Raw genomic sequence first — 144,179 nt, forward strand, 5'->3', positions numbered from 1 at the left:
GTGCTGGTCAAGAAATGTACAGTGGGTTTATCAGTTTTTTTCCCTGAAAACAGCTGCATGCTGCTGCTGGAAAGTGAGCTGATGAGAAACTGAGATGATGGGCTGTGAGAGTGAACCAAAACTGTAAAGTTGTGGACCGTAAAACCAAAACAATGAGAGAAAAGATGTTAAAAAGCTCCATAGAGATGCAGAGAACTGCAAAGTCAATTGATAATTCTCTGTGGGCTTGTTGCTATGAGCAACCCTTTTCACATTACACATATTTTTATCCATTGTTAATATAAATATGTTGATTATTGCAGCTTTAATATCCCCAGTGGCAATTATGATGTGAAATTGCCAACAATATAATATATTTATACTCTATAGATATTTAAATAGGGATCAAATATAGTTGGCTGAGATGGAAACAAACTGGGGAAGGACAGAAATTCTGCTGCTGGTAGATGAGGTATTTGTTTGCACCCGTGATAAATGTTTAAAAAATGGCCGTAACATGTGTGAAAAACAGCTTACAGGGACTAAAAGTGAAAGATTTTTACTTGTATCATACACTTACATCCAAAATGTAACTTTAAATAAAAGGTCTGGTCTGAATGTTTAATTGTGGACGGATTCGGGCATGTGTACGTGTCTTATCAGGCTAGCAGAACTTGAGAAGAGCTAATGATGATTTGCACACTCCTATCAGCCAATGAACTCTTGTTCACCCATTACATACACAACACTGTTGTAATGGTGAGGCACGTGGGCAGAAAAGAGAGCAGAAATCCAGCCATGTGCCTTTTTCTGATTCTTTCTCTCTCGATCCTATTCGCTCTACCCTTCTGTCTTACACTCTCTGACACCCACCACCCCCCCACAGAAAACATACTGGAGACATTTATGGCTCCACATCAGGCTGAAAAAGAAAATACAGGGTCATAAGATATATAAGGGAATGACGAGAGGTGAGAGGACAAGAGGGGCGAGAGGAGGGAGTGGTGCGAGTGCAGCAGAGACTGAAGGAGAAAGTGCTCTTCCAAATGGCAGAAAGAGATGAAAGTGAGTAAACATGCAATCATATGATCAAAAATCACTTCCATAAAGCAACCTGCCATGTTCCATTACTTGTTGTAGTAAAACATTTCATGAAGTAAAGCTTATTTGCTGCTCACAGCAATGAGTGAAAGTCATACTAGTAAATAGGGTCACATTCGGAGACACTAGCCTGCCACTGCATGTTTAATTATCTTCCACAGTGAAGGGAAACTCTTTCATGCTCAGGTTCAGGAGATAAACTCAATAGTTTCTGCGCTGTGTTTCACAGCCAGCTGGTGAGGGCCCAGGTTGCACTTCCTGCTCACTCCATCATTTATCTGCTCATAAATCAGCAGACTTTTATAAGACACTTAACAAGAGTCTGCATGGACACCAGGAAATGAGCTGCAGACTTATTGAGATATCAAATAACACCTCTGCAGGCTTATCAGGATAATTACCTGCTGTTGTTGAAGCAGAGGAAGGAGGACAGGAAAAGATCTGTTCACTAACAAAATGGTACTTATTATCTTCATGAAGGAGCGAGGATTAATTACAGTGTTGCTATGATCATGGGTAACATCCATCACAAGGCTTATTCATCACCAATCACTCTTGGAGCTCCTCCAAACTAGACTCATTTCTAGACTTGAGACTTAAATACTCACACACACACATTTGTCTTATGAAAACACAACAAAGTTAAAATGTCTCTAAAAGGTCTTTAGACTTTTTTTTTTTTTTAAAGTGCATTCAATGGCCTGCTGTGTAATATATATTTTACAGTCAATTTCAAATCAATACAAAAGCTGAATTTTATTGAGTTGAGATTAATGCAGCTTTCAGTTAAATGACAAACAGATACATGGCCCTCTTGTGGTTGCACAGGAAACAGGCACTTTGCTTCCTAAAAGAAACAAAAACATCTCTATGTTTCCTTTGCAAACATAAACCCCTTTATAATTTTGCACACTTGGAAGATCTGCAATTTCCCATCCAGTTAATTCCCACAAAATCCCATAAATGGAATATAAAACTGTCCTCAAGAATACTGATGTCCAGATGTATTCATTAAATTAATAATTCCTTAAGGGAAACTTTTGGTTCAGTTGAAAAAAAAAAATCAGAAACAGCTAAACACTAAGTTGTGACATCAAAGTTGGAAACATTACAAAACAGCATCAGTATTCATCATCGATATAAAAGAAAATGTGTTGTTATTGTAAATTAAAGATGCAAATGTATGAGAATAAAACACAAAGAGACTCTTTATACTGTTACTCTCTAATGGTCTTTTTGGGGTCCTGGAGACCCTGACTCTCTTTAACAGCTCAAAAAACATACTTAACATTGTTTTATCACCTTTTTACTTCATGATTTTTAGTTTTGAACCAATGACATGTCTCAGAAGTCCAAAAAACATTACTTCTGTTTACTTCACAGCAGAGAGACACCAGCAATGAAAAATGGTTTAATACAATGTATGTTTATACTGAATGTGTATACTGTTTATACTGATGTTTAAACTGCTCTATATCTTCATACACGATCTGCGCTGACAGTACGTTTTACGCACTACCTGTTCCTAATCCCAAATAAGTTTATTTGGATTTCTATTATTGACATTGTATACTGTTTGTTCATTAGAGCTCTAACAGAGAGTTAAAGCTGTCTGGGGTCTAACTGACATACAGCGTCTGTGTAGGATAACTGTACATTTCTTGGTCTGTGAATGACTTTTTGGCAAACAAAAGGAAATGAATGTACAGTGGGGTCCAAAACTCTGAGACCATTAGTCAAGACACTTCTATTTTGCATTTGTTTTGAATGTAATACTCATTTTTTCATCACAATTGATAATATCAGCTTAACAAAACAGCACTCACACCCTATTTCTCCATCATCATGGCCATTTTGATCTTATAATAATAAACTAAATGACACCATAACTGGCCACCAACACATATCTGACTTCACCAAACCACACCGAGTATAATCCAAACCTCTGGAACAATACTAAAAACAACAAAATATGGGCAGCTGGATCCAATTTTTTCAACACAGTCACACGTCAGTTTGGGCTTGTTCACAGTTGTATTGTTTCACCAGGCCGATGCTATGTTTACACAGTGTCTTTTACTGTTGCATAGGCATTCAATTACACAGCCAGTTCCAGGCGCATGTGTATATGTGTGTGACACAGGCCGATTACTGGTACACACTCTTAGAAACTGTCACGGCCACAGACGAGCCTAATCCATACCTGCTGTGCTGAGGATAATCTGCTTTTCGGATTAACTGGGAGCGGCTAAACACCTGGCCCAGCGAGCAGAGTGGAAGAAGCCAATATGTCAGTGACTCCAAGAGAGAAAGCAAATCTGACAGGAGTCTCTATTTTATAGAAAACATTTTATCTTTATTGTTTATTAGTAATTTAAACAGCTGCACGGTGTAGTAACACTGTTAAAATGATGAATGACACAGTCATCAGTAAAAAAAAAAAAAAAAGTATATGTCCATATATTGAAACATTTGAGACACATGATTTACATGCTACAATGCAACTGTTAATATCTTCAGTGTTATTTACAGGACAGAACACTGTATGGGATGATTGGCCGTTTGTCCAGGTGGCAGGTGGAGGACGTTGACAAAAACTGTATGCCGACACAAAATAAAAAGCATGCATGTAAAAAATAAAACTGAACATACTGATCGCAAAAGGCATGACACCGTCACAAGAGCCTGCTTCACCAGTGTTTATCGCTTGTGTAGACCTCGAAAAGAAAAGAAGCTAGGACATGATCTATTTATCTGATTCTGACCTCCTAAGAGAGCTGATCGGTCACACTGGCCGACAACAAACGGAAACCTACAGATTGTAATCAGCTGCAGATGTGAAGGTCCACTCAAGGGACAAGAGGGGTCAAGCACAACAAGTCCGTGGAGGAATGTCCGAGAATACCAAAGAAAACACTGGAATTAGTCAGTCAGAAAGTTTCAGGTGGAGGAGCAGGATCGTGGCCAAACAAGTAGTCGCAGGGCAGGACGGTTTTTTTGGGCGGGGGGTTGTTTTTTTACGAGTTGCTGGTAACCTTAAAGTTTCTCAACAGGAGACGCAGCTTGAGCTTGTCTTTCCAATGAGCACATGTTTTTATCAGCTTACTTTTTCCTGTTCTTTCAGTTGCATTACATATGACATCTGAAAGCAGACCATTTGATCAAATCCCTGGGCCGCCTGCCCCGGAGCATTTTTCCACTGAAACGTGTTTTCACTTATTTCTGGATCCCAGAGCTGGACCGGGTTTATGCTCTCTGCCTTTCTCCATCACCACTTTTTTCACTCTCTTGTGTCTGCCACGCCATACATTTACAAACAAACACCACAGTTTCTGATCGGTGGAGCCCTTAAAAAGGCAGAAAAATCCCCTGCCAGGAGAAAACTAGCTGGAATCACCTTCTACTCATAGTTCAGACAGTGAAAGGCTGCTTTTACAGAGTTGAACCGTACAAGACATACACTACAACTGTATTTGGCCACCTTAATGTATAGTAGTACTCTAATATACAGAGTAAATTGTAAAATGAGTCATCATAGACCGCTACTTTTCAAAAATATTTTAAATCAATATAGCACCATCGACTAAAGAAAAGCAGCTCTCTCAGTGTCTCCATCTTAAAGAAATGACTCACTTTGAGCTTTGGAGAGACAAAAAAAAGTAGAGACAGCTGTTAAAATAATATCTTAACTAGCAAACATGCTAATAAAAATATATAGCTATATACATATTTACAGTTTGATGCTCTTCCATTTAAGAATGGACAAGTAGGATATGATGAAACAAAAGTATTATGCACCACTAAGTAAAAGTACTACACAGGATTGTTATGTGTCCAATAACATTTCAAGTAACAGGATGTGGTCCAGTTTTCCCCCAAAGGGAGACGTCCAGTGAGTGAGCAGCAAACACGTCCCCTGATGTCACAGCCAGCTCACCCGATCAAGAGAAGGCACCGAGGAAGAAGGAAGAACAGTCGACACCACTGCCCCACACAGGCAGGGACGGACGCAGACGCAGGAAACTGTGTGGGTTGAGATTATAACAGTAGTGTGCTGAATGACAGTCCATCTTTAACAGTGCAGTCCACGCTTTTGTAATACAGAGGCATATTGCTGTGTAGCAGAAAAAGTGTGTCAGTATGCAAGTTTCAACTTTTGAAAAATATATATTACACATATATAATATCAAACTACACAGTCAGCTATTATACGTTTTTGATTTATTCAGGGGTTTTTTTTGCCAATTTAAGCTCTAATTTGAAAGTAGACATTAAATGTTATATAGGCATTAATTAAAAAAGGTAACAGACCCTTGTTAACACATTTTACTTAATTGATTCTATGTGTGAAGTAAAACCTTTCCAATTATGAATATCTGCCATGATTTTCTTTTTCAGAGGTCCATAGCTTGTGCTAACTTTGATAAATCTTTGGGTACATATTGTAGTGCTGGGTGTAAGTTACTCTTGTGTTATTTTGCAGTGCTTTTATTGAAGGAGGTGTCCACCATAGTGGCTAACTGGCTGAGAAGTAGTTCCGGGGGGGAAAAGGGGGTTCTGTTAAGTTAAGATGCAGCAAACGTTAATGGCTAGTTAGTTAATGAGAGAAGTTCAGAGCGTTAGCCACCCTGTTTCTTGTTTTACCAGGGACACCTCAACCTCGGGTTAGCTGTTGCTGCGGCAAGGAAATAAATCTGTTGAGCTAGCAAACGGCAACGTCACCTCCTCGTCGTTCTTCCTCCATCTGCCTAGCCACCCCACAATGCTGCGATATGTATCCCTTAGTGTTTTTAACAAAGATCTTGACGGGGATTGTAACTGAAATTCAGAACCAACTACTACAGTCTTCAAATGAAGAAGAAATACCTTGTTGTTCACAGGAGAGTTTCGTGTCTATGTCGACGAGCTCTCTCTGCGGGTATCCAGGACACTGCAGCGCACACACAAATATACAAACACATTAGATTTCATGCTTCTAGATGAATCAGTTACTGCATGTACAAACAAGTACCCACAACATTAAAGCACTAACACAGCTCTATCTGGCATGAAGGATCTTCATGGCACACAGAGCAGTGAGCTCCAGCCAGATACGACTTAAAAACAGTCACTGCCTTCACACACACACACACACACACACACACACACACACACATTTCTACTGCCAGACTGTTGGCAGACAAAGGAGCGTCTGTGTCTCGTAAAGGTTTCTGTCTCACTGTATCAGCTCCGTGCCTGGCTGGTGAAGATTTAGGAACGATCTGTTTCCACACTGGTTTGGCATGACTTTAACTCCTCGTCTCCTCAAGCTCTTAACTGACAAACATATCATTTTTTTAGCTCCAATCTTGCCAGTCTCGTGTATCTCAAACTCATTTCCCTTTTTCCTCGTATCTTGGTTTGTTTGGCACATGCCTGGGTGGTTATCTTGTCATAGTCTGAAAAGGGGGAAACAAGAGAGGCACTCACGCTTGATGATGCCGCACAAAATCTGCAAACTGCCGGTCCTTAGCGTAGAGCTCAATGATGCGTATCCTGTCTTGGATTTCCTGCAGAAACACATATCAGTCAAGGGGGAACATGACATTACATCACATGCAGATAAACAGTACAACGATCACACTGAGGCTCAATGAAAATGTGACATTTCACTCAAAAAACGACAATAACTTTTTGAGTAGAGGGTGCAAAAGCCAGTTGGTGAGACAAGTGTGCAGTTTCCGATTTGAATCCTTTTCAGGTAATATTTGGATGTGGGAACAGTAATGCAACTGTATGAATGTCTGTGTGTGAGACAACTGATGAAATGTCAAACAGGCACTTAGGTTTTACTGGAAAAAGAAGCTTATACAAGTTTTAAAAGACACAGAAGGTAAAGGGTTTCTTAATGAGGCTAAAAATCCTGAATTATACCAATGAATAGTGGCACACATACACACCTCCTTGGTCAGTTCACTGTTCTCATAAATGTGTCGTATCTCCTCGCTGCTAAAGTCAGTAGAGGCTTCAGCGCTGGCACTGCTATAGACAGGAGCCTCAGGATAACGGCGGTAGTAGTGGCTGTAGCCTGTGGTGGCCTCACTCTCATACATGGGGTTGTACTTGGTTGCCCTCTCTAGAGATGGGAGACTCTCTGCTCGCCTGCAGAAAGAAAAAGATCACAATGTAGATGCAGGATGATAAACAAGTTGTCTAGCGGGCCAAAAAAGACAATTGAGCTGCAGTGAGCAAGACTTCAGCATTGATTAACCTCTGTTAACCTTGGATAATTCCTTTCATTTATGCATGAGTTGGACTCCAGACTGTCAGAAAGCCTATTGTGTTAGGTGTTTAAGGCTTTTTGGAAACAGATCAGCAGCATATCTGATCAGTTAATTGGCTGAGGTTAACACAGTTTTTCTCCGCAGGCTGCTCTGGGAGTCATGCCAGACAAGCACAAACATACACCATGATGGATGGAGGACAGATACTTTGTGCGAAGGGGCAAAGGAGGACAGGAGGAATGAGACACCCAGGCAGAAGGAGAGGGGGTGGCCACACTTCAGAGAGTTAAGAGGAATAAAGGATGGTGCAGTGGATAATTTTTGGCTGACTAAAGAGGATACAGTCATGGGATGTCTCAACTCACTCAGTCCGCTTAAGAAAGTAACCAGACTCCTTTAATCCAAAGCCGATCACGTGGAGGAGAGAAAGTCTTCAAACTCACTAAATGTAAGCATCTCTGTTAACTATCAAACTGAAAAGTGCAGTTTGTTCATAAGCAGGAACAGAGTTAACAGCTTTTGCAGGCTGGTAGAAACCTTACAGGTTTATTCATCGTATACTGTTCATCTTACTTAGCAGCTTTATGTAGGTTATATGCATATATGATGTATTAACCCTATAAGTTGATTTTTTTCCCTTAAATGTTGTCAGTATCACATTCCTGTCAATGACAGGGTTACATATTCGTCACTTCATTGCAGCTGTATGCAAACCCAAAGGCCAAAGCCAAAACCAAGAGTTTTTAGGATGCAACTTGACATGTTTGACAATTTAATATGTATCCCACTTGAAATTCTGCCTGATGTATTTGGTGTCTATGAAAATATTTAGGATCTCCACTTGAATTTAAAATACGGAAGTTCTGTAACTTGGAAAAGTTGGTAAAGATCTCCAGATTATTAGAGGTCAAAGAAGGAAGTTTGTGTCAGCACAATTTCTTCGTTGAGAACATATTTGTTCTCCTTATTATTCACCACTGTGTCACTCACTGATAAACATATAAAACCTAAGTACTATGGAGAGACACAGCGATAATGAAGAATATAGTATATGGCATATAAACATGCCAAAAAACTCTTATGAGTATGGCAGACATGAAAAGTCGCAAATATGCCCTCCATCCCTCACATTATAATGTACTCATATGCTTCTCCAATCAGAATCCCTCACCGAATGGGGTCCTCTGACTCATCCTTGTCATACTGATCACGTAACGTCCGGGCGAGGAAGAAGATCACACCAGAAGCTACCAATAGGAATCCAGCCACAGAGGCAATCGCTATACCGACCACCAGCGGCTCGGACACGTACTCCTCACAGTGCTCTCCTCTGTACCACCAGTTCTCCCCAACACGACACCTGTGACGACAATGGAAATTTGTCATGAAATCATTCCCACTCAGGTGCAATGACAAAAAAGTGAACAACACTGACTGATGTATGTTCCCTGTTTTAAATTCATTAAGCATTCAGGGAACAGCAGGAGAACAAAATGTTTCGGAAAATATTATTCACTGTTCTGTTTGTTTGTTTTTTCTGAAATCATTTAAGAATGTAAAAAAAGCACGACTGCATCCGCAACTTTGTCTGTATTTTGACATAAATAATAACAGGTCTGCAATTATAAAGCTCTGTATGTGTCATTAAATCATTAATGCCTCATTTTGGAATTTAACTTTTGAAATGTTTGTATCCTGTCTCCATGGAGCACTGCAACACTTCTGGTTGGAAGACGTGAAGTAAACAACTATCCAAGAGCATCTGGAGCTGCCTGCATGTTTTATGATGTGGTAGTGGTGTAAAACAAAGGTCACACTGGCACACAATCTCCTATGTGTCTGTTCATAATCATTCTGGTTAAAGCACACCACATATAACATTCTCAGAAGAACCACCAGACATGTCCCTGATTTGGAGTATTGTCATCTTACTCGCATATATTCATGCTTAAGCACAAAACAACACAAGTGCAAATGTCTGTTAAGACATAGAAATATATGCACAGACACCAGGAACACCAATGCATGCATTAAAATTGTTTACAAGTAATCCTTAAACATTTTTTAGATAATTACCAGAAAGTGTGGAAAAAGAAAAGATCCAGAGCGTTCCAATAGCTGGTTTAAAAACAATATTTCACTGAACAAAAATGTGATAATATGCATCCTGGGGTTAGAAAATGGATCATAATACTAATCAAATCTTTGCAATTATGCCTCCCCAAATGGTACTCATTGTTTTGATGCATATACAGTAAATTAAATGCCAGAGGGGGCAATTAAATTAACATAGTAAACTGCCAAATGTTTGAGTGCAGACTCAAACTGTTAACATGCCAAATTTATTTAAAAAAAATCTTAATCTAAGCCAAAAAATAAATGTTTGAAGATGGTTAATTAGTGTTAGCAGCCAACTAATTAGTTTGTTTTTTTTAAAATTTTATTTAGTTTAGTTGGTTATGATTATATTTCATCAGGCCAGAGCACAACGGGAACGACTCTTACCTCCAAAGTAAGAGGTTGACATGTTTGGACTGCTTTGTGTCTTTTCTCTACATGATCAAAACGCAGCCAAACAGACCAAATTCAAAACTAGCAGGAAGGATTCTGCCTGCTGCATGAAGCGGATTTGGAAAAGCAGTTCTCAGTGCTCTGATACGCAGCATTAGCCTCACAAACCTGCAAACTCACTCTTGACCGCACAGGCAGATCATTTCCCCCTAATCCCCACCCACCTGCAGATGGCTCCCTGGCCTGGGATGATGTCACACTTGCCGTCATTGAGGCAAAAGTCAGTCTGCAGCTCACAGATACTCTGACAGGGCAAGCCGTCCACGCTGAAGTAGCCAGCGTTACAGACACACTCTGCCTCCCCCGACCACTTGTTCACTTTACACTCTGCGTACTCGTTGCACGCCTGGAACTTACAGGGGTCTGCCTGGTCTCCTGGAAATTAAAGAACCATAAGAGTGTTATTATGTGTATGTGTGTAGTGGTATTAGCAGAAAAAGTGGGTTGATTACAGGTTTTTAGATTAGTCAATTAATCGATTAGTCAATCGAGAGAAAATTAATTGGCGACTATTTTGATAATCGAACAATTTGTCATTTTTTTAGCAAATATGCTAAAAGTTTGTTGGTTTTAGCTTCTCAAATGTTAAAGTTTAATGCTTTTCTTTGTCATACATGATAGTAAACTGAATATTTTGGGGTTTTGGATTGTTGTTTGGACAAAATAAGTCATTTAAAAGACATAAACATTGACTCTTGTGAAATAATAATGGGCATTTTCACAAGTTTCTAATATTTTATAGACAAAACAATTAATCGAATAAGTGAGAAAATAATCAGTCAATTAATCAGTAATGAAAATAATTGTTAGTTGGAGCCCTACAGGATTTTATATGCTTGTGGTGATTAAGCATTTAAAAGTGATGAGTGAATTCCTTCACCTCTGTTTTATCAAAATGTCTAGAATTATCAATATGCATAAAAATGTTATTCCAAAATGATAAATATCATTTCAAAAAAACAGGAAATACAGACCTAAAGGAATAGTTTGACATCTTGGGAAACATGCTTATTCTCTTTTTTGCTAAAAGTTAGATAAGATGAATACCACTCTCGTCTTTGTAAGGAAACAGCCGGCAGCCAGTTAGCTTAGCTTAGCACAAAGACTAGAAACAGGTGGAAACAGCTAGCCTAGCTCTGTATAAAAGGTAACAATTTCACCTACTAGCACCTCTACAGCCCAGCGGATTAAACAAACAATATAATAGTTGATGTGTTGAGATACCATGTTAGTTGATGAGCTTTATTAGTGTTGGTAGGCAGATTTTGTTACCTACAGACAGTGACAGGCTAGCTGTTTCCCTCTGTTATAGTCTGTAATAGTTCAGATATTTAAAAAAACCCTACTAATTTTTTTTTGTTGAAACTGAAACACAGACACATATAAATACCATTCTTCCTCACTTTCTAACGGAGCATCTGCGTTTCTGCGTGCTGGGATCCAGCATTGAGCGCTGGCTGTGACTTAAACAGATTATGACTGTAAACACAAGCATAATTCACTGATATCATGACAGGCCCATTACGAGCTGACTGATGATCTCACACAGTAGCCCTGACCACATGAGGAAATTAATAAATGTGGTTAGGAAATGTCATGCTGGGTCCATAATTGAGCCATATATAAAAAAATGAAAGCAATATAATACATACACTGTGTAACACCAGAGCAGCACACTGTAATCACTCCATCAGTGTGGTTAATGATTTGTCAACATGGCTGCATCGCATCTTCAGACCAAGACATGTCACAACAGGGATTCAATACTTGCTTTGCCAGATCCTTTCAAAGTCAAACCCATTTTTCCAGAGTGATTTACTGCAGTTATTTTACCAATGTTCTGATATTACACCCATTAAGAAACATCTGGTATAAGTCATGATTACACTACAGATGCAACACTTTACTTTAGTGAGCGTCTACCTGACTCAACATCCAGCGAGTACTTGTCGATGGCCAAGTTCATGGTCTGGTAGGCTGTGTTACAGAAGTCTTCCAGGATCAGATAGACAGTTGTAGTGACACCACGAGGCACAGGCTTGCCAAATTTCATCCGGCTGTTGACCACAATGCTCCCATTCCTGAAGTTCAGGATCTCCAGGTTCTGAAAGTTGCTCAGGTTGGACTGTAGGTAGGGCACAAGCTGGGAAAAGATTGATGAATGTACAATGTGATGTTAAAAACCAGAGGCGTTGACACAACAGCGGGAATAATGACAACCACAAGTAAAATATGAGATGCCTACCAGTTCTAGGAAGCGTTGCTCCAAAGCTTTGTACTCTGGGGAACTCTTGTTAAAGAGATCATCTGAGAACATCATGTTGGTCACCCTCAGGCTGAAGAACACCATCAGTGCTCGACCAGGATTTACAGGCATGGCAATACTGGCCTGGTCTGTGCCATGTGCCACACCAATCGGGAAACCGGTGCTGCCCTCCTCTGTGTGGTTGACCAAACCGAAACCATAATTCACCACTTCAAAGCCCTGGTCTTCAAGGGAGGCATCATCCAAACCTTCATTAGGGGTCTGTATCTGTAGGATAAAAATAGTGGATGAGTTTTGAAATTAGACTTTTTTACCTCAGAGTGAGCTACAACAATGTTTAGTTTGACTTATAGATCTGTTTTAAATTACTATAAAGTTACAGTTGAACTCAAATTAAAAGAAGTTGGTATGTACAAGTAACAACAGCTATAGATGTATGACATGCTCCGGTACATAGAGAAGGTTGACAGCGCATTTCCTAGCAACGCCAGCCCTTAAATGTCAGTTTTATCCTCTTTTGAAAAGTGAAACATCATACACAATAGCAGTGTCAATTTAGTTCATATTTCATTACACAAAAGTGAGGACAAGTCAAATTTCAGTTAGACTTTAAACATTAAAAAGGAAAAGCAACATGTGATTCTTCTACTTTAAAACCTAAAATTGTGTATTCAGTGATATTTTTTTATGACATAAACATTAAATCCTGTTTCATTCTTTTGCTTTACCTCCACCAGTGAAGGAATGATGATGTCAGGTTGCCCATCAGAGGCAGGGTAAACATCAGATATATAGGTGAAAGGTGACTCCATCCCTGGAGACAGGGCAGTTGGTTGGACAGGACTCAGAGAATCTGTAACTGATGGTTCAGGTTCATCCTTGCTGACCATTAAGATCTCATCCTCTGTAAGATCCTCAGTCGAGATCTCTGGAGCTTCCGGACCCTCTTCCACTACAGCTGGAGCTTCAGATGCAGTCTCCTCCTTCACCTCTTGTCCCTCACTCTCTGTCGGTGCCTTCATGCCACCCTCTTCAGACACAGGTTCCTCAGGATCGGACAAAACCACATTGATGGCTGCGTCTTCCTCAGGCTGTTCCGGGTTAACCTCCTCATCTGCAGGTAGAACATCTGTGAGGTTTGAGTCTTCTGCTGACTCCGCTGAGTCTTCGCTAACAGGAGGCAGAGCAGTTTCTGCTGCCTCTTGCTCTGATGCTTCACTTGCTACATCTACAGCATCAGGGGCTGGGAGTAGCACAGGCAGGTCTTCTTCTTCTGCAGTCTCAGTTGAAATTGTGGAGATCTCAAGTTCCTCTGGAATCTCTGCCTCACTAACAACAACCTCATCAGGGTGCTCCTCTTCCGGAGCTGCCACGTCTTCAGCAGCAGGCTCCTCTCCCACTGCTGCAACCTCGACGTCCGCTGTTTCCTCTTCTGACATGTCCCCTGCATCTATGATGACATCCTCTGTTATCAACACATCTTCTGAAGCAGTCTCCTCAAGAGCAGTTTCTTCCTCTGCTGCTGTGGATGCAGACGACGGAAGTATGTCATCCAGGTCACCTGTGCCTGAACCAGAGGCCTCTGGTTCCACCGGTGGTTCAGGCAGTGTGACGCCCTCTGGCAGCTCAGCTGGGGGGAGCTCAGCTGGGAGCTCCTCTGGTGGGGGGTCCTCTACAGCAGGAGTCTGCACAATGTCCTTCAGCAACAGACCCTCCTCCTCGATGCCTGAAAAAACAAAGACAAAGGAAAGTCAGTGTGCCAGCTGGTCCCCCTTCTTAGAAATTGGCTACCTCTTTCCAGTGCTATATCTATCTAACAAACCAGACAAACTCATTTTTGAAATTTGAGCTCAACAAACTGAGAACTGAGAGATACAGAAAATCACCCATTCCTTTCCTAAGAAGTAATTTAAGTGGCCACTTAAAGCAGTAGGAAGTTTTTATATAGTATGCTGTGTGTGTGTGCGTTCAGGATAAACACTCACTGCCAGCTTCAGGTGCATCAGTGGTCAAGACAGGAGCAGCAGGTATAACAGCACTCTCCTCCAGAACAATGATATCACTTTCTGTTGTCGTCTCTATGTTGCTTTCAGATAGCTCAGGCAGGAATTCATCTTTGTCCTCTGTGTCCTCCTCCAGGATCAAGACCTCTGGTGGCTCATCAGCAACATTCACCTGCATCACAAACAAGCTTCATTATCTAAAACTTTCGGCACAAGACCACTTTGGTACAACTTCTCCTTCAATATGGAGCCTAGAGTGTGCTTGTGTGTAATTTCCTTATAGTTCTTTATGTATACAGTATATCTTGTTCTTATAGGCAGACACATACGAAAACGGAATAACAAAAAGTATCAAAAAGCCTTTTGCAATTCCATTTCCATTCGGTTTTAAATTTCAATGATTAATTCATCATTAAAAGACTAACTTAATAACAGGCTAAAAAGCTGTTTCGATGACCACTTTGGTTGAAGGTTTCAAGCATCACTGCTGAATATGTTTTAAAGTGCGCTCTCTTACACCTGTAACCACACCCAGCAGTGATGTCACGGTGTACTGACACAACACAGAGTATATTTCTACATCACTGCAGCAAAATGAGAAGTTAAAAGAGGTCAGCAAAAACAAGATTTTCAGAGGGTGTTGCTCTTTAAAGACAGAATAAGGACATGGAATTATTTATTAGTATTTTTTAACTTAGAGTTCATTAATAAATCATTTAAATACAAAATTAATTCTTTCATTTATAATATATCTTTTTTTATATATAGCAATGTATTAATTTTATGTTTTACAATTGTCTCCGGGGCACACTTCTGGCCTTACACTTCTGATACCAACTCAAAAACCAGCAGCTGAATCTAAAATGTTCCAAATCCAAACCAGAGCAGTAAAGTGCTTCGGTGGCACAGTAGCTCTTTGCTCTCGCCTGTAAATCAATTCCTGATGAGGACTTTGCCAAACTCTCCCAATTCACATAATGAGTCAAATTAATCACTTAGGGTGCTGAGCTATAAAGTGAACGAGCAGACACATTTAGTGCAACCCAGACTCTGATTACCATCAAAGGGTGCACTCAACCACAAGACAGCACAAATAAAGACAGACTTTAGATGGTATTACTTGTCTGAATGAACTCATATGTGCCGTCTCTCCTTACAGTGCACCACACCACCTGCTGTGGCGTGGTGCACTGTAACCCTTGCCCCAGAATAGCAGTGGATTATTAGAGCAAGAGCCAAACTAATCTTCAAAGCTGCAGTTCATCCTTGCTGGTGAGCTCATCCCCTACCTGCACTGGTGTGGTCTGGATAACATCACAAGCCAGTTACAGGTTATCTCAACATCCGTAAAACTCCAAGCGTCAGCTTCCATAAACAATAGTGACATATCAACTTTGTGGGGCAGCTGGAAGCAGCTGAATAGCCTGGAGAGAGATAGTTGTGGAGGTAACTTGTTACTCACCATGGCTCCGTCTGCAGCATCAACAGACACGGGGATCTCAGACACTGTGGAACCAGTGGTAAAAACAAATATTAATACAAACTGACACACAAAAGGTAAATGTGCCAAATAGTTTAAATAATCCTGCCTGCCAGAGTCTACAGAATACTTTTACCTTCCCGGCACTGACAGCCTTCATTCTGACAGCACTACTTTTAGGGGTAAATAGCTACAAATCAGTGCTAAAATCTGGAGAGAACATCAGACGCCGTGGGCCAAGGCTATTACTGCATCACCCCCAAAGCTGAATAACAAAGCCAAGCTGCGCCTTTAAGTTCCCAGCCACACATGTCAGCCATATGAAAGTGTTTAACCATCATTTCACACGTCTCGGCCCATAACTGATGTGAGCATCAGGTGGCATCCATCTCAAGAGGAGCTTGCTAACACAGTAAACTAATGACACGCTTTCTATCAAAAACATGGTCAGGGAGAAATCTCATTGGAGGAGGAGATATAGGCACATCCTTCAATTTCTGGAGAAGGCTTCGGGCCAAACACAGGAAGCAGCTAACCTACTTACTGACAGGAGCAGTGGTTTAGATCTCCCTACAGTGTGTGTGTGCATCTGAGAGTGTGTGTGTGTGTGGCTGTGAATTAAGAGTTAACTGTAAGACCTGCTGGCTGAAAGCCAAAATAAAGGACTTAAGTAAGGCAAAAAAAACCTGGACTCTCTGGATTTCAAGTCTTTTTTGCTGAGGTCTATTTCGCAGACCATTTAATGACAAGGATTTAACCGCAGCACAGAGTAAACACACCGTTCCTATAACTGATGACTCTGTTATTTGTTCATTAAAAATGGCCCACTTTTGAGCTGAAATTTCTGCTAAATATGTCTCTGTCCTCTTTGACAGAAAGAGCCGACAAATAAGAAACAGATGAGACTATTAAAACCCTGGAATGTTTTCTCAAGTGGTGTAGCGTGTGTTAAGTGCTGGGTCTACAGTGTCTCTATTTGATATGACATTTGGAGGTTTGCCAATTAGATACATAGCAATAATGGTAGCATGTGTGTTCTGTTATAGTGCACAGGCCATCGTCATACCGCTCTCCTCCAGCTCGTCGTTATGCAGGGCTTCAGTGACAAAGTCTTTAAACTCGCTGAGTGTGTAGACCACTGTAGGTAGTTCCTTGACCTCACGGTACGAGTTCTCCACCCGGTTAGACTGCAAGGTCAAGTAGTCTAGTTGATCATTGCTCACCCCCGCACCATCCACCACCACTGTGACCGCATAGTCCACCACAACGCCATCCAGCCTGGAGATACACATATGTCATCCAGTCAACACACAGAATAGCCTCAGGACTGGGCAATAATTTTAATATGATCATGTATTGACTTTTGTTAGACTTGTATTGTGATAAAAAGTATATTGTGTTATTGTTCAGTTTATGATGCCAAGTGAATTGAAACTAAAAACAACAAATGTTTTTTAGGGGTTTTGTTTCACATATGTGAACAGTTTGAAAAAGAGAGACAGTTAAATGTGATAAACAATAAAAACAATGAATTGGTTATTTTTTATGTAATTTTGCATGTTTGCCCTATAGGGATACATATAGTTATCAGAAAATATTTGTATTTCCATAAGGCCATAATTGTGCAAACAGTTTAAGTACACCAAAGAATATATTTACATCTCCCCACATCTGGCCATAAACTAAGTGAGATTGTTTTGTCTACTGAAACTACAGTTTCCAAGGTCAAGAATGAACTTTTAATCTAAATTTTATTCATATACTGGTATTGATTCCAGATGGATCTTTTTCAATCCACGTCCTCTGCTTGAGCAGCAACACCAGAGCAACAAAATTACTGAAATGCCTTGCCAAAGGACACCATGATAGAAGTTGTTAAGCAACAAGAGATATTTCTTGTTATTTTTTCTAATGCAAACTTGCTGAGGCATTTTCCCAGTCTGTACCTGAGCACCATTTGACATTCAGTTTCTACACACATTTACAATTAGTAGAAATAAAAAGGTCTCCTGGATGAGAGAGCAGTTCTCTAAGAGGATGGAAATCGCTCAAGCATTAGCTTGATTTAATGTCAAACCTGTTAAAAGAGTTGTAGAGCGTTCACAGATGACTGATGACTCGAGTGATTTACACCAGCTTGGAATGCACAGCACCACTGTATAGGCCAAATGCGCCCGAGTCAGCAGAATGATCAATATCATCATAATAAACATGGAAACCTCACAAGACATTCCAGGTCATGGAAAAAAGCTATCTATCAGCCTTCATTTGACTACTGGGAGCCCCCCACTCTGACCTAGTTTGCTGAATTTCTGGCAGACAGCTGAGCACGTGCCGGTCCTCAGTTAGACCCATTTAAAAGAAGATCCAATTTTTCCCTCTTTAGTTTCACACTCCGGCAGATGAAATCTTCTCCTGATGTGCCCCGAAATCCCCAAAATCTGCACAACATCACTGTGGGAAGGTGCAAATATTTTTCTGTGTGCTTAATGTATATATGTTTGCAGAATTATGGCCATAAGATATACAAAGTAGAGTTAACGATTAAATTTAAGAAAATCTGGACGTCTAAAATCTCTTTACTTTTAGTTTGCAACAGAGGAATTTTACTAAATGCATTTACAATTTTGAGATTGTTGTACTTTAATTACAGTTTTTACTTCCCATTTAGAGGGAAATATTGTGCTTTTTACTTGTAATAGAGTATTTTTACACTGTGGTATTGCTCCATACTTAAGTTAAGGGTCTAGATACTTTTTCCACCACCGTAAATAGAGTAGCAAGAGAAAATGGCACAGCAATACCTACTTCTCCGCCTACGTTTCCCTGTCTTTTCTAATTCATCTCCTCTGCTCTTTCTCACCTTCGCTCCTCCCATACACATAATATCTGTCCACCCTTCTCTCCATCCCTCAACCAGAGGCTGATTGGTGAGGTCATAAAGCCCCGATAATCGTCTCTATATAAGAGCACCTGCTCACTTGGTTGGACCCATCCTGATCCCACTTAACAGGTGAGTGACCGCACTAAGACCATTAACACAGGCAACTAGTGGCACACCTTAACACGTGCCTACGCTCACAGGTAAACACACAGTGTATGATGAAGGTGACCACTCACACTCACCCAGCTCTGGCTAAGGAATGGTTGATAGGGATCTTTGGGCTTAAATGCAAGACTGGATGGGGAGCACAACAGCTATGCTTTCAAGAACTAGTCAAGGTCAAACTACAACAGCCTGTATAGATGACTCACCCTTGGGCATCCTTCTGGGGCCTGCAGGAAACAAGGAGAAGCAGTTAATGTTACAAGTTCAGGTAGGTTTAATGTGTGGACAGTTCATTTGTCCAGATAAATAACAATAACACTGACCTGAAGTCCAGCACAGACACACTCTTAAATCCAGGAAGCCCCACCAGCGCATCCTCTATCTGCAGAGATAAAGATGATCAGGTCTAATAAAACAAGCCGCAGCTCAAGTTTGTTTCATATTTTGAGAGGTTACAGTGAACTTGTTTGGAAAAATAAATCGGATTTATTATTCCAACGGGACAAATTTAGTTAAAAGCAGTTGAAAGGTTTCGGGTCTTTTGCGCAGTGGCCCAGATCTTTATCCTTGGGAGGCAGGCTACTGCATCATGGTCAACTCGCAAGAAATTATTTTTATGAGTCTACAAGGACTTCTGTGCACAAACAATACATACACTGTTCTGCAGACTCACTGACCCAGTTTATTTAATCCATCAGAGAAGGAGGATACAAAAAAGGTCTCCAGGGTCTATTGTCTCCTCTCTAATCCCTCCTTCTCTACACTCGTTGACTACCTCGGAGTTTTCAGTCCCTGTTCTCCCCTACACTTTCTCCACACAGGCTTTTAATCTCTTCAAGGCACATGAGCTTGTGTTCATGCAATGTTTGTGTTGGTCTATATCTCACAGTATGCAGAGATCTCCACAGAGAATACAAAACGGTTTAGCAATTAAGAGAAATATATTCCTTTGAAAACACATTAATCACAAGGACGTACAAAGACAAAAAATCAAGTGTGTGCAAACACACTCATGAAAATGCACCAAATTTTATTCATGATGATATTTACAAGGTATGTGCATGTATGCGTGCCCACTAAATTTGTGTGTCAAGCTGACTGCCAAATAAAAGAGTCCTTGGACAAATTTAATGAATTTTCCAAGTACCTGTAAAACTAGTGAAGTAGCTTCCAAAGGTGAGTATGTGTGCATTCATACACTAAAGTTGATCCATTCCCAAGAACATTGTAAAGCTGTATTTTCAGCACATTGTTATTTCACCAAAACCAAATGTGTACCATAAAATCTGTGTGTTTTCTGAACCCCTGCCGAACACTTTGTGTTTCACTATTGCTGCTTTTAAAGTGCATGTTATTAAAACTAACAATGCATCCTCACAGATCATAAACCGGGAGATACAGCGGTTCCAGGCAGCACTAAAATACAGTAGCACTAAAGGGAGTCATAAAGGAGAATGAGCCAGGTACAGAAAAAGAAGCGAACCTTTTCAGCAAGCTGTCTGCTAAGTGTTTGGTACTGGAGGCTGGCTGGATTGTCGAGGTCGTCACTGTACATCTGTCCAGTCAGGAGGATGCTCAGCTCCACCACCTGCTCTAGCACAGTGGGGGTGGGAGGCTGCATGGCGATGTCATTGTCCAGCTGTGACATGAGAGATATAGTAACATTGTTATTAAAAGTGAATGTAAAAAATATATAAATCCCAACCTGTAAACATTTAAGGTGTGTGTGTGTACACTCACTGGACTCTCCTCAATGACGACTGCTTCCTCCTCCTCTTCTTCTCCATCATCTTTGTCTTCTGGGTGTTTCAGTTCAGGTACAAAAAAGGGATTGTTTGTTTATTTCAAGTGGATGTGATCTTAAATCTCTAAATGCCATGATTCCTAATGGCTGTATGTATGGATTAGACCGTCCGGACCCTGACTGCTTTCTAAATCTCAGTCTGAACTGGCCTAAAGCCAAACTCACTCAAGTACAGAAAAATACTCTAACATACTGCATAAAAAGTTAGCAACCAAGAATACAGAAGATATATGTACATGAAACCACACGCTAGATAACAGCCTGATACAGAAAAAGCAATACTTGTGCATAGGTGCAAATATAGAAGGGTGTTTATATACATATATATATATATATACACATCACTGTCCTGCATCTGACAGTGACCTTCAGCAGTGTTGTCAGGAGTGACACTGACCTAGCTCAGGAGCCAACGCAGCTTCCGTTGTATCTGGTGTTGGAGTGCTGTGAAACAACAAAAGTGATGTCACTTTACCAAATTATTAAAAACTAAAAGAATAAACAGCACGCTGACTAGAGATAAGAGCTCGGTTTTAAAGAGTAAGGCTGGGTTGTTTTTTTTAATCTTTTTATTTTTTATCAGCAAATCCTCTGAAGTGACCAAAACCAACAATGGATTTATTCTGCTACGTGTCAGCCAGGATGCCCTTACAGCCCTGTGTCATTGTTTGTGTCACGCTGTATCAACACATAAAAGAGCCATATGGTTGCATTAAGGGACATACCCCGTAATTTAATTGAGTGTGAAGTTTATTTTCAAACAACTCCATTTTCAATTTTTAGAGAGCAGCTTTACGTTGGGCAGAAGTCAATGGGCATACTCAAAGACTCAAAGACTCAAAGACACGGTTCAGTGTTTACACTTCTGAGAGGAATAAACAACACTGGCAATAGTGATGAAGGAATATGCAACAGCACATTATGTACTTACGGACAACAATAGCACAAAAGCATAAGCTGTTTCAGGCTGTGGCTATGCAGACAAAACTTGTTAGCAGGATTAAAGCAAGCAAGAATTCATTTGTTAGTTTTGGCCTTTTCAAAGGATTTGTTGAAAATAATAAAAAGATAAAATAATGCCACTGAGGGAAAGCAAATACACAACAGAGCTTGGACAATAGCATCCAAGTCTAAGAAACACAAACAAAACAGGAAAAAAAGAAAAGCAATCAAATGAACATGAGACATCTGAAGTCATGTGTAAGGTAGGTAAGGGCAGGTAAGGTTGAAGAGTCCTGACAACCTTACCTGCACATATGTTGCCAGGACCCCGTGGGCTCACTACGGATGGTGGGAAGAATGACACATGACACAGACTTAATGATGAGATCAGAAATGTATGATTGAAATGATGTGAAAGAGAAGGATAGTTTATTTTACCTTTTCAAACCTGGCCGTGACAGTCTCTGGAAATGAAAAAGAAAATGTTAACCACAGTATCAGTCACCTGCAGAGTCAGTTATCAAAGTCTTTAGTCACTTTTTTCAAGTCACTGGTTATCCACTAACCTTTTTAACCAGAGCCTGATGCTCCTCTGATTGGCTGAAATAGGTGCCAATATCTTGTGCATTGACTTTTCCCTCCTGGCACTGGTTCATCCAGCTTTGGTACTCTTCTTGCTCTGGGAGGCGGTCCCAGAAGATCTTGAAAGCCTCCCATATGGTCTCCTGGCACACTGGTCAGATCAGGAAGAGATGTCATCCACTTAATGCAAACTTACAGAGCTCTATATAACATCTACATAAATGTTTTCCAAGTTACTTTTCATGAGGTCTGTTATCGTCAACAACTACACAGACTGTTGCACAAATTTAATCTTGGATCTCGGCTACAAAGACCCACTCTGCTGGCTCATTAGCAGGGGAATGTTACAATCTCTAATTCACTGAAACATAATAGACCTTTTACAAAACTAGGTATAAGTAGCCCAGAGAATCTCCAAAGAAACTGGGGCCCAAATCTACTGTTTACTTCATGACATAACTCCCTTTCCTGAGTCAACCCAGTGCACAGACATATGCTCCAATCTTCTTCACTAATCAGCACTGTCTGTGAGGCCTTAAACACCAGTGGTCACCTCCAAATTGTACCAAAAAAAAGCTTACATAACAAACCTCAACATCTTGGCACCAGATAGCATGTCTTTCTCTGAGTCTGGCTGCCCAGGAGGTCAATGACACCTTGATCTCTGTCCATTCTGTCACACACATTACAGATTTCTCTATCAAGAGGAGATCCAACCATCTATTCTGCACATTAGATCTGCAATTCCTGGCCATCTGCAGCCCTCCTTGTATCTTGTTTCTTGAGGCGTCAATTCACCTCAAATCACATGCATATACACACAGAATCTCTTACCCCTTTTGCTATTTTACTGTGCTGATAGTTTTGGTTTCATGTACCCAGGTCATCCCCTACTATGGAAGTGAAGGAAATTGTTTGTGGTTCAAAAAGTATTAGAAAATGAAATTTTGAAAACTTAATGCGGCTAATCCAGACATTGTTTCTTTGGAACTACTTTCTACCGAGGAAATAGTACCTATGAAAACTCTACACAGGATATTGTCTCTGGAAAGACACATTGCTGTTTTTAAAAGTATTTTTTCAATGCTTTGAGCAGCGCAAATGAGCTTCTATGGACCCTGTATACTTTGGTGTCACCAGAGGTTTAAGGGCATATACCTAGAGACCTTCATGGCCAGATATCATTGGGGTAAGTGAGAAAATGTTTTTGAAATTTGGGTTAACTGACTTTGTAAGGAAGCAAATGTATCTTATCTGTTGGCTTGAATGTAAATCTCATGAGGCCTAATTGCAAAAAGTATCGACACAGATGTCAACTGACATTCTTCTAATTGACCCATGTGGCTTCTTGCTACAATGGTTAACACCCTTCCCTATTGGACAGTTCATTCCCAGCACAGGTAGAAGTATTGTGAGGGGAATAGAAGGGACTGAGATTGGAAACCATGTTGGGAACAATCTCCAGTCAACAATCAACAGAAGGTTGTTTGTGTCCCAACCCCTTCTCCGATCCAATGACAACAGCATGGATTTTCATCTACAGTGATCTACTCTTATGTCTTACCTCTAAGATGAAAGTAGCTCAGATGGGTTGCAACCACCTGCTGAGCTGTGTCTTGAGCACACAGTTTGACTCCACTTGGGAAAAGGATGTTCCGTTTCCGTCGAGCCACATGGCCTTCATGAGATACCTTGACATCAGATACATGAACGATGCGTGGAAACACCACAGGCTCTTCACTATAAGGCAGACCTAGGTAACCCATTGAGGATCCTTCCACTGTTGCATCTGTGGTACCACAAAAAACACTTTAGGCTGACCATACTTCGTATAAGAACTGAGTAAGAAACGTAAAGGTTAACTATTGATACATACCTGCCCTTATGTCCAAAAATATGACCACAAAACTAAATACAACAGAATAGAAAACACATCTCCAAGATATGATGCACATGTTAAATCCGTGACTGTGTTTAAATCCTTAGACTTGGAAAAGGATCGAGTGGATATGTACTTCCTCTCAAGTCATGTGACAGCAACATAAACAGCGTCTTACAAGTTTGCATAGTTTAGAATTCTCCAGGTGCAGAAGAACGACAGAAACCCCGTACAGAAATCATTTGACGGTACAACCACATACTGTTTTCCTGCTTTCCTCCGTAGCTGAAGAGAGGTGTGTCCCATGGTGCTGAAAAGACAGCTCCTGGCTCAGGTAGATAGGCAGATGGCTCTTGGAGAGAGGCGGATTTTTTAATACTCTCTAATCCTGTTCACTCTAAGCCTTTTAGAGGAGCTCGCCAAGAAGTTACTGGAGCAACACTGGGAAGGGAGGGCGCTTAGTGCGGAGGAAACGTGGACAGAGAGAAGGCGACAAAGGCTACAGAATCAACAGCAAGGAGAAATGCATTAATACGTGCAGATATTAAGAGGAATATAATGAATTTTAACCTGAATTTTAGTTGGAATTTTTTGGGAGATGCCAGTTCAACAACTGCTTCACCTCAGACAAGTTTCTACGATCTGGAAAGCAGATACTTACAGACAATTATGGCAATTTCAAGAAATCCCACACAAAGACGCTACCATACACCCACCCACTCACACAAAAATATAGTTCTTAAGTGTCAGGTTGGTTGAGGAGCTGAGGAGCAACAACTGAAATCCTCTCAGTATGTATCTATTGACAGCAGTGAGAGTTATGGGCTTAGTCTGGGGTCGACCTTTAACCTCAAACTGTACCTTATCCTGTTTTATCCTGTTTTAAAAAAAGGAAGTCTGCCTCGTCTTACCTTTAAGCAGCTATATTACATATGTGAAAATGAAACAGTTAGGGTAACACTACCACAAAACTGAACATACAGTAAAAAACTAACCAGTGCTTACACAGCAGACATTTTTAAACCAAAGATAGAACATTTTACAGGCATTTTAAGGTACGGTCCATCTGCACCAAGATAACAATGCGTAAATAAAATACTTGTTTTAAAATGCGTCCTCCTCTTAAATGCTCAGGCAGAGGTACCACAGTAAATTTGATTGGCCTATAGCCTTCTTCATGGTGCAGGCGTCCAGCCAAATACCTGGACAGTCATGTCTATTTTGCAGCAGATGGCTGAACATTGTTTAACTCTGTAAGGTCCAACAAGTGCCTGATCCTGTAACGTGAGATCAGGTGAGCCAAGTAGGTCTACATGGCAGTGGCTCCACTCTGCCAGTTCACTTACTGTGCTGTATGTGTGCATTCCTGGATCAAAGGTGTCAGTGATGCTATGCGACGCATTCCTCTGCGCCTCATAATTTCAAACACTGCATAAAGGCAATAATGTGTGCTGACAGTGGACAGGGATTGTCATCCATGAACTTTTGGTAATTGAGGCTGTGTTAGCCAAATGGCTACAGCACACTGCACACCTGGGGGGGGGGGGGATTACTCAGAGTCACACTGTGAGGGGATCTGACAGACTGAGACAATTAAAACACCTAAGCCGACCATGTAACCCTCTGAACAGATTATAGTGGCAAGCATTGTGATGTATAAACATTTTCAATTGAACCCTTATGGCCTAAGAGGAAGAGAGTTGGCTACTTTTGTCATGACAAAAGAATTATAAAGGGTGATTGACAGAAGTGTTTGTATGGCCAAGAAAAACTTGTAATACATAAAAAGAAATGTCAAGTCTTACACAACACCGATGCTTTGTCCTCAGTCTCTGTTTTCGTTACTAACCTCTAATCCTCGTATTGTTATGAAAAATAGGGACAAGAGGTCAGAAGTCATGTAATACGTCATCGAAAACACACTGGGTGTGTTCAGTGCAACTATATCTAGGTGTGGTTCCAGTTGGAAAAACAACAGAATAACCAGTGTAATTTCATCTATAAGTTTTAATGTTCTATTGAAACAAAAGATATTTCGGAATCAACTCCTGTACATTCATACATTTTAGATAAAATATCTAAAAAAAACATGGCATCGAGGATGTCATAAAGTGTTAAAACTAACATCTGAACAAAAAGGGAGAAAACTAGAAGACTTTCAAGACTGATCTCTGCTGAGAAGAATTTAGGCAACAGTAGTGATGCACTGCAATGTCCTTTATTGGACTATTTTACCTTAGAGACTATACTGTTACACACACCAATGAATGTGCACCCCTGAACCTTCAACAAGTTGTATTCTCATTAAAAGATTTAATTAATGATTGAGATTTCTTATAGGATGGACGCAAGTAATCGAAACTGATGGCGGAAAAAGAAAGTACTTCAAGTACAACATGAAACACACCATTTCTTAGATCTGGACCGCAGGAGGTTTTTCAATTTACACAGATCAGCAATGACAAATTTGGTCAAATAAAGACCCTTAATGCCTGCACAGTGTCAGGGAGGTTTCCAAACACTGACTAGAAATATTATGTATACAAACTGACAATGTGAAGTCGGATGCATTGATTAATTAATATTTAGATTTGGTCTATCTTAGCTTATTTGTGCAAGTAAAGCTGATATCAAGTATCATCTCTGTATTCCAACATGTTTTAGGGTCTACAATGGTTTGCAATACAAAGAGAGACACACAGTGTCACAGATACATGGTTCCATCAACAGTTCAGTTTTGTTGCAAAGAGGAGGTGAGTGAATGACCCTAGTTAATCATTGTGGGAGGCTAACAGGATAACTGAATGAGGCACTGAGTGACTGAAAACTTATTTTCTTGTTCCATGCATCCAACAAGGGGCAAATGATGGAATGGCTGTTTCACATTGGGACAAATTCCAGTTCCTGAGGCTTCAATGGCAAAACATTTGAAAGGAAATGATTAAAGCAAGGAAATTTCCAAGCATTTCACACTAAATCTATCTCCTTGGAATTACCATCTAATGTAAATCTCAGCCAGTAAAGAAGTCAGAATCAGAGCTATTTTGATTAGACTGAAATGTTAAGTCACACAAGACATGAAATGTCAGCAAAGCAAATAAACTTCCCTAAAACAATCAATGTGTTTACAGTTTCACTGTACAAACTATGTTTCACAATTGTTAAACTTTCACACACTTTCCCTTGGTTCTATGTAGAAAATTAAATACAAATACTTCCTTTTATAAAATAACTTGTCGCAGAAGAACAATCAGTAAAAAGTCATGGGGTGTACAAACATTTGCATGTTTACATATAATCTACTTTAAAACTCTCTCTGATTGGATGGACAGCTACTTGTTGAGTTTGAATTAACTGATGCCTTCATATTCACTCACAGGACCCACAAATAGTCAAAGGTTTACATGTTTTGTTCAATGCATGAAACAAAAACAGAAATATTTTCAGTTCATGTTGAAATGTCCATCACTCAGTATGAGTGGTGATTTATAATGGCTACAGGAATGTGATGCACTGAACAGCAGAGGTGTGTCTATCTGTTATTGTCCAGGTTCTGATGTCGGTAAAGGTTAAGTACCAGATCTCTGATTTCATCTCGTTTCCTCCGCACTTGCTGCCGTGGAAACCAATGCTCTAGGTGTAGAGGGAGGTCAAAATGCACCACAGGGTCCTGAAAGCAGAAGGAGGAGCTCATTACTCCATGCATGAGTTAAAATCTAAACATGAAAATTTAAACATGTAGCTGATCCAATATTACAGTGGCCAGTTTTAAAACATGTCAGACCATGTGAGCACTAGAAAAAGAGATGTTAACAAGTTGTTTACCTTTAAAAAACTCTCGACGTATTGCAGCAGGTAGAGACCACAGTCACTGCTATTGTCCTGAAGGGGAACTTGGCAATGTGAGCTTTTCATCTGATCAGGACCAAATTCCCTTGATGATCCACGACGGACCTCCCACTCTGACTGCAAGTACCTGAGGGACAAATACATGTCGCCATGTGAACATTTATACAACACAAACATACAACTACTGACAGATGGTTTCAAGTGTCGTACTTACTCCCTTAAGAGTTTGAAGACTCGTTCATGAAGAGAAAGTCTGAGTGAATCCATGATTAGAATACACGGGCTACAGACAGGAGAGGTACATCTGTCATTCAATGTTTAAATCCACATCAGACTTGCATTTTTTCCTCATTAATAGGGGGGATGTGTCTGCAAATAACCCCCACAATCCTCTTCTTTAGCTGTACAGCCAAACTTAAATGGCCATCTTATCTTTTTAACAGCACTTGCAGTTTCCCACAGATAAAATCAAGTGTGAGCACAGAGATAAAAAATTATTTGAAGTATTCATTCAAGACATGATACACAATCTAATGCAGAGTATAACTATAATCCATCACAGTTGGATCCAGACAATCTGGAAATACAGTAACCAGATCCAGGTCTGAACGTGCCTTTAAAATGTACTGCATCAGTGTTTGTGGTATCTGTAAACGTAAAATTACTGCAGGACTTGTATGAAAAATATTATAATAAATATTCAAAATAGAGTGCTCTGTACACACATTGAAGCTAGCAGTGAACCAAATAATTCATAAGTGGTACATTACTGTGAATGCATAGTTCTGCACTTTTATTTGGACTTTTTTTTAACCTCATTAATGAGGATCAACTTGTCTGTGTTTGTGTGTAGGCACTTTTAAATCATGCAAAAAATTACTATGGACACATAGTCTGAGGGGCTTCATGTGAAAAACTGTATCAGTTCTCCTTCTCATATATCAGATGGTCACAGGTGCCGCAGAGTAGCGTAACTCGATGTACGTGAGCACTCACCTCTTGCAAACACTTTCCCTCTGGCAAGTCTGCTCTGTGCAGTTCTATAAATAAAGAGTCAGCACAAGCAGATTTAGAAGAACAATACAAATAAAATTGGTTTAAAAAATGTCTGTGAACACAAAGCTGAATTATTTCTTACCACTGGACCAGGTGGACTTTCTTTGATGGAATCTTCTTGAGCATTTTCTAAAACACATGAAAACATTAACAACCTTGAGCTTTGCCATCATTTCTACAATCACAACATAAATCAAAGAAGTGAACTTAACTTAAAAAAGTCACCATATACCATTCTTTGTACCTGTCTCTGTGTCCAAGCTGTCACTATGGTTCGATGTAGGTGGAGTCTCTGTATTATCATCTGAGCTTTTTGATCCTTGAGCCTCCTCTTGATCCTGTAACTCGTCTGTCCCGTTGTGACCGTTTCCCATCGAGTCTTTACCAGTCCAAGGCTCAACTTTTGGCTCATCCAGTCCAGGAAAGCAAATGACGACTAAATACCAATGAGCCCTTAACACAGAACAGAGTAATGTATTATGTTTAACAGCACACCAAAAACATGTCTGTACCATACATATGTTCATATATGTAACTTACTCCTGATTGACAGGCACGAAAAGGAAGTCCTTTTTGAAGATGTCTACATGGCGTGTCCACGTCTTTACCCGTTGATGCCGCCTCTGCCTCTGACTGGGTGCACACAAAAAAAATAAAAACATGGACACAAGTTTTTTACAGTGTTTAAAATGTCCTCACATACACAAAAATGTCTGTGGACACTTACGAGTCACTGGTGACACCTTCGCTGGCGTTGTCCCTTCGTGTTAGTTGCTTGTAGAAGAAGCTGCTGAAGATGTGGGAACGCTCGGCCACAGAATCAGAGGCATTCTGGAGGAGGTACCTGTTAAAAAGACACATCAACACAATCAATTCAAGTGTGGTTTTCTCCTCCACAAACACAAGAGTACACCTGAGGCCTTTTGTTTCACATTGTGTTACTTACTTGAGGTAAAAATCTATGATAACATCATTGAGGAACTGCCCACTGTCAAGGCACTGCAGGTCCTCCATTGTAACAGTGATTCCTCCTTTTAGTGGTGGAGGAGGAAACTGGATCAACCTGAGCAGAGGTGAAAGAAAGAAGAATGAGTCGACATACAGCAGTGACATCAAAGATGTAGCAACAGCTGTCCATTCACAGAGCGACCACAGATTTGAATATATTCATGCAGTGGTAGGAAGCCTATAATAGTTTTAATATGTCTTATTATTTTTATATTCCTAAGAGGACATTGCAGTTCTACGTCTACCCCTGCTGCCCCAGGCTGCATGAGTAGCTGGACACATTCAGGATACTTGCCTACGAGCCAGACCCTCATGTTTATATTTAGTCCAGCTGGAGTCTGCATTACACAGGGACACGGAGTACGATCCTCTGGTTCTACGATGGCACAGTGTGTATGCAGGAATGGGTTCTTCTCTGCTCTTCTGTGGGAGGAAATTTCTATCACTGGAGCATCTCATGCAATATTTATATAACAGTCATTCACCACTGGTAGATCACAATGACCAGTTGCGTCAGGACCCCCACAAGGGGACACAAGTTAAATCTGAGGAGCCACAAGATGATTAACAGGATAGAAAAGGAAAAAAAACACTTCTACCCACAGAAATTATATTTTTTCAGACTTTACTTTGCTGTGAATAAACATGATTTTACTTTTTGGAACTGTATAAAAGTATTCAAATATGTCAAATATGTAGACATATGCATGCCCTGAGGAGGGGTCACGAATAGACACTGCTTTATTTTACAGGGTTACAAGCCAAGAAAGATCCAAAGACATAGACCATTTACCTCAGAGGGATGTTCGAGCTCTTGTTCTATCTGATCCTCATCTGGTTTGAGTTGCATCTCCGTGTCCTGCTCTGGTGGTGTCTCCAGCTCTAGTGCTGTCTCTTCCTGTGAATCATCCTCCAGCTGAATTTGTGGTGAGGCGTTGCTGTCTCTGTCAGAATATGGACTGTCCTGGTCTATGTCAGGTCCAGGGTCAGGGTCAGGGTCAGGGCTCTCCAGACCCAGCAGGGACAGCAAGTGGGGGTCTAGTCCAGTTCTTCTAATCAGCTCTAAGCTATCGTCCAGAGAAAGAACAGGACAGTGGATGTCCTCCAAATCATCGACTCCATCTACAAATGTTTTGTCATGTCCCAGACTTTTGAGACAGTCAATGTCCAAGAAGGAGCGCAGTAAAGCCCCCTCCATTCCCTTCAGAGGATCTCTCAGAGTCAGCAGGATGAAGGGGCTGGCTTTGCCTATTAAAATAAAACAAATAATTGTATTGTATTGTATGGAGGATAAAGCGACACATTGAAAAATACTGAAAATTATATCTGAAATAATTAACAAAAACCTTCTGAACTATATTTGTGAACAGTAAAACCACAAAAAAGGAAACACCTGGCAAAGTTGGCAACAGTTTGGTAGAAATCTTGTCTGTATCTCTTGATGACTGACACTTCTCTGAATATAAGCTATGATATTGTCCTTCATAAACATACTGCTTTTCATGAAAATACAGGCAATGAGATTTACAGTAAAGGGATCCTAAACGCCACATCGCCAAAAAACATTTTGAAATAAGAGTTTGAGGTACTGACTCCGTGTGTGTTCTGAACTTTCAGCAGTCTCACCAGGGTTTGTGGTTCCATCCTGTTTGAGCTTACGGAGGTCCCACTGTATAGCAGCTGCAGCAGTTTCTGACACACAAAACAAAAGGACAGCAGCAGGAGGCGGCTCTTCGTTGTCCATACAGTGAATATCCTGGTCCTCCAGTTCCTCCTGCTCCCAAACACTGTACCTCCTCAGCTCTTCACGCTCCAAGCTTAACATCACCTCCACCTTTTCACTAGTGTCTGAGGACGAGAGAACAGGTCAACTTGGCATCTCACAGAGTTGGAATCAAATTATGAGAACTATAACTTTTTAACAACAGAGCTACACCTAACGTGTTTCCCATCTCCTGTACTGATTTGAGACTTATGCTTCTCTCTCTCTCTCTGTTCCAGTGGTCCCACTGTAGATGCCTAAATCCAGTTTTAGAGCTTTCCTGACATTCGTCTTACAAACATTATTCTCTTCTTATTTTAGTGTAATAGAAGCTGAGCTGGCAGCTCTGTGAGGCTGTATTTAGGCATAGAAGTGCTTTGAGATAAATGTTCATTTCAGCATGCTAACAGTGGCAAATTTAACATACTGTTTAGCAGGTATAATGTTTATCATGTTCACAAACTTAATTCCCTTATTACCTCACAACACAAAGCTGAGGTTGATGGGAATGTCATTTGTTTTCAAATAAGTGGTCAAACTGAAACTGTGGCCTGATGGGAAAGTCAGGAGGTCACCAGTCTAGTTAGAACTCATCCTCCGAGCACCATGGATCTGTGTCAGGTCTCATGGCAATCTATCCAATTGTTCTCGAGATATATTGACAGAAAGCCAAAATTGTCAACCTGACCAAAGTCAGTAAGCTTCAACTTCTGGGGACTATGAATGTCAAGAAAAAATTCATGACAATCCATCCGGAGATATTTCAGTCTGGACCAAAGTGGTGGACTGGCCAGCCAACAGACAGACACACATTATTATATTATATGTATTATATAATAGTATTATTATTATTATGCTGTGAAAAAAATAGTTGCATTGCAAAGCTTGACTGTCTACGTACTGAAATTCTTTTATTTGGGGGTTATTTAGTCTTTTACTGGGCATGATTTGTTTTTCAAAAACAAACATGTGCTTTCTGTTTTAGAAAATATGTCTACACAAGAACAGTACTTGGTTTGTCCAAAATGTTTACACAACTAATATGCAACGTATTTTCCTTAACAGACAGATTTCCTACTCACACATGGCCATGATCAAATCTCATGGAATAACCACCTTAATTCCCTTTAGGGGAGATTTCACAGGCTCAGAGGTGAAAGTGCATTAGGGTCTAAAGGGGTCTAATCCAGCAACGCAAACAGACACCTTTTTACTAGCTGAAATAGACCACTAAGCTGGGGGAGGATGGTGTGCAGACAGCGTGACCGAAACAAGATGAGATGGGCTCCTCTTGGGTCCGAGTTTATACAACCAAGACCAAAGGTCACGGCGGGCTACAGTGGTCTTAACTGTCTACAAACATCAAGATCAGACAAGCGGATCAAGAAATATTTTCTCTGCAGTTTAAGAGAAACAAAGAATTTTAGAGGAGATTAGGAACCACTGGGAACTAATCCAGACAATCTGGTGCTATTATATGAGCATTTTTTAAATAGCTCAGTACTTAAAAAATAAGAATTCACAACGTTACCTTTCAATGGGATGATGATTTTTTGGTCTGTTATCTGTGAAGTGAGAGAAAACATGGGTTACACTTTATTTCCTGAGATGATGATATGATTAATGAATGTCAAATGTTCATGTCTGTAGCTTATGTAGGTTACCATGATGTCTCCATTCGCCTTCCCTTGGTAACCTCCACAGTGCAGTCTGGAGAAGGCCACACCCATGCAAGAGTGGTCTACAGTGGGTATGGGAGTGACCGGCACAGAACCAGGAAGCTCTTTTACAACGACATGCAGCATCTGCAACACACAAACATACATACGCAGTTTGTAGAAAATAGTGCAAACAGGCTGGTATGTTCAATAACCACCACAGTGCAATGAGATTTGGCTGTAAACCCTGACCCTTGAGTAATACGGTTGAAACCAGAATCAAAACAGTACAAAGGTTATCTTTCCGATTTAAATATTTTAAAGCCACTATGTTTAGGATTTCACCATTCCTTTCTTTGGTACCACCTAGTGGTAGTACCAAGAACTGCACCATGCATTGACAGCAATGTACAGTGTTACTGTTTTTACCACAAGAAAAGTTTCTTCTTATCAAAATGTTTTATACTACTGAGCAAACCCTGATGGAAATATCTTGGTAGGATGACAAAACTTAACTATTACAGCAATAACAACTTTTGACAAGACAAAAAGCAGTGTTGCTACTACTACTGCAGATATACTGCATGAGGGATGAAAATGGTGTCACTGGGGCTCATTCAAGTGCAGTTTTGATCTATCTAGTTTCAGAAAAATCGTAAATATTTTCACATATGTAGAATGTATCAATAGCCTTTGCAGGTTTTGTAAATAGGACACAGGCTCTTCTTGTTTTTGTCTTTTTCAGTTTTACCAAATAAATGTCTCAGAAAAACAATAAACATTTGTTAATGAGACCCAGCATCTTTTCAACAATGTCACCAAATAAACATGCATTATCTTCTTTCTCTGGTTCTGACAAGGCATCTTCTCACTCACGAGAATGACAAAAATAAACAACAAATTGGTTATTGTACTCTGTTTGCTAAACTCATTGTAAAATTAAGTATGAAGTTGTGTTCACCATCATCAACATAACATAAAATTACGCAAACAATCATTATGATGGCAAACCTAGGAAAATAGCCTAGGTTGAGCATTACCAGAATTTTCCTTTATATCCCAAAATTCTTCCCTTATGTGACCCCTGTCTGTTCTCCTCTCACTGTCGCAATTACAAGACTAAGTGTCATCACACAGGTGAGTATTCTCATTTGTTCCATTCAACTAGCAGGTAGTAATCAAGACCCCCTAGGGTTCAGTAAAACCTTAGGCCTCAGCATGATCTCTCTAAAACACTCTGTGATGTCATGGTAATCTGGGCATTAACTCAGCTCAATTTAGGAACTGTGAGGTTGCTTTCTGTGTGCAATGTGCAGAGTGACGGAATCTGTGCCCATTGAGAAAACTGGATTACTTTGGGCTGTAATGTCAAAAAGAAAAAAACATAAAACCTGTATGAGGCTATGAAACAGGCTTGAGATTTTTTTTTTTTTTTTTAATGTATTTCTGTTGTACTGAAGAGTTATGGATGAAATATAATACACTCAACCAACCTGCATATCCTGTATGTCAGGAGCTTCTTGCTGTTTGGCCACAGCGTCCTGTGAGGATTTTCCCCGTATTACTGTGCCTTCCACAGTGACCGGTGTATGGACTGCTGTTCTGCTGGGTTCAGGATCGCCACTGCTTTCCTCATCATCACTGGACAGCACAACTGAAATACAAGCATACAGAAAGCAATAGGTCTGTGTGGATTATATTTTTATAATTGGGCTACTTTGCTCCTCTCAAAGACAAGCATACAACCACACACACGTCCTTATTTGACACTGCATGAAGGAAGTATAATGGGCTTTGTGGGAGAACAGGGACAGTAGTAATCCTAGAAAAGACACCTGGAAATAGCCAATAAGATGCAGGGCACACACACGCAGCAAAAAGAAAAGGTTCAGATCAGGCCAACACAGAGACACAGAAAAGATAGTAGTCAACTTCAGGGACAAAACACTTAGCCCTATGGGAGAGGAGGCTATTTAGGACGCATAAATTAACTAGTTTACTCTGTAATTGTCATATAAACACAGTAAAGACTGTGTCATTTTGGACTGAAGATGCAGACACTGTTAGCTCATCAAACTGTTGCAGATCCTCAAACTTTCTGCACACACTAAAAAGGGCCCACTGAACATATGCTAGAAAAGCCAACAGGATGCTTGTTTCATGTATTGTACGCATGTGCTGTATTCCCCATACTTGGCCCCATTCTCATTAAGTGGTCGCATCATTTTCTTTTTTCAACTTTTTCTTGTTCTACCAAATACAACAAACAAAAGAGCTCTTCCTCTCGCTGTCGCAAGGTCGCCACGTTGATTTCTAGTGTGCATGTGTGGAAAGCATCTGTGTGTGCAGACCCGATTGTATAGAAACCATGACTTGGCCTTAAGACTACGAGATGCGATTGAAAGCTCTGGGAAAAGCTAATGTCCCTGGAGTTGAACTATGACACTCAAAGACTGTTGTGTAATTTGTTTTAATGTTTAAAACCAGTTTACCTCCATTTCAAAGCATAGCGTGTTACGGAAAACACCCTCACCTTTACTAAGGTGGTAATTAAAGTATCCCACTTTATGGGTGACTGGTGCCTGTGTATCACAGCACTAACTCATGTACATAAAATTAACAATAGCATAGCATGCCTTCACAGCCATGTTTCACTGAGCCAACAGCTATTAAAAGTAATGATTAAAGTCCGACATGATAAACAGGCCAACATTAGCCTATTGCAGACATGTCAGCGAATAAGATACATTCGCAGCATAGAAATAGTGTTGCCATCACATATTTTTGTTCACCAGAGAGCACTTGAAAGTTTATTTTTTTAACTGTAAGTGTCCCATTCAGTGCATATCCTGGTCACAATTCTTTTATAACCCAATTTAAGCAATCCTTATCAAAAATGTTTGTTTATGCGATACATTTGTGTAAAAAAAATTATATCTGTCAATATACTGTCTAATTTTTAATGGAGTACATAGTTGCCTTCTATCTCATAAAGTTTGAATTTTGGGTGTTTGAATGGAGTGATCGGAAGACCTGATGAATCAGCTGGAAGAAAATGTAATAATATGATAGAATATCTTATTATACTTGTTCTTCCAAACTCTCCAGTTTCAGAAACAGAGGACAGAAGTTGACCACTTAGCTTTAAAATCAGATGCTTCCTTGGGTTCTGTTTGTATACTGATTGAGGCTCAAACAAACACAACTAGTAAAACAGTATTGCTTGAGCCAGTGTTTGTCTGTTGATGCATTGTGATTCAGCAACAGACTAAAGTTCTCAGGTTTAGAAGATTATCTGGCATCACTCATACTGGCTCGGTGTACTCACTAGGTTCAGAGGGGCTGATCTTGGTTGTGTCGTCCTGGCTGGACGATAGACGGCGTCTGGGGGTTCCAATAAAGTCCCCAGCCTCCAAATTAGGATTGATGATTGGGAGCAGAACATCTGTTCTCTCATCTGCTCCCACCGTGAACTGTACAATGCTACGGTCCAGGCTTTCCAAATCCAAGTCTTCTCCACTTTCTTCAAAACAAATACGTGTCTGGGCTGGTCCTCCGTCTCTTCCGTCTTCCCCAGTGAGGCGAAGCACACTTTCACGGTGGCGTTTGGGACTGCCTGTTCCATTGCAATGGGCCCCTGCATCCCTTCTTTTCCTCTTCTGTTGAGAGAGCACAGAACACATATTATTGTTGGCTTCATCTATCTGTAAATTTAAAAGCTTTTGGGCTTTAAAACATACAGTGAGGTCCAAAAGTCTGAGACCTCTTTCCCAATGGGAAAATGGTCTCAGACTTTTGGACCCTGTAGGTCTCCACTACATAAATGTTCTGTGCTTGCTTTAGTCATACATAACAAAACCATTACAGTAAGAGCCACTTTGCTCGCATATTATTTGGCACCTGTCAGTTTGGATAAAGTTTGTTAACCTTGGTGAGATTTTGAATATTGAAACCTAGTCTGTGACCCTGTGCGGTACCCACCAAACTTTGTTGTACTTCATTTCCTGGATCAGTCCACCTGTCCTTGATGCTAGCTGGGGAAAACTCATCACAGCTTCCCGTATCCTCAGCAGGCTCCCAGCTCACTGACAACCCACAATCTGTAGACAAAGACACACATCAACCCATCATGTTGAAACAACCACTTACAGCACTGACAACTTGACTATTACTAAGGACATTTCCTGTCCACAAAGAAAGTGCCATACCAAATGGCTACAGTGCAAACTGAGATATGCATGTAAGGGAAAGGCAGAGTAAATTCTGTTGCATTTTGTTTAATACAACTATTAAGTGCAGCGTTTGTTCATTTACTCCATAAAAGAGTAAAAGAACACTCCACTGGTTTATCAATGTCTTCCGATAGCACTGTTGAACTCATGATGGACAGTTTTTTTAAAAATAAGATAAAAATTGATGCAGCAGAACGATGCATTCTTCTTCCTTGTCACAACCTGGTACCAACATTACCTACAATGCAATTCAACTTGATTCACTCGACTGTCATTTTCAAACTTGTAGTCTTCAGCCCCAACCAAGGTTGCATCGAGTGAAAACACTTGAGACAATTTATCAAGACTGTGTGCGGCTCCCTATGGAGCCACAAAAAGCTTCATACAGCTTTTTTTTTTACATTTGCAGTAGAATTTCTTAAGACCTGTAAACAGACTTTGATGTGTAAAATGGGTGTACTTCCCCTTTAAATGAAAGGACATCTGAGAAAAAGCCTTCAGCGAGGTCAGGAAAAAGCAGGAAGATGGAAAGAGTAATGCAGGTTAGTGGAGAGCAGCATCACATCAATAACGCCTGTGTTTGAATTCCTCATGTTCACCCACCTACAACTTCAGCAAATTTGTAGTCTTCTCCGTTGTCCTTGTCGATCATCCCCTCGTCTATATCTTTGCTTTCTTCTTTGTCCTCGTCACCGTCAGTATTATGTGACCTTCTTCTGAGTCTTGACCTAAAGATATAAAAGAATTAAAACTATGTTCGGATTATGATGTACACATTTTTCTTGTTTTTAGCAAAGTCACATGCAGTAGTGTAAAAGTTTAGTCCCAGGACGTTTATACACTAAAATCGTACTTAATCACAAAACATCAGAGACGACAGTGTACATAAAAGACGAATGCAGAAACACTTATTTGAACCAGAATCTCAAGTTGTGAAATCTCTCTGTGTGGTACTACTCCAAATAAAACCTCCAAGTTTTCTGCCTGGAAAATACTGTAGAGCCAAGGATGCAAACAGCAGAGCCAAGCTTCATTAAAAGGTCATTCTTCCTTAAACTACTCGAAAACAAACAGAACAAATTACTCTCATAAAAAATACCTCCTATTGCTTTTATGTCTATTTTTGTTCATTCGTGACATGTCTGTGTGAAAAAACATCACACTATGCCTATGACTTTCGAAGTTTTAAGAGTTTAACAGCAGTACCATCATCAAGATATTACTGTGTTGTCCTTTTATATGCAGGCAGTCGACCAGGCTCAGCCAGAGAAAGACACTAATGAGCGTGATTTATGGAGACCGAAGTAGGAAGAGGGAGAAACTGTTTCAGCACATGCACTGAGTGAGCAGCTATGACTGGAGTAAATAAGCTGTTGAGACATCTCGTCCATTGTTGGGGTGTTGCGAGTTTGAAAAACAAGAAATGAGGGGTTATGAGTCAGACAATTTCTTGGCTTGACGCAGTCACTTCCTGAAGTCCCCTCTGGTTTCCTGGCAACCTCACGGCGATGACAAGACACCAGGAACTCACTGCTCCCGGCCAAGAAATAGTCTGATACATGACCAAGAGTAAAGTCGCAACTTCACATTTTTACACTTCAGTTTTTGTAAAGGATTAAACTAATGAGCTATAATGTGTTTAACAGTGAGCTTTATAAGTACTGGTAGGCAAATTTTGTTACTTTTGGACGGAGCCAGGTTAGCAGTTTCCCCTTATTTCCAGTTTTAAGCTAAGCTAACTGGAAATAGATGCTGGTTGTAGCCATATATTTACCAAATAAATGTAAGAGTGGCATCAATGTTCTCATCTAACTCTCAGCAGGACAGTGAAAAAGTAGAGTTTCCACAGTGCCAAACTTAAAGTGTCTTCTTACCTTTGAGCGGATGAGGAGGTGGTCTTCTGGTTGCATTTTGTTGTCATGCTCTTGTTCTTATCATTCCTAGTTTCCCTCTGAGCAGACCTCGTGCCTCTGCGGATCGGGGATTCGTCTCTGCACCCACCACTCTCCTTTTGCGAACTTTGTCCTTTCTTTCCTAAGGAGTGATTTTGTTTTATCCTTTCTATGTAAGCTTTACCCAGCTTTGTCTTTAGGACATCTGTCAGGATCAAGTGGGGCTTCCTCCTACAGGACAGAGCAGAGGAGGAATTATTCACAAACGTTCTTGAGCTGCGTCTTCTCTGCAACATCGTGCAAGGTATTCTGACTTATCGCTCATATACCGTCGCAGATCAGACTGTGCGTATATAAACACATGATGGACGGGGATGGGTAAACAAGTCTACTGGTGTAGATAAGCAATGTGTGCGGCCATGATAAGCTTGACCACAGTGCACAGTGCAAAATGAATGCTGTTCACACAGTCAAGGGACGACTTCCTGTTAGTTGTGTAGGGAATAAATAAAAATAGTAAAACATTCAAATAAAAGCTGACGTATTCATTAGCATAACAATATACTGTAGGTAGAATTGCAATGTCATATTATCTTCTTGTGAAAGGCCACACCAAACCACTGAAACCATTTGTATGAGAGATGTGTCATGCAACTGACTGGTCCAACAGGTTTGTAACTGGTAATAAAAGGATGTGCAGCAGTATAAGGTGTAAAAAGCTGTTCGATTTCTTGTTGTTTTAACACCATTTTAATTAAGCATAATTTATATTGCTTACCATTGATTTCATAACACTAAAGATTTTAAAAACTGTAATTCCCTATCATGCAGCAAATAGTTTTATGCACTTATTGTGTACAAGTTATTGTACACAAGTTATTGTGTTACTTCTTGGTCACAAGCAGCATCAACAACAATCAAGTCTCTTGTGATGATTTATAATCAAGCAGTTCAAATTCTAGACAGGAAACCAATAAGATCACACCACTGCCATCTTAAGAAATCAAATATGTTAAGTTTTGATACTCCTATTAATTTGCTAACCTTAAACTCATCTATAAAGGCCTAAATAACCAGGCTCTGCAGCTGTTCAGGGACTTGGTGGTACCGCTCAGAGTTTCTGGCTCAGTAACACAAAGTGCGTCTACTGGGAATTGTAAGGTGCCCTTTCGCAAATCCTCACTTGGTACAGACGGCTTTTTCTGTTCGGGGAATCTACATGTGGAACTCTTTACCTACTGAACTCAAAATGGACCATGACTGGGAACATTTTAAACCCAAACTGGGACAGTTTTTAAAGAGGGATCATTCATGTAGTCATGTTGTAATGTGTGCGTATGTAATGTTGAGTCTTGTGCAGTTTCATATGTATTTTACTGTTGAGTTTTATGTATTTTAAAAGCCCTTCTAGGGACGGGCATTGCAAACTAGCTTAGGCTATAGATGCTCAGGTAAGTGGCATAAGTTTATGCTGAATACTTGTCCCTATAAAAATAAAGATTAAATAAATAAATACATTCGCATGAGCTAAATAACACATAATGTTGACAAATGCTGTATTTTCATGTTAAATTATAATAAAGTATTACATTAAACTGCTTTAGATGTACAACAGCTTCAGAAATGTTTAATTCTGCTTATGACACTGAGCAATAAAAGGACCACTGCCGTCACCGCCGTAAGAGTCTTAATATTCAAGGTGAGTGCCCCATCTTGTGAAAGTTTAGGAAACTGCAATGAATTACACGGCCAAAATAACTCAGCCCAGATCAGTATAGACAACAGAACATATTTGTCACTTTTAACTGATGGGAAAAAGAATAACCATGAACCAATATTTCAGTCTGCAATCGACAGCCTAAAAAGTTTGCATGTCAAATCGATTAGCGTGAGCTTACCTGGCCATTCCACATTTGACCATGGCTGCATGGTTGTGCTCAAACAGCATGGAAGCATTTTTATGTTGTGAATCACAGTGTCTGATTTTGCAACCTGCAATAGCAGTCCAGGGAACCTGCTAAAGGGAAGGAAACATTATGAGTGTCAAGTATTATCAAGAATAGCCATATCACATTCATAACATTTGTTCACAGGGTCAGACAGAGAGCAGAGATTTCGCTGTACCTGTCTGTCTAACTTGCCACAGTCTGATGAAAGACATGTCATGGGGATTCTGAGAGGGTTTTCCATCTAAAATTCACAGGGTGGTTAGTTACCATACTAGTGAAAAATGAATTACATGCAATGGCCAAAAGTTTGTTAACTCCTTTATACATGCAGTTACAGAAAGTGATAATGTGCAAAGCTTGTAACTTTGATCTGTAATCCATAATGTTGAAATTATTTGTTATGTGTAGCAAGGGCAAGGATGTAGTCACAGCTGTTTTGTCAAATGTTATGATATTAAATCAGTGTGCTTAAGTTCGCACCTACAAACATTCCCAATGTGCGCATGTGTAGCAGTTAGAGCTGAAATGATTAGTCAATTAATCTATTTGTCGATTGATGGATAATTAATCAGTTTGTTAATTGATTTGTTAATTGATTAATTGTTAGAGCTCATTTTTCAGAAATACCAACACTCTCCAGTTGCAGCTTCTAAATTATGAGGATCTGTTGGTTTTCTTTGTCTTATGTGACATTAAATTTGGGTTTTGAATAAAGAATAAATAAAGAATAAAGACAAAGTTGAGCTTTAAGAAAGTATATTCTATTTTCTAACATTCTACAGACCAAATGACTAATCAATTACCTAGAAAACAATCAGCATCATGAAAACAATTGCTAATTTCAGCCCTAGTAACAGCTTATAATAGCAACTGTAGTATAGTAGCAGCATGGAAGCAGCGTTGAAGCTATGAAAATGCAAAAAATATGTTGATTGCAGTTGCAAAGCTTAAGCTGTCTAGTTCCCACCTGTGATCCACCTTTTCAACAATGGCAGAGTGTGCTTCCTGAACAACAGAATCTAGTCATAATAGCAATAAAAAGAGGAAGCCTGCATGTATGCAACCACAGAGCACCGCCATTACACAGTGCAAGATCACTGTGCACTGGTGATCAGCACACAATAAGCAGCAATGCAGAAATCATCACTACAGTTAGGAGCAGGGGAGCTGCATACTGAAAGCTCACAAGTTAACGTGACGCTGCTCAGAGACAAAACTGAATATTTCAAAAACATGTGTCACACATACCGGGTTATCCTTGTCAACACTAAATGGAAGAGTTAAGGCTCTCCGTCGCTCCGTCATGATCCACAATTTGATAAGGCACAACAGGAACACTACAAGAAACACAAATTTTAAAAAAATGTATAAGCAGTTTGTCTCTGTCACAAAAGTCAAACCCCGAATGACAAGTTGGTCTTTGACATCCAGAATGATAACTGTAAATCCTAAAATATAAAACAATAACCAAGAAGTAACATTTTGATAAGAAAAGGACTTTGTTGGTGGATTATCAATTAATATAATAACCATTTTAATATTGATATTTTCACAGATTGTAGCTATTTAGGAAGGCATGCTGTTAATAACAAACATTACAAACAAAATGGACAGGCTGTCTAGTGAAGTCCTTAAAACGAGAAACAGTCTGGATGGAGACATAAAGTCAGAGTGCAGTTAAAATAGCAAACATACCAAGACATTCGTGCAGCTGCACATATAACAACGGTGATCAACAGGGACAAATACATTTGCACTTGTTACTTGTTTTTACTGTATCATTAACCAGTCGCTCCAGTTTTACAACGGTCACGATGACGACATCAGATCCTGTATTATGATTATGTGTGTTAACTTTGTCAGTTAACACAAAGTCTGCAAGACAATCAAACGCAGAACTGCGTTGGTGCACGCTGAATGAAAAACTTGCAGCAAACCAAAAGTCATCCACAATAACGTTTACCAGTTCACAAGCAGGACTCAAGATGTTTCTTTGGTCATTGACCCTGATGTTTATGCTCCACAAAGAGAGAAAAGGTGGATTTTCTCCTAAACTTGGGCACAACAGAAAGTGAAAAACCTGAGTAGCTAGCGCTAGCTAACTGAGCTAGCCACGTTTATGCTATGTTGTTGTTATGCGGAGGAGAGCTAAAGCTTAAATTACCTCAGGCTACGACTTCCCTTCCTATTAACAGAGGATTAAAAAAATGCGAGGTCAACTATTTTCCTCTGAACGCTTCCACCAGCACCGTCAAACACCGGTCGGCACACATTTTTCTGGGTTCAGTTCTGTGATTAACAGGCGACACAATATTCCTCAGCAACATCCGGTGAACAGCGGAAGTGCACCGGGAACCAAACAATCGGGGAGCACTCATGGAGCACGTTTTTTTTCTTAATTCTTTATTTTCATAAAACATAACTACATTAACAGTATGTACACACAAAACTGTCCACACCAGGAGTATATATATAAAGTTTATAAGAAAAAAAAGTGTTAAGAAAAAGTAATATATATTCAAAATAATGTATCATCAGTTCATAAGAAATGTATCAAAACACAGTTAGTTTTAATTGCCTTCTTATTCTGATGGCCTTGGGGACATATTGACGTAGTTCTTGATATAAATGTCCAAAATTTGAGTCTGCCCATCTCTTCTTGTGAATGTGGAATTTTCCTAATAATAAAAGTAACCGTACAAAAAATAACAAACTTTCCCCCAACTGGCCAAATTTTCTAGCAATTAATTTCTCCATAAAGTGAAGCCCAAAAGAGTCCTGAGTTACAGCTTGTATGTGATTCCTAGTGTAATTATTCAAGCATTTATTCATCATAATGTCAACTTCTCCAAGGAATATACCACTATTGAATGGACTGATCATTGAAGCCTCGATTACTGAACTTCTAAGAAGCTGCAGCACACCCCCAGTAAAGCATCACAAACCACTGCATATTCTTTTTGGTGTAACTGGTAACCTGAGTTCAGAGAGGGATTCATTATGTTAGTAACTGCCCATCAGCATTAACAAGTTGTTTAACCGATACAATAACACTGTCAACCCATTTTTCATAATATAGCGATTCATTTTTATATTGAATATTCTTGTTCTTCCAAATGTAGTAAATGGTTGATGAAAAATTATGTTTGTAAGTTAGTTTCCAGGCCAGCAGAGTTTATGATGTCTTTATGAAAATGTGATGACTGTACAGGTAACTTATCAATTTTGTAATCACATTTAAGCAGAAATTTAACTCCACCCATTAAACTAAATACATATTTAGGGAAAGTATGCCAAATTTTGTCTTTTTCTCTAATCTTATTAGTTAACCATTTCACTTTGAAATTATTATTTAACTTTTCAAAACTGACTACCTCCAGACCACTATTTCTTTTTATGTCGCACAAGATATCTTTCCTTAAATAATGACATTTCTTCCTCCAAATGAAGTTAAATAAACTCTTATCTATTTTTTTTTGCATATTTCAGTAGGCATTTCCAATGACAAGGACACATAGACGGATCTGGATATTCCCTTAGAACTCTACCATTCAAAGAAAGATCTCTCATCAACCACATATTGAACTTTTTCATTATTTGTTCAATTATCGGGCTGAAGTTTAAGTTACTGTTTTTCATTCTTATCAGTGACAACACTTCTGATTGGTCACATTCCTTCAGTGGTAATAAAATATTTGTTTAAGTTGATTTTCAAACCTGACAGCAGAATATTCATCAGTACATCTAATTGCTTTGATCACCTCATGTCTATTAGATAGAAATATGGTCGTAACATCTGCCAGTTGGGACCATTTAAATTATCTATCTAACCTTGGAGCTGACCTTTTTTTAGGAACTCTAAGGTCACAATTTGTTCCCGGTGCGCCATTTTTTAAAATTTTTTTTTTTTTTTTTGCCCTGGGATGGAGGTTAAAGATGTCTGCCTTTGTGTCCGCCATTTTGTCTGCAGATAGATCTGGTCCAGCTGAGAAAAAAAGATCCATGTGTAAATCTGTACTGTTGGTTTAGAAATGTGCGCTTAAGTAAGATTTTTCATGCAGGACTTTTACTTGTAATGGAGTATTTTTACATTGCTGTACTGGTACTGTTACTCAAGTAAAGGATCTGAGTACTTCTTCCACTGGTCATAGATTTTTGTACAGACATCCATAGTCTCCAGAGAATGAAAACTTTGTACTTTGTGTCAGGCTGGATTACAAACTGAGCAAGTTTGTATCTGCTGTAGGCTCACTGTGTTTGGAGTTCCTTAATTGGTCATTTGTTTACTTGCAAATTTGTTTGGGAACTTGCGCCACCAAAGTACAACATACAACTAGTTCCTGAATTGTTAGGTAATCTTTGTGGCCCTCTTGTGGACAAAGAACTAGGTCTATTACAGTTCATCTTGCCCACACATTTGTACATTTTCTTAAGTAAAGTTGTGTTTCATGAAATTAGCCCACTACAAAATAACTGACACACAGAAAACCTGAGACCAGATCAAGGGCCTAGATTTGGTTTTCATTTTTTATAAGGACTTTTTTTTTTTTCAGACAGCCAAAATGAACAGTTGTGTAAGTGCACTTACTTGTTTCTATGCTGTGAAAAACGCCTCAATGTGTGTCATCAGGAGCACAGCATGGACATTGGACTGGGACAAAAGCTGGAATAATATTCTTTATATTGTAGCCAATAATGGTCTGTTTGTACAGTTCTTTATAGACTAAATAAATGTTGACTGTGGATGTACCGCTGCAAGATATCATCCAAACCAATGTTTTATTATTGTGTAATGCAAAAATGCAACTATGACTAATTAATTCCAGTGAATCAATCCATCCATGAGAACATCCCCAAGCATACTGCTCCACTGACATCATCAGACTTTGAACTCATAACGGTTGCAGGTGGGTGACCTCTCGAGACCATTAGTCAAGATTCTTCTGTTTTCCATTTGTTTCGAATGTAATACTATTTTTTTTCATTACAACTGATAGTAGCAGCTTAACAATTTGAGTGAAAAGTTGTTTCTTTGAAAAATGTACATGCTATGTCCCTTTTGCTTGAATGACAGCATGCACTCGAGCTGGGATGGACTCCACAAGTTTGTGCAAAACCTGATGACCCACATTATCCCAGCAGGATTTGACATTGTCCTAAAGAGCTTGTTGTGGTTTCACAGAATGTTTGGCTTTCTCAGTCTTCAACTGCCCCCTTTTTTATTTATATTTGGCAAATTTATTCCTCATAAATGTATGCTTGCCTACAAATAAATTTCACATGAAACTTTACATATTCAGCTACAGTAGGTAAAACACTCTGCTATACATTTTCTCTATAATAAGTGAAAAAAAAAAGTCCTTTCCAAGAACCTTTGTAAGAATTTAGCTACATACCAGGACCCTGTTTTCCATAAGCATTTTGAGGCTAAGATTATCTTAGTCCATAGTTACAATGGGACTGAGATCATAATGCTTTTGGGAAACAGGGGCCAGTTCTTTTCTAGGAAATTATAAGAAACTACGGGAGCCTTAAAATACAGCTTTACTCGTAAATCAACTGCTGCTTTTTTGTCATTTCCCCTCTTGTCCACTTTCAGACAAGACAAGAAAGAAGACTGCTTTTATAATAGACAACAATCTGGGTGATCCATGTAATAATTTATTATCAGGCATTATATTGCGATTTACAGATCTTCATTTATTCTTATCCAATCCTAACAACCAACACTATAATCAAGTATTTCTGCTATCCAATATGCATTTACCATTTGAAATTGAAGCAGGTTGAATCCTACCTGGAATAAACACTGCACAAATCTTTTCACATAACAGTACAGCAGTTTCTCATATAGTTGCATTTGTATTTTCAATATATACACATAAAATTAACTTAAAACAGTTTCACGCAGCAAGACAAGCACAACTTCACACAAAAACCAGACAAATCTCATTCTTTCAAAACATTACAATATTTCTTTACAAAAAAATACAGTTGCAATCATCAGGGGGAAAAAATGAAACATAGTTAGTGAAGAGTTAAAGTCATAAGGAATGATGAGCCGTGGGGTTGAAGGGAGGAACTCTGAATTTTGTTCGGTCTATACACTAGTAGAGGATGACATTTAACCTCCTTATGTAGACTAAATGAAGAGCCACAGCTGTAATGATGATATTTTTTGTCAATCATCATGCCAGTGTTGTAAACAAAAAAATGTTATTCAATACTACATCCACCCCCCTACCCCAGAAAGCTGTTCAAGGTTTTTCACTAAACAAGACCTCACACAAAAACACAAACATTCACTTAGAGGGATCTACAGGGACAGATGGAGTGTTGCTGGTCAGGATTTAGTCCATCCTGATCTTCTGATTGGTCATCCTGTAGATGATGCTGTCGTATCCTGGGTCCATGTTCCACAGGTTGTAAGCGATGGCGATAACAGCAAGAGCAAGAGCGATCATCAGCCACAGTACAATATTGAAGACCACAGCATAGTTGAAGTTGTACTTGTAAGCCAGGTTGTAAGGACTGTCTGGGTTACTCTGCAATGAAAGTACAAGATTTAAAATCAGAGAGTTAATGCATGTACACTTTAACAATAATCAATGATTTTGTTTAATTTCATCACATTTAAATAGCTTTTTAAAAGGTGTGTTAGCGCACAAGACCTCTGACCTTTTGACCTCTCACCACACACCCTTACACACAGGATATGAGTGTGAGAGAAGCAGGGGGCAACATCTGATAAGACGCATTAACTGGACAATCAGGACTGTCTCTGCAGGACGCCCACCCCCTTCCCTTTCTCCGTTTTATTAGAGTGGATGATCAAAGCGTTCCTCGGTTCCAGACCCAAGTCATAAAAACCATGATTGACTAGAAGTGGGTTTATGCTTGACGCAGAGGGGTTAATGGCAGTCCTGCTATAGAGAAGTAGGTTTTGTTTTATAGCTCAGCATCAGATTTCACCCCTTAATAGCACCACTGCAACACTACAGGCAGGGATTAAAGCAAGAAAAGATTTGTGAGCCTCAAAAGTTGTCCATGAGGAAATGTGTACAATGTATTGAATTAAGTATTATATGAATTTAAAGCTGCTCTATGCCTGAAGTCAGTCAAACTTTAAGCTCTGCTACAGGCATGTATTGTATGTGATCAGGCTGTATCGTGCTTTAATTATTTTCCCTGCAGTAATTGTGTTTTCATTCCTTCAGCTGCTTTGTGATCTAACATATGGAACTAGAGTTACATCCAAGTAATTTCTGTTTAAGCTCACCCTTTCATATGCTGCCGTTTCCCTGGCAACTGACCAGAACTATCAGTGGTAACAGTACCTAAAGTCCCCCCATTTAGCATTTATAAGCACTATATAAACATTAAATAAATGGTTAATTATGCACTATACTGTAGTTGTAAGCACACATAAGGCCAATTTTAAGTGTTTATTAATGTACAGTATTTGTCGGCAATTATAACTTTTATATTATTACAACAACTCCATCTGAGAACCTCATCTGCCTAAAGACCAAAGATTTACCTATTTGCGACCTACTGAGAACTTTCAGGGACCATCAGAGTTTGTGGTATTGAACTTAATTGCGTTATACTGAGATTTGTTTATAATATTTAGTCTGGCCTCCTTGACAGAAATGGCGTAGACAAAATATTAGAAACACCCATTAGTATAATGAATTATTACTCCCACTGAATAAGTGTATAATTATTCTTTGGGCACACTTGAGCTAACATTTAACTTCAGTTTGGTAAATATTTTACAAGTAGGTCTGCTTCAGACTTACAATCTGTTTGGATTCCAGGATCGAACGGGATTTCCTGGTCAAAGGAGCCTCAAAGGTCTTCACTGTCACAACCTCCACTACGGCACTGTTGCCATAGAGACCATACACGTCCTCTCCAAACTACAATGAAAAAAAATACAAACACGGTTATAAAGGTTAAATCAATGATTGAAGAGGTTGTCTTGACAAGACCCATGACTCTCTCAGATCTTCTTACCTTCTGCAGGACTGAGGCAAGAATAGCAGTGGCGTCACGGTACTGGGGAGAGTCTTGGCCGTAGACACGGCTCAGCTCTTCCAGGCCAGACAGCTCTAGGGAGTACAGGTCAGGGGAGTGGTCCTTGGCCAAATGCCTGTGTCTCTGCAGCTACAGGGATGACATAAAACAGACATCTGTGTCATACTGCAAGGAAAACTCACATTTTCAGGAGGAAAAAAAAACCCTTCTGCAAAACTGGACGACTTACCAGAGCTGTGATATCGTGCAGTACTTGGACCTCAGACAAGAAGAGTAAATCAGCCTAGAAAGCAGAACAGTAAAGAGGTAAGACAGGAAAGACTCCCCGTAACAGTCTTCCACATGGTAAAATTCAAGGATACAAATTGTCAAAAACAACGTTTCAGTCTGTGACGGCTCAATCTGTTCACTTTAGTGCAAGAAACCCCAGAGATACTGGGTTTGATGTTGTTATCAGTAAAAAAAAAAAGTATATAGTAATAAAATATTGTTAGAAAGTTACCTCTGCATTTCTGCTGAGGGAGTTGAGGGGCAGGGAAGCCAGCACAGAGCCATCCTGGGACAGACGGGCACGGATCTGCTGCAAAGTAACTGGTAGGTCCTCAAACACAGCGTTGGCTTTTCCCAGCATATACAGCCTCTGAGAAAAACAACAGACAGGTAAAAAGAACACATGAGCACCCTGAGAGACATGTCAGAAAAAGGTAAATATGTCTTGTTCAGTCTCAGTACATTTTCATTACCTCTTCACTAGGGGCCAGCTGCAGCACAACAGGCGTGTCCTCAGCGAACAGAGAATGCACCGTCTCTGCAACACTATCCAAGGTGAAGGGTACCGGCTGGAAGGAAAAAGATGACTCATTGACAAACTATGCCGACTCATTCAAATTACAGCCAAATTTTCAGTAATATTTACACCAAGACGTAAATTTGATGTCCAACAGTGGTACAAAAACCCTTCCCAAAGATATGCTTCTGTCTGTTGTTTCAACATAAGCCAAAGCAGTACAACACAGTCCTTCTAACTCACATTCTCCAAGGGGTAGGAAGCCACAGTCTGAGGCAGGGCCAGGCTATCAACTCCCCTGACCACCACCAGTACATTTGCCCGGGGACGCTGGAACAAAGGACCAGCCTTGAGGCCTGGCCAGGACAGATCCTGCACAAATAAACACACATTGTAAAGGCTAGGCTAGCACAATCATAAGCTTAAGCTACTTCTGAAAAAGACACATAATAGCATCTATAATTAAAATTGTGGAACATTCTTATAAATAACAAATAACCTCTTGAACAGAGAAACCCATGGTTAAAGCCACCAGGTCAGGGATCTTTTCTCCAGAGACAGGCCACTCTCCTTTCTGGAAGGACACAAACTCTGGAGTCTGCAGCACCGTTAAGCTGTCTCCATGGACACCTGCAAGGAAAATGGAATTGACGGTCAAACAAAACAAACACATGGAAAAGGATTAAGTCACGGTACAAATACTTTGTGACTGCATGGCAAATCTCAACCTAGCAGACTAAATGCTGCCCACTGCACTATATATTTATTTTGCATGACTGTTTTTATCATCCAATTTCTTAGTGTTTAATATATGCATTATATAGTGCCTTAAAAAGTTTTTACTTTTGCTAAAAATCCCACATGCACCTTTGATAGATGTGACAATCACAGTTACCAGGCACTACACCTGTCAGTGATGATGCAAAATGATAATGACCCATAAGTGTCCAAAATAATCTTTTACTGCTCACTATAGAGTAAACTATTGTGGGAATAAATGAGTGAATGAATGAGGAAGTGATTTCGGGAACAGTGTTTCTTTGTCAAGATGTATTATGTTTGCAGAACTTTGGCTATCACATATGGGTTTTTAAAGATCCTCTCCAGACTTCAAGTTTCCACATCACACTTGTGTAAGTTGAATATTGGACCAGGATTGACTCCAAACTATTTTTGACATCATAAATCATGCTTGTAGGCCCAACCCTTGAAATCAGATTTTCAATGAGCTGAGAGAAATTCTCCACTTTCAGTAGATGAATGTGAACATCCTTCTAGTCTCAAACTCTGCACATAGGCTACATCATTCTGCACAGTGAAGCTCAAACATTCAACTGTAAGAACAAGAAGCAAAACATATATTGGATTGGAGGAGGGAGTAAAAGTTAAACACTAACACTACACATACAGGTGACTGTAACAAGTAGTAACTGGCTTTACACACCCATATATTGAAATCATATGATTGCAGATATTTGAACTGAGCACAATTCAGCTTCATCCACTGAGTGTTACCATCTAATAAGAAGAAGTTGAGGAAGAAGAAGAAGAAGAACTCCAACACTTTTCTTCCTCAGCTCCCGATTTGTTGTAGTGGAGGGAAATGAAATTCCACTTCTGTCAGTGTAGCGTTATAATGCATTAACACTGATATGTTAAGAGACATGATATGGTGCTTTGTCAACAGCCTGACTGGACTTCATGGGTCCCAGTAAAAATAACCCTTTAACATTACAACGCTGTGGATGGAGGCATACACTCGTGACAGGACGCTGGTGATGAATGTTAAAGAGGAACAGTCTGTCACATGACACACCACTCTGCGGTGAATTAGGAACCAGCTACTAGGAATAAAATAAATGACCTTCTTCCTTCAGCTTTTTGTGACCTCGACGAATTTATTAACCTTTACCCGAAGAGAAAAAAAAACCACAGCCTCATCTTCGTTGCTGGCATTGACATTTTGCTAAGTGTTAGCAAAATGACTACCGAAAGGATCCTCAGCTGCTAACCCGCTTGTTGCTATTAAACCAAACCAAACCAAACCAGTGATCCTGTACTGCCACTATAGCAAGATTGCATTACAAATCTCCCATCATCTTGAACATATATGACAATATCACACCGAACATAAGAGTAAATCAGTAAACGTTAAACTACACGGCGATGCTAACGATATCCCTAGCTAGGTTAGCCATCTGTCATCCGCAAATACGATACATGAGCCTGGCATATTAGATTCATAAAGGGGGAAAGGCTTTTTTCTTTAAAGCGAATCATTATCTATCGTTGCACATTTCTTACCAGTGGTGGCAAGGAAACAGAGGACAAACGCCGCGGAGATCACAGCCGCCATCCTTCGCCAGTTTGTGAGCCACATCTTTCTCCTTTCTACAGCAGCGATCAGCTGACCTGACGTCACGACGCTCTGCGCAAAGAACGACGGGACAGCTGAAGACGCCAGTTAGAGGAGTACAGCGTTTGATCAAAAATAGATAGAAACACGAGCACTTTTCTACATAATCAATAAAGAAGATGTTTTACAGATAGTCTACTTTAATCTTCTTGAGAGTTCTATGGTGATATATTGTAGAGATGTCAATCAAACTGGCTAATATAGCCTAATTGATGTTATGTTTTGTCGTGTTTTATGCATGTTCAGTTCAATTCACATACAATAAACATTGTACAGGCATACATACAACGAAAGGAGGGCTGCGGCTTAAGGGGCTTATATATCGCGTAAAACAGACACAGTATATACACATAGTAAGGCACAGTATAATAAAAATATATGGTAGTATAATACAGTAAAAAAAAAAAAAAAAAGTTTAATAAAAAGCTAAGAAAAATGTCAACTGATGTACAAACTTGCATTATATATGAGGTAGTATAAACTGTGGTGGTATATATCTGAAAGTATTTGTAGTAGAGCTTTGCAAATGGCATTGTAAACATATGGCACTACAGTGTTCATGGCTTGTAGTGGCCACAGTTTAATCCAGATATAGTTTTATTTGATTGCCTTTGTCTCTAGTGGTAGCCCATAGGCATGTTGAGTGATTTTTTTTTTTTTTTTTTAGCAATTCACAAGATGTAAATTCCTCAGTTATCATGCACAACTGCTGTTTTAGTGTATTTACCACACAAATTCCCAGGGGTTATGAGAGTGTTCATGGGACATCCAGAATAAACCTGTTTAATTTTATTATTATGTCAGTTTGAGTTTCTCCACTGGCCCAATGGAATCTGTTTTGTTTTTTTATTTTCTGAAAATATATATTTTTTTGATATACCATGCCAATCATACAGTATGCCACAAACAATCTTTTAAATGTAAAGGATACTTTATTTTATCACAAAGCAATAACATGTAAACCAAAAGTGTATGTGAGAGAGAAGACCTGTGAATTTTCATTAAGGCAACTTCAACACAACAGAAGAGAACTTTAGGACAACCACCTAAGACCTTAGCTGCAGTATTTTAAGCGCTCAAATCTATCTCTAGTTCAAATGCTCTGATGCTCTGATAGAAATAATTAAATAAAACATCATCCTGAGTACTTCCTTGGTTGAGGAGTGTGGCCTAAACTGTCTGGTATAAATTCCTTCAGAGCCTTTATGTGGATGGAGAAGCAACTAGACTAGAACTTGATATTCTTAAAAATACAGTATTTCCACAATATTTTTAGGAATATTTAAATGTCATACATCAGTTAATTTACCCAACATATCTCTATAACATGTTAAAATGCTGAAAAACTCCATGAGCCACACAATAACTACCAAAAGGGAACAGACACACAAAGAAAATATTTGGGTACATTTTATTAACAATTATGAGGAGTAAAAAACATATTTCACAGTAGTGATGACCATACAGTATAATGTTATATGTATATGTGCGCCTTGCAGCAACTTACAGCCATTTTTCACCTGGATAGAGGTCCATTTACAACCCGCGATAGCTGGTAATTAGAGGCTTATGGCCAAGCCTTTCTCTCTAAAATTACATTGTGCTGTTCAGGAAAGAGGGATGAAAGAAGCTCTCGATTGTGACCCTCCTGCACCTTCCCTCTCAGAATATGACACTGATTTCAGCATTAGGGCTGAGAGATTGAGGTTTGAAAGGCTGAATTCCTTTTTCAGCATCTCAGTTAGCTGTCTGACAGCATCTTGTCACTCCATGACCTTTACCTGGATACCTTTCAACCTTTACCTCTCAGCACAAAGAGAGAAGCTAAATCTCTGACTTCACTCTGCAAAACTCTTTGCTACTGAATAAAAACGAGCATTCATGTTGCCCATTTTTAGAAATCTTTTCGACATAAAAAGAAAGTCTTGAGAGCGTCCTGGAGCCAGATGATTTTAATCAGCTTTCCCTCTTTCTTCAGAGCATTTCTCCAGAGATTCATTTATGGCCTAAAGGGCTGGATTGCACATGTCCCTCTGTAAAGCTCCATTGTCACTGTGTGGATCAACAAAACCCCACTTGAATTTTGGCCTGGCACCCGCTCTGCAGAGGCCGGGCAGTTGGGAATTTAGTTTGGAGTCTATGTACTTTCATTCAGTCATCATTTTTGTTGAAGCTTGGCCAGATCGTAATGCTGACACACTGCTGCTCATTTAGTGCATTCTTCAGACCCTTCCAGACTGGTGTGTTTTTCTCTACGGCAGTCCTTTATGGCCACTCAGGTCCAGATCATCAGTGCCTGATTGGACACATTCATGTGTAAAAAGGTCAAGGTTGATCTATACCCTCAAAGAAAATTCAGGATGTGATGCAGACTATGGCTGGATTAACCCACTAGGGGGCCATGAGGCAGTCCAGTGAGTCCCCTTGAACCATCACTCCTCCCACTCGCTGTGCATTGTTTACTACCCAGTCACCCTCTAAAGTTGGGGGCACTTGGAGCCCTTTGATATCAGGCAGAGATTCCAGGTTTTCCCTGTTTCAAAATAGGTTGTTGTGATTTAAGGAAACAGAATTTCTTCAAAAATATACACCATGAAAGTCCAATATCAAATGAAAAATAAACCTCTTCAAGGACAAGGCTGGTGATATTCTAAATGTTTTGTTATTGTCCACAATAGCTGCATGAGTCATAAGCCAATTTCTTCCTATGACAGCATAAAAACAAGTCACAAATATGTATTTTCATTCTTTTAAAAGAGCCTAGTGTCATTTTCATCAGACAGGGATAAATTATGTATTTATTCAGGACTATTTCAAGCTGTGGATTTTGTGCACTAGAGAGTATTTATGGCAGCAGGACAGTGTATGTGTGATCAACTCAAATAAACTACAGCACTCATGCTAGTTGTAATAAAGGAACATGTCACCCAGTGCAACAATGTGGCTCATTTATGTGTTTTTAATAGATTTTGGACAACAACTGAGATAACTGGCAACAGAAGGAAGGAGCTATATTAAGCTTTGGCTAAACAGACATTTATTAATTGGATCAAGTCATTGTTGGTTTTGGTCTTTTCATGAGATTTGTTACCAAAGAAAACATAGAAAATCTCCACGCTTATCCTTTAAAACTATGTTTTGACACAGGGCCACAGGAGTAGATAGGAACCTAATAATAACTATGACATTTATCCTTTAGATATTGTGACAAACTGACACAGTGAACATGGGGCCCACTTGTTATCCTGCCTTGATGCAGATAGATTGAAATATTCAGTAATTATATAATCATTGTGGCTTTTTAAATTTTGGTGATCATGCCAATACAATTCAAAAGGTATAGTTTCAAACATCAACTCCTTCACAAACGTGGGTATTTAACACTGAAGCCCCAATAAATTCACATTCAATTTATAGTTGTGAACACTGGAGGGCGCTGCAAGCCACAAGCTTCTCAGCAGACCAAGGCAGCAACTGGGAGTTGGCGAGTTGTTCCGTCATGGCTACAGATATAAATTTCATGACACCTACAATACAGAAATATTCCAAGAGATGGCAATATGGGATTGTGTTGGTATTCACAACTCAGTGACATGCAGTAGTTGCATATAATTTGGCAAGAAGATTAAATTTGACAGGCAGCCGACAAAACTTTCACTCTCAAAGTGCAAATGAATTCAACACTGACACAATAAGGAGCAGAACACGTGTTTCATCTTGCAGTTTGTATATTTATTTTAAAGCAACTTCTTTTGTAAAATATAAATACAAATTATGAGATATTTTAATTACAAAGTTAAAACAAAAATGAACACACCAAAAATTACTTTACTGCAGTAGCCTCACTGTTATATACAAGCTCTTTGCCAAAGGGTGAATATCAACATTATCTTAAAACTTTATTATACAAACAATTTTGTAGTTTTGCATGTTAAATTACAGACTAAACAGGAAGCACAATTTGAACAAAGAAAAAAAAAGAAAGATACAACAAAAAAAAAAAAAAAAGCCCCTCGGGCTTAAGCTAGTGCTGAAGTCGGAGGAGAGAGAAAAAAAAAAAAAAAAAACAGGACATCATGTGCTTCCTATAAACACAAATACCACATTCAATAGCACAGTCTCAGTACTATCCTGTACAGCTACACACATGCACAATGTGCTGCGCGCTCACACACTCCATCCAGTTGCTGACAACACAACTATACTCTGTTGTCATACAAAATCTTTCAGAGAGGAGTCGTGAGCAACATCTGAAAGAAAAAAATCTCTTGATATTTTTTTTAATATATATATATTTATATATTTATATATATATTTATTTATACATATATTAATTTATAAAAATAAGACCATTATTAAGTCTATTGAGTCTCAAACTTGATCCTCAGTTAACACAGGGAAATGTTTCAGCAGCCTGGTCAGCCAGCAGGTCAGTTCATCTGTACAGTGCACCAGTGCTGGTCCAGAGCAAGGCCGAAGCACGGGAACTACGGGTCAGGCTAAGGCATATCATCATAACCCTGGGTCGGTTCTGAAGCAAACTGCAGTCGGTAAGGATCAAGGTCAGTGTTTAGTGGGTCCAGGGGTCAGGATGAGCCCAACAGCCTTGATTTTGTCCTTCAGTTTGTCCCTTGAGTGCTCCCAGCGGTCGTCCAGACACTCTAGCGTGGAGCCCAGCAGGGCGGCCAGCTCGGCACTGTCTTCGACCAGATCCAGCAGCTCCTTGCTGTCTGGTTGGAAACTCTCCAGCTCCTCTGGGCAGGAGAAGAGCTGCGACAAAGACGCTTGCCGGTAAAACTCTGCCTCAGCCACTGTCACCACCTCCATATGAGGGAAGGCCTGTCGGAAGCCGCGAGCTGACATCCGCAGCCGGCGAAGCACATCAGACAGCAGCAGCCAGTTCCTTGGCCTAAAAGAAAAAAAAAAAAAAAAAAAAAAAAAATCAACCAGTGTTTAGGAATGAGAGCCAAGAGACAGGCAGACACGTATACATAAAAGGCGTGTGCGCTCTTGTGGTGAAAGCTCACCCTTGGGAGAGGGACACCTGGATGTTGTAGCAAGGCAGCAGAGGTCGGTCAGAGAACTCAAACTCAAACACTTCTCTTTTGTCATCGTCGTCGTCGTCTTCTGGGCCTGGCGGATCAGCCAGGATGTCATAGACACCACCTTCTTCGCCAGACTCTGAAACATGCACAATAAAAAAAAAAATTACAAATGGATCATTTTTAATGAGCATCCACATTATCATAAAACATGCAGGGATGTAACCAATAAAATTCTGACATGTATGGACATCTCACTTTGAGCTTGATGGCACAGAAGAAAATAAAGACTTTGCAAGCACTAAAACCCACACACGCAGCGCTGATCAGTACTCACCACATACGGCGCTGCCATAGAATTCCCAATAAAGGCCTGGGTCGTCATCTGAGCGGCCCTGAAGGTCAGCAAAATAATCTATGGAGAGAGGAGAGGAGCGAAGCATGTTATTCAAGAGCCTGAGCCCAAGGGACAGGCAACGAGGCAAATACAATTGCCCTTGGAGACTACAGCAGAAAAATGGATAAAGAGCACAGTAAAATAGAAGAGGAGGAGGAGGAGGGGCAGTGTCAAGAGAGAAAAGAGAAACAAACAGAGCAAATGTTTTGGGGGAGGAGGGAGGAGGGAGGGAGGGAGGAGAGGAGGGGTGGAGGGCTGATGGTCAGGGGCCAGCGGCTGTACCACGGGGGAGGAGAGCGACTGTCTCCGCTGGGTTAGAGCTGGCTCTGTTCAGACCAGGGCTACAGACGGCTGCCAGGAATCAAACAAGAACCACACACAGTTGCTGCGTGTGCATGCTCACTCGCTCGCACACACACACACACACACACACACACACACACACACACACACACACACACACACACACACGCGCGCACACAGGGCGAGCTGGAAACAAACAAGCAGAGGGAGCTGGATAAGCACACACAGCGAGAGCAAAGTGTGTATTCAGCATGCACACGCGCACACACACACACACACACACACACACACTCACACAAACACACATTCACAGAGTGAGAGCCGGGCTTTGTGCCAGTGCTGAGGCGTGGGGCGTCTGGCGTGTGTTTGGAGGGATTAACGGCCTCCAGATGAGTGGGACCAGGTGGAGGGAGGGCAGCAATCGCTCGCTCTCACTCATTTTCTCCGGTGCTCCATCTCCCTCTCCCCCCCCCCCCGCTCTGTCAATCTAGCAGGCATCGATCTATCCATCCACGCTCTTTTCAGAATTCAGCACCATCTTTCCAGCTGTCTACATATAAATCTCCCGTTCGTACTAAACCTGTTCACCCTTCTGACGACCGTGAACTTACACCTGTTCATTGTCGCCTCGTTCCTATGAGCTCTCCTCGTGCGTCTGTCTCCTTTTTTTCCCCTGATGTGTCTCAGGTAATTGGTTTTAACTAGTTAGCTGTTCATGTAATATTAAACAGCCGGCTTTGGAGGAAGTGTTTGCGTGCGCGCGTGTGTGTGTGTGTGTGTCTGTGTATGCAAGTGCATGCTTTCATTTCCTCCTACTGTACACAGAACACAGGCTCATTTGTGTTGTCTCGGCTTCACTGCAAACATTTAGACGAACCCTCTCAACACACACGCCCCAAACATAGACCGCGTCAGACTCTAGCATGGCAGCCTTGTGAAAAGACACACTCGAGCGCTCACACACACGCATACAAAAGCAGAGTCTCCAGCCAGAGCGAAGCCCATTTCCTCACGTACGCTGAGCAAACACAGTTGGCGTTGCTAAGTAACCAGATAGAGGAGCTCAGAGGCAACAGCACGCACCCCGGCGGGCTGAAACTCCCTGTCTAACAGGTGGTTGAGAGAGGGGGGGGAGGGTGCCGGAGGGGAAATGGGATGACAGAGACTGACATGTCTGGTGGCGGTTGGGAGGTGAAGGATGAGGATTTACAAGGAGGGATTCATATCAACAGGTTGCACAGAGGTCATAGCATTGAAAGAACAGCGAACAGTGAATGAGCCAAGACTGGGACATTTGGGAAATGGATGTTGCTGACTGATCGTTTCAATAATCTACCCTTGCCCCTCTTCAATATCCACTCTCTGCTGTATAAAAAAACCCTTTTATCTCCTAGGCTTTTCATTTACTACTTTTCTACCATTTGGGATTTTGTAATTTATGGTCAAAACCAAATTCAATACTCAAACATCCTGGCTTTTGCATTATAGCTTGTCTGCATTGGGGAGGAAACTTTTTTGTCTGCTGCACTTACTGCAAAAGAGCTGAATGCATAACAAAAATGTATTATAAATGTGAGGCAATAAAAGCAGTAATCGTCAGGGTACAGAGATGTTTGGAGGTTTTAAGTGATCTATGGTGTGTTTAGATTTGAAACTTGGGATTCTCTATATACGTCTGTTGATTGTCTATTTTTAAACTCAACAAAACCATAATTAATCCATGAATGCTGTATGTGCATGCTGTGTAACTGCTGCGTTTGAGTACAGGGGAGTTTATTATTCCAATTCTTGGATAATTACAAATTAATTTTATTTCTGATGGACATCATTTCCTAGGCGACACCTGACTAATGTAAACATCCTCTTCTCCACTAGTCTTTACTTTTTTTATAGCCAGGAAATCATCTTTGATTTTACCGTTTCTGCTTAATAAGATTCAGTTTGGAGGCTGAGTGAGCCTGATGACTGGAGCTGAGAAGAAACTGCCCTGAGTAGTTATGTCAGCTCTCACAAAAATGCACAGATTTATACTCTAGTCTCCACGGGGGGGGGGGGGGGGGGGGGGGGGGGGGGGGGGGGGGGGGGCGGGGGAGTGAGGATTGGGGCTGTAACTCATAATCTCTGTATTTGTTAATCCCTGGCACTCCGCGTGAACTCTTCTAAACAGCGTCTATGACTATAATTAAACCCATTTGGGATCTTACCCATGAGGAAGCGCTCCATGCTGTCACTGTGGGTCATCTTGAGAAGGCCACGACCAGAATATGTTGCAAGGGTCGGGTCGGCTCCATAGGACAGCAAGACTCGCACCACGTCCAGGTGGTCGTTCTCTACGGCGTCGTGAATCGGTCTAGACACACACAGATATTCATTTTTAACGATAGAGTAGCAGAACTGGCAATATTTTATGTATACTTGTACTAAAGTAAAATTTTGTCTTTTTATTCAGGCAGTCAGAGATTTAAGGTGCTGCTTGTAGCATCAAGTAACTGTGATATTTTGATAAGTGATTTCCCATAAAACACTTTGTCCCCAGTATTTCTCCATGTGCATTTTACTTAAGAATTTCACTGATGAGAATCAATGCATTGCAGATGATACTTTTAAGGGCAACACTTGCCATTCATTGAAACTTAAAAGCATTATTTATTGTACCATTAAATATTTTACCTATTAAGATTTCCCCTAAACTCTGACCTGGTGGGGCAGAAAATAAAATGCAATTGATAGATTTATAAGCTTATTATCCTTCTTAGCAATGATCTTACCTGTTTACCATAATAAAAAAATAAATCTGGTAGTAGTTTAATAAAAGCTAAACTGCTTTTAAGACCTGCACACAGTTCCCTTGAACAGACCCCCTACCGTAGGCTTTAATAACACAACAATGAAAGCACTAGCCTTTTCCACATAAAACTGCAGCTGATCTGTCAAACTGCTGCTGTTGCCAAGTAAATATAAAAAAATCAATCACAGAAATTTTACTATGAGCAAACTTAGGTCACATAATTGATGACTAAGCCCTGACCCGCCCCATGAGGACTTGTAGAAAAAAGCCACATGTTTGCTCTGTGCGTAGGAGATGTGTTTATACAAGCAAAGGTTTCTGTGGTTGTGCGTGCATAAGAATGAGCGTGTTTATTTACCTGGTGCCGTCCTGTGCGCTGCAGTTGATGTCGGCCCCGTAATCCAGCAGGTGTTGGACTATGCTGAGCCAGCCGCGGGCGCATGCCTCGTGAAGAGCGCAGTACCCAGCGTAGTCTCTGTGATTCACCTCACATACTCTGTTCTCCAGACAGTACAGCACCACCTCCTAAAGAGAGCCAACGCAGAGGGACGAAGGTTTAGTGTGTGAGATTATGTGTGTGTGTGTGTCTGTGTGTGTCTGTGCGTGTGGTGACAACCCAAGCAATACAAGACCAAATACCCAAGTCAGACAGAGCAGACTCATACGCAAACAGTTGTTCCCTTTACAGTTCCTGTGGGAGAAAAATTAGGGAAAGGAGGAACTGAGTGTGTTCCTGAGCCGGACAAACACACACACACACACACACACACTCACTCACTCACACACAAATGCTCCATAATACTGGAGCTGGCGCCAAAACACATTGAGGAGACCAAGTGTGACTCAACTGTATTTAGCCTGCCAGATTGTGCTTGTGCACGTATTTGTGTGTGTGTGTGTCATGGTTGGGCCTGGACGCCACTGTGGCAGCCAGTTACGATGGTTGGGCTCTGAACACAGCATAATGGAAGCGGAACAAAGAGATTTGATAGAGGTGCTCAAGAGCTGGAAACGTTTTCTCTGGTCTAGGGCTATGACAGTTGGGCATCCAGCACTAAGTAGTCAGACTGGTTTTTATTGGACTGGAACAGTGACAAAAAGGAAACAGAGATAGAGAGCAGCCCGGCAGTGTGTTGATACGGGACATGTCCGACTCTGACAAGTGTGTGTTTCAACACTGCGGGTATGTTTGTGTCTGTTTGGACATGCAACTTGGCAGAAGTATGTGCAGGCCCATGAACAAACAAATAGAAATTACCTAATTTTCTATATTTTTTTTTTATATATTTGTATTTATATGCGTGTGCAAGAGTTGTACACTTAGACACACTCATGCGCCGTCCTTCTAACAGTCCTGTGCCGAGAGCTGCTCATCTGAACCTGGGGAATGACTCCAAACTTCCATTTCTATGCTAATTCTAGCCCTCCGTCTAGTCCAAGTGTTTATCTCCCTCTCACCCTCTCTCCATTTTAGCAAAGGGCAGACTGAGAGAGGAAGGAGGAAGGAAAGGCAGGCGATGGAGAGAAAACAGACTGACAGAGGGATGAGCAGAGGGCTAGAGAGGGCGGAAGAAGGGAAGAAGCGAGAGGCAACACCCCAACAGATGACAGATAAATGAATCTGTGGATGAAATCTGCTGGGGCTGTCCTCTGGGCTGCAGCTGACAATAACAAGAGATGAAAGGGTGGGGTGTAGTGGGTGGTAGTGTGAAGTGCGAAAGGAGGGGGGGGTGAGTGGGGGGGGGGTGTAGTGATAGGAGTGGTACAGAGGACGATCTGAGCCAGGGAGGAAAGGAGAGACAATGATGAAAGGGGGAGAAGTGGAAAACAAGATCGGGAGAAAAGAAGTGAGCAAGTGTGAGCAAGAAGTGCAAGAGAAAAAGAGAAAGGGGAGGAGGGGTGGGTGGGGTGCTGGGGGGGTGGGGGGTGGGGGGGGGTGGATGACGCTCCAACTGGTTTTCGCTCGCTGCCAACACTCTGTTTGCCTGCTGGAGAGAGATTCAGGAGCGCTGTGCCGAAGCTCCCTCTGGGGGATTCCACTAGCTGTGTGTGTGTGTGTGTGTGTGTGTGTCTGTCTGCGTGTGTGAGTGAATGAGAGCAAGTGCTAGAGAGACTGACGGGTAGAGAGTGTTGATATGCAGCTTGCCTAAGTGTGTGTGTGTGTGTGTGTGTGTGTGTGTGTGTGTGTGTGCGCGCACGCAAGCACGCATGCATGTGCGTACACGTGTATTTTTGTGCCACTGACGAGTTTCTGTGTGTGTGTGTGTGTGTATGTGTGTGTGTGGCTGTGGAGGAGGTGTAGCGCTAAACCTCCGGAGCCGTGTTTAATATCGCTGGGAGAGAGCGAGGAGCTTAGCACGAGAGCCCCGGCTTCCCGCCAGACACACTCACACACACACACACACACACACACACACACACACACACACACACACACATAGACACTCCTCCGCAGTAAAATGAGACACTGCTCCCCCCCTCCTCTCTCTAGCTCTCTCCCTCCGTCCTCTAATCTCCCTCTCTAGAATGCTTCCCTGCGCTCGCCTGCAATCAATGCATCACTCAGACATTTAACCCCTTGCAGCGCTGCCTTGTACGCTCCGCGCATACAACAGATGTGTGTGTGTGCGTGTATATATATATATATATATATATATATATAAATGCGTATCACATGTACAGGTGATGCATGAGTGGCTTTCCCTGTGCAATGACGAGCCAACAGTCCAAGCAGTACGGTTAGTGCTTGCCTAAACAAGTGAACCGTGTGTGTAAGAGCCAGACTCTTCTCGAATGGCTGTGCTGGGGCAACAGAGGATAATCTCACGCAGTTAATTAATCTGACACTGATGCACAAACGTGCTTTTAGCAAACTTATGAATAAAGACGCTAAAAGGGATAATCACAGTGCCCATGGATAATATACATTCATAATAAATACCTTCAGTCTCAGCTGGTAACCAGCTATAATCCTCATCAGCTACATGCAAACCAAATAATAAACAAAACTATCAGTTAGTGGACAATTATTCAAAAACGGTTAATTCAAAGAAATGTATTTTTATTGACCACTTTGTCCCATCTGACTGCAGATCATACCACACGGCTAATAATGATGGGTGTCCTCTATTCTGGACTCTGTACCTCCATCAAGTTCCCAGGAAAGGTGCTGAGCTGTGAGATGATTTTGGTATAGTGGCCAGTTTATATTGCAGGATCACATGACGAAAATCTTTGGTGACTCTTTGTATTAGTATTTAAGTTATTAGGCCCAATAAAATTTGATAAGTCTCAAATAGCCTTGGCAATAAATTGTTGTCATGTCATCCACGTGTACAGGCAGGTGGCCAGAAGTCAGTCTGTAAGAGGAAGTCTTTAACATTCATTCTCTTAACTGGCTTTGCTGGAGAAGGACTTTAGTGCGTATACCAACCCTGACCCTGACACACTTTTTCACCAAATGTGCCCGGTGAGCAACTTTCAGAATGAACGGGGCGCCATCTTGGAACACTGTATTCAGTTGTCTTAATACATCCATGATCTCCTCTCCCTCAAAGTTCAGCACTGTCGAGACATTTTATTGATCAATAGCAGCAGTTTTGGTGTCAAAGTTCACCGAGGTTAAACCTTACAAGAAAAGTCAGTGCGGATTTACTTTACCTCTACGAGCAGCAATTCTCTTAATTCTGTGATCACAGATGCTGGTCTGACTATGTACTTAAAATGCAATCCAGTTTTTCTATTTGCTTGGATCATACATGGATTTGAGAAGGAAAATCAGAAGTGATTCATGTGAGGAGAATAAATGACAGATTGCACCTTTATCTGAGCTTTCAATGGGCAGAGCTGAGGGGCCCAGAGCCCCGGCACGAGAGGGAGAGGGATGAAGACATCCGCAGAATCTCTCCTCATTACCATTTCAAATGCTCGGAGAGCGAGTCAGACGAGGGAGAGCGAGAGAATAAAAGGGGAGCGAGGGAGGGAAGAAGAGCGAGAGAGTGGGCTTTCATGTGCAGAGGCACGGATCGCAAAACTAAACGAACATGAAATATGCACAGTGTCGGCCGGGCATCGGGAATGGCAAAGAATAGTGCGCGTTGTTGAATTACATGCATGTGTCTGTGTGTGCATGAGCTGATTCTGCCTTCACATGTGCAGGTCTGTACACGCAAGGATGCCAGTGCATGTGCTTACTGAGTAAAATTGGGTGTTTCTCCGTGCGCGTTTCGGTGTGTGTGTGTGTGTTCATACAACAGCATGTAAGCTCTGTGTGTTCATGAGGTGATTATGAATTTGCATGTGCAGGTCTGTGTGGGTGGGCGACAGCAGCAAGTGCAGTGAGTCGTCGCTCTGTGTAGCATATGGAGAAGAACACGTCAGGATGCCTGTGCGTGTGCTTATTGGGCCATAACTTGTATTTCTGTATGTGTGTTTCTGTGTGTGTGTGTGTGTGTGTGTGTGTGTGTGTGTGCACGCGCGCGCACGTTTGTTCGTAATCAGCATGTGAGCTGTGTGTGCGTGCCTGTGTCTCTCAGGCCCTCATATCTCTCTGCCTGTGTGTGATAAGCCCAGAGCTTGCGGCGCTAAAACACCAGCGTGAGACAAGCGCTCTGTGCGTCTACAGGCTTGTATGCAAGAGTGTGTGTGTGTGTGTGTGTGTGTGTGTGTGTGTGTGTATGTGTGTGAGGCAGTATGCATAAATTGGTGTGTCTCTCTTCGGCTCGTCCTTGTGTGTTTGAGTGTGCGTGTGTGAGTGGGAGCCCCAGGGGTCTGCCCCAGGCTTATCACACACAGGCAGTGAGAGACGAGCTTCCTGAGAGAAAGAGAGAGAGAGAGACAGAGAGTGAGAGAGTGAGAGAGAGAGAGAGAGAGAGAGGGAGGGGAAGGGGAAGGCGGGGGTGTTGTTTGCACAGCGGTCAGCGCCTTGTTTGTGTAGTCTCAGGTTTTCTCCTCCCTCCTCCCTCTTTCCCTCTCCACACGCGGAGCGCAGGAAGGGAAAAATGCGAAGGGGGAATGAAAAAAAAAAAGGAGAGGGAGGGAAAAAAACGTTCGAGAGAGACGCATAAATCACAGAGACGAGCCAGCTTCTCTCCAGCACGGCTGACTGAACCCTGCTGCTGCTGCGCTGCACCCTGTGTCGGTGTGTGTGTGTGTGTGTGTCTCAGGGTGTGTGCTTGTGTGTGAGAGAAAGAGAGAGTGAGCGAGGGAGAAAAACAGCCGCCGCCACTGCTAACCACAGTCACCACGGCACATTAGAGGGCCATTAGAACGCGATTATACTCCCAGTGCTTACCTCTCATTCACACTCTTGCTCTCTCCCACTCTGACTCACACATACACACATAATCACGGACACACACACGCACACACACCTCATCATCATAAACGTGTACAACAAACACACACAACCATAAAGCAACCAGTTAATGAGGAACAAAAGATACCCACACCTATTTACAGTTCTGTGAAGATACCTCTGCTGGTGATAAAAATTATCATGCGCACGCACGCACACACACAAACACAACGTCAGCAGAGTGGACACACACAGCACAATATGCAGCTCAAGTGGCATTAAAACCACTTGGATCAATAAATCAATTTGTAAAATCTGTCAACAAGGGAAGAGAACGTTTAGGCCCACGAACAGAAACACAAGGGATGAGTGAGAACGAGACAGAGGGCCATCTAACTTTAATTAAAAGCTTTCAGAGCAATGGGAGTTGAGAGATCCAGCAGAATACACACCAGTCTCATCCTTTCTAGTATGTGCAGAGAATGAGAGGATCTGGTTTAGGAGCGAACGATCGGCAGCGAAACACAAAGAAAGAGAAAAAAGTCCCGATGCTAGAGAGGCAGCGAGCATCAGTCTCCGTATAATGATCCCACCGATCCCTCATGCTGTCTGCGCACGCACTTGCGTGCGTGTGTGCGCCTGTGTCTGTGTGTGTGAGTGTGTGTCACACTTCGCCTCACGGAAAATTAATGAGATGTGAGAGCGGAGCGAGGCAAGAGAAAGGGGGGGGTGTGTGTGTGTATGTGTGTGTGCGCTCGCGGGGAGGAGGAGGAGGAGGAGGAGGGGTGCCAACGACAATCTGAGTCACAAAGAGAGGAAGAGAAAGAGAGTGCTGAGAGGAAAGAAGGGGGAGGGAGAGAGCGGAAACCTGAGAGAGAAAGAGAGAGTAGCAGGCAAGAGGAGGAAAAAAGATGGAGCACGGCGAGAAGAAAGCGTGAGTAAGGGTGAAATAGAAGGAAATGATAGAAAAGCAAAAGAGGGATCTAGAAAGAGGAAGAATAGGACAGATGCAAGAGAAGAATCAGATGCAGAAAGACAATTGTGAAAATAAGAACTGTGTCTGCCAGAATCACAGACAGGAACAAAGTTGGGAGAGAAAAATGAGCTCAATTTAAAGAAGAGAGAAAGATATAAATGAGATGATGAAGTGTAAAAGAAAGAAAAAGATAAGGAGGGAGGACGACTTTGAGCGGAGCCCATTACCTCGTAGCCTAGCCGCGCAGCTCTCTGGAGAAGAGTTTCTCCGGCGTTCTTGTTCACGATCAGCCGACGAGCCTCCGGTGGGATGGGACGCACCGCAGGGGGCTCAGCAGGGGGGGTCCTGTGCACCCCTGCCGCCTCTGGTGGGACACCGCCTGCTCTGCCGTTTGCCTGGGGCTGCAGGGAGGGCGGGCAGAGCGCGGCGGGGGAGCAGGGCTTGACTGGAGAGCAGGGATAATGATTAGGAGAGGCGGCTCTCTTCCTCGGAGCGCCTCGCTGCTCACTCAGCTGTGGAGAGAGTGAGAGAGGGAGAGTGTTACAGCCGCTGCCACATAGCAGACGGGACACACATTCACACACACACACACACACGCACGCATGGACACTCAAGGGCACATGCGTGAGACTACACACACACACAAGGAAATGCAGGTGTGCGTATAAGCAGGTATATGAATGTTTTCATTCATATTCAATAAAGCTTGCTGTTTTTCCTCTCTTATCCTCACATGACTTTTTCCTATACTACCTCTTTTATATACTACCTATAGCATAAAGTATAGACAGAATCTTTTTTTTAATTTACAACATCTGTGTTTATGTATGATTATTGTGTATGGAAGACACGTTATGTATCACTGAAAACACACCCACGCAAAGAGCTTTCCCACCAACTGTTCACGCCCCAAACACTGCAGGTTGGCACGGCACTTTTCTTTAACCGCTAAACCAACAGAGCCCTCTGAGCGCAACACGCGAGAGAGGGAGTTGCCTGCCTGCCTCTGTGTATGTGTGTGTGTGTGTGTGTGTGAAGTGCGTGCCCTCTCAGTGGAATTCCATGTCGAAGCAGCTGTCAGGCTGAGGAGGAGCAGGGGAGGAGAGCAGCGCGGGCGGAAAACAACTAGCCTTTTTTTTTTTTTTTTTTCCCCTCAATTTTTCCCCATGCTCATTTTTTCCCCCCCCTCTTTTGAACTCCAGCACTTCATACGCTCGACCATGGCTGCCACATTCCTCACTGTGTGAGCGAAGGAGTGTGTGTATGTGTAGCCTTGTGTTCGGCGCTGAGCACAATGTATAATTGCTCCAGGGTTTTGTTGTTATGTCAGGAATGCTCACAAACACGCAGACACTCACAGGCCTGGCACGTATCTACACACAAAACAGCGCCGATGACACACGTTCGACAATTAAGGCCAGAGACAAACACACATGCACGCAGGCGCTCCGCAGGGAGTCACTAAGGGCACAAGGAGGTCAAAGCTCCAGCAGCCCTCTAAACATTGTAAACATACTTCCTTCCTCTCGCCCTCCCTCCCTCTCCCAGCTGCATAATCAGAGGCGCCGACAGGCATACTGAAACAGACTCCGCTGCTGCAAACATCCAGACGCCCCTATCGCAGCCAGACACCGTATCAGCACTCACCTTGTCATCTTCAGCTGCTCCCAGATCAGCAACGCAAGGCTGGCCTGGACTGTTAGGTGTGGCCTCTTTTCTCTTCTCCCGCTCCCGCTCTCGCTCCCTCTGACTGGTGTGTTTGGTCTTGCACGGCCGCTTGCCCTTGGGTTTGTCAGTGTCACTATGGCGACGGGGCTTGAGGGGAGGGGTGCCTCCCACGGACGGCTCTGGGGCCGGAGAGGGAGGGCCCCTCCTGGGCTCCTTGAGGCCACGGTCACCTGAGAAGGGGCCCGGCGGGTGCGCTCTGTCCTTCAGCTGGCCGGGGGGAAGGGGAGAAGTAGCTGCTCCTGTAGCAGGGGGGAGAAAGAGAAGAGGGAGGCAGAGTGAGCGGCTGATAGTGTGCGAGCTCGGTGGAAGTGGAGGATGGGAAGGTATTGCAAGGCCATCTCTCACCCTCTGTTGGTTTATTAATGAGTGCATAGAGCTGTCTGGGAGCGCAGCATGCCTGCTCACTCAGGAAAATAAATAAATAAATAAAAAAAAAAAAAATAACCTGCACACTCGCACACACATTTGCACGCACAACACAGGCTCGCACAAAAAAACCCCCATAGTGACTTGTGCGCACTCATTCACTGCAGCAAGGACACTGCTATGAGTAATCTCCTTAAACAAATGTGGCACCTGTCTCGTTTCAGCCTCTTATAGTACATATTTACACAAAAAATAAAAACCTGCCCTTGAAACCGCAATGTCAAAATGGTGTTTAATAGCTTAATGGAAAAACATTTCTTTCTGAGGATCATTGCAAAGCATTTCAAACTACTTGTGAATGTGCTACAATACAACTTTTAGAATAAACAGTCCATTAAATCAGTCCTAGGCTGGGAACCAATGAGAAGGAAAGTGTTTAAAAGTGCTAGCACTTTCTATGTAACTTCTGTTGAGAAAAAAAAAAGGCCTTTTACAAGATGAGATTCTTAATAGAGATGAATGTGTTTTATCTGATTAGTGGAATCCTGAGAAAAAACAACATGAAAAAGGAAAGATTGCAGCCCTGACAGACACTCAGTGGAATAAAAACATTCATTGTAACAACACGGCTGTTGCTAGGGTGATGTTATCTAAAAAGGTGAAGGCAAAAAAAAAAAAAAAATTTTCAGTGGCCAATCAAGGCCTGTGGTTTCTGCAGGAAACATAAACCAAAATCTCCCCTGATTTATTCACTTCCTTTAATCTCTCTCCTGCTCTTATTTTCTCCTCTTTCTGTGCCTCCCTCTGCCTCAGTTTGGGCACATGAATAAGGGAAAGCCCTGGTTTTAATAAGTCAGCCCCCACACACACATACACACACACACACTCCCCGCCCTCTCTCTCCCTGTGACTGGTCTTGAGGGGAAAAAAGAAAAATCATTGATCAGACATTAGTCACACTACACCTGCCCACGCATATCTCTACCAGCCACTTCCCTCATTCAGTCTTTCATCGCTCTCACAGAGCGCTGTAGACCAGCTGAACAAAAAGCCAAAACCACAGGGTGGGGGGATTTTAGCTTTTGGTCCCCCGGTCCCGTTTTTGATTCTCTAGCCTGTCCCCTGGCAGAAGGAAGCATCCCCTACCTCATTTCCTCTGCCCCCTCCCCAAAGGCTCCCGGGAAATCCCCTAAAGACAGACCGCTCAACAAGAAAGTGAAACGTGAGCCAAAGATAGATTTCCGTTACCCTAGCTGAACTCAAGAGATACAGCCGTGGTTTGCGCGGCTGGCGGCGCATTCCTACCATTAAGTAGCTTCTCGCAGCCCCATTTCCTGTTGATCTCGGCTCTCTGCGCTGAGGCTCTGTCCTCTGGCTCCCCGGGCCTGATCTTTCGTTCTCGTACACCCTGGGTCGGGGCTACCATTCGTGGCTGGGGCCATGCTCTCTCCTGTTTGATTTGAGAGCAATCAGGTGAAGCTGCTCCGGCGGCGGGCTTGCTGAGTCGCAGTCCCTTCAGCTCGATGCGAACTTTGAGCTTCCGTACCTCGTCGTCATCTTCTTCATCAGCGCTCATCTGCTCGCGCTCATCTGCAAGCAACATAACAGAATTTGTGTCATTTGCCGTCTCTCATTCACACGCACAGCTATATTGCAGAGAACAGTTTGGTCATGATAAAAACCTTGAAGCTCAACAACTGTAGTGGTTTTAATGTGTCAACCACAGTTCAAAGACTAGGTCTCTCTTGGTTTTATACAAGTCGTTAAAAACCTGTGGGATATAGTCAGAAATGCATTGTGGGCAAGTTTAAACCATAACAGTTTTCTTCTAAGTGTCTATGAGATAACATTGTGGACATACAGGGTTCCCCCCTGCAGAGATATTACTCACTTTCCTCAACACATTAAAGTACTGTATGTACATTCATACATACTGACCTGCAGACAACTGAGCACAAAGAACAAAGGGCATTAATCACTACATTCTTATGGCTCATAAAACCCCCTCTAAGCCTTACGTTTAACACACACGCACACAGGAAAGCGAGGGGAGAGAAGTCAAGAGTCGGGCAGAGAAACAAAGCAATAAAGACTGGAGAAGCAGAGGGAGAGCCCTCCCCCCTCCTCCCCCCCCTCCCGAAATTCACGGGGGACGGGTATTTGACTCGTCTGCCTGTGCCGGGGAGAGCAAGCACGATACCGCATGCCAGAAAAAAAAAGGAAACCCAAACAGATGAGGGAAAAAAGAAAGGAGATGAAAAGAGAAGAAAAGAGCAGCTTTGAAGAGGGTGGGTAAGCGCAGCAGAAGAACGGCAGAGCTGAAAGAAGAGAGAGAGAATGGCTGTCCCTCTTCCTCGCTTCTCTCTCAAAGGCAGGATTAAACACTTCTCTGAGCTGGCTGCCACACAGAGCGAAAGATGGGACAGAGAGTGGGAAGGGGGAAAAAGAGCGGGGGTTGTTACGGAGTGAGTTTAAGGTGGAATTGATTGGGAAGGAGGAAGCAACAAAGGGAATAGACTGATTTTTTTTTTTTTTTTTTTTTTAAAAAGAACAAGGGATAAGACTGGGCTCTGCAACACACCAGATGAAGGGAAAAGTGGGCAGAATTAGAGAGATGCACAGAAAGCAGATGACTAGAGGAAAATGGGAGTGGCATGTGGCAAGTGACGAGGCATGTACAAAAAAAAATTCTCACCCAAAGAAATCCTGGCTCTTTTCTCTGGGTGGGACACCCTCTCTCCCTCCTCCTGCTCCGTGTCCTCATGCTCCACCTTGGGGCAGAGCAGACGTTTCCTGGTGGGTCCAAAGCCAGGACTGGCCGCCTCCTCAGGGTGGCCTTTTCCCACTGTCAAGGTGGGGGGTGTGCAATAAGCTCCCTCAGACTCCCTCCCCACCTTTCTGGCTCCATCCTTTAGCCCTCCTTGGCTGGCACTTCTGGCCCTGTCTCTGGCCCCCTGCCCCGGGGACAAAGGCTCCCTCTGGCCCCCACACCTCTGAAGGACTGGAACTCTGTTGTTTGTGTAAGCCGGTCGAACACCTGAGCAGAGACGGTTGGATGGAAACGGGGAAGGGAGAGTGGGCAGAGGCAAAATAAGCAACAGAAGATGAAAGGGAGGCAGACACACAGGGAGAGAATGCAGACAGACAGACCACAAAGCAGACAGACAGACAGAAGGAGAGCAGGGAAACAAGGGGTGGGGGTGAGACGGGGTGGGGGATTGACAGTGGGAGAATGCCAGTTAAACACCAGCCAGCTTTTATTCTGCTTTAAAGACAGGCAGTAAAACTTTGATGGGGTAAAGACTTTTTAATCTGATGTGAGCCGAGCCAGTGGCCTGACGGTTCAGTGCAGCCTCTCGCACTTCCACAGAGGAGAGGCAAGAAAACATCCTGCGCACTCGCTGCGCATGGCGAATCCCATCCCTCACCCCCCTCCCCCCCCCCCCACACACACCCACACCCCCACACCCCTCTTCTCTGTCCTCCCCCATGGCATGACCGCACCACGCCCTTCTCACATAGAGCGTGACTCTACCCCCCTTTCCCCTCTCTCCCCGACTCCCTCTCCCTCTCTGTCTCTCTCCATGCCATAATTAGGCTCACACGTCAGCCGCGGCCTCGCTCCAACACACAGCTGGGCTCCCAGCCAACGTAACTATCCCCCCTCCTCCCCCTTCCTCCCTCCCTCCCTCCCTCTCTTTCCGTTGCGCTCTCCCATCCGCTTTCACCCACTAACTCTCCCCCCGCTTTCTCTCTTTCTCTCTCTCTCTCTCTCTCACTCTCTCACTTGCGCACTCACGCAATCTCTGCCCCTCCTTCTGCTCTTGCCCTCCCTCTCGATCGTCTCTCCGCGCAGATAAGCACAAAAGGCTTCTTGAAAATAAAACTCCCCCTCTCTGTCTCTCTTGCTCGCTCATTCGCTTGCGCTCCCTAGCTTGTGGAAGCGAGTGTTTGTGTGTGTTTGTGTGTGTGTGTGTGTGTGTGTGTGAATGTGAGTGGAAGAGTCTTTTTTTAGAGTGACCCGGTCTTGCCTCAGCATTTGCTGCAAGTGCATGTGAATGTGTACGCGCACCTATTGTTTGTGTGTGTGTCCCTTTCTGAGTGTTCATTTGCAGAGTGGCTGTGTATGTGTGTGTGTGGCGTGCACTACGAGAGAGAGAGAGAGAGTGTGTGTGTGTGTGTGTGTGTGTGTGTGTGTGTGTGTGTGTGTGTGGTGCTGGGTTACTCACCCTCCCTCTCTCCCTGCCGGGTGGTGTGTTGGCAGTGTTCCAGCACTCGCTCTCTGCGCTGGCCGTCTGCCAGCTCCCGTCCTGCTGCCGGGGCAGACACACACACACCGCCGCCCTCCTTCTCCTTCAGCTCCAGCTCCGAGAACCGCATCATTGCCCGCTGTGTAGACACACACACACACACACATACACAAATGCAGAGAAAGCCCATGAAAACCACTCATCATCTGCCCACGCCGCACACACACCTCTCTAAGCCTCAATCTGGCCTCAACAGCTACAGAAGCAAAAATTGCATCAGAAATCACATTGTCTCAAAAATCAAAAGAAAATGCCAAAGAAATTAAACCCACACACACAAACGCACACAGAACAAAAAAAGGTAGACAGGTAAATAACAAGCATGGCATCAAGACACAGGTTAGACTACTGCAGCCACTGTGAGTCCATGCGCTCTGGGGCTTAAGTCCTGGCATCTCCCTTTCCTGAAACATAAACATGGCTAGATAACATATACATCTAAGCCCTGAGGCAGAGAGTGGAGATGAAAAAGAGGAAAGAAGGGAGTGGGGAAAAAAGCAGTGTGCAGCGATACAGAGTACAAAGGAGACAGAGCCCATCAGAGGCAGATGTGATAAGAAATGTAAAGAACTGACCTCCCAGTTAGCTGCAGGTTGACTTATATTACTCCCCTCTCGTGATATGACTTCCATCTAAGCAATTAGAATGGGGGGGCTCAATATATCTGTCCATCATTTCATCTTTTTTAATGAATTTATGTTATGTTTCTCCACATGTTTCTTTACACACAATAGGCAGCCACAATCCCACAAAATAACACAATCAAATTAAAATGACTCAACAGGTCAATTAACACTGCATCAAAACTATCAAATAATTTCTGAACTGACGAATTTGAAAAAAAGAGAATCGAAACAAGATGTTCATTCTAAGCATGATTGATATGATAATCCAGTTTTAGCCATCTCGTTTATTTTTTTTTTTCCCAAACAGACTTCCACATCTAATTTTTACATGTCCAGAAATAGAGCGTTTGATAGCTTTGCATTGCAGCTGTGCATTGACAAGCATGACACAGACAAAACCACAGTTTTCTAGGGTGCGTTCACAACATAGACAGACATGTGCAACCTAGTAACATATCTGCCTCTGAGTCAGTGGATAACAAAGCATAGGGTTTGTTTGTGTTTTTATGCTGAATGTTGAGCGTAAGGAATCAGAGATAACGGCCTAAAACAAATAGCTCAATGTGTATGTGAATGACAGTGGACAATCTCAAAAGTGTAGGGGATGTTGCTGTAATTGTGTGTTTATAGCTGTAGTGTGATGTGTGTTAGGAGAGAGGGTCTTTTAGCCAATGGGGTGAGGAGAATTTTGACCTTGGACAGCAACCAGGCAGGGCAGCATAGGCCATTAGGGGGAGGATAGCGACTGGCGGAGGGGGGGCATGCAGACAGCCTAAGAGGAACCCCAAAGAGGGCAGCCGCTGGTTTTTTAAGCACACTACAAGCCCTCCACTGCCCCTCACCTTAGGGTTAAGCATAGCCAAAGGCAGTGTGAACCGTGAGGCTGCCACAGTCATGCTCTGAAACTATTTGGCTCTATAGCACAGTCAGCACTAACACATGCTTTAGCCCCAAGGCAGTCACACAAGGACAAGCACGTACGGACACACAAACACGCACGCACAGAAATAACCTTTACAATGACTGCTCACTAATCAACATACAGAGATGGCAGCCCTGGTTAACCTTTGAACTGCCCTCCCTGATAGAGGGCCTCAACTGGCCTTGCGCTAGCTCACTAAGACAATGATAAACTAAGGGGAAGGTCAAGCCTATGGGCAGGACAGTAGCATGACAGCACTTATATTATTCTGTATTGTGTTGTAAATGCGGAGTATGCCAATTTCATGCAGGGTTTGTTCCACAGGCAGTTCTGAATATTGCAGCAAGGGAGTAAAGACAGTGGTGGCCCTTTGGGGTTTATTCCTGTGTGGATGTTAGAACTGAAAATATGTTTGAAAATGTCTGCACTTCGGAAATATTGGTCATAATGACCTCTCCCCAATTCACTACCAACTTGAGCACAACATAGCCTGTACTGTATATACACACACAAGTGTTAATTGCCTTACCTGCAGAGCTCTCTGTTCACGGCTCAGCTTGCTGGAGTCAGCATACAGCTCAGTGGTGACACATTTAAAGCGGTCGCCAACGTAGCCTGAGGAATTAGCAATCCTCTTGGCAAGACTGGATCTACGAGAGCCTTTAGATGAAGCCTGGCAACCCTCTTCTTCGTCCTCATCCCCTTCTCCTTGAGACTCGCCTAGGTCAACAATACTGTCTTCCTTTTCAGTCTCTCTCGCACACAGTCTTTCCAGGTTTGACTCCGTCATTGCATCTGTATAATGCTGAGTGAAGTGCAGATCCCGACTGTCCCTGTCCCCTTTGTCCTTACCAGAGCTACGCTCCCCAGATGTACGGGCACAGCGCAATGTGCTCTGGTCTTGGTCTCCAGGGTCTGGGCTGGGGCTTTGTTCCTCGGGGCTCTCCTCAGCTTGGGAGACCTCCCCTGGAGAAGATGGGGATGTGCTAGATGTCACCCCAGGACAACCTGTGTCCTGAATAACCTTTGGTTTCCCAAAGGGAGTTTCTGGCTGTCTATCAGTGTGGTTGGGCTTCAGGGTGGGGCTCTGTCCGGAGTGGACCGGATAAGGATGGGAAAGGTGGTGTTGGTGTTTTGGCTCGTAGTCAGTCTTTGTTGGATTTTGGTTACTATGACAACATTCATTTTGGTTAACCTTAGTGCTGGGCTCAGCAGAGGGTTGTTTGTGGACTGTTGGGGTAGATTCAATATCTGTGTCTGAGTGTACAAGGTCAATGCAGACAATCTTTTCTCTGTATGTTACAGAGGAAGAGGGGGTTTTGATTTGACTTCCACCCTGTCCTTGTGCTCCTGTTTCCTTATCAGGCTTTATATGGTTCCCTTCACCCATCTCTTTCCCAATGTTTTGATCTCTGTGGCCCCCACATTCTTCAACAGCTCCCCAGGATTTCTCCTGTCCTCGGGACTTTAGGCTTGCGTCTCCCCTTTCTGACAACTTGTTGTCAGAGTGAGGCTGCATCAGGGGATGGGCCATCTCCTGTGAGTTATAAGTGAGGTATTCCCCTCCTGGACCAGCTGGGAGGTTGTGGTAGGGTAAAGGATGTTTTGCTGCCAAGTGGGTTGGGTAAAGGCTGTTGCTGCCCAGTAACACTGGGTGAGGATAAACTGGGCCTTTCCCTGTGATTGGCAGGGAGTGCAGTGCCATGCCATCAGGGATGGGGTAGTGCAGGTATCTATTGGCATAGGCCAAACTGTGGTTCAGGTACGCATCACTTTGAGGAAGGTAAAGGTGGCCAGTAGGGTGACCATTCTCTAAACATGGCCTCTTGTATGATGCCACCTCTGGAGTCGTTTCACCTCTCTTGGCAGGCTGGGAGGACTTTTCTGTCCCCTCTCTGTGGTGACCTATGACTGATGGATGTTCTGATTGGCTGGGGCTGTGTTTGATCCACTCACCATTGGGTTTGGGAGAAAGAGCCCTGGAGCTGACCAGAGAAGAGCCAGAGTGTTGAGTGGAGGGAACATTATGGTTGGACTCCCCAATCCTTGGACAGGATGAGCTACGTTGCTGAGGCAGTACTCTCTCCAGACCCTTGTGTTTGATGACAGAGGGTGAGGAGCCTTTGGCTTGTGAAAGTCCCAGGTCTGTGTTAGGCCTTGGAGAGGGGGGCAAGCCTGGTGTGTGCTGTGTATGGGAAGGAGACCGGCTAGGTACTACCCAGGACGAGTGCAAAGTGCTGATCATCTCTGACCTCTCAGAGACCTTTGAAGAAGTGCTGCTGACCACAGAGTGAGGGTGGGAGGAGGGAGAGACGGACAGGTTTTCCTTTAGGAGCTCCCGGCTAGGGGGCAGTCCATAACGTCCTGATGCTATATTGTCCATCTTAACTGGGAAACCATTTGGTGGCAGTCCAAATTCCAGTATTCTTCCAGACAAATCCAAGGGCTTCTCTGCTGAGTCTTTGGTTGCTTGGGATGGGTGAGCTGGCCTATCAAAATTAGGTTTGGAGGGTGACCGGCTGGGTCTCCTCTCAATCCCAACATTTCTGTGCTCAGGCACCCCATCTCTTTGCCTAGGTTTGTGGGGGCTGGGCCGGGCAGGAGAGGGCTGCTCTGATGCCATGCTGCTGACAGAGAATGGATGAGGAATAGACTGCGTGGAAGAGGATGAGACAGATATTGAAGAAGTTGAGGAGGTGGGAGGTGGCCCTATCCTAGCGACTGGCCTTTGTAAATCCAGTGAATTGTCAATGAGAGCAGGAGGTGGGGGAGGTTGTGGGAGGCGAGAAGATGCATGAGGTGAAGAATCAGTAGGTAGACTATTATTATTCCCACCACTGCTGCCACTAGTGCTAGTACTACTGTTGTTATTGTTGTTGCTGGAGCCGTTCCTGGAAGGAGGTCTGCTTGGTCTACTGGTCCTGCTTGGGGACCGGTCCCTGTCTATAGCAGCCTGATGGTGCTGAGGATGAGGGGAAGGTTGGTGAAGCTGCTGTGCAAATGGAGGTGCAACACCAAGCCCCTTGTCCTGGCAGTGTACCAGCGACGTGGGGGCCACTGTGACTGCAGGAATCCTCATAGGGGGTGCCACCAGGGGAGAAGAGATAGGAGAAGGAGGATAGGGGGGCATATAGTAGAGCCTCTCAGCAGCAGAGGCAGCTGCAGCAGGGTTAACATTGCCCCCCTGGGCTGCACACAGAGATGGGTAGGCCAGGTGCTGGGGAAGATAGGGGTTGGGTTGGCTGAGCAAGGAGGCTTTATACATGTTTAGAGATGCGTACTTGGATGAATCCATGAAGGGATACATGCTTGCTTCAGGGTAAGGGTTGAGCCATGGCAGGCGGAGGTAGCTCCCACCTGCACTTGCCAAGCCCAGTTCAGATGCTTTTTCCCCGGGCCCTACTCTGCGTTCCAAGCCTAGACCTTCAGCTCCAGGAATCAGCACAGGCTTGTGGAGACTTGGAGGGATGCCCTTGTAGAGGCCCAGGTATCCGTTTGTGGGCTTACGACTGTCCAGAGGGCTATCAGGCTTGTAGATGAGCTCTGGGAGACCATCCCTGTTATAACTGAGGGGGAGGCCAGGCGTCTCTCGGCTCTTCTCCGCTGGCAGCGTTCTGATCCCTGGATACACAACCCCACCATGGAGGCGAAGACCATCATGCATCAGAGTGCCTCGGTCCAGCCCCATCGCTGCCAGGGGCGTCAACCTTGCATCCACCTGCAGCAAAAAGGGGAGCAGCAAAAAGTTAATGTGACTGTGATTACAGGAATCAGATCCCTCAAAGAGACATTGGAAAATATGACATCAAAAGCATGTACTATGAAACGGTACATTACTGCTAAACACAGCACAAAAAGATCTGTCTCTGTGTTTCTAGGTTATTTGCGTGCATACACATAGTGAAACAGACCCAAGTGATTTTTTTTCCAGATAATAATGACTCATGTGACTCATGTGACAAATGAGTGTAAATAGAGCTGAGGACAAGCAGGGGGACTTGCCATGTTTTGTGTGATGTGGTTCCCTTGTCTTAGTTCCAGGTTGGTTTGTGTCTCAGCATCGACATCACGAACAGATGTTGCCCTGTGGAGATGAGCAAACATTTAGCAGTCAGTGTCTTGGCTCTGCCACACACACACACCACAGCTTTGTTTTAATCTGACTGCCCAAAAATGAAGTATCAGACATATTTAAATCACTGGGGCACACAAATCTAAATAACATAACATATACATCAATCAAAAGTGGTACGGACGTGTGAGAGTGAGAAGGGTCAAGGTACAAAGAAGAAAGATAATGGTACCGCTAGCTGTAGTCATCACACCCTTCCTCTCACTCTCACATACACAACTCTACTGAAATAGTCACTGGAGATGAAAGCACTGTGTGGGCTCCCCTCCCCTCCCATCCGTCAACACCCCTCAGTAACCCCCCCCCATCCTCCTACTCTCCCTCCTTTGACCCCTATCCTGCCCATCCTGTGGACTAGACGTGCATTGTGGGGCTGCGTCTATTCAGTCACGTTCCCCACACACTGGTTTTTCTGTGCCCTCTTTGACCTGCTCTCTCGGCTGCCTCAGCCAGCAGAGCGAGGGAAGATTATACATCAGAGACCACATCGGTGGGAGACCATTTACCGCCCGCCAACACAGAGCCACAGATCAACAAACACTCACACCGAAGCACACACGCACACAAAGTATAGTATGCAAAAGACAACTATGCAAAATTTACAATAAATCAGTTTAGTTTGAAAAGGCAAAACGTAGAGGATACGTATAAAGATTAAAAAAAAAAAAACATGACCATGGAGGGGAAAACTCTTTTTGTGAGGTTGTTTTGAACGAATTACAAGAGTAAGTGAGAAAAACAAAGACCAAGATTTATTTGTGTGTGAAATGCCCTTTAATCTGTTCATGTTTTGTATACATTTGACTTGCTTTAAAGCAATGGAGCATAATGAAGCTGTTAGAGTTATAAAATAAGTTACAAAAAGATTTTCAATTATTCATTAATATAACATTTTAAGAAATAACAAATAACTGGTCTTTAATATTAAAATCTGTGTTTTTTATCAGCTGTGTGATGATGAGGCTGGTTTGAATGTGAACTTTATTTAGAGTATGTTTCTTGTAAAGTATGTTTGTGCAATGCCAATTACCTACAACGTGTGTTAATAACACAACAAATATGCTAAATGTGGGTTGTGCTGCTTTTTATGGACATTTACTTTCAAAGAAAAAAACCCTCAACAACCCTCAATTGAATTGCAGTGACAGCAAATTTACAGCATTTTTTCCATTTTCTATTTATGTTATGGTGTCATTCTGTGAATTAAAAAAAAGTTTAAGAGCTGTGACAATATCCTATTCTTGCATTACTGATCGAGAATCACAATCTCACGACATAAAACTGAGGTGAGAAAGAATCTGACTAATCAGACTAATTTGGTATTCATGAAATGTTTTTGTACAAACGCTAAAATTGAGATTATCACTGAACATGAGCCTCGAGTCAAGTGGCATCTTAATACTGAGTGGTCTGCTTTATTTCAAGAGGTTGTTTCAAAATCCTCAAACAGGTTAAACAACAATGGGGGGAAAGGTGAAATTATGGCTCCCGCTTGGCAATTTTATTTCTATTGTTTAAAGGAAATACTGAAGTTTAAATATCAGACTCGTTAAGGAGGACATTTTTGCAAGGCCATCCTGATAGAGGAGCCAGCGCAGGAATGAGGTGGGAGACAGAGGGAGAGGGAAGTGCCTTTAAATAGTAAAAGTGAAGCCTTGCAGTGCTCGGCGGTGCTGAGAGCAGCAGAGAAACTCGGCTACTCTATCATCGCACAGAAACGCCTCTGAGCCTCGCTGCCGCGCCACTTTTATTGCCGTGACCCGGGGCCCATTAATCAGCCTGCTGTGGGCCCCTCACCGCGGCTCCTCCCTGCCCCAGTGCCTCCCCCCACCCACCACCACAACCACCACCACCACTACTACCGCCACCCCCTCCCTGCCACAGCTCTCCGGGACCACTCCTGCTTCAACAACATCCGTATCTGACGGAACTGAAACGGTGTGCGTGCGTGGGCAAGTGAAGTGTAGGCTACGTACGAATTCGCGTGAGGCCACGTGTAAGCGTTTCAGCATGCAAATCAAACATCGTTGAGAAATCACACCGCTCCCGTCTCCTGTGTTTCCTGGAGCCACACATGAACCTTCCTCTTTGCCAAGTACACACACGCGCACACACACATACTCACACACACACACAGGCTCCTTTGGCATTGAAAAACTAAAGTCTGCACTCAATGCGACCGAACAAGATAATGAAAAAATAAGCCTCTTATATAAACGCAGATATTTGACATGATGCCTCAACGTGTGGATCTCTCTCTTACACACATGCCTATGTCGCTTTTCCAGATTTAAAAAAACAACAACACACAGTGGGGAGACAACGGAGAGAGGAAATTGACTATTCGAGATCAGTATGACAAAAACCTGTTATTACTTCAAAACGTGCCCACACGTGCTCACGGCCGAACAGTTTACCTGTTATTTCCGTGAAATGAATAGTAGTCCAGCTAGGATGATGGACTGCACCGGGCCTCAAGGTCAACATTGAGCATATGACGGCACACCAATGCATACACCGCTAGGGATAAAACTCAACTGTTGTCTGCACCGGTATGTAGCCTACTGAAAGGGCCACTCAAAACTCGTTAAAACGTATTTGCTTGCACAAAGCGCGCACAGTGGGATGAACTACGCAGTTCGTGCAGCCTGGTAGGCCAATGGTTAAATGCTGTGTGTGTGTGTGTGTGTGTGTGTGTGTGTGTGTGTGTGTGTGTGTGTGTGTGTGTGTGTGTGTGTGTGTGCGTGCGCGCGCGCAAGACGGAAACGAGATGCACGATGCTTATGTGATATTATTAATAATGGTGTCACATTGAGTCGCTTTTAGCCTACACATTTCACATCTCATATTTATAATTCAGTGAGGTGTCTTTTAAAAACCTTTCTATTCAGGAAAGGTTTTTCATCTCCACTCTTGTTTTTTTATGTTGTGTGCTGTTTGTGTTTAGCACTGTAGCACTTTGAGATTCACTACGAATGAAAAGTGTGGTACGAATTAAATGCATTATTATTATTATTATTATTATTATTATTATTATTATTATTATCATCATTATTATTATTATTATTATTAACCATAGCGGTCGCTGGGTGTTGGGTAGTCTTGCATTAGTAGCCTACATAAACCTGATGCTTTGACACACAAAAAAAAATCCTGCCAAGTGTCACATTATGAGTGGAAGGACGGAGATGGAGACGGGGGGAGAGAGATTGGAAAGGAGGAAAAGGCAGTGTGTTCACGCCCATCCCCGCTGCTCTGCTAAGAATAGTTTGCGCAACAAACAACTCCCGACGGCCGTCCAATCCATCACACTGGCCGGCAGCAGGCAGGCAGGGGGAAGGGGGGAGCGCAGCGGTCGGAGCTGCGTTTATAAACCAGACCGCTGGAGCGGAGCCCCGACTCGCACCATTAAACAGAAAACCACCGGGTGTTTTTTAACGGAACCTCATATAGCTCTGTATTTCAGTATTGTGCCCTTTATGAGAGAGGAGCGAACAATGAAAGGAGACACTCATAGAAATAAAGAGAGAGTGAAGAGGAGAGGGACAAACTCGAGAGAGGCTTCTCCCCTCTTCTCCCATATTTCCTGTCTCTGACGACAGTGACTTGAACTCTCCGTGACCTATACGCACCGGAACAAACACTGGCACCGCTCATCATTTCCTCCAGGGCTGAGGCCTCTGTAGTCCCCGTGCAGCGCAGCGTTTCGTACTGGTTGTGTGTGTGTGTGTGTGTGTGTGTGTGTGTGTGTGTGTGTGTGTGTGTGTGTGTGTGTGTGTGTGTGTGTGTGTGTGTGAGGGAGACACTAACGATGGAGTTAGTCTGCAGGTCTGTTCGGCAGTAAAACGGGAAACAGAATGTGGGTCTTGCTGTATGGCGGGAGTGTAGGCGCCCTCTCGCTCTTTGTCCCTGGAGCTCCGCCAGGCTCTCTGAAGCGCAGAGCTCCGATCAGCTCTAAAAAAAATGCAGTGTGACGCAGGATAATCTCCGCAGCGACGGGGGTGGGGTGGGGATAAACGCGGATTAAATGCGGGCGCGCGCGCAGGCATGCACACGCGCACACACACACACACACCATTGCGACGCTATGTGCGCGCCCAAAACGAAAGGAATTCTGCGCACACTGTAGGTGAACAAAATAGAAACCAGCGGGAACAAATCTGAGAGAGAGAGAGAGAGAGAGAGCGCGGACCAAAACTACAGGCAGACTGCTAACTACACAGCCTCAGGCCCTCACTCTCACCAACATTAACACCCAGCATCATAAAAAGAGAAGGAGAAGAAGAGAACGCGTGCCCAGTTTTAATTGTCACTGGTCATCAGCCCGACGGGTGCCAAACGGTCCAGTTGATCATCTCAATGTAGACTCGGCGCACAGTCTCTGGAAAATTGACACTCATGCTGTTTTAGAGCAGTTCCTGATATAACAAAACTACACAGACGGAGCAGAGACAGAAGGGCCGGGAGAGATGGAGGAGATAAATGCTGGAGACAGGCACAGAGAGCGCGCTGGTGGCGGAGCGCAGAGTTGGAAGGCGCCAGCGGCGTCTCTTCAGCTGTCACATTATTAGCGACCGAGCTGTAAACAAGGGGCCCCTGCGTCCTCCGGGCCGCTGCACAGCCGCATGCAAGTCGGTGCACGGTTCAACCCCCCCCTCCCCTCTCCGCAGCACGGCCGTCAACAACGGCGACATTGTGAGGCCCCCCGTGCTGTCACTAGGGCCTGGGCGGCGGCTGCTGAACTGGCTCTATTCATCCCGGGCCAAATGAGGACTAAATGGCCCTTTATGTCACCAAAGGAGCCGATTGTAATGGGGATGCGCATGCAAGAGTCGGCCCGCATTTACCGGAGGTTTCTTGACTTTGATTTGAAATGCTTTCATGTGTTGGATGTTCCAAATGAAAGCACGTGATGCTAAAGGACGACGCCCCCACCCCACTCGCCTACATAGGCCATCACTCCGCCCCCCATATAGGATGAATAGTCTGATTAATGAAGGAGGCTTAATTATTGGTGGTGGTGTGTGTGGTGTGTAAAGGCGTAAATTAGGTTAAATGAATGTCAGTTTAAACAGGTGCTGAGGCGGTGTGAAGTAACCACAGCTGTCACACCTCTGACACATTTCAAGCTTTTAAAAGTCACACATCTTCAGGGTGACACACTCACCGGCCACTTCATTACGTAGCCTACAACTGTGAAATCCGATACAACAGCTCTACCGTGAATTCTACTTTTACGAAGCCTCTACATTTTCAGTTTTTGTTGACATCGTCAGAAAGGTGTTAATTCTACTCTATATTTATTATTGAGGTCATAGTGGGTGGCGGTGGTGGTGGTGGTGATATACTGGGGTTGGATGGTGTTAATATTTTGTCCACTCCACTGACATACATGATGGGGGCAAAATATTAGGAACACTCCAGTACAGCACCACCACCCACTGTGACCTCAATAATAAACATAAAGTAGAATTATCACCTTTCAGACAATGTCAACAAAAAACTGAAAACGTATAAGCTTCGTAAATGTAGAATTTAAGGCAGAGCTGTTGTATTGGGTTGCATTAGATTGCACAGGTGTTCCTAATAAAGTGACCGGAGAGTGGAGGAAATGATAGCCTACTGACGTGTACCTAAAAGATTTCATAAACTAAAAATAGAAATACATAAAAATAAAATATACTGTCGATCTTCAGTTGGTGGTATATGATCCGCAGCTCCTGGTCAAAAGCCTTATAGCCATCGTGAACTAAATGATGTGCCATCCAGACAGATAACATTCCTGCTTTGAAGACGGTCGGTGTAGCCTAATAAACTCCTATCGCCATCACCCCGCTGCGCTGCCAAGCGTCTGTGGGATTTCGTCAGATAGATGCCGGAGGCACCGACATCTAAAAACAAACGAGGAGGCCTGATCAAGACGGGGCCTGCAGAGACTCAGAGGAGGGAGGCGAGGTGTGTCATCATTATTCTGCTGCTAAATCAATCTTCCGATAGGCCAAAGCAAGGTCAGTAAGCTAAATACAATCGGAGTGAGATTTTGATTATAGTCCGTGTTTTCCTACTGCATCTATATTTATCTGCAAAAACATTTGTGCCAAAATGTTGCTTTTGGAGATATATTTAACAAACATTTTTATCACTATAGGAAACTGGACTCATACCAAACTAACATGCGTGCGTAATCGGCTGTGGAAACATAGTTTTAGTGTGCCAGACTGTTGCTGGATTAGAGAATTATGTGAGAGGTCTGGTCTAGTGTTCTCGGGCCGTGCTGCCCCTGGTCTCACTCACTGTGCCGACGAAAACGCACCGGGGGCTGACACATCTCTGCAGGGAAGTGATCCGTGCGCTCCAGACCTCGTCGAAACAAAAAGCTTTGTGGAGCGCAGAGAGAGAGAGAAAAGAGAGAGGAGGGGAAGGAGGGAGAGAGAGGAGGGGAAGGAGGGAGAGAGAGGGGGGGGAAGTGTGGGGGGGGGGGCTCTCCTGTTTCATCGCGAGGTCCCGGGAGGCCAGCACGGAGCATAGCTTCAATCAAACCGTGACGTCTCCTCCGGGAGCTGCGCAGCGTCTGGAAAACCGATCTCTCCTCGGCTCTCTTCCGTGCCTCCGCTTTTGTTCACACGCACCTCGCCTCAGCAGCGAGCGCAGCGCCGGCAGCGACGAGACTGTTGTTTTATATCCAGGCGTGAGTGAGGAAGAAGAAAAAAAAAAAAAAAAAAAAAAAAAAACAAGCGCGACAACACCTCATGTCTCCAGCTGGATATGAAACAAAACACCGTGTTTTTCTTTTGACGAATTTTATTCAGTTCCCTGCCTGTTTCCCCAACACATGAGAGCGGGTTTGATGTAGAAAAGTGGTCCCATGATTGTATTGACGTGCTCTGAGTGTAAGATTCCCCGCGTGGCCCCTATTGATTCCAGATTAGAAAAGCGGACAAACAGCAGGTTAATGGTTTTAAAATGGAGGAGGTATAGTTGTCCCCCTAAACCGCCCCACGGACACATCCACAGTCCCACATCACTCAGCATGACAATATACTCCAGCAGGGTCCGGGCTGGTGCTGCTTTTATATGCACACATCCATAAAATCTCAACAACAACAGAGATTTTATCAAAAGCATACTCTAAAATAGTCTTCCTCCGCTGATTGGAAACATAATATTATTTATTTGACTTGTGCGACTGTCTATATGCGGCACTTTGGCTTATTTCTAATTAGAATTAATTTCTAATAAATGTAATTAGCGCGAAATGAAAACCTCTTTCACCCGCGAGCCCCACTACGACAACTAGTCAGGCTGGGCAATAAAAGACTGTTTGTGGAAGGAGTGCGAGCTCCTCTCACATGAGAAGAGAGGAATCAGGCGCGTCAAAATGTCAATCTAGAGTACAGCAGCCCTCCCCCTCTGTGTTCCAACACCTGGAAAACAGATCAGCCCCCATGCGCAGTGACTCCACAGCGCTCAGTGGAAAAATGATGCGCAAAACAGTCCGACGGGGTACAGTTTAAATAGACTCGGCCCACACAAAATGTGAAGTACTTGTTTTACACTTCCACAACACGCACCGCTTTGGGGAACGGGCTCATTTAGAGAAAGATCAGAGTTTAACAGTTGAAAAAGCAGAGTCGTGAACAGGGTTATCTTTGCTTTAAAAGTTTGGGAGGATATTAAAAAAATAGAGAACAGATACGAGGGAATTTCCACTTTTAGTTTTAGTGACAAATCCACTAATGACAGGCCAATCTAAGCCGTGTATTAATGCCCTTCAGGAAATTTACATACATGGCAAACGCCCCCCCCCCCCCCCCCCCCCCTTATTATTTCCACCGAAACAAACTAAATTCAAGGGATTAACAAGTTGAACAAGTGACACTAACAACATATTATTTAGTTAATTTGGTAAACAATCACCCACATGCTCTTTAGGAGCGTTGGTCCCAATCTTGAAATTTAAATTACTCCAAATTTCCAGATGTTTGATTTTTATCCTCGAGGCTCAAATGTAAATTTAGTTTATGACAAGTGTCCTTTACCTCGCCATAGCCTACTGATGCTGCCGTGGGATTTAAATACAATTAAGCTTTTATTCTCTATCAAAGCCCCCTGAAGTTGCCTCCACCCCCCACCAGTTAATCCCCCTGCTCTGCTCCCCTCAAAAAAAAAGCTCCCAACACGAGGTCCTGCTCTCCCAACCTGCTCGCGCTCGCGTTATGAGCGATACTGCCTCCGTATACATCCTGCTGTGGATTGGCTGCTGGAGCTGAAGTGGTCTTTTAGTAGCTGCTTCCCTCACTAAGCTCGTCAATGAGCTGGAGCCAGCCAATATGAGGCACATCGATCGTCCTAAGAGAGCGTCCCCTAATTAGTGCCTGTGTGGCTCCAGGACAGGCAGTAGGCTCGGCGGCGGCACGGGAGGAAAAACTCCCCCGATGTGCGCCGCGATGGAGAGCGTGGTCCTGACAAAGGCGTTTTTAAACATGGCTCGCTTAAATGCTGCTTTGCTGATCGTGAAACGCGGGCTACTGTAAGCTCGCAGGAGGGCTTTAGAGAATCTTTAGGAAAGACGATTCAGTTTGGATCACATCCAACACGCCTTGCAGCACTTAGTTCAATTAAAACTGCAACTTTATAAGAACTAGTTCACTCTGATCGCTGCCACCCACAGTTGTACAAGGGGGAATATGAGTGTGGAAGCAAACATTAAAAAAAATTATCAAAAGTTGAAATAGGCTAAGTGCTGAATTGGATCAAAGGCGGATTTAAAAGTGGCTTTCAATTCCTAAAAGCTCACCAGGCTATTAAAGCGATGACGAAGTGACAAAAAAAGTATTTTTAGTATTATGAAAGAGTATGGGGTGACACTTTTTCCCCCCTACAAGAGAGCCGTGCGTATCGGAGCTGCAGGGGGAGGGGGTCCTAACTGGCGCTACGCGGACCCTCCGTGAGCAAAGGATATTCCCCTGCAATGCAAAGACAACAGCAAAGACTGCGTGCAAGAGTGAGCGACAACATATTGTAGCGCAAAGTCATATCGGAGAACACCTGCGAGGACTTGGTTGTATGTGTGTGTGTGTGTGTGTGTGTGTGTGTATGTGGTGGCACGATGCCAGAGCGGTTTCCATCAACTAGACAGGAAGGTGAGCGGTGCAGTCCCGTCCCCCGCCTCTCTCCCTCCCTCTCTCTCTCTCTCACAAACACACACAAACACGCACACACATTTCCCCCACACTACCTTTGGGACTGATGAGACGACTGACCAACGTCCACTCTGTCCAAACAAAGCACCCACACCTCCCCCAAGAACACACACACACACACACACACACATACACACTCAGGTGTCGCAGCAACACACACACATACACACACACACCGCGGGGATGTCCTCCAACTGAACTGAACCGTGTATAAACTGAGCAGCACCGATCGCTTCCCTTTGGCAGGGCGAGGCTGGATTCCGTAACCTTGTTTAGCGCAGAAGCTCCGTGTGCGCGCACGCACACGCGCACATACACACTCCCACCCTCGCCCCACAGGCGCACAGACACCCATAGCCTACACTTCATCGCACCACAGAGTGCGAAAAGCCTGAATATCACCATGGAGGACGGCGCCACTTTCAAGTCCGCTAATCTCTGGGACGTCCTTTTCACCTCCGTCCGGTTGACAGGACAGTTGTTAAAAAAAAAAAAAAAAAAGAGGCCAAGCTCACGGTCGGATCATTATGTGTGTGTGTTATTCATCAACCACATGCCATTGCCCCGCCGAAACACACAAAGACCACCCTATGCGCTATTCTTAGAAGTGGCCGTTCCTCTCCCAGTCTCTGCGCACAACACCGGGCTATCGCGTTTGGATCCAAGCCCACAAGAAGACTACTTTCATTTAAAACACAGCACAGAGAACACTGGGTCATTTAAAAACATCGTGGCTGTTGGAGCACTATTAAAAACACACACACACACACACACGCACATATATAACACTGGTTTTTCCATCCTCATGCAGGGAATTTCACATCGTCAAACACACATGCGTAAGCAAATACATTTCGGTTTGTCACTGATTGTCTCACCTGGTTAATTGGTGCTAGTTCCAGCCGCCCTCCGCGCACCCCAACTCTAGCCTTTTTCCTGTTTTGCCAAGTTAACTACAAGGGCAGCGATCCGTGCGTACGTAGACGAGCCCGGTTACGGTCCTGTCTGCTGGAGACAGACAATCCCGGCCAAAGAAAAAAAACAACTAAAAGTGTCTAACAGGTTATCCACTTGTCATGAAACAGAACCAGTCTTACATATAAAGCTCTGGGTCTTTGATCTATTGTCTAAAGGCAACTATCATCCTTTCTCCTATATTTCAAACGGACTTTTTGCTGTTGCAAATGTCACTTGGGTTTCCATAAAGCAAAAAAAGATCCTGCGCGGAGGAAAAACAAACGTCAGGATAATAAAAAAAGAAATCCACAATTTCAAAGAAAATCCGTTAGGGTCCTTTAAGTCGGAGAGCCAATGCGCCGTGTGGCCCGGGCCCCCAAAGGATAGTACAGGTGGCGAGGTCGGCGGACTCGCGAAGAAATTAATTCAGCTCGGCCGTACCTCGCAGCAGCGCCATGTTGGGTTTCAGCGGAGCACGCCGTCCTCCGAAAAAGCCCCTTTCTCCCGCTCTCCGTCACTCCATGTCGTCTCCGACACCGGAATCCGTGTCTCAGAAAGGTTGCTGAAGATTGTTCCGACAAGCTACTCGTCCCGCGTTTTCTTCGAGAAGCGTAAAGAACACCCCCGGTCGGAGCCCCGGTTCGCACCGAGGACGCACGGAGCTGTACGGGGAGTGCCGCACAGAATGGATGAATGCTGCCGAGACCGAGCGACTCACTCCACTCCCACTCGCGCAGACTCTACCCAGAAGGCCAGTCGGGAGACCGCAATTACCATAAGCCTCCAGCGCACGGCACTGGCTGCGCACGCACGCACACACAGATACACGCGCACGCTCTCTCACACACACACACACACACACACACACACACACACACACAAACACACAAGCTCCGCTGAAACTCAAAAACAGGAATAGGCGAGGTTTTAGCAGCTGGGAAAAGGCAGAAAATAAACTAATAATGATAATAATGATGATGATGATGATGATAGCCTCATAGAGGAATAAATAAAATGTAATTAAATAAAATAGAAATGGATATTAGACTAAACGAACAGTGCACAAATTAAGCCAATTTTGAATGTTAGTTTGTGTTAAGAGAGAGCAAAAGAAGTGGTATCATACATCATATAGTCTATTGTGTATTTGGACATTATACAGTATAACCTGTAAATCCAGTTGAGTGTTTAAAGTGGCCCACAATGTACTCAAATCAGTCCTTTTTAAGCCTAGCTCCAGAATTTAATACACATTTTCAGTATCGTTCACATTTTGCTTCCATGATTGAGGCTATGTGCAGATCCAAATTAAATGTCAGTTCAGTTTTTTTTTCTTTCCAAGCCAGATAAGGTAAATCTGTGAAGCACGAGGCTGTAGAGAGACAGAGGAGGGGGGGGGGGGGGGGGGGTGGAGGGGGGGCAGCTCAAGGCTGGGGCACATCTGTTAAGGCTCCCATGTCAAGTGAAGGAGGAGGAGGCTATGAATATCAAGCCTGAGGTGTGTGCATCATGTGCCTGCATGTGTGTATGTGGTGTGTGTGTGTGTAGGAGAGAGAGAGAGAGAGAGAGAGGCCAGCAGACAGACAGACAGACAGACAGAAGCAGAGTAGGAGTAGGTAAAGAGGGGGACTTGGCAATGGAAGGTCTGGCTGCATTTGCCACAGCTGTTGAAAGTAGGAGTTTCAGCAGACGGTCATATACAAACAAACACAACGCTCACAGAGCACACATGTGGAAACGTTAAAAAAGAAAAGGCTCGTCTTGAAGGGAAAATCGTCCAAAAGTTTGGAGACACAAAGGATCTGCGAGATGAGAAGAAAGGGAAGGAGGGTGGGCGTATTCATGCATGAAACAGAATAGGAACTCCACTTTTTCTTTCTGGACTAAACTCCGCGGTAACTGCATCATACATCTAAGTTTCTGTGAGCAGCAATTTAAAAAGCCTTTCTCAAAACTTTAATAAATCCAGGGCAATTTGTTGGGCGTGTTGGCTCTTTTTTACAATCTGAAAATGCACAGTCCAGTGGATTTTGTAAAGATATCCGTCCACACTGAAACACCTAATGGTTAAATCTCTTCTTCCTTCCTCTTTTTTCTCTTCCCTCCTATTTACATATTTTTCTGTTCCTGTTGTCAGACAACTAAACAAGCATAAAATTGTGGTTTTCTTATAGATGCTACCCGTTAAACAGTCAAACAGTATTTCCTGCAAGCACTGCTGTGCTAAGACGTCAATCAAATCGCAGTTTTAGTGATCACAGAGAACGTTAGAAACCAGGCATGCCTCATAGTTTTCCAAAAGCCCTGTGTTCAGATTTAAAGCCTCAAACTGTTGAGACTGTTATTAAAAAGCTCAATTCTGGAACGTAAAAATGCTGGTTTGGTGCAGACAAGGAGCAGAATCACTGTTTTAGGTATAGGGCCATATGAACATATAAAATTCAAGTATCTGGTTAAAGGGACAGTGGCTGACATGATGGACTTTAACAAGTGCCATTCATTCATTCTTTTTATTTAGGTTTGAAGATGGTGACAGTGTATAATATACTTTGATAAACTATAAACCTATAAAAGAAACACAGAGAAAAACTTACCACCGCATGCAGTCATATTCCCTTTTTGTAGGATGGCATTGTTTATCATTATGTCATGCAAATGGATTTGCATGCAACTTAGTGGTAACAGTATGCAATCAAAAGTTGAAACAGTGATGAAACTCAAAAAAAAAAAACAACAACCCAGCATCAAGTGGCTGCAGGGAAATGAGGATTTAGAGGATTTTTGATTTGCACTCTTGCAGCCAAAGCCATTTTTGGTTCTTCTCTTTTCTTTCCCAATACGTATGGCACCATCTTTACCAGTGGCAATATGAGTGCAATGCTCTTCACATTGGCCACATACTGTATGTCTAATTCACTGCCCGGGATTGCGCAGGTATGGATCCAACCTGGCAACCCCGCTACACAGGGCCCAAAACCCTTGTTTGTATTGTGTGTGTAAATACTGTGCTATAAAGAGATTTGATGTGTGTTGGGACTTTTTCCTGGTCCAAATCGGATTCCTATCTGTCTACAAACAGTCTGAGAAGCTGCTTTATTGTAAGGCACAATTTAATATAAACCACAAAAGTCAGCAGTGACATGGATTTCATACTGACTCCAGCCCTCAGGAGTTAGGCCAGGTTTGTTGACACCATCACAAATAGTGCTTTTCTAGATGAGTGGACACACACTCGCTCTTTGCTTTCCATGAATTGAAAAGAAATTGGTCACACTGTGTTCACACTTAAGGTTAAATCATTGATCAAATCCCTTTTCTTTCCAGGTACGTGATGTCAAGCGAGATCTAACTTTTTAACCTCTGACCACTGCATGTATCTGATAAAAACACACTCACACTGACGTCACATACGACTAATAATGAAGCTGAAAGGTCAGATGGTTGTTGGAAAGACACTCGAAATGACAGCATACCACACAAGGTCTTCCTCGACCTCTTTCCCTCCTGCTCTGACTCAGAGGGAGTAGAAAGCAAAAGGCTCTCTCCATCACTCACTGGAAACTGGATTAGGATGAATATTGCTCTGAGGTACTGCCGGGCAAACTAAGTTTCTGACGCTCACCACAAAAACGCACGGTTGTAGATCCAGAAAAACACCGGAGAGAGACACAAAAACAGGTCTGGGGAGCGAGCGCAGGCCTTTTTATGGCTGCACTTTTACGACTGTGTGTGAACTTTGTGGTTTGAAAAGCCAGCCTGAGAACAGCATGTGCCTTTGAACCGCTCATGTTTGGATGACGGCGACGAAAAACACGCTTAAATCTGTGATCCCATCCTTCTCTGTCAGGTTGTGTCTTGTCAGGGACTCATGCATTTGTGTGTCTTGTAAAAATCAAAACAGCGTGAACACACACATATGGGTGCACTCCGGTGTAGAAGGAGCCACACTCTGGGAGGTCACAGTGATCCAGCCATCTGCTGTTGCAATCAGACACTGAAGCGGTGGACTGACAAACACACGCATATGCATGGCAAGTTCACATGTGCGCACACACACACACACACAAAAACACACATAGGCTACACACCTTCGGCACACATTTCAAGAGCACACGTTTGGTCAAATATACACATGCCGTCCTCAAACAGAAACACACATATGAAACCACACACATGCACACATTTAGAGCTGACACACATTCAGAAAGGGCTGGCTGCCAACACACAAGCCTGCACGACACTGAATTCACATTCACACACACAGTCACACACACACACACACACACACACACACACACACACACACACACACACACACACACACACATACACACACACACTCAGTCGGCAGGCTCAGATTGCAGGAAGCTCTTTGCACGCAGCTCAGTCCACAGCAGCCGGTACTAATCAGCACAATCCACCTGCAGATCGTTATGGATCGCTTACTGCAACTCACACACACACACACAGGCGCACACGCACGTACGTACGTGTACACACACACACACACACACACACACACACACACACACAGGCACACGTGCACATATGTACAATCAATAGATCTATGCTTGAACACGCACAAAACTCAACACAGTCCACATTCATGAGTCATGGTGCTGATTGTTCATGTTAATCTAACGTGCCATTAATATGTTCATGCATGAGTCCTCATTGTGTATTTATGATGAGTTTACAGTGATCATAATCTTTTGTTTTAATTCAGTTTTCTAATCTATCATTTTTCATCTCCAGAGCTCCAAAGGTTCATTTAAGGACTTGAAAATGCTCCGATACAGGCTACTGAAATATCAACACAGCACCACTTTTTCCTCTTTCTATACACATACACACACACACACACACACACACACGCACGCACGCACGCACGCACCCCCACCGGTGTTGTAGGGCTAACCGGTTCCCCACAGGCGCGCCACGCTGCGTTTAGCGCGGCCTCACCGGGGATAATTACAGCCTGGCGCGGCAGGGCGAGCGTGGCTCCGAGCCAAACACTGCTCGCGAGAGGGAGGGAGGGAGGGAGAGGGAGAGAGAGAGAGAGAGAGAGAGGGAGAGAGACCAATTATTGAAGCACTGAGAGACACGGACCTATAGATTAAGCTCTAATCAATAGGCGGCTACATTCATCGATACAATCAATCAGTGGGCCCGTGACGCTAAAATAACCAATGCGATCAATCACACTCTTATTCCGACCTTGGGGATCATAATCCCTTCCCAAAAAAGCGCGGACAGAATTCTTCTTTTTAGAATAAAGATTAAAACCTTCAAACGAGCCTTATCTGAGAGGAAGGAGAAGCGGTGGCGGCTCTCAGCGCAGCACAAGAAAGACCCCCCCACACCACCACCACCACCACCACCTCCTCCTCCCTCTCCCCCTCTCCTCCCTCCCTCCTTCTCTCTCGTCTGTCGGCCTCTGTCGAGTTCCGCTCATAACCTCGCCACCCACCCTCCCAGTTCCCCGCCTCTCCCTGCTTTCCGCTGCTGGCGGGGAGCGCACACACACATACACACACACAGAGACACACAGAGGGAGACACACACACCTCTTTATAGCTCTCTCGCTCTGACACGCACCCACAAGCATGCACACTCGTGCACGCGCGCACGTACACACACAGGCAGGCAGCGTCAATAAAAAGCCCAGCGCTGTGAGAGGCCGCCGGCACTCCACTCCCCCCCCCCCCCCTCGTCCCCCGTCCCCCGTCCCCCCTCCTCCTCCTCCTCCTCCTCCTCCTCCTGCCACTGCGATTAGCGGAGGCTGGCTGGCTGGGGAGAGGCGCCCCTCTGTTATCTGGGGCGGTGGCAGCCTGTGTGTGTGTATATGTGTGTGTGTGTGTATGTGTGTTGAGGGAGAGAAAGAGAGAGAGAGAGAGATTAATTTAACTCTTTCCAGGCCGGATCGCAGCGCTGGAGGCTCCGCTCGCTCCTAACACTCCGCTCAGGCAGCAGCAGCAGCAGCAGAGCAGAGCCGAGCTTCTGTTAGACAGGACGCAGGGCAGCAGGGACATTTTATGGACACCGACGTCATGTCCATAATACTCCTGGCTATTTGAGCGGTTATTCTAACATTACACACGCACATGTTGGGTGTTTTAATACTGATTCTGACTGACAACATATTTTGAAATCTGACTGTGTGTATAAGCAAAAAAACTAAGTAAATTAAATTAGAGGGATCCAGTGTTGTTACCCAGAAGGCTTTAAAACAATCAGTTAGTCAGTTGACTGAAATTAATTAAAATAAACATTTGTCATTTTTCAAGCAAAAATCATTTGTCGGTTTCTAATAGTCTGATAGTAAACATGATGTATGTTTTTTGGGGGGTGGGGTTGGGGGGTTTAGGGGATGGATTATTAGTTGGACAAAACAATTTGACATTTGAACATGTCACTTGTTTGGCATTTTTCATATATTTTCTGACATTTAATTGACAAAACAATTAATCAAGAAAATAATCGTCAGACTCATTTATAATCAGAAGAATTGTGACCTGCAGCCCTAATTTAGACCTTGATAAAGAAAATATACAGAAAATATAATTTGAACAACAACTAGTAATTAAAATGTGGAACTTTGGTGTTTGCTCACTTTTACTGACTTTGTCTGGTGGCTGGTTGGAAGTGTCTTAGGTGGGTGGGCTCTGCTGAGGGAGTCTGGACTCATGACCTCAGTGTTTCTAAAGCCCTGAACGTATGGTTAAGACTGCAGCTATCAAATGAAAAGACCAAAAAAATCTCCCAGGGCCAATATCAAGTGAAAAGGAGCCAGAGTGAGCCTGTAAATGGTGGAAAAAAAAGATGAATGATATTTTTTCTCAATTCAACTACTGTGTATCACACTTTCTCTGGTAAGTAGCTTTACAACCAAGTAGACAACTTCACCTGAATTTTGTTTTTGAATCATCTCTAATCTCACAATGCTGCTGCTTCACCACTGATGAGCTTTGTTCAGCTCTGCTCTGAAAAAATGATCAGACATTCAAGGTCAGCCACAGGAGGAGAGTGCAGATTTCCTAGAAGCACCGTCTTTATACAAACTATGTTCCTTTTCATTTGAGGCCACTGTAGAGTGTAATAAGCTCCCTGAACATTTGGAAAACGTGCTGAATGGTGTTAAAAATGGAAGCCATGTAAGCATTGATTTGACATTACAATCATCTGTATAAAACATAATGTATGTTCATTGACTATGTTTATGAAGTAGTTAAGAGTTGTTATATGTGTGTGTACAATGCTAAGTGGGGTTGAAACATGATTATGGGAGTTATTATACATTGCAGTTATTGTATTTTTAGTGTTTATGTTTAACTGAATGGCTGGATTAACCTTTCTGGGGGGCACCAGGGCAAAAAGATGCCATGGGGCCTCTCTTGTATTTGACTTGATTTTGACACATTGTCCTACAAATAACCAAAAACCAAATGACAAGCTGTGAACCTGAAGAGCTTTTGGGGCCCGGGGGCAGTAGCTCAGTTTTAACTGGTTGGTTATCCGGCCTTAGCCCAAGGACTGCAGATGGAAATAAACTAGCTAAATCTGGTACAAAGAATCTCTTCTCTTCTTTGTGCAGTCACTGACAAAGTATTAATAAAATGAAAAAAAGCTAAAAAATTAAGCCTTTAGTAATGGTGTATAGAACTTTTTTCTCCATCTATAAAAAACATTACATAGTGGAGCCCATATGGAAGAGCGGTACAGTAATCCCAATGTCAATTTGCATGTTGTGGCACGTCCTCCCACTTGCTCTCTTCTAATGTTTCCTGTCAGTTCTAAAGTCATTTGTCAAAGCAAAGGCAAAAATATCAAAAAGGGGATTAAAATAAGAGAGCAAAGTAATCACAGGATGAGTTTGGTGATATTCTTCAACAAATACTGTAACTCATTGTCTAAAAACTATCAGACACATAAGTGAGCCACACTGTTGTACCAGGTGACATGTTCCTTCATTATGATGAACAAAAACTGTACATTTTGTTAATCATCGTCGTGCTGCCTAAATATTCACTAGAACACCAAATGTGTATTAATCCACAACTGAAAATAGTCCCCAACAAACGCACTTTTACTCTGGGTTGGAGTAGCAGTTGCTAAAAGCTATAATGCTCAGCTTCTTTAGACCATTTATGAGCATTTTTAAAAATTTTAAAAAAGTTGTAAAGATTGATGTCTTCAAATGTGTTTGGGGGAAGCTAACAGGTAGGCTCTAAAACAGACTAATACATAGTTTGTTTTGGTCTTTTTATGGGGTTTGTTGACAATAAGAAAAGTGTAAAATAACACCAAACTCTTCATTTAACCATACTGCAGCTCATAGGTTGAAAATATTTACATCTGGAACACAAAAATACTTTGATATTCCAGGTTTTGCGTCTGCTTAAATTATACTTTTACGTTTCCGACTGATTAATGCCACAAAAAGGGCTATTCCGCACATTCTTAAAATCACATATCGCAGGAATATACAGCGCCAGTTCGATCCCAACAGCCTAAAGCAAAACAATTAAAACATTCCATGTAAAGGGCTACACAACAACTTCCAGTCAATTATTTACACATTTAAGACATCATTCAATGCACACTGTAATCTCCCCATTAACCTTCTCCAGCCTTCTATTTACTGTAAGCGGTGGGTGAGCAGAGTTTTTTCTTTTCTTTTTTTTTTTTTACACACCCGCCTGTAAATACTACTGGGCTCTAATAAACAGCAGACGAGGCTCCGTGTGGACGCTGCGCAGAGAAGCCACAAACACCAATCTGACCAGCCTCGCTTTCGCTCCGAGGTGACGGAGCTCCACCTTGTTTTTGAACGTCTGCTCTGCTGCTGTTGTCGCTTCTCCCTCTCCCTCTTTCCTCTCCTCTCTCCCTCCTTCTCTCCCTCTCTGTGCGTCATGGCCAGGTCATGGCCGGACTCCAACAAAGGCTCCGGTTTCTCGAGCCCCACGTGTGCGCGCGCAATCAGACACACACACACACACACACACACACACACACACACACACACACACACACACACACACACACACACACACACACACACACACAGTAGGCACCAGAAGCACACAAACACAGATCTGACAAATGATAGGGTGGTGAGGCGAGGCAAGCTAATGGTAGGCAGTGTGCGCCTGCCGACATGCCCCTGGGCCGCGGGTGTTAAATTGTATCCAATTACAGAGCACGCGACAATATGAGGGGAGAATAATAATTCTTCTTGCGTGACAGGGAGATTTGCTTATTTCCCGGGCTCTTTATATGGAGATAGTGCGGGGCTCGAAACGTTCAAGCGTCTGTGGTAGAGCTGTGTGTGTGTGTGTGTGTGTGTGTGTGTGTGTGTGTGTGTGTGTGTGTGTGTGTGTGTGAAAGAAAACTCTGCTTTTCTGCAGGACATGGCGTGCATTTCATTAATTAAAATCCAGTTAACCAGATTTGGAGACTAGACAGGGGCCAGCAGGGTCCAACCAATAATTAATATCCATTATTTAAGCAGCTCAGGTCTAAGATGACTTTACATATATTCATAGACACACGGTGCACACACACACACATGGATGGACACACTCTTGACAAAAGGCAGGGCAGCGGCATGAGGGGATGAGGGATTGCATCAATGTGAAAATGAAATAAACACACCCAGTCTCAGCTTTGTTATGAAATGTCTCTCCTGCTCATTTATTTGATGGAGTGCACAGTCAAGTAAAACCGGCAACAGTGCCAAAAGAGGGGGTAAGGGCCTGGTGCAAGAAAGCGTTAGTGTGCGTGCGGCTCTGTGAACTGCGAACTAAAGTTGCACTCTGGTGTCACTGACGCCCGGCAGAAAAGTTCAACAACTCAAGGGTAAAAAGGGTCAAGTGTCGGTTCATTAGTTCAACTTGTCAGAGAGGCAGCTGACAGCCGGCAGCACGTGCCGACAGTGATGAAACCACCTAGATATGGGAAAAACCAAATGGGCTGAGGTTGAATATAAAGTGACTCTATTATCCTGCCAATCACACCTCAGTTATGTCCCACTCTCCAACCCTGACAAGGGCCATGAGATGATGAACCATCAAAGGCTGTTGCTATGCAGTGGGTGCCGTGTATGTGTCATCTTTTCAGACCCATTTTGACAGGCACCTTAGAAATATGCATCTGTGTGTGTGTGTGTGTGTGTGTGTGTGTGTGTGTGTGTGTGAGGGGGGGGGGGGGCTGTGTGTTGACAAATAACGTGTTTTTTAAGTTGTTCACAAGGCCATAAGTATGAACGTAAGAGCAGCAGGTTCGGACCAAGAAAAGCATTTCCTTCACATTCCAGTCCAAGGCACGTACAAAAATAGAGTGTACACTTAAATATATACAGTACATTGATCTGTTATAAATACAATATAACAAATAGCTGTAATAGTTCATAAAAAATACAAAACAATCTTCAAAGGAATACTTGTGCGAAAGTCGCAACAACAGTACTGCCATATGCAAAGAGAAACAAATACTGTCTGAGGAAGGAGAGACTCCTTGAAAGCAGCACTGGTGCTTTGGACTTATTTGCCACATCTTCACTATCTTTAAAAACCCCCCTTCTGTATTTCCACTGTACGCCCCCCCCCCCCCCCCCCCACCATCGGCAAAAAATTGATTAAGTAACAGGATCGATCTCAGTGTTCAGACGGGTGAATGTAGATGCTTTCACGCCTGACACAGGGAACATTTTAACAGGCCTGCTTTTCACCTCACCTGCAAATACTAAACTAACACCTTGTTACGATTGACTTCCAGCGGCCCTTAATGTTTTTTTTTTTTTCTTTCATTTTTGTGGTAGTATGGCAAAACGCTGCAGAATGCAGGAGTCAAGAGTGAGGTGCAGAGAGAGAAACTGTTTTAAGACATATGAGATGCAGCAGATGCCTTTAACATTAGGAGGATCTTTAGAGCCGCTTCTCTCTTGCTCTTCTCTCATGGTAGTATTGCAGGGAGCTGCAGCTCTGTTCAGTATGTGTGTGTGTGCGTCTTTAGGATATTAAATAGTAAAGGATGGGGATTAATAATGGAACCTGACAGCTCATCTCCGGCTTCTATCTGCCTGACTGTCCCCCCAATCTTCTCTTCCATTCCCTCCCTACCTCTTTTTCCTCCCTCTCAGTTTCTAATCCGCTGCGTTCCTCTCTGGCTGTGACCCTCCCGCGTGCTTCTTCCCTCCAGCTCTTTTGTCTCCCTCTCTCTCTCTCTCTCTCTCTCTCTCTCTCTCTTCCTCTCTCAGGGCCCTCGGTCTTTCAGGGTCATGTCAGGCGAGTAGAAGAGCACGTTCGTGTCATCGTCGTCGTCATCGCTAAGGTCGACCAGGTCAGCTTGTGTGTAGCGCACCGCCCCGGGGTGGTACTCTCCAATCCGTGTCCTGTCGCACAGCCGCGACTGCAGAGCCAGCTAGTGCACACACACACAGACAGACACACATAGTTTGGAATTAACACATGACATGAGTATGTTCACAGTGAGCCAAGTAAATCTGAAAATGCAAGCTTTTCTCTTCGTTTTAGCCGCTGCAACCTTCAACTTTATGCAAACGTCCTTTAATGCAACAACCTTGAGAGAGGCGGTCGTGGTTGTTTTGAGTCCCTTAAAAAATGGACAGCTGTTTTTGTTTTCTACTCCACTCAACGATGTAAAAGAACCGTACTTCAAACTAAATGGAGGAAAACGTGATTGTTGTGGTCAACAGCTTCCCCAATCAATATGATGCAACTTGAACAACCAGGACCTGAATACGATGTGTGAAAACATATTGCTCGGGAAATTCACTACTTCCGTCATGCGCCAGTATAGTGGCAACAGGAGAAATTAAACGTGCAATCAGAGCTGAGTATGTTAATTACGCGCTTAACGCTATACACAGTAAGACTTCAAATTTATCGTATTTTATTGTCTCACCGGCACCTGAAACAAGGGCTGTTCATGGAATAAACACCTGCTTAGGCGGCGCTCAGACCGACATAAGCTCTGCGTGAAAAAATGCAGCCCTTTTATTCATTTGAACGGGTGCAGTACGTTGACGCAGTGGGGGTGACACTGCAGAGGGCTTGGCAAAACAACGAAAAAGCTGAACAGGGTAAGCACATTCCTGGTGGATTACTTTCTAACATGAACGCTGTATTCGACTGTTTACCTCACAATTGTAATGATGAAAGATCAAACAGTTGCCGCCGTGATGACCTTCCTCTGTCTGTGAGTATTACAAACTGTTGTGCAGTGTTTTGGCGTCTGATAAGCCTCTAAATACATTAATCTGTAACTCCAGCTTGACTTCCTGAATTGGATTTCATTGTTTCACTGGTACCTTAAAACAACGCAGCCCCTTGCATTGTTTTAACGCAGGGCTGTTCTCAGTCTTAGTGTGGACGGGTAAAAATTTTAGTGTTTGACTTTTGGAAAACAATGAGTGGTTGGGGCTGTATGGCGGTAAATATAAAAAGATAACTTTCTGTCTCCTCTAAAGCTCTCTGATCGCTCATTAATTATCTAACTAATACACAACCAATAAACGCAACATGGGTGTTGTCATTAGGCTGTATTAATGTCGAGTGTGTCAGACAACCTCGCAATCATAAAACAGTGATTGTCATCTTTGTGCAACAGTGCTGTCCACCTGGTCAACAGGTAGCATTTATGACTCTCGATCCAATCATTATTTTATGCTCATTTTGTTGTCTGACAACAGAAACTGAAAAATATGTAAATGAGAACAACTACATTCTGAATTTGGCATTTTTCATACACAGTATAGGCGATTACAGAGAGCAGGATTGGGCAGAATGTTTAAAGTTTAACCAGATTGTGTCTGCCCCGCTCTTTAATATGTGATGGTTTTATTAACTCAACTGAAATGGGACGAGGAGAAAAAGATTTAGCCATTTACTATTGTTAAAACATTTCGGTGTGGACAAAAATAACCTGAAAACGCCTGTGTGGACGCACACTGCGTGTTCATAATTAGTAAGATTGGAATGATAGCGAGACATATGGGGATTGAAAGCAGCTTTTTGCTGCATGCACACACACACACACACACAGAAGAAGGAGTAAGAGGTGAGCTCATTGCAGAGCCACAGGCGGTTCAGCTGTATGGCTAGAATGCAGATCAATATCAGGGAAGGAGAGCGAGAAAGAGGTGGAGAGCGAGCGAGAGGGAGAGTACACAGGTGGGAGGGAGATGCAACACAAAGGAGAGAGGCAGAAATAATGTAAGAGAGATAAATGCCAGAGATGCTGTAGCAGAGTACAGGGAACAGAGGAGGCAGGCGAACAGACGCGCACAGAGATAGAGATACTGTAGAGATAGCAAAAGAGAGGGAGGAGGAGAACAGTCAAAGACTGCCACGGAAGAGAGCAAAAAAACAACAGAGAACTAGATAAAGCAAGAGATAGGCGGCAGACACTAGCACTTTTTCATGCACACAAGAAACCAGGTTACTGGGAGAAACTGGGTTACACAGGAAATTGGACATCAAATTCAAATGCACTGTAGTAACCTGGTTAAGTAAAATCTTTGTGTACATGCAGCAGTTCAGTAATGGAGGGGGCTAATTAGTGTAAGTTTTAGTTTTAGCCGAACTAATTCATTCAATTACATTTTTTTCAAGTAACTGTAAAATTTAACTGCAATCATTTTAGAGTTCCAGTCTTCTGCCACCACAATGAGCTTCAATTTTTATATTCTTTTCTAGAAACAGAAGTTGGTCCACGTTTCCTTGAGTTATACCACTTTCAGATAGCAGAAGTGTGTATGACATCTAGTCTAGTCCAACGTGTGTTCAACCCTTGTTGGACCCATTCATGCCAGACTGTTGGACACTGGTCAAACCAGCGTTGTTGCCATTCACATAAGACGAGGTTCCAGCCCTGTATTACTATAGCATTTCCACATACGTTACAGCCTACCCAGGCATCGCATCTGACGTCAATAAAAGTGAACGTTGTTTGTACTCTGAGGAATGAACAACATGGAGCTGCTCCAGGCAATCATCTATTTATTAGGATTTATGTTTTTTTGTGCGACCACCTTATGAACCATTACTGCAACAAGTAATGCTCTCCTATCAGCTTCAATCAAAAGTACGATCAAGAAGAGCAGCATTTTTGGCTGGATCATGAACCAGGTGTGGAGCTGAGTTTATTTGTCTTAAGTGTTTACATCATTCTCAACACATTCTCACAACCCATCTAATCAGATTACTGACTTGAAACCTGAGGACTCCATTCATGAGAAAATGGACCTGCATCAGACCTGCTTCCAACCCTGGTCAAGAGGAGGGTTGTGAAGGAGGGTCAGAGGACGCAGGCTGGCCCGTAGAGATAAACCCCAGATGTGTGGTTAACCATTGTCACTGGGTCGTTCTGAATGGGGTATAAGAGTGTGACGCTGTGCTGTTTTTAACATAATGTCCCCAGCAGCAGACAACACCCTCCCTTCTGCAACACTGATCCCAGAGAAACCAATCAGTATCCACAATGTTGTACAGGAGCAGTAACTTGATAATCAAACTGAATTGGCATTTAGTTTCACTTGATTAATTTATCCTGACATTGTGTTTGTCTTACCTGATTTCTTGATGGGAGTGGGGTATTTTGTTTTGCCCTTACCAATCAGTAGTGAACAACACATCCACCTTGCCGAAGTCATTTTCAGTCAACACAGAGGCTGTGGTAGCAGTTGCTAAGATCGGTTAACTTGACATTTTTCACAACGTTCAAAAAATATGTAAATTTAAGTTATATTTGTAAGACAACTTAAAACAGCCCATACAGCTGCGTTGACCTCGTCCATGCTTGTCGCTGTTTATCTTACCATTTTTCATGAATGTAGCTAGATAGCTAGCCCGCTGTGTAGGAAGATCACATCCCTATTCTTAATCTTGCCTACTAAGCTCTGACTGGTCAACATTTTCTCCAACCACGGTAAACAGCCATTAATGGACAACCCATCAAATCTATTTAAATCACTGAACAAATCAGAGATGTGGTCGCTGCTCCAGAGGTCTGGAACAAGCACATGGGTGCAGGTCTTTTGGAAATGAAATAGATTATACCATGTATTAAAAAAAACGTTTTGTCTTGCAAAGCTAGATATTAAATTACAAAATCCAAATGTGCTGACACTGCATGTAGGGCTGCAAGTAACGACTATTTCCATTATCGATTAATCTGTCAATTTTATTGATGAATAGATTAGCTGTTTAGACTATAAAATGTCTATCTTCTATCTAATCTATCACTGTTTCCTAAAGCCCAAAGTGACATCCTCAAATGTTGTCCTTATTATCATAAAGGACTAAAGAAACCAGAAAATATTCACATTTAAGAAGCTGAAACCAAAACATTTCTAAAATGACTCAAAACAATTGGTGATTAATTTTCTGTCCATCGACTAATCTATTAATCGACTAATCGTTGCAGCTCTAATTGCATGGAGAGACCATGCGGGATCCTTTCAAGGCAAGTACAGCGAGGAGGGATCAACAACTCTTCCAACACACATATGGAATGTTCATAGCCTATTAAGACAAACATGAAAAAATGTGAACCTATATCTTTTAAATGCATGTAAACTCACCGCACAGCAGACACAAGGACGAGAGAGAGACACAGACAGCAGGAGAGAAAGAAAGCGAGAGAGAGAGAGAGGAGGCAGTGTTGGGAGGGGAGGTGGTGTCTGGTATGAAAGCGCAGATTCGTTGCGTTGAGGAAGGAATGTTTTGATGCTGTTACAACTCCCCCACCCCACCACCACATTCACCACCTCCTTCACTCCCTTACCCCTCCTCTCCACCGCCAATCTCACACCTGATGTGAGGGGGCTGCTGGGAGTCGCATGCCAAGATGAATAACAACCGGCTGTTAGTCACGAACACACACGCTGCCTGTCTCTCTCTCTCTCTCTCTCTCTCTCTCTCTCTTTCTCTCGGTCATCTTCTTTCTTACCTTCTCTCTCTTTCTCTGACACGCACAAACCGCATTTTCTCTGTGATTTACGAACACATTGAGATTCCATTTCACTCTCTCGGTCTCTCTCTCTCTCTCTCCCCACTCACCACAGTGAAACATTGACATTTGGGTTGAAGGTCATACCACACATTCCACTCTTCCACATTGTGCTCATGACCCGTTATCAGCCTGGCTGCTGATACTGAGTGGGTGACAATATGTGTGTCTATGTCTGTGTTTGTGAACTAAGACCACAGAGATTTTTTTTCCCCCTTTGCAGTTCAATATCAGCCTCGTCTCATATCCGCAGATACTGTCAATGTTTGTAGAGTGAGACAAATCTGTGGAGAACAGTATTGATTGTGGTGTTTATTGAAATGCAACCAATGAGTTTTGCGATTCAAATGTAAAAACATCTTCTTTCTGGTAAATTTCATCATTACACTTCCCTAAAAACTTAATTTCAGAATGAGCTGGAAGTCCAGTTATTTCTATTTTTACCATAATTAAGGGAATTTGATATTTGAGACAACAATAATTTCCTGTATGTATGATGCATGAACACTTTTGACAGACGACAACACTCATTTTGGAGAATTAAGTAGCCCGATTAAAAATTCTAAGGTAATTAGTTAATAGAGTTTTTGTAGGATTATGAAGTCAGCCAACTTAAACTTCTATGAAGTATTAAGTCTGCCTAAAGTCAAAATTCTTACATTGTGATTATGAAATACAGATTCATTGGTAATATGTTTTAGCGCTGCAACTAACTTCTTTTCATTATTGATTAATCTGCTGTACTTTGGTGTATAAGATGTCACAAAATGGTGAAAAATGCCATTACAATTTCCCACAGCAGTCTTCAAAATGCTTGTCCAAATAGTCCAAAACCAAAAGATATTCAGTTCTCTATCATTAGAAAACCAGCAACATTCATATCAGTGGATTTTTGGCATTTTTGCTTGAAAAATTAATACTATTGACACCTGTCTACACCGGATACATTTCAGCAACGTTTTTCAGTTGTCCATCTAACGCTTATCTGATGGAGCAGATCTGCCTCAATTTTACTGGCAGAAGCTGTCTATACCAGCTGTATAACGGGCTGCACTCATGAATTACATGCGTAACTGCAACCTGAAGCATCTTTTTGGGCTTCAAGTCTATTTTCTTTCCTTCAACGTGCATAACAACATTGATTGTGTAATGGGCTGTGAGCACTGTCAAAATGTTGCAGACACTGACGGAGGACTGCAGCTGCTGCTGCTCTGCTGACATGCTGCTTACGCTACGCAGCCAGAGTAGACACAGAGTGAGAATCAACACAGCACTGTGCAGCGCTACAAAGCCGCTCATTGTTTTGATTATCCAGGCCGACGAAAATGTCAGCAACTGCTTCCAGCAACCTCACACAATCTAACTTCAGGCTACCTGCAAAACCCCAAACAGCAGAGAACTGAAGAAAAACAAGTCACTGATGAAGAAAGTCAAACACTTAGCTAGCCAAAGACAAAACCTGATATTTTTCTCAGCTTCTTGGCAGAGCAAATCAGAGCTAAATAAAGAGTGAATACCAGTCTAACGTTTAACTGGTGGCCAGAAACACAACTCCAATGGGATGCTCATGTTGCTCTGTTTCTGCTGGTGGTTTTAGTAGTCAGCTGTGTGCTAACTTGTTACAGCTGAAATACACCAGGCACGGACATGATGCATCACGTAGGCGGGGCGGAGCAGGGTATTTTACCTGCTACTCTGACTCCATCTTTGTAGTGTGTAGTTGCGTGCCAGCTCAGTTTTCTGAGGGGATTTCAAATAGGATACTTCTGGAAATGGCTAAGTTAAAGCATTTCCCACTTAAACTACTGCAAAAATAAGACTTGTCTACATGTGTACTGTACATTTATTGTCTTATGTGCTTTCAGCTGTGCGTGATCCTTTCCATATTGCCTATTAACGTATGTAAACAAGTCGACTGAGTTTTGTCAAGTTAGTTGCAAAAGACAAAGTACTTTACAGATTATGGGGACCTCCCACCCCCAACACATTTGCATCCCTCATGCTGGCTACATTGCCAGTATTTTTCCACATAGATGACCAGCTTCATCGCACGCATATTGAGTTTCGCCACGTGATAATGCAGTTGGTTATACAGGGTTTGGAAGCATAGGCTGATTTGCTGCCCCTGGTACAATGAGGTATTTATTTTAATCATTTTTAAACAGATTGTACTCGTTTTTTACGCAGTTCCAGTAGTTTTTACGTGTTGTAGGGCTGTGTAGCCACATGTAGAGGAAAAAAAAAATTGATCAGCCACGTAAAAATAGAGTAACTATTAGTAGCTATTCTTAATAGGTAAGCAGTTTCCGTGGTCAGCAGAGCAGCTTCAGTTGATTTTAATGGTGCAGCAGATGTGTTGTGCCGTGTTCATGCCTAGTGTATTTCAGATGTTAGTCTTAACAACTTGAGATTTAAATGCTCATCACTGCACGTCATTCTGCCCTCTAGAGGTTAGAAATAGCATAATGTAGCTTTAAAACGTACAATCCAAATGTGTTAGTATAAAAAAATGTATTAGTTATAAAAAGTCAGTTAATAGGCGATTTGATAAACCCCTGAGAGTTGAGGTCACTCCATAACATTAAATAATATAAGAATTGTTAGAATGTAAAGACAAATTCTGTTTGCATTTTATCATACTGATGGAGGTGTAATGATGACATTATATGCATTTGGGACATTTGGATATATAATTTCTCAGAATGTGTTGCTGTTGTCTGTCTGATGGACACTGATATATATATGATACATATATACAGACTGATATATAATCCAGTCTCAATCCAGCCCATTGTACAGAGAGGAGACTAAGTGAATAAATCCACTAGAAAGTCAAGTAACAGTGATGGCTGACAACTGTGAAGACTTCCTGTCTTGGTTAGCTCAGTTTTATTTCCTCCTGTGACTTTTTTGTCACAAATCCAGTCAAGGGCTGGGTATCAACTCAATACTTTTTGAGTACAGACCGAAATGTCTCCACAGATTTAAAGGGACATATTATACACATTTACAAGCTTGTATTTTTAATCTGGGGCTCTACTGGAATATCTTTGAATGATTTACAGTTTAAAAAAAGTCCTTGTTTATCTTATACCGGCCCGTTATGCAGCCCCTCAGTTCAGCCTCTGTCAGACTGTTTTAGCTTCTGTCTCTTTAAAGGCCCCCCTCCCAATGAGAGACCACTCTGCTCTGATTGGCCAGCTTTTGGAAGCTACCCATCAGCAGACATAGTCAACAAACCACAGAACAAACTATAGTAGTCGGATTTCACTACTTTTTCTCGTTCTTTATTCGAAATGTTAACTTCTCAAATATGTCTTTTCTTGTTCGAGCTGAAATCTGATCCAAAATTTGAGAGTGGACAACGCAAACAACATATGGAAAAACCTTAGCAACAAAGGCTACAGAACGGACGGCTATTTATGGGCATGTGCAACAAGTTGATGTCAGCTCATTGTTAAGGTAGAAAAAACTGCGTTTAGAGCAGGTTGAAGCCTGGGCTTTTGACTTGCAGGGAGCATTTCTGCTTATGTTAACCTCAGGTTTTGGAAATTTAACCATGTTTAGCATAGATATCTGACATCATAACAGTATAAAATAACAGAAAATCACAAAAAGCATACACTGTCCCCTTTCATGAAAATTGTCCAGTACACAAAATTAGCATCTAACACTGATGTGTTCGAGAAATTCAGATTTTGCTAAAGAATCAATTAATAATACAGTTTCAGTTTGTTTGGTATTGGTGCTATCGTACTGGGTCATTATCAAAAAATCTAATCCTGATCAATTATTTTCCATTCTGACTACTACATGCTAACTATTCTTCCCAAAGAGCCTAGTGAGGCATCACGTTTCATTGCTGAAGTGATGATATGTGGGCTTCTGTATTGAGCCTCTCTCTGCTGTAGGTCAACTGTTTAGGCTCCAATTTGTGAAAACTGGTCTATGATTTTCTGAACTTCTGTAAAAGAAGAAAATCGGCTCTCACATCACAATAATTGTTTTCATAAATTGTCAATTAACGATTTGATTAAAACATCACTCAACCCTTGTGCATCGCTGAGTTTCACAAGGCTGTTAATCAATCTCAATGACTGAACAGTTATTTTACCAGGCACTGAGGTTGGTGGCTTTCAAAATTCAATTTCTGCATCGTGATACACTAGCTCTTGACTGTGTTCTCTATCTGCTCTTATTAGCCAGCTTATTCATCTGAAAGAGGAAAATCTAGCTTCACCTCTTCTGTTAATTACAGTTCAGACAGAGCATGGTCAGAGACCTGTTGATGTTGATATCGCAATTCCTCTATTATGATAGAGATGAATCCTTTGATTAAGATTATTATACACAAATTTTCAATAAACCCAGTAAGAAAACATCCACCAAGTAAAAATAAATGACTTTTTTATTTTGTCTGGTTCTCATCACTGAGTGATTAAGTCTCCCATGAGACAATCTCCTCCAACATCTGTGCATTCTTTTAAGCCCTTAATTGACCACCTGATTATAGACAGACCTCGTTTATAGAGCCTTAAAGAGCCTTTAACAGAGAATGGTCAATACTGCTAATGTTAGTATGTAGAATATTTTCACAAAACAGCTTTCACCAACCATTTATAAAATCTGTAGGAGGGGAATCCATCAACTAAAACAAGATTTACACTGTTGTGATGAGCTGAGTGTGTTTTTTCATATCTATCCTTAAAAATTAATTAATAATTGATTCTACTTAACCTGACAACTGAAAACAACACCAGCAGCAGCACACAACATTTCAAACATGCAAGGACTGGAAAACCAGCAGGTTAAACTTTTCACTTATCCACTGATATATCTCATCATCTACTTGATGGAATGGCACATAATTTCATAATTTTAATTTCATTCATGCTTTGAGGTTTTGGTTTTGAACTGTATAAATTTGACTTGAATGAAATGGTTTGATTTTCCCTTAAACTTTCATCTAGCATCATCATGTCAAATCTTGATTTGTTCAATATTTTGGTTCATGAGCAAATACTCGCAAAATTAATGACATTCCCATCAGCCTCAGCTGTAATTTGTGTTTAGTAATAATTGGCACATGTTGGCATGCTGAAATAATATTTTGATTATACTATATTTTTATTAATCATCTTACAAAAAAATTCTCTAATTGTTCTGTTCAGTTATATGCAGATGACACGATTATATACACAAATAAATAATAATCTCACATTAAACAAACAGAAGTCTTGTAGTATGCTGTTTGGTACTATTTATAATCTTAATCATTCACCTGCTGAGTTGGCTATTAATCTTACTGATGGGTCTCCCCTTATTAACATTGATAAATTTAAATATTAGTGACTTTGGATTGATTCCGAATTTTCTTTTAGGCCTCATATTGATTTTATCAGAAATAAAACAAATGCTAGTTTCAGGATGCTCTATCCGTCAATTAATAGTTTTACTCTCCAAGTAAGAAAACACATTGTCAAACAGCTTTTATTTCCCATTATTGATTATGGTGATGTCATATACCAGACCACCTCTGAAACACATCTTCATCCTTTAAATGTAGGCTACAATAATATTTGTAGATTTGTCCTTGGATGTCCTTACCGCCCACATCATTGTTTGATGTACGACACACTGGACTGGCTACCACTTTACTCTTGGAGACAATTTCATTGGTTGCTCTTTGTTTTCAAATGCATTTACTTTATGCTTTATACTTAAAATAGCTTTTAGTTCCAGTCAAATCATCATATTCACTCAGACACACTCAACATCCTTTTTTATTGTGCCTTGAATATTTAAAGAAACTGGGAGACGTGCTTTTAAGTTTAAAGCACCATCAGTCTGGAATAATTTGTCTAACTCACTCAGATCAATTATTTCTTTCCATGACTTCAAGACGTCTTTGCTTGTTTGTCATAAATTTACTTGTGTTTGTCTTTGATTGTATACCTCCACTTCTAGTTCCTAAGTAGACTCAGTACTTTGACATAATGTTATTTGGTCTGTTCATTTATTTTTTTTCTCGTTCATTTTTTGTACAGATGACACTTGTAGGAGATGTAGTGGATGTGGTTTAGGATGGTGGGAGAGCCCTTATGTGTATGTCTGTGTTGATGTTACTATGTTGATTGTTTTGTGCTGCTGGATCTATTATCATTATTATTATGTATTTATTGTTTTGTTTTTTGTTTAAATGTTTGTTAACTTTCATGTTTTGTGCCTGAGGACACCCTTGAAAACGAGACGGTGCATTTCAAGGGGTTTATCCTCTTATTACATTTTTAAATAAATACCAACATGGTAAATATGGTAAATACTATACTGGCTGAACATCAGCATGTACATGCCTGTGTGTGCAGTTGTTATACCTGCATGCCAGTAGGGCTCAGTAGGCTCCACCAGTCCCTATCCAGGCCAAAGACAAAGGCATTGGCCAAGCCGTGGAGTGGCGCTGACAGGACGTGCAACAGGGTCAGCGAGAAGGATGGATCCTGCGGGTAGAAGGCATTATGGAGCCTGGTGGAAAGAAAAGAAAGAGAGACAGAAGTGTTGAGTTCATCCATTAAAAACAAGTTGTAAATAAAGAGACAACCTGCAAGAGAACTTCAAAAAGGCAGGAAAGAGAGGCAAAAAGAGAAAGGCAGAGAGTGAGAGCTTGATAGAGCAACAGAAAGAGGGAAAGAGAGAAAGAAAGGACAAGTGAGTGACAGAGTGAGTGACAGGGTGAGAACGAGAGGTAATGAGAGCGAGCGTCAGAGGCAGAAAAAGAGGGAGAGAGGGAGAGGAAAAGGGGAGGGCGAAAGAGCGAGTGAGCTTTATATCAGCGTTTAAGAGCCCATTAGGCAGCGTGAGACGGCTGGGCTGACACATTCTTGGCTGCCGCTTCGACAGCACGCAGCACTTTACAAGGACAGGGAGAAGTGTAGCGCTCAACTCCCTTCCTCTCCTTCCCTCCTCTTTCTCTCATCTCAGTTTCCTGCTTCTCCTGGCCACAATTTCACTGTCCCATCTTCTCCCCCTTTTTCATTCAACGCACGTTTCCCCGCACACTGCTTCCCCCTTCTCCAATATCCCTCCCATTTCTTTGCATTGGGTTTCATCTGTCTGGATATCTCATTTTCATCTTGACTCATGAGGGTGATCCTCTATTCTTTTCTTCTCAATTCCCCTCTCTGTGCCTATCTCTCTGGAAGCCTGGGGCATGACTCGGAGGAGAACCTGATATTGTGTGGTATGGTGGCAAACTAATGGCTGCCTCTGAGAATGATGCTCCTCAGCCATTAACCCTGGATTAACCCTGTATTAGCGCTGCTCGCCGGGTTAGCCTGCCACTAATGTCTTTTATTGATCTATTAGTGAGAGAATCAAACCGTACACTGCTCACAGCGTTTTTCGTGTGTGTGTTGTTTCTGGGTTTGGGTGTGCAGAGTGAACTAAGTGGCCATGGTGGTTGACCTCAGGGTCGAAAAAGTCATCCTCATGCTACTTGTGTCCCGCAGGGGAGGAAGACACAAACCCAACCATTTGAGGAACCAATGCTGTATTGTGGTTAGATGGAGTTACATGAGGCGCTGCAGTGACTCATCTCTAAATGACCGACACTGTCAGAGGGTGAGATTCATCTGCAGCTATTTAAAGTAATGATGATTTCCATGAAATCTTTGGTAACAGCGCTGCTGGTATGTTTTGAACCATTTCCCCGTTTTTCACTACACAACCGTGTTGTCAATATTGTGACATTACTGGACAGGCTATAGTGACACCAGCCAAGCAACTACAATTAAGGACGAAATTTCACCAGAATTTGAATTTCCCACAATTTTAAAATGATAACTCCCTGGGAATATATCACTCTTTTCCCAAGATTCCCAGAATTTGTTGCAGACTGAAATTTGATTTTTTAGAACTGAGGGAAATTAATTATATAATGATATTTATCCAAATTCAAGTGTTTTTCTTAAATATTGATTATTTATGTAGTAGAATAGCATTTCTCTTTTAAAGTAGACCATCTCTGAAAAAAACAAACTGATTGTCTTTGATTTTCTGCTGAAAATAAAAATGTCTCAAAATCTCTGATGAAGCTAAGGACTCATCCTGAGGATCCTGAGGCCACTATTGGATTCTGACTGATCCTGTCGCTGAGTTGGAAGATTTAAATAATTAATGAAGTTGCCCCTGCTATGTCACGTGTATAAAAATGCCACAGCACCTCTCTCAATTTGGAGATGCACATATCGATCCTGCTGCTGTGTATTCAATAAACCCAAAGGAGATAATACTACATACACAAACAGTAGTGGGCAAGAAACAGAGCATCAGTACGGAGTTGCTGCAAAACCCTGGATTACATTCAGTGACTTGTTAACGACATTATTGGTAAAACTCATTAATCTCGTCACAGATTCTGCCTTGAGCACTTTAAAAGTTGAATTCCAATGGACATTTCAACCTGCAATCCATGCAGTATGTAGTGAAAAATTAAAGAGGCAAAGAACAACACATGAAAAGTTCTGTTTGTCGAGTGTGTGTGTGTGTGTGTACGCCTCCACCAATTAAAGTCACACAAATTGTGGCTTTTGTGCTCACTGTGATGTTTATTGTGCACCAATGTTGGTAATGAAAATGCTGTGTGCAGAGGTAGCCTATATAACCTGTATTCATTTTAATCAACGAGCGGCTTTGTCGCTTCTTCCAAGTTGGCATGATATTTGTTTCCCGGGGAATCCCGGGTTCTCAATTCCCAGCATTCAACCCTAGTGAAACCCTAGTGGGTTGTTCATTAATCACAGCGTTGGTGGTTTAGTCCCTGGGTCCTCCTGTCTTCCCCATGTCTAAGTGTCCTTGAGCAAGACACTGAAGCCCAAATTACTTGGCTTGCATGGACATCAGTGTGTGAGTGTGTGAATGGGTGAATGAAAGGCTTTGTCTACTACGGTAGAAAAAGGGCAATAAGTACATTCCATTCACCATTTACTGAACAATAAACAGAAAATCACAAAACAGGAAAGTTTATTCAATGGTTAAGAATCCTTTTAGTATCATATATATATATATATATATATATATATATATATATATATATATATATATAGTAAAAATGGGCTCCATTTAACAAATCTTGCAAATATTAGAATAAGAAGCATTACAAACATTTGAATAACATTGAAATCCATGTGTTATTTTGTTCAACCTGCGTCATGTTTTAGGAGTGAAGTGGCTTTAGATAACATCTGCATCTGAGATGTTCCCTTTTTAAGTGTGTTTTCAAGTGTTTTTTCAAGTTTTTATTATTTTCCAACAGCATTTACATTTAGCTTGATTGTCCTCTATTATGTTGTTAACTGTGTGTCCATATGATGGCATCTTTTTATTCTATACCAGCTCTTCTTCAATAGCACCTGTGTGTCAAACTGTAGATTCTCCAGCATTTGAGAGATTTTCGGTAAATTTTCAGTTTATTGCGTAACCTTCAACAGTATGAATGTCAAAATTGGTGCACCTTTAAATTACAGGTTAGAGGCACTTCTACTTGGCCACACTAAGCCATCACATAAGTTATGAGGTTTTTTTTTTGTTGTTAATTCTCTGAAAAACCCAGTGAGAACCGCAGGTGAACAGCATAGAAGATGATTATGGAGATTCCTCCACAAATCTGGTTATAATCCTCTCTTATCCTCTTTTGCAGCACGAGGATGTAAGGTTTATTTGCTATTAATCTGTCTCCACTTGCCTTCCAACTACCTTTTGAAAAAGTTGTGACAGGAAAGAAACCACAGGATGTGTTGGCCGAGGGTTTGAAACCAACCTGTAATGAGAAGCTACCTGCCGTAAGTCATTCTGGGTACGGGTGTCCACTAAATGTCTAAATGCAGCTCAAAATAAAACCAGTGGTGCGGCTAGTGGAGCGTACAGTGGCGTGTTCTGGCACTTGTCAGAGTAAGGACCATTTTAGAGCGACGCTGCCTGTTTTCTGGGTTAGCCTACCGCTGTATCTCCGAGGACCAGACCAGCTGCTGCTCACATTCATTTCACTTCCCATTAAAGGTGAAATAAATCAGGAGTCCCCGCACAACCTCCTTAGAGACGCAGGAAGCACACACACAGAGGAGGTCTGACACATGCGGACATACATAAACACACACATCCCTGCCTGTACGTGTGTGGAGAGGTGTGTACATTAAGCATAACCTAGGTCATATGCATTGAGGTTGTCAGGTGGAGAGGAAATGCTGTGGATGTGTGTGTGTGTCTGCTTGTGTGTGTGTGTGTGTGTGTGTGTGTGTGTGTGTGTGTGTGTGTGTGTGCGTGCGTCTCTCTGAACAGTGCAGCGGTGAGAGTGAGTGGGTCTGTGTGAAGGGGGGCTATTTCTGGCGTCTCATTTTTTTTCCCTGTTGCCGCAAAGAAACGCGATCGGCGTCCGGGAAACGAGAGCTGGCAGCAAGCAATCATCTGCCTGCCACACACACACACACACACACACACACACACACACACACACACACACAAACACACACACACGCAGCACCTCGCAGCGCCGAGCAACACGCGCCATGGCAACGGAACAGCCGCAATTAGAGGCGAAGAGCCTTTCCCCTCCATCGAGGGAGAGACGGAGAGCGAAATGAAAGGAAGAAAGAAAGAGCGAGCGCGAGAGAGAGAGAGAGAGAGAGAGTAAGAGAGACAGGAAGGTGGGGGGGCCGGCAGAGACGAGTGTCAGAGAAACAGCACTGCACAGGAAGGAGAGAGGGAGAGTGGAAGAGGAAGAACACAATAAAGAGGTGACAATGTGCAAGAGTGAGGCTGTGAAGGGGAACGAGGGCCGAGAGCGATGGTGGAGGAGGAGGAGGAGGAGGAGGAGAGAGGAGGGGAAAGGGCTGAAGGAGTGAGGCTGAATGGAAAAGACTAAAAAGCAGAGGAGACAGCGAGCGAGGAAGAAGAGGAGGAGGAGGAGGAGGAGGAGGAGGAGAGATATCAAAAAAGACAGATTGCAAGACATGAGCGAGACAAACAAAAGCGATTACGTGCGAGAGAAACCAAGATAAGAAGAGAGGAAGAAAAAAAGGCGAGGAGGTTAGATAGAGAGAGAAGGGAGGCGTGTGGAGGAGGAGGAAGAGGAGGAGGAGGAGGAGGAGGAGGGGGGTAGGCTGTTTCTCCTGTGTGAGCCGGGCTAATGAAAGATGAATGAGGGAGGCAGTGGTGGGAAGGAGAGTGTGGCTGCGGGCGATGCCTGGCTGAGCTGCTGTGCGTGTGTGTTTGTCAGGGTTTGTGTGTGCGGGGTAGTCGAGCGAGTCTCACAGTTGGCTGACTGGTGTTGGACAACAGGGATGATATTGTGTATACTGGAGGACTCAGGAGCAAACGGTCAACAGCAATGAACATACATGCGCGCACACACTCATAGAACGAGTTAAAACGTGGCTCTAAGCGTTGAGTTTGCCACCACCTGTAAGCATGCAGTCAGTCATTAGTACTCTGACGGCGTCTCCGAGCCGCGCTCACATATTCAGACCTTCCATCTATCATGCTGTCAGTCACTCTTTGAACCCGTCTCTCTCTCACCCTCCAGATTCTACACAAAATCCTTCATCCGCCTCTCCCTTTCTCTTCCAATATCCCACTCTGCCAGTCTATACCACCATCCAGCCATCAATTTCCCTCTTTCAGTGTTCACCTTTTCGTCTGCCTTTAATTGTTGTGCCGCACATCCTCAGAGCTGTGAGTGAAACGTACAAGACGAGAACTCCTTCTCTGAGAGTAGAGGGCGGCCAGACAGAGAAGTCATCCTGACCCCGATCGCACTTCCTCCTCTCTTTGACTGCCTAACGTCTTTTTTTTTTTTTCTTCTTCCAGACGAATCACACGCTTCAAAGTGCCAAAACAAGGCCCTAGTGCTGCCCGCAGCGCTGCTGCTGACAGAAAATCTGAACTTTTCTCTGACTAAAAGGGAAAATTCTGCCAAAACGTCCTTAATCCCTTGACTCTCTGGGAGGTCAGAGAGTGATTCCTGAATTTATTTCAGCTCTCCTAAATGTTTTGCTGCTGACCACATTAGACAAAACATTGGCAAGTTATTAAGCCAAGGAAGATGTTATGATATTAAAATGTATTTCTGAGGATAAATCTTATTGTACATGAATAAAAAAAGTAACACCTCTAATTATACCCACTGGAGAGCATACCTGCAGTTTGCAGACAGTTTTTTTTGGCTCTTTAAGACCCCTTGAACGCCCCTGAAATTAAATTTAGCTCCAATTTGACAAATAAAATTCCAAACTACCATGACAAAACATTCTCCACAAACACACATTAGCATACTAGAATTGCCACAGTTCAATAATGTCTAATTATGCTTCATAATGCCTTGGGGCATGATATGCTTTTATCAAATCTGAAGCAAGTATAATTCACTTATCAAATCCAAATCCTTTTAAATGCATTATCAGATCTGTTTAGTTTTAATTGTCAACTATTTAAAGTAACAAAACTTATAAGGAGCTAATTTAAAAAAAAAAAAAAATAAAACTCAGTAACTCACTAAAACGGACTTATGGATAAACTGGTTCAAAAGGTTCTGTTGGTTGTTGTCTTTTGTGCATGTGTGACAGCCTTTAAGGCAGCGCAAACTAAGAACAGGCTTTTCATTGTTCAGTGACAACATGTGATCAGCCACTCAAATGTGCATAAAGCTCTGATGCTTGTGGACTATCAGCAGGAATATGGTGCACTCTATAGATATGGAGACAGACAGTGTGACAGTATCTAAACAAACCATGCATGTGTTGTGCGAGTGTCTGTGTGCACATGCACTACAATTGAAAACTGGAACATAATCTACTTTGATCACGGGGTCAACATGGGGATAATTGTCACAGCTTAGGGTATGACTCCCATTATACACACACCCACAGATGCACAGCACACACGCACACACACACACACACGAACACGAGCACACGCTCCCATCTCCTGTCAACCGCCTGTGCCAACACTTCACCGAATATTTCTGGAATCAGGCTGAAACATACAAACAAGAGGCATGGTGTGCCGAAACAAAGCGCACACACACACACACGCATAAACATGTGAGCACAAGCGCACACACACGCCTGCATGGGTGCACGCGCACACACACACACACACAGTAACAGACAAAGAGGCATACACAGACCCTGGGGACTGAAGCGGCTAACGTTCACCAACAGAATAAAACCCAAACAAAGAGACATCCTGTTTCCTGGAACACAACACCACTCAACCCTCTGTGCTGGGAGCAGCCAGTAAACACACACACACACTCACACATGCACAAAATCTGTTCATCGTACATCGCCACGTATGTGTTTCCCCGCGCCTGATTCATGTACTGGCGTGTGTCTGTGTGTCCAGCGATGCCACAGGCTGTGCCTTTGAGTGTTTGTGCACGTGAGTTTATCCTTGTGAGTGGATGTAGCTCTGTGTGTGTGTGTGTGTGTTTGTGTGTGTGGTGTGAGAGAGAGAGAGAGAGAGAAAGAGAGAGAGAGAGAGAGAGAGAGTGTGAGTGAGGAGGGAGGGAGAGCAGATGATAGAGTAGGCTTTAGCGATTCCCCGGAGTGTGAGGCAGCGTTTACGGCACTCTCAGAGCAGCCAGAGTGATGAATATTTAAAGACGTGCCTGAAAGAGCAGAGGGAGGGTGAGCAGAGTGTGAGTGTGTGTCTGCGTGTGTGCGTGTATGTGTTTGTGTTTGCACGCGCCACTGAATGCGTGCACGTACCTAAGTGTGTGTGAGGGAGGTTATCTACTATCTCTTTTAGCATTTATGCGTGCATGTGTAGACCATATGCATGTACATGAACGTATATATACGCCTATATGTGCCTGTATGTGGTTTGTATGTCTGTATAAGGGTACATGTATTTATATAGGGCTTTATATGTCTGTATATAGGGATTTATAGTTGTATGTATAGTTACTTTGCTGTATGCGTGTTAATGTTTGTATGCCTGTGTATGGGCATGGACAAATATATGTGTATGAGTATTTTATGTTTGTATATTTCTGCATGAAAACACATGTATATCATTGTATATATATTGTTGGTACTCTGTGCACCTGTGTTGCACATGAACTCTTCTTCCTCAGATCTTTTGTACCGATGTTGAATCAAGAGAGTCAGTGTGAGTGTGTGTGTGTGTGTGTGTGTCCAGCCTCAGCGTGGGTGCCTGGCCCGTGTGTGTTTGCTCTTCGCACAGCCCTGTAGGCCAGCTCTCTGTCTCGCTAAATGGGGATGAATAGCGGAGCGTCGCCGCTGCTCAACGGGAGACGAATGGGTACGGGGCTCTCCGTCTCCAGTTACACACACCGATCACTGCCTGAGACGCAAAAGCATGAGCACGCACACACATGGGCGCACGCACAATAGGCACGGTCATAAATCCACCCAAATACTATCTAGGCCACACAGCGACATGTGGCTATGTTATCATACAGACAATCAGGATGTTCAGAAAGCATGACACTCAAAACCACAGACTTTGATTCGCGAGGATTTTTGTTATCAATAAGAGTAAAGAAATGACTCTTATTGATAACAAAAATTATTACATGTGTTTTCCTAATGTGTTAACTTCTAGCGCATGAATTTCAGCTAATCCTGACTTTGCTGGCGACCCCCTGGAGCCCTGCCATGGCAACCTGGAGCTTGGGAATCACTCGTGCAAAGATCGCAGATCAAAGCAACACAAGAAAAGAGTTTTGCCTCCAAATCTGAAAAAAAAAACATCACATCCAGTTCCTGCAAGCTACAGTATATGAAATTCAAAACTTATTTTAGCAAACAGGCCAACGCTGCCACTCTCATACAGTAAATTGAATGTGAAGAGATGGATAAATAAAAAGGCTTGCAGACAAACAAAGATGAGAGATGGAACCTTGCATGCTGCCTTTCAGCATCTGAGAAGCTCACTTGTTCAAGTAAACAAAATACACCACAAAAGATATTAGGGTATACAGTACAAAAACCACACACCAGCCTACACACATCGAGGCAGAAACACACATCCATGCGCACTGAATGCAAGATATTCTGAGAGGCATAGAGGCGAGGAACGGAAGGAAGGGAGTGTAGAAAAGAAAGAGCAAGCAGGAGTGAGAGAGAGGGAGAGAGAAAGAGCGCATCCTGGGATGCAGAATGCCAAATACAGTGAGATAAGAGTTAATGTATCCCCCCCTCCTCCTCCTCCTCCTCCTCCTCCTCCTCCTTCCCTCCCGTTTGGCTCTCTCTTTCTTCCTCCCTCCATCCATCCCTCCCTCCCTCCTTCCCTCCTCCTCCTCCTCCGCCTCCTCCCCGTTCTCTTTGAGGGATGAATAATAACTGCTGCTCTGAGATTTCCTTCCTCGTTTTTCAAAGCGCAGAACGGAGATGGGGAAGGTCTGCCTGGCCCGGGTAGCGCGCGCGCACACACAAACGCAGACGCGCACTGAAGCACACACAGCCTCGCGCACGCACACACACGGTCTTGTTCTCTCTGCTCGCCTGGAGCAGGGAAATCAGATCTCCTCCAGAGAAAGGCGGGGGGGGGGGGGGGGGGGCTTAGGCGCTGTAGGGAGCCCATACAAAAATCCCCTCCAAGCATGTATAGGCCTATACACACCGCAAAACCCACACGCAGCATCGAGGGAAACCAAGAATAACTAGGAGGATGCAAGCTGCCTCCTGGAGCGGTGGGGTGAACTCAAGGTTACAGACACATCACCAGTTCAAGCCCCGCCGCCAGGACCAATCCATCCATACTGAAGCGTCCCTCTGCAAGGCGCCTAACCCCGATTGCTCAAAGGCAACTAGCTCTCTGCGTTGTGCCTCACTTATAAAACTGGCTTCTAGACAAAAAAAAAAAGCCTTAAAAAAGTCACTAAATGGGGCCGTCAGTTTCTCCCCGGTGAAGGGAGGAATCATTTTTTGGGGGAGAAATAGCAAAAAAAGTCTTTGTAAAAGACGGGCACGCTGTCCAGGAGAAGCGCTCGCACATCAAGCTGCGATGCGCCACCGAAATCTGCAGCCAGGTTCCAAGGAGAGGGCTTATTTATGCAAACAGGCGTACAAGCGCGCACAGTAGGAATCTAGACAAGCCTTGTAAACAAACACACACCCACACCATAAAGCACACTGGGGAAGCGATGTGAGAAGCAGACTGTGAAAACTCTAGTCGTGCCCGGGCAGTGCTCACACACACACACACACACACACTCGCACACACATACACACACACACAAAGGGCTGAGAGAAACTGAAGTGGCAAAGAGGGAGGGAGAGAAAGAGAGAGGGAGAGAGAGGGGAGGAGGAGGAGAAGGAGGAGGGAATTAGGGGTAAGTGCGAAGGTGTGAGTGTCTGGTGCTACTTTTGCATCGCCAAATGAGGGCAAGTGAATTAGTGACAGTGAGAGAGAGACAGAGAGAGAGTGAGAGAGAGAGAGAGAGAGAGAGAGAGAGAGATGTGTACGGTAAAATGATGTATAATGACTCGTCCATGCGTGTGTGTGCGCGAACGCGGGAGAGGAAAAGTAGGAACGCTTTCCCATTTCAATTCGCAACAGCTGGTGTCGAATTAACACATTTACCAGTGTGCATTTGGAACAGATTAAAATTGTGTGTGTGGCGTGTGACTGTCTCTGTGTGTGCGCATTTATGTGTGTGTGGCAGCAGATGAGGGCCAAAACAAGAGTGTGTTTGTGTGTGGGAGTGTCTGTGTATTAACGCAATGGATCAGGGCAAGGAGAAATGGCAGAGAGAGAGAGAGAGAGAGAGAGAGCAGCAGAGAGGGGTGCCGAGCGAGCGAGCGAGCGAGCGAGAGCTCTACCCGACGGCTTTAGCTGCTGCCCTGGGCCGTCTCTCTAAGCCCTGTTTAGGAGGCTTTGGAGCTCAGATAGAAATAATCCCCCACTCAGACACACACACACACACACACACACATACACACACACACGCTAGGCATGCACACACAAAATAAAAACGCACACACGAACACACGGGAATGCTCATAAACAGCAAAAGCACACGCTCAAGTCGGGGCGGACAAACAAGTGCGCACACACGCACGCACACACACACGCACGCACACGGCAACAAGCAGCGACAGCACATTTGCCTTGACACGAAACCAACCACCCGCCTACACACACGTACAGAAAAACACACACGAGGCTGTCTGCCGTGCGCTGCTTCCGCACGGCAGAGCACAGCGGCATCGGCACCGTGACAAACACTTTACACACTCCAGCCCTCAGCAGAGGGGAGGGGAGGAGGGAGGGGGAGATGGAGAAAGAGGGGAGGAGGAGGAGGAGGATATGAGCCAGGGGGAGGGAGGCGAGTAAGTAGGGGAAGAGGGAGAGGGAGGGGAGGCTAACAAATTAATAGGAGCCGGAGATATATACAGCCAGCGCTGCTGAACGGGGAAGGAGGAGGAGGAGGAGGAGGAGGAGGAGGTGGAGGATGACAACGAGAGAGCAATTCATTCCCGTTTTCTCCTCGTTCGCTCTCTGGAGAAAGGCAGAGTGGAGCGGAGCGAGTGAGCGAGAGCGTGTTTGCTCAGGAGAGGGGGAGAGAGAGAGCTGGCTTTGTGTGGCAGAGGAGAGGAAAAGTGAGGGAGGAAGAGAAGGAGGTGACATAAAAAACAGAAGGACCGATCACGAGCAAGGAAGAGTGGAAATAAAGGGTTTAAAACAAAGCCGGTTTGTGTGGAAATGAGGGAGAGAGGAAGGGAAAGTGACATTAAGGGAGGGAAGGAAGGAAGAGGGGAGTGAAGGGGGGGGAGGCGGTTTGGGGTTAGCACAGGATGCAGTTTGTCATCTTCATCAGCCGACAGCAGGGGTACGGGGGGGGAGGAGGAAAGAGGGGAGGAATGGAATGGATGGAAAGGTGAAGTGGGAGGAGGGGAGGGGGGAAGGGCGGTGTTTGAGGGAAGCCTTTGAGAGACGTTGACCCTGTAATTGACCTGTGTCTCCGCCTACATCGCCGTGGCGACAAGCAGAGCCGCCGCAGCTAATCACTTAGTAACCCTGACCTGTCAATCACACCGGTACCACGTGGAGGGGGGAGGAGGGAGGGAGCGGCGGCAAATGAAAGAGAGGGGGAGAGGGAAAGAGAGAGAGAGAGAGAGAGAGAGAGGGAGGATGGGAAGGGAGTGAAGAAGCAATAACAGTGGCGGGGTTATCATTTACTGGACCACCCGCCTCCTCCCACCAACCCTCAGCTGACGAAGCCCCGGCTTTAAAAAAGCCAATAAAATGCTCTATACATCCAACACACACACACATACACACACACAATCTCCTTTAGTGTTTGTGCTGCTACAGAGAGAGCGGAGCTTTCTGAGAGTTCAGATAAGAGAGAGCACGAGAGGAGGACGGGAAAGGCAGAGCCAAGAGGAGAAGGAAGAGGGGGAGGAGGAGGAGGAGGAGGAGGAGGAGGGGGGTGACAGGTTGAGAAAAGATAAGAGAGCAGAGTGAAGCCAACATGCAAATAAAACAACAGAGTGCCAAATTTACCTGCAGATACAGGTGTGTGTGTGTGGGTGTGTGTGTGTGTGTGTGTGTTACCTGTTGATGAGAGGGAAGATAGACACCAGCAGGTAAACGGAGGGATACCACTTCAGCGGCTTGATCTCCTCAGCCAAGGAAACCTGGAGGAGAGAAAAATGACTACTGACCCATGTAGAGAAACTGAGTGCTCTGAATGCATTATCACTCTTGTCTGTCTTTCTATCTCTCAAACGCACACACGCAAACACACACACACACCCACAGTTTTAACTGAAACAACATTGCACTGAGGCAAACAACAAAGGCCAATTAAAACCTAATAAAATATTAACTTGCCGATAATACGCAATATCCACACAGTTATGAGGAGAAACGGGGATTCCAATTAAACTGAAAGCCAATACTTTGCCGTAATTTGAAAGGGATGAATTCAATATCTCATGGATAAGCAGGCAGGCAGGCAGGAAGACAGAGAGATGCGGCAGCGGCTAAAAGTCGAGGAGGGGGAGAGCCTGGCGGTGGAGGGCTTTTACAAGCCGTTATCTAATTCCCGGGAGAGGAGGACTCTTGCGTCCGGAAGAGGCTGAGGCACTCCTGGCTGAGTCGGAGCCAGGAGGCAGGCCCACAAGCTCTGGTCTCTCTACCCCCACATGCTGGAAATTAATTACTCACCAGAAAGACCCCGAGGCGTGCAAGCTCTAACGCAGGCATTTTAAACAATTCGAATGAAAATGTTGTGCTCGGGTGTGTGCGTACGTGTGTGTGTGTGTATGTGTGTGCGTGTGCTCGTGGCGGTGGTGGGAAGTAGCCTACTGAATATAAGAGCCAAGTTTCCACAGATCAATTGTCAGATCAATTGTTGCAATCAATCGTCAATTGAACGGAGACTGGCCGTATTTCCACATCACAGCGCAGCGTAACCCAAAGGCAAGCATTAAGCTCAGCCCTATTAGTGTCTATTATAACGGGAAGCTCTGACATCACTGCTCATGTCAAGCTCTGCATATTGTCATCTCAATTGTGTGCGTGTGTACTAACAGGAACGTCTCGTCTGGAGACTGAAAGGGCAAACCACGAGGCTGAAGGATGCTATGTGGAAAAGGATGTGGGTGTGTTTACATGTCGGGGGGGGGAAGAAAAAGGTTTGAGAATAAGAATTTGTGGTGCCAGTAATCTCCGGTAGATAAAATTTAGGTGAGGTGTAGAGACAGGCATTTGAGGAATTTCAGTGCGCAACAGACAGGATGTGAAGTAGCGGAGGAGGTGGAGGAGGAGGAGAAAGGGAAAGAGGAGGAGGAAGAGTGCAGCTAAAGAGCCTGATGTTTTTAATCACAGTCTCCCTGTGTCACAGGCCCCTGCACTGCTCAGGAAGCGTAGGGGAATGAAACCGTAGCCTAATTACGTGCGGCGGGTGCAGCGGTCCCAACATTAATGACGCACGCTAGATTACAGGTGGTTATTGGGAGAAACTCGCCCTCCCCCCACCACCACCACCACCACCACCCTCTGCGCTGACCCGCTCGTCTCACAGAAAGCCTACTCTAAAATTAACTGCATCAGGTTTTCCACACGCTCCTGGTAAATTCAAGGACTTTTTCTACTCCTGTTTTTTATTTGGAGTGAAATTCAAGGGCTAAAAATAATTTTCAAAATTCATATAATATCGCTCTGCTGTAGACATTATTCATCATTATAATCTTCAGCCTCTGCTGCACTATTAAGACAAACATCCACCACTGGTTTCAGAGAGCCTGCATGGTTCAACAACAAGACTTGCCCAACTGCCCTGGGCAAGTAAAATGCCATGTCGGGCTAGTAAATCTAGCAACTCAATTGCCAATTGTGGCAGGTGATAAAAAAATAAAATAAAAAAAGTTTCAATCATTCTTTTTGATCATGGTCGTATCATAAATTATGTTCTCAGTCTCCGGCATGCAGCATAGCCCACTCCCCTTTGACGCATCGGAGAATATTGGCACGCGCTGTTGGTCAATCAAGAATTGAGTAGGCTAGTAGTGTGATGCGTGAAACAAACATCCTTCAGGATTATGTGAGCACTGTCAAATAGAGGAATCAGTGGAGCGTGTAATTTTTCACTGACATAAATGCTCCCGAGAACAAGAAACATTGAAGAGGGAAATCAGGAATTTAGTGTTCAGTGAAATATTGGGGATGAGTCATACCATTTTCAATATGCAAGAATGTTTGTTGCTTCGTATCTATGTGCTCTGTGTCCTTCTGTTTCATTTACTTAAAGATTAAACATGACAATTAATTTTAGTCTTTGTTGTTATTTGATAACGGCTAATAAATAAAACAATTTGTAAAGGGGCAAGTAAAAACTGACTTCAGGCAAGTAGATTTCTGACCCACTTGTCCGACCAGGCAAGTGAAAAAAAACATTAACGTTGGACCCTGGTGTGTTGGTGAATTTAAAATATTGTTTCAAAAACTGCTGTTTCCAAGGTCAAGAATGAATTTTCAATCTCAACTTTGAAGCCAACATGGATGAGAATTCCTTAAATGCTCAGAGAAATGGAAATTTGAACATCTGCAAATGAGGAAAAAATAATTTTTTTAAAAATCAAATACTTCCAATATTTTCAAATACTTTCAACAGCCTTATTTGGTTTTGTTTTTTTCAATCCCACAAAGATTTTCAGGGACAGTTCCCCGATCTTAAAGCACCCTATGAAGAAACCTTAAGCACTACTGCTGATGATCTAGCAGCTGGAAAGTCAATCCCTATGAAAGAAGTTATATGTGTTTTGTTATGTCCTGCTTAAAAGCCCTCGAGAGACAGATCAGACTGTCCTTGCAGCTCGTTCATAATAAGTTCATCAGGATGTTGGCTACATGTGAAAGTAAAAATTGGGTGGATAAATGAGGATGCAGATGTGCAGAGCTAACACTCACCAGGACACAAGGTTGCGCACACACATGTATAAAGACACGCAAGTAGTCACATCACATTGTGACTCAATGCAAAAGCTCATGTGGATCAGTAAACAAACACCCTGGGAAGATAACGAACAAGCAGCTTGCTGTTTGCTCAGCCAGCTTTGTTGCTACCCGACGGGACTGAACTGCTGTGTGTGCAGTTGTGCAAATGCTGTGTGTGTGTGTGTATATGTTCGTGTGCAGCCTGACTTAAATACCCTCTTCCTAATATCCTTTCGCTGACCTGTGCTGCCGTAAGACCTATTGGTGCCCGTGCGTGTGTGTGTGTGTGTGTGGGTGTGCACTCATGCATGACCGCAAACAAAATCGCTCAAGACACACACAGATGTGTCGCAACCATGTGACTGACGGTCCTGATAACTGCCAACACTAGTTATGTATGTCATCACTCCAGCCAGATACACACACACACACACACACACACACAGAAGGGGAGGGGGATGGTGCCGAGCTGAGTCAGAGAGAGAAAAAATGATCAAGAATGGCAGATGTGGGAAACTACATGTGTGAGTGAAAAACATGAGCGTGCGTGTGAGCGCGCGCGTGTGTGTGTTTGTGTGACACAGTAACAGAGAACATGTGAGGCGCTGAAGGAGGGAGATGAGGTGACGTGAATGGAAATCACCAGAGCCAGCGGTCCTTCAGACACCCAGTGGGAATCGCTTTCTCTAGTTTACACCTGCTGGTACACACACACGCTCTCATACACACACGAACCGAAGCTCGCTGGCTTGGCAAGCACAATCGGGGAGGCTGTTGTTGTTGTTTTAAAGCATCGCAGCACGTGCATAAATTCTCATAAATATTCATGTCCATGAACCTGGCTTGCTGCTTTATTCATGCTGGGTATGAGTACAAGAGTGAGAGAGACAGAGGAAGGGAGTGAGAAAAGAAGAGACAGAGGGAGGGAGAGGGGGGAAAAGAGAGAGAGAGAGAAAGTGCGAAGTGCAAGGCAGAGGGGAAAACAGATGGAAAAGAGGGGAGTGACTGGGAAAGAGAACCACGAGGAAACGGAGAGTGTAATAAAAACTACTGCTGACTTATTTACACTCTGTGCTACACATAGCAATTAGCCCACATGAACGGTGTGTGTGTGCGTGTGTGTTGCTGCCACACATTCATGCACACTCACGTCACTGGTGAGGGTTACGCCAGTTCAGCGTGCAGTAATTACATCTGCCACTTAGGGGCAGCATCTACATAACCTTAACCCTAACCTGCCCTCTCCACCTAACCTTCCTGGGTGGAGGTGCAGCAGCAGAGGGAGGAGGAGGAGGGAGGAGGGGGAGTGAGGTAGCCTAACTATAAGCAGGACGGCTATAGATTTTCAGTCGCACTGACCATCACTGTGGAGGAAGCCTTGGTTTAGGTAGTTTTTAAGCTTTACCATTTTAATGATTTGTCTTCTCCGTATAACTGCTAAATGTGTGGGTAGGTGAGGGCCTAGTGTCTTGCTGGAGGACACAAAATGCATCTGAGCCAGCGGGCTCTGAACTGACAGTAGAAATAATGACAAGCTTTCAAACACTCGGGGATAAGAAACCAGTCCCTCAAGGATTTCGCTGAGTTTTTTTGTGATTATTGCTGCCTAAAATGCTTGATTTTTCAACAGCTTTTCTCAAAAATTGCAATTACAATTTGTAACGTTCTATGTGGTCTTATTGAGGTAAAAGTGTGGGAATTTGGAAAAATTGCAAGCAAAGGACAATAAGGCCATTTTTAAAAAACTACTGCCAACTAAGAGTCATATGTAATCACCTCCTTTGATGAAAAAGCATACTCAAAGAAAAAAGGCTAAAAGTTATATAAAAAAGAAAATACTGTACTTGAGTTCCATTTATAAGCCTTTATTAAAAATAAACGCGCTCAACTCAATAATATAATGACAGCTGTCCTAGCCTTTCTTTTTTACTAAGCCTTTATAAAAAATCTTTCACCTCAACATTACCACTAAATAAAATCAGTCAATAATGGCATTAAAAGAAATCCATTAACATAAAAATTTAGTTTCATTTCCAAAGTGGGGTTTGAGATAGATTATGTTCATCTTTGCTGTCTGAGCAACACATCAACTTGTATTCTTCTGACCAACTGAATGCAAACCTCATTTGGAAACATCTGGGAATTATTTTGCACGGTCTACAGCAGTAATTTTTGTTGGCAGGTGAGATTTGTCCATTTTCCACCTGAATGTGCCTGAATCCTTGCTGACTGTGCACTGCATGCTGCGATGACATAAATTACCATGACATGAAATGTGACAATTGGTCTAAACAACAAGCGGTCTGTTGATTTCATGCAGAAAAGTTGTGGTTATTTAGCAAAATAAAAAGCTCTATTTCTTGAATTTATGTTAATTATTACGATCACAAAATCGCAATTTCCCAGAAGAACTGAGAAACACTTCCCAGACAGTACCGGCATTTTAAAGGAAATCCATTATTTAATTTAAAGGGGTAGTCCACTGATTTAACATTGCACTAAGCTGACTCAATAAAATTTTGGACCTAACAAGGAAAACATCTGAATAAGGATATTTAAAATCAAAGCAGCATAAACCGAGACGTTTTTACTGTTAGCCCCTTGTATGGCTCTAAAAATGCTGGATCCTACATTTCCCATAATGCAACCAACATTATCTATTCATTAGACCTTCCTTACCCACATCTTTTAAACTCCCCCAGTTTGTTATGCAGGGTTTCTGTTATAAAGTTCTGGTCTCCAAGCCGAAGCCAAGATACCCCTGATGACATCACCGGGGTTATTACTTAGGAGACTCAGGAGAGCTCACAGATCCACCTGTTTTCATAGGTTGAGTAACACTACCTATGACTAGTAAATGAACATTCATGGAGTGCTTCTTTAAGCAAAGAAGGAAAAAAAACACCACATTTGCAAACAGAAGCCACTAATTTTCTCACCAAATAATCTTCTCTTCCTCCATTCCTCTATTTCTTTACCCCCTGTGTCCTGTTTCTCAATCTGTCTTCTCTAGGAATGAAAATTATTCACATGCAGCTCTAATTTTTCCTCTTCGCTCCCCTGCTAATTCAGAGAGGTCACAGAGAAGCACAGCGGCTCCCGAATTTACACACATGTATACGTGCACACTCGCATTCATATACATGCACAAGCACATACACATGAAAGACAATCAAGAGGTCAAATCAATCCCTGTGGGTTTTGACACCTGCCCAGCGTGACTGCAGGAGCTAATCCTGCACACACTCTAATCCCCACGCTCCTTGTGTGTGTGTGTGTGTGTGTATGTGTGTGTGTGTGTGTTGAGAAATGTGATGGTCAGACAGGCCATTACCTTTCGTCTCTCTCTCTCAGGGTTGAAAGTTCCCAACCATGACTGCATCTGTGCAGAAAAGACAAAAAAAATGGGAAGAAAAGGTCTGAGCACTTACTTTGGACAAAAAAAGCAGTGTAATGATATAATTTCAACCATTTGATTTTTCCGAGAGAGGTGTGAGGTCTGTGCTTGCACTGACAAGCTGGAACAAATATCACATCGGCTCCCAGCATCTCACAAAAAGCGGGAACTGATCAGCTTCGGTGCACACGATATGACATGAGGAAGGAGAAGAAAAAGCAACAGGAGTAGAGAAACTTAAGACGACTTTTTGAAGACGTGTTAAAGAAAGAGGAAAAAATGGAGCAAACATGGCAGATTTGAGATCTCCAGAGAGAACGTGGGAATACTTTTTCGCTCTTCCTCTGTCTCCTCTCTCGGGGGAATGCAGGGAAAATGTCAACAGACGCACATAAGCGCGCACACACACACACACACACACGCACATACCCGAGCACAGGACTGGGATTTGTAATGGTGGGATACGTGTAGGGGCTGTAGGAAGTCAGAAGGTTTATGTAACCCAAGACATCAGAGATGAATCTCTGGAGGCCCAGTGTGACACACACACACATACACGCACACACATACACGCAAAGAGCGATACGCACTAACAACTCCTCTGTTCAGCTATTTATTAACTCAATGTTGCCATGGTTTCTGGGCGCTGATGTGATTGTCATTGTAAATCTATGTGTGACCGTGGCCTGTTTGTGCAGCCCTTCGCTGTTCAGCTGAGCATCACTATCCATCAAAATCAACAAACACTGATAATAAGTGGGAATATCTTTAGGCTTGGGCCAGGTCTCTGGCATGCGTACCCGACTTCTGCTGCAATCTCTCTTAAGCCACGCCACCAAAAAAGTAAGCAAAATCAGAGAGTTAAGTGTTGGGACTTAGGAGGGAAAGAGTGGGCATGTAAAAATCACATCCATAAAACAAACACTTCACAACACTGTCAGACCTCTCTGTCTGGCCTGATAATGACTCATTAGCTTTCAAATCCCTCTAGTTAGGACGAGCTCACACAGTCATTCAGAATACGTCGATGTTTTTCTATATAATCCCGGTGTAAATTACTCAGGACTTGGTAAACTAATGAGCTCCACACTCCTTCTCTCCCTCGTCTTCCGTCTGAAAACTAGAGAAACTTCTCCGTCCAGCTAACATCCCACCTCTCTTCGCTCTCCCCCTTTTTTTTTTTTTTCAGGCTCCTCGTCTTTATCCCTTTATCCGTTGCGTCGCCACCTACCCTGCTTTCAAAGCTTTTGAAATTCTTTCAAGTGAGACAGCCTGCAGCTGAAAAGAGATAAGGCTTGAGCTCTTCATAAATATGATAGAGAAAGCAAAACGGCAGAGTGAAGGGGGGAGAGAGGAGAAGAGAGGGGGGAAAAGGGAAAATGAGGGGGAACAGAGACAGAAAGAGGCAGATGGAGGCGGAAAGGAAAAAAAAAGGGAGGAGAGGGAAAATAAGGTGGAAAATAGAGATACAGTACAGAGAGAGACAGGAGGAAGAGGGAGAGACAGCTGAATAGTGTGAGCTGAATGAGTTATGAGATGCAGGTTGCAAACCGGCTACGTTAATTCATTCTCTTTATCACATCCATGATAAAGAGCGGTGTAGTCTCTTTTTTTTGTAGTCTCCCTGCCCTACAGCTACCTGCTGTCTGTCTCTAATGTTGTCGGCTATCTGCAAAATCTGTCTCACTGTCCCCTCGCTCGCTCTGCCACCCAAACAAAGAATTCTAACATCACGAATGACAGTTCATCGTGAATCTGATGAGGTTTTAGCTAGATTCTCCCTTACTCTCTTTCTGTATTTGATGGATCGCATCAGAAACCCACACACATGTTGTTGTAACGCAAGTCTGTCGGTGCCTTTTTCACCGGCGCTACAGCTGTTGTGTGTGTGTGTTGTTGTCAGATCAGGGGAATGGCAGCTATGCGAACTTTGTGGAATGCTGCCTCCGGGCTTCGACTGCACCCTTGCAATGGAAAACCACACAGAGCTGTGTGAGCCAACAGGGAGGGGAGCGGTTAATCAATTTATTGGTTGATTAAACGTTGAAAGATAGTAGCTGTCACACAACTGCAAAGAGGCTGCGGTGACTTCCTTAAACAGCTTGTTTTGTCCGACCAAAAAGCAAAGGTAATCATTTTATCATATAAAACATGGAAAATAGGAAAATCCTCACATTTGAGCAGCCGGAGCAAGTGAATGATGTGCACGATAAAGAGTTAAAGCCACCATATATACTTTTGCTCTTCCCAGTAGCAGGACATAAAACCCATTAAACACAAAAACATTTACTTTCTGCACACAAAACGTGAATAATTAGTAGCTGTAAGGAATAATTCAGTTTATTGCAACAGCATTGTTGTAGTTTTGTTGACAATAAGACGACTGTACTGCACTCCAAGTTAACAACTTCTTCACAGCAGACATTTTGACTTATCATAGCAGGAAAGGCACAGGTGCATTCAAGTGTCAAAGGAAACCGACTGGTGAACCATCACGCACTATACCATTGTTATTGTTATCAGTTCCATCTGTTTTCCTGCTTTAACGTGTCAAAATGTCTGCTGTGAAAAACAGGTCTATTGCCAAGATCTCTGAACACAGAAAGTTTGCTAAAACCAAACAAACAAACAAACAAAAAAAACCAGTCAGATCAACCCACAAGTTTTAAACAAACCCTCTGGTTAGCAAACTTAAGGGTAAAGAAAAGAAAGGTAAACAGACCCAAACTGTCTTGAATTGCAGTTTGCAGACCAACTTCCTTATTGAACTTCAACCTCGCATATAGTACTTGTTATACTTGGGCGAACAGGTTTTCCTACAAATGAGGACATTTTGACAACCTGGCTCAACTTTTGGCTTGTTTACAACCTGACTGCTTGTCTAAACTCGAGTATTTTTTGCAGACCCAGACTTAGCCAGCGATGAGCCCCATGTTCCAGTTTTCCAATGTTATCATAACCAAAACTAAGACCTAGAACCAAATGTATTGTTCGAATGATTATTGATTATCATGGGCGGAATAATTTCAGCACTAATGCATTTAACATTTGTATTGCTACATTTTTGAGGATCTCCACTGATTACTGTCATTTTCCAGTCAGCCATATCTTATTTTAACCCTGAGATACACACAAAAAATTAATTAGGTGGATTTTGTTTCAACTTTCTATTTTTGTGAGAATGTTTATTTCTACCTGGTATAGAAATATAAGAACACACACAAACAAAATCCTACCTGAGCTTTCAGAGATGTCAGCTTTCACTGATGCTAGTCTTCTAAAAGGTCACGATGCCTTTGGATTTAGCTAAATTACCAGCGTCTTGGGCTACTGCAGCAGGTCGGACGTATATTGAGCACTTACCCTGTCATTGGCCACACAGATGATCCGGGCGTAGCAGCAGATCATCAGGAAGATGAGGCTGAACAGAGGCACGTACCATCTGCAACGCACAGACATGAGAAGGCGGTAAGAAAGCTCCAAATAAGGAATAACTATTAAAAGATCATTCTTGTTGATCCTGTTGGGGAAAATATCACATGAAAAAGAAAAAAAAAAACACAGAGGATTTAACTGAATTTGTAATCCATATGAATAGGGTCACATATCCTAATGGAGTTCATCAATAGCATGCTAGGTGTCTAATGTTTTGCTGTCAGGGCCATTCAAATAGATTAGACATTAGACCACAGAAAAAAACCCATTTAATAAAATGTCATCTGCAAGGCCGTAATCTGAGAAGGTTATTGCTATTAGATATGATTTGGTGCAGAGCTGGAAAAATGCTTATTCTGATAATGTTTCACAGTGTTATTCAGTCGTTTACGTTCTCTCGCTGTTCACTTTTAACAGGAAAAAGTTCCTCAATTTGAGAGTCACATTGACCACTAAGAGGGTCAATGTGAACTAAACTGCACATTTAAGTATATTTAGGTTAGACAGTTTCACTGGTGGACACTGGAGAGTATAACATTGAATAGCTGATGTGTAGAGGACGTACAGTGTTAGACAGCACGGAGTAGAACAGACCTGACTAAGCACCTCTGGTCCTTACCGCACATAGTTTCAGTGGGCAGAAGAGAGGTATACAGACAACAAAAGATAATGCCAGCAAAGTCACATCGCCGGAAATGCATGGCATTCCTATGGGATGAAGGGTTGACAATCAAGAGAGGCGCTGGGGAGAATAATATGTCAGGTATTTCGGAGCGGATGAAAGAGAGTGAGACGAGCGGGGGAAACGGGGGTGATGGCTTTGTTGGAATGGCAGCCTTGTGTTATGCAACCTCTTGAGAGGTGATGTAAGCTCGGAGGTGTTTCAACCTCTCCCTGTAATCACGAAACAGGCCTTTGTCTTGCTTTGATAGACAGGTTCCTGGCCTCTGCTTCTCTGTTCAGCCTCAGTGACTGAGCGGTCGCGACCGTGCCGTGCAACAGCCTGCTTCCCCGAGTCCTCCTGAGCACCTGGCACAGGGAGGGAGGCGCTGGCCAAACGCACCTAGGTGATAAACATGTCGGATCGCAAAGATCAAAACATCAAGAATAATTACAGGCCTGATCATGACCCAGAAGAAAAAAAACAGGAATGAACCAAAAATGCCCGAGTTATACAATTTTGAATATTAAAAGGCATTTTGAAAAGGCCTAATTTTTTGAATCTGTCTCTGATGCATCAATACAGGGACACACATGGTTTCAAAGTACAGAAAACATGTTGGGAATAAATGTCTAACAATGTGCATGAGAAATCCTTGGCATATGTGCTAAAGCTGCAGCTTTAAGCAACATCTCCAAAGGCAAATATTAGGCCTCGGCCAAGCTTACCTTCATCCACACTTGTCTTCCGAGCCTCCCAGTCGAAAGACACTTTTATCAAATTAAACTTTTTATTTGCAGGGAAATCCGGGATCGTAGGCGTTTGTTTCACAGCAGGAAACAGGGAGAGAGAAAGGCTGCTGCCTTATACATCATGTTCCTTCACGTCTTGTAGGAAACATCAATATACAAAGCAGAACCTCTTTGAACATGTGTGTGTGCGCGTCCGCACTAGTTCAATAATGGCATGGGACAATGATGAAAGCGTTTCAGGGGAGACCTGCGCGAGCGTCACCTCGATGTGATTTAATAACCCGTTCTCCGGAATAAACAGCGCCCAATTACGCCAGCGCACGTCCCGTTAATGATGGAGAGATGGGGTGGGGGGTTGGGCAGGCGGTGGAGAGGGGGAAAGGGAGGGGGTGGCCTTTTTAACGATAGCGTGGGGGGCTGCGAGGAGGAGAGAATGACGGGCGGCAGCTACAAAGTGCTCTAATTAGCATGATAATGATCTGCCATTAGAGTCCGCTGTGCTCTATAGCTGAGCACTACCCGCAGAGAGAGCAAGAGCGAGAGCAAGAGAGAGACGGGAGGGAAAGAATGAGAGAGAGAGAATGAAATAGAGGCAGGGAGAGAGAGGAGTCTGAGTGGGCAGGCGATGATAAAGGTGAGAACAAGAATAAAGGTGAGGAGAGAAGGGTGGATGGATGACGGAGGATTGTGGGTCAGGAACAGAAAGAGCAGAAATTACAAAGAAGCGCAAGGTGATTAAAAGACTGGGAGAGGGATAAGGTCATAGTGAGAATGAAAGGAATAGCAGAAAGAGGCTGCAGCCAATAGATCAACTAGGGAAGGATGGCTAGCCAGATGGATAACCACAGAGGGGGTTTTGAGAGTCGGAGGAAACGACTACAGTGAGCACTGGAAGAAAGCTTGAAACTTGGAGAAAGATCATCACAGACGCACACAGATTCAATCATTCGGCCTCAGCCTGGCTTTCCCTCCAGTGCTGCTCTGAAGTGAAGGGAGAGACATGGATGAAAGAGGCCTTAATTGAAGTGCTCAGTAGAAGATGAGAGCGCAGTGGGGACCCGTCTGTGGTGGTTAGTGCTCGACTGCAGCCGTCAACTTTGACCCACAAGATCCAACTGCCGAAGGAAAGATCACGATCTACCTGTTCAACCACTTACCCAGGCCCCAGACAAACTGAGAGACAGAAAGAGAGGAAAGGAGCAGGGTGTGTGTGTAGCGTAAAGGTTGGGTTGCCAGATGCATAAAATCAGAAAAATTTGATAAAAGCTAAAAAGAGTCCACAGACATGTTAGCAGCAGTGTGAGGCTGTGCTGCGCTTTGAGCTACATGCTAATATGCTCGTACTGACGATGCTGATAACGTTTACATCGTTTGCCATCTTAGTGCCGTGCTAGCATGCTAATACTTGCTAATTAATGTCATCAGTTTTGTAGATTTGATGCTAGATTCAAAGATGGGGATCACCAAAGTTATTTCAATTCATCCTGAGGGGAGCATGAATGTGTGCGCAAAATTTCACGGCAATCCATCCAACAGTTGTCGAGAGATTTCACCCAAAACCACAAATGTCAACCTCACGATGATGCTGGAGGGAATGCATTTGTTTGAATGTCTGGACAAAATTTGGTGCCAATCCATCTAGTAGATGTATCAATATTTCACAGGATAAGTGAACACTTTGGCCTTCCGTTGGTGCTAGAGGAAAAGTCAGGAGATCCCCAAAGTTTTTAGGTCTTTCTGGGGGGCCATGAATGTTTAGTATAATGCTGTTTTGTGATAATCCATCCAGTTATTGTTGAGCTATTTCACCAAGGACCAAAGTGGTGGATCGACTGACGCTGCCATCCCTACCCTACCACAGCTACTGAGGCTAAAAATACCCTGGTGATCATAATTTTTCATTTGTGAACATAATTTTCTCAGTGCTATGCCTGACCAGTGCCAGTGATACAAACCGATGGGGACCTCTAAGAGTGGTGACTCAGCTAAGCTCGAGTGCTTCCAATTGCTGACTCAACCCTTGAAATTCTGCACCTCCGTCACACGGCCCTCTGCTTTTCACTCTCCTTCCTCTTTCATCCCCTTTCACACAGCCCTCCAAGCCCTCCCCCGCCTCCTCTGTCCTGTCTGCGCGCTTCGCTGAACTCTGATGAAGACACACTACGGGGCGTGGGCAGAGACGAGGGCAATCTATTTCTCTTACTCTCCTCTCCTTTACGTCCCGCTATGCCGCCCTTCTTTCCTTCTCCTGCTGAGTAATTCCCGGTCTCTCTAACTGTACCCCGTATGCCTCCCCTCCCACAATTTCCACTTTTCACCTTCAATACAGCAACCTCTGACCTCCTGCGCCTTTTCCCTGCAAGCTGTCGGCAGAGTGTGCGTGTTTGAGTGTATGTGTTTTATCCTTGACGGGTGCTGCCTTGGCCCCTAATCTCTCATCTGGTTTGATGTAATTAGAGCTAATGAAGATTCCCTGATCCTCTGAGCGGCTCGTCCCCCTGGGCCACGACAGCGTGGAAAAGTAGAAAGAGCCGGGGAGCAGAGGAGCACTGATAAAAGAGACACAGGCTCGTTTAGCACAGCTGATAGCTATGTGTTGTTCTGCATGTGTATGTGTGAGTGTTTGTCTGTGTGAGTCTGTGTGTGTGTGTGTGTGTGTGTGTGCTTATTTGTTTAGAAAGATTGATTCCCTGCTGATGCTGCGAGCAGCAACACGATTACCTTGGCTCATAGCGAAGTGTTGTGTGCATGTGCGTGTGTGAGTGTGTGTTTAAGTGTCTGCGTCGGGGGATTGGCAGAGCCCTTGCAGACTTAGGGCCAGTTGCAGAAAGCAGTAGACAGGCATAATCCTTCATAGCCGTCCTAAACACTTAAATACACAGTGTAGCAACTCCCCTAAATCTGACAAGGCAGAGGCAGACACATGCACATCCACAAATGCGCACACACACACACACACAAACGCACACACATCTTGGCCTCACACCAAGAGGGAAAAAACCCTGCAGGCTCCCCTGACATGCAACCCTTCACATTTCCCCGCAGTGACAGCCCTCGCCCCCACCCCCCCCACCCCCCACCCCCCTCCTCCTCCCCATCTCCCCCAGTGGGGGAAGCTTTGATGGCGGCACTGAAAGGGTCTACTTACATCCCAAATCTCCAGGCTACGTGATCGTCTGTGATCCAGCTGGAGGAAGAGAGAGAGAGAGAGAGAAAGAGAGAGAGAGAGAGAGAGAGAGAGCGATGGGGGGGTTACAAAGGAAAGGGAGAGCGTGAGCGGAATAGAGACTTGTGTGACTGCGGAGCGGGAAAGCTGTGCAGCTGTAGCTATTAATAAGCCGAGAGTGGAAAGAGAGAGCCGAGCCCGGAGATTAAGGCTCTGTCCCAATTCTCATTCCACCGCCTCCTCTCCTCGGCCTCTTCCCCCTTTCCTCAACCCCTTAACTACCCTCCAAACAAATAATGCTTTCCCTATTCACCACCAAGAGCTAGAGTCTGAGTGGGCGTTTTACTGTTCAAAGATGTTCTGATAATTGCCAATTTTTATCACATAAAATCTTATGAGGGAAGGACTCTGTCTGGAGCTGGAATGAGGCCAGAGCTGTGGCCCTCCTTGAAAGGAAAGACATTTAACAGAAAATGCGCTGTCGCTGGCTGACAAAACAAAGAAGCGACGATGTAGCCGGATGTTTGGCTGTACTCACCACCAGGCTCCTGCGGGGCCGTAGTATCCCTTGAGCAGAGGCAACGAGGACATGACCAGAGGAACCCCCCACGCCATCACATGGTACAACCTGATAAAAAGGGAGACGTTTATTTCATTATGAGCAGCAAGACTGGGGAGCTTTGCCCCAGAGAAAAAAAAAACAACCCAATAACGAAATTAATCCTTTTCCTCTTCAGTTCATCCTTTTGTTGGCATTCACATCTGGGTCATTTTTCAGGTGCAGACAAATGCCTATACAGCCAGACTGCCAATACTCAAGGTAATAGAAACCATAATTACCCCCACTGTTGTGGAAAATATGATTTGCAGAAGAGTGGTCTGCATCAAAACCACAAACAGGATGTGGATTCTCACTCAGCGGGTTCTAGCAACAAATACATTTCAGGACTAAACTGGGTAAATTGTGAGGGAAAAATCTATGTTTATGAGCTTTATTGTATAAAACAGGCAACTTTTATAGTTTATGAAAGTTTAAGGGGTAATATTGCCTTTCACTGAAAAAGGAAAAGATCGTTGACAGCCGTCTAAAAAAAAAAAAAATCTCAATCACTAAACATGGCCGTGAGTGTGTGTTAGACAGATGAGGTGTGTGCGTTCCAGTGTCTTTGGGTGTGGGCGTCGATACTTTATAGAGCGAACAGTGTCGCCCGGTCAATAGAGTGGAAGTCCTGCCCTGACTTCTTCCAAGTGCGGTCAATCGAGCAGAGGCGACACGGCTGACACACACTCTATCGTTTTCTAGTCCCGCGCCACACACACACACACACACACACACACACACACACACACACACACACACATCACACACACTCTCATTCTATTTCACCGGGGCACACTGTATTCCTCGCCTCTGCCCCTGTCTGATGGACAGCAGTGTGAGTGTGTGGGAGGCGGTGGAGAAAGAGAGAGATGGCTGGTGGTTTAAATAGAACAGAGTGGTGGGTGGGAGAGAGACATAGGATATGTATAGATTCAGAGAGCAAAAGAGAGAGTGTGTGTTTAGATCGAACACAAGAGGGAGCGTGAGGGAAAAAGGGAAAACAAGGGACAAAAGGGAGAAGAAGGAAATGGTGGAAGCACAAAAAAAAAAGAGAAAAAAATCAAGCAACTGAGCGATTAAAGGAGAAGAGAAAGCAAGGGAGGGAGGGGGAGAGAGAGAGAGAGAGAGAATAAGAGAAAGAGAGAGAGTGTATGTCAGTGGGAGGAGAGATACAAATGGTGAAATCAGTGCTGCCATTCCCTGGCGTGACGATTGGTGGAGGGGGGCTTGTCAGGAAATCAATGTCGAGAGCTCGCAGACCCACAGACACGCAGCAGCGGCAGCGCACACACCACACTCTCGCAGCGCTTTGAGAGGGAGATGACGAGGTCCAGAGCAGAGCGCAACATGGGCTTAATGAGGCACAGCAGGACCGCAACACGCTCTGCATTTCACACACCTGCACGCACACCCACACGTGTCGACACGCACATGCGAGCTCATATAGAAATCTCTCTCGAGGCTCGATCTCATTTCTCGCTGCCTTACACCACTTCTTTTTTCCCCCTCTGTCTTCAGCTTCACCGATATCTCTCTGCCCTCAGCGCACAACGGATTCAGTAAGCCTGGATCTATCCCTCAAACACACATAAACACGCATGCGCGCGCACACACACACACACACACACACACACACATACACAGACAGACAGACACACTCCCTATCCTCTCTTGCATCCACTTCAATCAGTCTTAGATCATCCAGCCTCCGTTCTCCATCGCCTCTGGCGATTTGTTCATTCATAAACCATCACAGTGCCATTGCGTGTGTGTGTGTGAGAGAGAGAGAGAGAGAGAGAGGAAAAGAGAAAGAGAGAGAGAGAGAGAGAGAGAGAGAGAGAGAGAGAGAGAGAGAGAGAGAGAGAGAGAGAGAGAGAGAGAGAGAGAGAGAGAGAGAGAGAGAGAGGGTTGGACGTTGGGTTTGAGAGCTGAGGGGTAATTGTGCATGCATGCAAAGCCACATACCTGCCCACCTAAATACATACAGCTTATCTATGTACTGTCAAGCCTCCTGACGCTCTGGCTTCACTTCACTCTAACCTATTAAGCCTGGCTGGGTTTTTTTCCCTTCACATCATGTGTGACCGGCCACATGCAAAAAAACACAGACATGTCCCTCTCTCATGTTGGTCCCCGTGGACCCATGAGTGGTGTGCAGCTGATAAGGCTCTGAAGCGTAATTTTGGCCCCCAAGCAGGCCCTTTCCCTGTGCCCATAAAGCTGTCTTCCTCTGAGTTATACCGCCATTATATCATCTGGCTTATTGCTAATCAATGCAGGGAAACTCCCATGGGGGGGCAGCAGGGGAGGGGGGGGCCCCTCTCTTTACCAGCCCAACCCCTCACACACAGAAGGGTAGGAGGGGTGTGCACACCTACAGCATACAACCATGAATAACTGACTTGACTTTGCAAACAGAGTTGCCGCTAACTTGTTAAAGCTGCTTCTTTCTTTTCCCGCCCACAGTGTGCATACTTGGTTTTTCTGAGTGTGTTTGTGTCACAAAGCTCTACGTTAGGCACGGAAAATGAGAAATCTCACACACACACATACACACACACATACAGGCAAATTCACACTCGCACTGTGGAGAGTGCTCATGGGAGTTTGAGCGACAGAAACATAGAGCCACAAAGCGTGAAGATGGGTGCGCATGCACGCGCACGCACAAACACACACTTAACGGCTGACACTCACTCCCTTTTCAATTAGAGCGTCGGCTGGCTGGAACAGAAAAGGAGGAAAAGGAGGAGGAGGAGGAGTGGGCTGTCAATGCTCAGCGGAGGGACACATGCACTAGCAGACCGAACACACACACATAAACGAACACTCGTAGGGAAGCAGCCGCAAAAAAAATAAGACAAACACACCTGAAAGGAAGACACAGAGGCCAATATATAGACAAAGAATGACCTGTTTGTGCACATGAGGGACGAACAGCCTCCTACTCACATTTCATATCTTTTTGTGCTTATTTCTCTGACCAGGTTGAGGTACAGGTTCAGTGTGATGAGGCAAACCCAGGCCAAGGCACTCCAGTCTGCGGAGACACACAGAAAAACAACAAGGTCAAATTACAGCGCAGCTCCCTGGCACACAACATGCACCTGCTACTGTGTGTTCAAACCATGTGTGTGTGTGTGTGTGTGTGCATGTATTTCACTTTTTGATAAATGAATGCCCATTCTGCAGTAATATGAGGGAAACCTGTGGCTTAGGGTGATGGATGAGAAGGGGGAGCTCAGAGAGAGATAATGATGAACTGTGGAAAAGCAGAAGGGAGATAAAGTAGGAGTGGGAGGCGAGAGAAGAGGAGGAAGCGAGCGGGGTACATGGGTGGGGGTAGGCTTGAACGGGGTGGATCAGAGCGAGTGTAAAGACACTGAAAATACAAAAAAAAAAAAAAAAGGAATGAAGAAAGGGAAAAGGAAGGCGCAGTCAGTAGAGGGGAAAAAATGAATGTATTTTACAGAGACAAGGAAGAGAGTTTAGAAAGCTCACTTTCCTTTTTCTGGCCTCGATTTCAGCCCTCTTCCTTTGTGTGTGTGTGTGTGTGTGTTTCTGTTGACAGGACAGGCAGGGCCGGTCGTCACAATGATGGATTCCCTGAGCCACATACTCAGCTTACTCAGTTTCACAAAACAAAACCCCATACACATGCATGCACACACACACACACACACAAATATACAGACACAATTCTTACACTCAGGGAACCATTGGGAATAGTGTGCAGTGACTAAGAAAGAAGGAGGCTGGCTGTCTATGTCATTATCACAATAAATCACTGTCATTGGGATTGCCAATGCACCTTACCAGACAGCAGCCGAAGCTTTGCTTTAACTTGTCAACACCCGTCTCAGCTTCACCACCTGTCCTCGTGCTGCCCCTTCCTACCATCTTCCTCCATTTCAAACACATTTCATTAAATTTTATTGGTCGGAGTTAAAAGCAGAGCTGCGCTATGCGGCTCCCACTAGGCTCGGCGCTCCGCAACAGAACAAAGTGCCTGTTCAGCCGGTGTTTATGTACAGCAGTTTGCCCTCAGCGTGAGGATCCTCATGATAAACCGAGGTGACACACACCAAACCCTGCAGTACTAACTCACTGCCCATTATCCTGTATCCTCCTGAGTGTGTGTGTGTGTGGTGAAGTGTTGTATTAGCGTCAAGCCCCAACTAAGAATCCTAATGCTAATCAAGGCTAAAGGTAATTGCAACAAATGTCGTCAATGCAAATAAAACCGAGAGTGTAAAAACAAGAGAGGAAAAAAAAATCCTCTCACTCTCCTTAAATGAGAAACTATAAATGTCACCGTTTAAACCCAAATGAAATTCTGTATTGTGATTGGAGGAAAAGCATCTCCTCATACAGGAGGTGGATATTCAACATTTAAAGGGTGATGAAACAGCGAGGTGTCGCCTTTGGAGGTGGCAAACTGAACGGCTGTGATTGGCCAATAACTTCACAGCATAGTGTTGGACTCTCAAGTGTTACACCATCATCATGGGTGTGGCGCTCTTAGTATGGGTGTGTGAATACTGTTCAATGATCTGCAGGTTTAACTAATGCATTACTGGTCTTGACAACTAGTGTATATCCTAATGACGCCCTTTTATTTTGACAACGTCTGAAGAGAATGTACAGACTGAGTCAGCAAAATAAATGCAAGGAGTATAGGCCTCTAAAAATTGTAGCGATACCATATGAGAGAATAAACATATAAAAATAGATATAGATAGATATACTAGACAGTAAGTTATGGTTAGAAAAATAGGATTAAGTTTTGAAAGCTGTTAAGAACACTGTGCAGTTGTTGGGTTTTTTTGTATATCGTATAAGCATCTGCCAGGTTTTGGTCGGCTTTTTGACCAATAACAGTGACTTAACAATTACTCATGTAAAAATAGCAGTTTGTCGCTTTTAAAAGCTCACTGCATCTCCTTTAGAAACAGCTCTGCACATTGCATTTCCAACTGCTATAAGCTGTAGCAATCAGTGTCAAGGCACATTTTGTTCTCCAGGCAAAAAATGACATGATAAAGTATTTTCTGTG

At 43.3% G+C, this 144,179-nt stretch overlaps 5 protein-coding genes across 13 annotated transcripts in view; all 5 read right to left on the reverse strand.

Moving 5' to 3' along the window:
* Positions 1-1,713: 1,713 nt before the first annotated feature.
* impg2a (interphotoreceptor matrix proteoglycan 2a) lies at positions 1,714-24,278 on the reverse strand. Its single transcript, XM_067604600.1, has 22 exons — positions 23,917-24,278; positions 23,605-23,829; positions 22,025-22,191; positions 21,897-21,922; positions 21,765-21,797; positions 20,914-20,960; positions 20,453-20,511; positions 20,196-20,351; positions 19,036-19,094; positions 18,919-18,939; positions 16,730-16,941; positions 15,646-15,689; positions 14,166-14,355; positions 12,909-13,906; positions 12,160-12,447; positions 11,838-12,057; positions 10,079-10,289; positions 8,515-8,703; positions 7,020-7,221; positions 6,550-6,629; positions 5,947-6,010; positions 1,714-5,194 (listed from the first exon to the last, which is right to left on the reverse strand). Exons 1-21 carry the CDS (start codon positions 23,993-23,995, stop codon positions 5,974-5,976), a joined length of 3,543 nt encoding a protein of 1,180 aa, XP_067460701.1. The 5' UTR covers positions 23,996-24,278; the 3' UTR covers positions 1,714-5,194; positions 5,947-5,973.
* Positions 24,279-25,906: 1,628 nt separating this feature from the next.
* senp7 (SUMO specific peptidase 7) lies at positions 25,907-43,662 on the reverse strand. Of its 7 annotated transcripts, none has more exons than XM_067603982.1 (23): positions 43,490-43,662; positions 42,574-42,662; positions 41,501-41,566; positions 41,275-41,390; positions 39,359-39,607; positions 38,088-38,212; positions 37,234-37,352; positions 36,581-36,911; positions 34,746-34,906; positions 33,259-33,399; positions 33,126-33,159; positions 31,459-31,680; positions 30,626-31,080; positions 30,128-30,255; positions 29,771-29,887; positions 29,552-29,668; positions 29,365-29,457; positions 29,069-29,277; positions 28,907-28,953; positions 28,765-28,808; positions 27,983-28,051; positions 27,745-27,895; positions 25,907-27,589 (listed from the first exon to the last, which is right to left on the reverse strand). In XM_067603982.1, exons 2-23 carry the CDS (start codon positions 42,628-42,630, stop codon positions 27,452-27,454), a joined length of 3,189 nt encoding a protein of 1,062 aa, XP_067460083.1. In that variant the 5' UTR covers positions 42,631-42,662; positions 43,490-43,662; the 3' UTR covers positions 25,907-27,451. The 7 variants fall into 7 exon arrangements, with proteins under 7 accessions (XP_067460083.1, XP_067460085.1, XP_067460081.1 ...); XM_067603984.1 differs by having other exon boundaries at positions 30,128-30,252; positions 41,275-41,393; XM_067603980.1 differs by having other exon boundaries at positions 41,275-41,393.
* Positions 43,663-46,964: 3,302 nt separating this feature from the next.
* On the reverse strand, positions 46,965-52,595 carry atp6ap2 (ATPase H+ transporting accessory protein 2). The gene is made up of 9 exons (XM_067603988.1): positions 52,457-52,595; positions 50,652-50,782; positions 50,396-50,524; positions 50,109-50,204; positions 49,868-50,005; positions 49,595-49,648; positions 49,345-49,494; positions 49,128-49,247; positions 46,965-47,870 (listed from the first exon to the last, which is right to left on the reverse strand). Exons 1-9 carry the CDS (start codon positions 52,530-52,532, stop codon positions 47,676-47,678), a joined length of 1,089 nt encoding a protein of 362 aa, XP_067460089.1. The 5' UTR covers positions 52,533-52,595; the 3' UTR covers positions 46,965-47,675.
* A 3,683-nt stretch (positions 52,596-56,278) lies between these two features.
* bcor (BCL6 corepressor) lies at positions 56,279-90,199 on the reverse strand. Of its 3 annotated transcripts, none has more exons than XM_067603989.1 (14): positions 89,536-90,199; positions 79,325-79,406; positions 75,852-79,040; positions 74,350-74,406; positions 73,694-73,853; positions 72,160-72,501; positions 70,770-71,054; positions 69,018-69,337; positions 67,598-67,882; positions 61,457-61,623; positions 60,515-60,660; positions 57,948-58,025; positions 57,596-57,749; positions 56,279-57,477 (listed from the first exon to the last, which is right to left on the reverse strand). In XM_067603989.1, the coding sequence occupies exons 2-14, from the start codon at positions 79,325-79,327 to the stop codon at positions 57,132-57,134; spliced, it is 5,532 nt and encodes a 1,843-aa protein (XP_067460090.1). In that variant the 5' UTR covers positions 79,328-79,406; positions 89,536-90,199; the 3' UTR covers positions 56,279-57,131. The 3 variants fall into 3 exon arrangements, with proteins under 3 accessions (XP_067460090.1, XP_067460091.1, XP_067460092.1); XM_067603990.1 differs by having other exon boundaries at positions 90,056-90,089; XM_067603991.1 differs by lacking the exon at positions 74,350-74,406.
* Positions 90,200-99,279: 9,080 nt separating this feature from the next.
* The window catches only part of si:dkey-100n23.5, a 52,146-nt gene continuing 7,246 nt past the window's right edge, over positions 99,280-144,179 (reverse strand). The window contains exons 6-13 of the mRNA XM_067603993.1: positions 142,076-142,163; positions 139,061-139,150; positions 138,505-138,543; positions 133,872-133,950; positions 130,446-130,493; positions 124,226-124,308; positions 112,021-112,168; positions 99,280-101,035 (exon numbers count right to left, since the gene is read on the reverse strand). Of these exons, the coding sequence (XP_067460094.1) occupies positions 100,868-101,035; positions 112,021-112,168; positions 124,226-124,308; positions 130,446-130,493; positions 133,872-133,950; positions 138,505-138,543; positions 139,061-139,150; positions 142,076-142,163 (743 nt within the window). The 3' untranslated portion in view covers positions 99,280-100,867. The remainder of the gene's footprint in view (positions 101,036-112,020; positions 112,169-124,225; positions 124,309-130,445; positions 130,494-133,871; positions 133,951-138,504; positions 138,544-139,060; positions 139,151-142,075; positions 142,164-144,179) is intronic.

The sequence above is a fragment of the Thunnus thynnus genome, chromosome 11 (assembly GCF_963924715.1).
Source record: "Thunnus thynnus chromosome 11, fThuThy2.1, whole genome shotgun sequence".
In the NCBI taxonomy this organism is placed as follows: domain Eukaryota; kingdom Metazoa; phylum Chordata; class Actinopteri; order Scombriformes; family Scombridae; genus Thunnus; species Thunnus thynnus.

Excerpts from the sequence above, each read along its gene's own strand:
- impg2a (XM_067604600.1), bottom strand. The coding sequence starts at position 23,995 with ATGTGCATCATATCTTGGAGATGTGTTTTCTATTCTGTTGTATTTAGT. Across the intron at positions 23,830-23,916 it reads ATTTTTGGACATAAGGGCAG|ATGCAACAGTGGAAGGATCC; the intron begins GTATGTATCAAT and ends GTGGTACCACAG. Across the intron at positions 7,222-8,514 it reads GAGTCAGAGGACCCCATTCG|GCGAGCAGAGAGTCTCCCAT; the intron begins GTGAGGGATTCT and ends TTCTTTCTGCAG.
- senp7 (XM_067603980.1), bottom strand. The coding sequence starts at position 42,630 with ATGACGGAGCGACGGAGAGCCTTAACTCTTCCATTTAGTGTTGACAAG. Across the intron at positions 41,394-41,500 it reads GTGGCAAGTTAGACAGACAG|CAGGTTCCCTGGACTGCTAT; the intron begins GTACAGCGAAAT and ends CCTTCCCTTTAG. Across the intron at positions 38,213-39,358 it reads ACCTCCTCATCCGCTCAAAG|GTCAAGACTCAGAAGAAGGT; the intron begins GTAAGAAGACAC and ends TTATATCTTTAG.
- atp6ap2 (XM_067603988.1), bottom strand. The coding sequence starts at position 52,532 with ATGTGGCTCACAAACTGGCGAAGGATGGCGGCTGTGATCTCCGCGGCG. Across the intron at positions 50,525-50,651 it reads TGGGTTTCTCTGTTCAAGAG|GATCTGTCCTGGCCAGGCCT; the intron begins GTTATTTGTTAT and ends TTATTTGTGCAG. Across the intron at positions 49,248-49,344 it reads TTGCCTCAGTCCTGCAGAAG|TTTGGAGAGGACGTGTATGG; the intron begins GTAAGAAGATCT and ends TTTTCATTGTAG.
- bcor (XM_067603989.1), bottom strand. Across the intron at positions 67,883-69,017 it reads GAGCAGCTGAAGATGACAAG|CTGAGTGAGCAGCGAGGCGC; the intron begins GTGAGTGCTGAT and ends CTCTCTCCACAG. Across the intron at positions 57,750-57,947 it reads CTATGGCAGCGCCGTATGTG|AGTCTGGCGAAGAAGGTGGT; the intron begins GTGAGTACTGAT and ends TGCATGTTTCAG.